Here is a 144,179-nt window from a genome sequence, read left to right as displayed (position 1 = left end):
TGCTGCAAACGTCGTCGAACTGTTCTTGTAGATGGTTGTTGTCTTGCAAACGTCCCCATCTGTTGCCTCAGGGATCGAGACGTGGCTGCACGGTCCGTTACAGCCATGCAAATAAGATGCCTGTCATATCGACTACTGGTGATACGAGGCCGTTGGGATCCCATTACGGCGTTCCTTATGTTCCGTATTACCCTCCTGAAACCACCGATTCCATATTCTGCTAACAGTCATTGTATCTCGACCAACGCGAGCAGCAATGTCACGATACGATAAACTACAATCGCGATAGGCTACAATCCGACCTTTATCAAAGTCGGAAACGTGATGGTACGCATTTCTCCTTCTTACACGAGGCATCACACCAACGTTTCACCAGGCAACGCCGGTCAAATGCTGATTGTGTATGAGAAATCGGTTGGAAACGTTCCTCATGTCAGCACGCTGTAAGTGTCGCCACCGGCGCCAACCTTGTGTGAATGCTCTGAAAAGCTAATCATTAGCATATCACAGCATCTCCTTCCTGTCGGTTTAATTTCGCATCTGTAGCACGTCATCTTCGTGGTGTAGCAATTTTAATGGCCAGTAGTGTATAAGAGTTGAATCTCTTACTGTAAATATATTCTCACGTATCCCGCGCCGAAGAGGCATCTGAAAGTTGAACTGGTAGGCACTGAGTGACTAGTTTATTAAGATTCGCATCAACTCAAGTCTTCTTCCTGGAGTTTGATTTAAGCCACAAGATTAAAAATTTTCTTATAAAAGAGTTTCACAACAGCATTTTTATTGGCAGAAGGGCAAACTGAATAACAAAAGTGCAAGTTGTAAATTTACTGGGAACTGAAAGTTCAATAACGCTTCACTTTGACGACCCAAGTAGATCAAATACCAATCTTCACGGCGCGGAGGTCATGCTTCAGCATAGCTCAGAGACAGGTGCCGGCTGCTCCACGTAGCGAAGAGTCCCGGTACGGAAAGCCGACGTCGGATCCTAGAGGAGTCTCTAAACTGAAGAGCTGCAGCAGCTGTCGGTTCATTGTTCTGGAGAACTTGTTAAAGAGAACTGTTACATTACAGCGTCTACACACTGATGGATATATCTGTCCACACATGAACCTGCGGTAGCACATAGGTTCGGAGGACGGTGACCTCTTGTGACGAGCCTGCTGCCACCCGCTGGACTGGCGTGCACTCGAATGTTCTCTGCTGGTCCTAGCTGACGTGACTCCTGCAGCTAGGAGCGTAGGCCACCCGTAATGCCGCACTGTTATGCGGGAGGAGAAGAAGGTAGTCTTGTAGGCTTCCAAGCAGCCTCATGTTACTTATTAATTTCGTCTGTACGATCGATGTTGGGCCCATCTACTTGGATCCTCTTCAGGGTATTCGGTATTCACGGCTATCTGAACATCATATCGTACGTTTGTTCATAAGACTGTGTCAATAGCATATATGTCAAAATTGGTTTATTTAACATGGTGCTGGCGCTCTGAACAACGTTCTGAAACCGTATGTTTACACTATAGCAGCTGCTACCATATATACTACGAATTTTTAAGTAAATGCGGCCATAACCTTAATGGTGCACCTACACGAGTGCTCTATGTTGAAACGCTAGGTAAAAGTGAGCTGAGCTATTGACCATCAAAACGAATCAGCATCGCTACCAACATCCTTCCATAACAGACATCAAATGACTGTATGGTAGTTAAGGAAGTTTCGCGACGTCCTAACATCTCCAAGAAATAATTCGGCCAACTATGAGTACATACGGAAGAAATCCACAGCTTCTTCAGTAGGAGAGTTAACTACTGACGGCGACAACACAAAAAGTTCTGTAAAGCTTGAGTTTACAAACTAATAAAACAAAGAAATCTTTGTCCATTTTTGTACAAAAACCATTTTTCCAGTGTTTATTTCCAGTTCATTTTTAACACACTGTGGTGGTCTTCTCCTTTCTTCCCGCACTGTTAATACTTCTATAGTAATTAAATACGTTGGGACCTGAACTACCGTCGTGTTGAGAGATACACACTAGCAGTCAGGGTAAATATTGGTGTACCTCCGATTCGGTGTTTCTCTTGAAGCAGTTGTAAGATCCCGACTATTGGAGTGGTTAGCGCCACGACTACGTACAAAGTCCACGCGAAATTTTCAGCAGCTGAACACAACATAGTAAGAAAAAGAAACCTTCAAGTTACTTACGGAAGGAGCGAAGAAAAAAAGAGGGTTTAAAAACCCGTCGAAGACGAAGGTGTTGAGACGGACGACGCATAGAGAGGGAAATCGGCCGTTTCTTCTACACGTCAACGGACATTTTCGCTAAGCGACATAGGGAAACCATGGAAAACCTAATAATGAATCGCTGGACGTGACATGAATCGCCTTCCTCACGAGCGCGCGTCCAGTTACCGCTGCTCCACATAGTTTAATCCAGTATAAAACCCGGGTAATAACGGCTTCTGTCTCTCATACTACTATTAGTGATAGAAAGTGATTAATGAGCTTAATATGGTTCGAGACAACACAGAGCCAACGAAAATAGTGTAACATGAAACACTTTAAGAGCAGTAGTGGCACAACTCTTAGTCTTAAGCAAGGTGAAGAGAAGGGAGAGCGTTCATTAACGCAAAGAGCACGAAATATTGAGTACCGACTAACGGAAAGATGTAATAACGTCAGAAGAGTCTGTTTTACTCATTACCTGCGGCGTCCGCCCCAGTAGCTGAGTGGTCAGCGTGACGGATTGCCGTCCTCTGGGCCCGGGTTCGATTCCCGGCTGGGTCGGAGATTTTCTCCGTTCAGGGACTGGGTGTTGTGTTGTGTTCATCATCATTTCATCCCCATCCGGCGTGCAGGTCGCCCAATGTGGCGCCGAATGTAATAAGACCTGCGATCTGGCGGCCGGACCTGCCCCGCGAGGGGCCTCCCGGCCAATGACGCCAAACGCTCATTTCCGTTTCCATTACCTGCGGTAGTGGCTTCAGTTGTGAAGAACACAGGCCATCAATCAACACTGTCGTTTTCCAGCTGTGCAGCGTTGTGGATACCCTCAAATGTTGGTTTTCTCTTGGACTTGCTAGAGCTTTTTACTCTCAGCAGAACCTTCGCAATCTGCTGACGACAGAGGTCGTCTTGCGTGCTTTGAATAAGCCCGCTCATGCAAACGTGACGGCTCACTTGCTCTCTATGTATTCGTCTCACCGAGACCACACGCAGAATTTCGTAATCTGTTGTATTGTAGCGTTTTCGAGCTCTGTCTTACACACATTTGACTTATTAAATACTTCTAATACTGTACATTAAAATTATTTACATCCGGTACATTGCGTACGAAAAGCGATACTGCGTACTTATCTCAGTCGGGGATTGATTTTCAAGCCTGGAATTTTGATGGTTGACGAATGAACGGAAAAAAACCATTTCTACTTGAAATAACATCAGACGTTTATTATAAAACATTATAATAACACCGACAACTGAACGACACATAAATATCAAATACATAAACATACTGAGTCTAAGACAATGATGAGCACGTCAAATACCGTCAATCAAGTACTGTTCAGCAATAATATCTGCCTGAGCTATTTATAAATTTTTTTCATAATGTAAAGATGTATTTCATTGTTAGTATATTCAAAAACAATTGAGGCTGTTAATTTAAAAAGCGTTAGTAATTAGAGTTTTTTAGTGAATAAGTCTCAGCCTTGATATTTGAAACAGCAACCGATTGTAAATATTGAACAATCTAAATAAATCCATAAATGTTTGTCAACTGTAAAATAATTTTCCTTGTTAATAAATTACCATGTAAATTTATTCGACAGTTAGTATTAACATTTTTACAGGGATTTTATGTCATTCTTTATAATTTTGCACAAACAATTTCTCAAATAACTTCCTCATTACTATTGAATGTTTATTCGGGAGCTATTCAAACAAGAAGTGCTTGTTATTTAGGTTCAGCTATTAACGAAAGTCGCACAAAACATTTCATTGCCACTGAACGTGGTAAAATGATACAATTTTTTAGTATATTATTGTAACTATGACAAATGCACATGACATAGGTTTTTCACTATTGGGGAATCGCGTTCTTCAATAGCAACTAACATTTTAAGTTATATTTCAATATGTATCAGAGTTAATTTGTACACGTGACTCGCCAACCTCGCAACTGCAACTGATGGAAATTAATGTATAACTATTTACAGTGGGCTACATCGGCTAACATTCCAGAAGATTCGGCTTAATCTATTCATTGAATGTACAGACTTGAGAGAATGGAAGATTACCGTCAACAATATTAGTGACACTATATTACGAACCCAGAAAGCCAGAGCTGCTCTACAAATACAGATACAGTTATTAAATATCGCACATTCTTTAGTGTTGTTTCGAAATTAAGATCTTGTTTTCGTTTCACGATTCTTATAAACTTGCTTAAAAAATTTAATTTACCCACAAAATGCGGCTTTCCCTGTCAATTACGACACCTTGTTTACCGATGACGCCGTACCCACGTAGCTCACCGGTAATTAAACGGCACTCGGATTACTCGTATCACCCGAGGTTGTACGCACTGACATGGTTAATAAAATTAAAAATGGGTTAAAAACGGACTTGAGAGCAATCAAATATTTATTTTTAATGATTATCACTTTCGGACAGAATACGACTATCTTCAGACAGTTTATACGTGGGACATATCATAGATAATTCACACAGTTTTATTTTACTTATGGTTTTATTAACTTATTTTTTTCTTTTTCAATATCTCTTTACAGTCATTCAGTGTCTCGAAAACTATATTGTTAGATCCAGGACACCACTTCTGTTCGTCTGTCGAATGGGTCGATTAACGGTGCAGTGATAAAGATCTTTCAGAGAAAGATGACGACGTCAAAGCTTATGATTTTTAAATTTCTGAAACAAGTCGAATTATGGTGGACTCTGTTTCCTTCTGCTCGTGTTTTGCATGGAGTTAAGATAACATGCTGGTGTGACACTTGTTCCACGTGGGACTCTTTCTTTCATGATGATTCCTTGATGATCATAAGCCAAAATCATCTGCTTGCGCTCTGAGCACGTCGAAATGTTTATGGACGTGGTGAATCTGAAGCTCCACTCATTGGACTGTGATTTCAACTCCGGTTAGAAGTATCGAATCCACGTTTCATCAGTAGCTACAAATCGAAACAAGAATCTTTCAACTTCATGGTCGAATCGCTGTTTGAGCAAGGTTGCAATGTTTAGGCACTTCTGTTTCCACTGAGCAGTCAAACACTATGGGACCCAACACGCATGCATCTTTCTCTTCATCAAATAATTTGTCAGAATACGGAATACTGAAGCCCGGGGAGTTCCCGTAGTTTCAGAGAGTTCTTCAAAAGTCGCACTGTGGTCTTCTTCAACAGCATCTGCCCAACGTTTCACACTTCGTTCATGAGTTGACGTTTTTGACCTTCCGGGTCGTGTATTATCTCGTCTATCCTCTATGCTCATACGACCACGACAAAAATGATTAACCCATCGTGAACTTGTACTATGGTCCACTGTAAACTCACCAAAAACTTCACTTAACGTATATTGGATTTGTGTAGGGATTTTGCCACGTAAAGTGTAGATCTTGATGTCACAGTACCCGAGACCCCTGCTGGAAACATTTCTACCTCTCGTCAATTTTATGTTAGAGTACACAGCGAATAAACAGAAAGACGTGCCTCTTCCTCAAGCTCCCAACCCAACTATATCTGACGTAATTGTCATTGTATTGCATCAAACAATCCACAGTAATACCAACCTGTGTGTTATTTATGAAATAGCCCTCGTACCACGATGGCAGGCGGTGGCAGTGTCCGGAGCAGGCGCTGTGACTCCACGAACGTTACAGTAGTTGACGTTCGTGGAGTAGCAACACCTGCGACGTTCACCGCTACCGCTTACCATCATGATATAAATGGTGTGAAGATAATCACTTTCTCACAAACCAGTAACCATTGCAAATAAATATTTTATTGAAGTTTTTAATCCAATTTATAGTATTTTAGCCAGAGCGCTTTTTCCAATTGAAGTATTCTAAAACATTGATCTACAGCACGCCTTCTGCATATGATATCACTTGGCTACACCTCTTCAATCAACGCTTGCTGCACACCGCAGCTGCGTTCACCGTGCACTGACTTTAACCCAACTCAGCCTCTAGATGATTCATAAACTTCAGAGTTACCATAACCTGGAATTATTATGTGCTAGAATTTTGCGTCTTATAACCTTTACAATCAACCATTTTGTCTTTTGCTATTAAATGCAACCTAGTCAACCAAACCGCACACTTAGTATCAACTTCACGCATCCGTTTTTCTTAGCGTCGGTCCAGGTAGGAAATATCTGTGCATTCACCTTTTCTCTGAAATTCACCGTCTCCACCCTGCCTCCGGTACCAGTTCTTGGAGCTGACATTAAAATTCGATTCCCACATGACACAAAATACTAATTGCTGTATTCATAGAAACACTCATCCTAGCCGTACGCTGCTATTTGGAGCCATTGGTTGTACTTTAACAACGAAGATTTCTCATTATTTGCAGCCATTCTGCGAGCCCTTCATGGGCCCCTCCTAATGAGGCATTACTTCATCGTCAGACTGAAACCGAAGATTGTTGGATATCGTGTATGAAACGATATTGGGCAATATATTTACCTCAGTGTTCAAACGATCACCCTCAGCTAGTAATTTACCTCTGTCCAGGTGATAAAGCTCCTGCTCCGACTCTTCAGTATACTCCACCAGCCCCTCTCAAGCTGTGGTAGTAGTTTCTTTGTGAGAAATTTGGTACTTAGGTACTCTGTGCAGTGAATAATAAAGAAAGATACCACACTCATGCAGAGCAAAGCACCGCTGAAGTCAGGCAGCGCATCAACTAGTGGATTTGAAATCTGAGCTACACAATACTGTGAGAGGCCAAATACCATTCGTTGAATTCCTCAAAGTGACAGAGAGTCATGACACTACTTTTCAGCATAATCATCTGTAAACAATGTTTGGAACGTTCTATCGCTCTTTCAGTTCCTCATGGTAGAAACCCACTAGTTGGTCAAGTAAACATTCGAGAACCGCTTCGTGGTCATCTCTTTCCCCCACTTGCTCTTGTAACTTACCGAGAAGATGGAAATGGCGTGGTGCAAGATTTATACTGAATGGTGGATCAGCATCATTCACGTCTTTACGGCTTTGGTCAAGTTTTTGGCACACCTTTACTACGGTTTAACTTGACACTGCATTTGTCCATATTCCGTCAGAATTTCCCGGTGATTTTGAGTGCATTTTAGACTTCTCGTCCAGAATAATAGTGCTGTTTCACGTATATCGACTTCGGAGATCCTTACCCGTTGTTGCACCATTTCACATGCACTCTGTGATGCATCTGTCATGCAGCAGCATAGCTGCGGTTGGAGGAATACTTGAACAAGTACCCCTCATGTGACAGTGTGTCCTTCTTGTTTCGCATTGGACATTTTTAGTGATATTCTGGTGTCCATAATTAGATTAAACTTCAACTAGAGGCTAGTATATACAGTGACTGTTATGTGAAAGAAAGAAGAAGTTTATACAGAGTGGTCCATTGATCGTGACCTGGCCAAATATCTCACGAAATTAGCGTCAAACGAAAAAACTACAAACAACGAAACTTGCCTAGCTTGAAGGGGGAAACCAGATGGCGCTATGGTTGGCCCGCTAGATGGCGCTGCCATAGGTCAAACAGATATCAACTGCGTTTTTTTTTAAAATAGGAACCCCCATTTTTAGTACATATTCGTGTAGTACGTAAAGAAATATGAATGTTTCAGTTGGACCACTTTTTTCGCTTTGTGATAGACGGCGCTGTAATAGTCACAAACATATGGCTCACAATTTCAGACGAACAGTTGGTAACAGGTAGGTTTTTTTAAATTAAAATACAGAACGTTTGTACGTTTGAAGATTTTTTCGGTTGCTCCAATGTGATGCATCTACCTTTGTGAACTTATCATTTCTGAGAACGCATGCTGTTACAGCGTGATTACCTGAGAGTACCACATTAATGCAATAAATGCTCAAAATAATGTCCGTCAACCTCAATGCATTTGGCAGTACGTGTAACGAAATTCCTCTCAACAGCGAGTAGTTCGACTTCCGTTATGTTCGCATATGCATTAACAGTGCGCTGACGCAGGTTGTCAGGCTTTGTCGGTGGATCACGATAGCAAATATCCTTCAACTCTCCCCATAGAAAGAAATCCGGGGATGTCAGATCCGGTGAACGTCCACCTGTCATGAAATATGCTATTCAATACCGCTTCAACCGCACTCGAGCTATATGCGGGACATCCATCATGTTGGAAGTACATCGCCATTCTGTCATGCAGTGAAACATCTTGTAGTAACATCGGTAGAACATTACGTAGGAAATCAGCATACACTGCACCATTTAGATTGCCATCGACAAAATGGGGGCCAATTATCCTTCCTTCCATAATGCCGCACCATACATTAACCCGCCAAGGAAACTGATGTTCCACTTGTCGCAGCCATCGTGGATTTTCCGTTGCCCAGTAGTGCATATTATGCCGGTTTACGTTACCGCTGTTGGTGAATGACGCTTCGTCGCTAAATAGACCGCGTGCAAAAAGTCTGTCATCGTACCGTAATTTCTCTTGTGCCCAGTGGCAGAACTGTACACGACGTTCAAAGTCGTCGCCATGCAATTCCTGGTGCATAGAAATATGGTACGGGTGCAATCGATGTTGATGTAGCATTCTCAGCACCGACATTATTAAGATTCCCGATTGTCACGCAGTTTTTCTGCTATTGATGTGCGGATTAGCCGCGACAGCAACTAAAACATCTACTTGGGCATCATCATTTTTTGCAGGTCGTAGTTGACGTTTCACATGTGGCTGAACACTTCCTGTTTCCTTAAATAACGTAACCATCCGGCGAACCATCCGAACACTTGGATGATGTCGTCCAGGATACCGAGCAGCATACATAGCACACGCCCGTTTGGCATTTTGATCGCAATAGCCATACATTAACACGACATCGACCTTTTCCGCAATTGGTTAACGGTCCATTTTAACACGGGTAATGTATCACGAAGCAAATACCGTCTGCGCTGGCGTAATGTTACGTGATACCACGTGCTTATACGTCTGTGACTATTACAGCGCCATCTATCACAAAGCGAAAAAATGGTCCGGTTAAAACATTCATATTTCTTTACGTACTACACGAATATGTAATAAGAAATGGGGGTTCCTATTTAAAAAAGAAAACGCAGTTGATATCCGTTTGACCTATGGCAGTGCCATCTAGTGGGCCAACCATATCACAATCTGGTTTCCCCCTTCAAGGTAGACAAGTTTCGTTGCTTGTAGGTTTTTCGTTTGACGCTTATTTCGTGAGATATTTGGCCCGGTCACGATCTATGGACCACCCTGTATATTTGCGATGAATACACAGCCTGAAGAAGTCACAGGAAACGACAACTGTATACTACATTCCGGAGCCGTTTAGAAACTTGTGTAACAGTTATAGATTCTCTGCAACATGTTTATTTTTGTGGCTTTCAGGTAGCCAAATCATGCGCGTAGCGTTATTGTAATATGCGCACGTCTGCACGGAAGTTGCACACGGCATCTCGTTACCAGCCGGACGTAGCAGGTATTCGGTGCGCTCGTCCTCCCACCACCCTCCTCCACCCCCTCCCCATCGTACTGCAGACTCTCGTAGCTGCGGAAGGGAAATGTCCGTTGGGAATAAAATACCTGTTACGTTCTGGCAATTCGAGCTGCATTCTTCTTTTTGTGAAGTGATTTTCTTCATTCTGCGCATACAAGAGAAAAGTCAACTATTCTCGCCTACTAAATCAGCAGCGATTCTGAAAAACATGCAAACTATTTTTTCTCATAAACTATCAAATTGCATTTCAAAAATTATTTACATGAGGAAAAGTACTTTACCGAAAAATCATGTTACATGAAAATTATCTTGCATGATATACTAGCTAACAGTATTACCTCTGTTTCTACCTTTTCCACTGGTTATTTCCATTTCAAAAATTTATTTTATTCTGTAAATTCCTGGTCACAGTGAAGATACAGCTCCGAGTGGATTACTTTGACAATGTAGACGTCTACAGCTGTAGTTGCGTGGCACCATCTTTATTTCTTAATTATTTTAATACTTATTTCTGAGTACATTCTGCTTTCGAGAAGTAAATATTACAGTAGTGCATATGATTATGGTGATATGCACAATGGCATGGCGCACTATGTTAAGGTGACTGTGTACTCTATGATGGGAAGCCCTACTGAAACTTTACTGTGTTTTTGTTGTTACTATTAACAGCTTTATGTGAAAAAAACATGAAAGTATGAGTCACACTCTCAGCCTTGGGGTGATAGTGTGAATCTTGAACAAAACATTCGGTATAAATAATCAAACCCTGGGATAACTGAACAAATGCACAGAACCTCTAGGGTGTACAGTTTTGCCTTATATGAATAGAGTTTGCAGTTCCTATATTTGTGCCTCCTGTACGAAAGCTAACGTATTTTAAAATACAAGAAAACGTAATGCTGATATAAGAATGCCGTTTTAACCATACTCCGCACTTTATGTGTATGAGAAAACGCGAAAGAACTTGCCCCCCTTCTAACAGCCGTGTACCGCAAGTCTCTAGAGGAACGGAGGGTTCCAAATGATTGGAAAAGAGCACAGATAGTCCCAGTCTTCGAGAAGGGTCGTCGAGCAGATGCGCAAAACTATAGACCTATATCTCTTACGTCGATCTCTTGTAGAATTTTAGAACATGTTTTTTGCTCGCGTATCATGTCGTTTCTGGAAACCCAGAATCTACTATGTAGGAATCAACATGGATTCCGGAAACAGCGATCGTGTGAGACCCAACTCGCCTTATTTGTTCATGAGACCCAGAAAATATTAGATACAGGCTCCCAGGTAGATGCTATTTTTCTTGACTTCCGGAAGGCGTTCGATACAGTTCCGCACTGTCGCCTGATAAACAAAGTAAGAGCCTACGGAATATCAGACCAGCTGTGTGGCTGGATTGAAGAGTTTTTAGCAAACAGAACACAGCATGTTGTTATCAATGGAGAGACGTCTGCAGACGTTAAAGTAACCTCTGGCGTGCCACAGGGGAGTGTTATGGGACCATTGCTTTTCACAATATATATAAATGACCTAGTAGATAGTGTCGGAAGTTCCATGCAGCTTTTCGCGGATGATGCTGTAGTATACAGAGAAGTTGCAGCATTAGAAGATTGTAGCGAGGTGCAGGAGGATCTGCGGCGGATAGGCACTTGGTGCAGGGAGTGGCAACTGACCCTTAACATAGACAAATGTAATGTATTGCGAATACATAGAAAGAAGGATCCTTTATTGTATGATTATATGATAGCGGAACAAACACTGGTAGCAGTTACTTCTGTAAAATATCTGGGAGTATGCGTACGGAACGATTTGAAGTGGAATGATCATATAAAACTAATTGTTGGTAAGGCGGGTACCAGGTTGAGATTCATTGGGAGAGTGCTTAGAAAATGTAGTCCATCAACAAAGGAGGTGGCTTACAAAACACTCGTTCGACCTATACTTGAGTATTGCTCATCAGTGTGGGATCCGTACCAGGTCGGGTTGACGGAGGAGATAGAGAAGATCCAAAGAAGAGCGGCGCGTTTCGTCACTGGGTTATTTGGTAACCGTGATAGCGTTACGGAGATGTTTAATAAACTCAAATGGCAGACTCTGCAAGAGAGGCGCTCTGCATCGCGGTGTAGCTTGCTCGCCAGGTTTCGAGAGGGTGCGTTTCTGGATGAGGTATCGAATATATTGCTTCCCCCTGCTTATACTTCCCGAGGAGATCACGAATGTAAAATTAGAGAGATTCAAGCGCGCACGGAGGCTTTCAGACAGTCGTTCTTCCCGCGAACCATACGCGACTGGAACAGGAAAGGGAGGTAATGACAGTGGCACGTAAAGTGCCCTCCGCCACACACCGTTGGGTGGCTTGCGGAGTATCAATGTAGATGTAAATGTAGATGTAGATGTATTAACGAAAATTGACTGCATATTCACTCACGTGAGACTGAGTTTCCCACACAACCTAACTATAATCCTGTAATCCTGTACGATAGTGTGTATACTGATACTGTGTGTACTGTAACTGTCTACGTCACCTACGAACCATAAGGTTGTAACACTTCACATGCATGTAGAGGGCTACTCGTCACAGACACATTCAACTATTGTAGCTAAAAGATTACACATGCGTATGTATGTCAAGAATGACGCTATTCAGAAGACGAACTGACACATGTGATCAAAGCAATGTTAAGTATCGCGACCAGTAAGTAGTTTTACCTTTACATGGTCATCTCACGAGTAGGAGAGGAATTGGACTATTGATACTTGTGAATACTCTTAAAGGTTGGTTAGCAATAAAAGCAAATATAGCACCGATGATAGACACAGCTGTCAAACTCAATGACAATAGCACTCTAACCAAAAAATGGTTGAAATGGTTCTGTGCACTATGGGACTTAACAAAAATGGTTCAAATGGCTCTGAGCACTATGCGACTTATCATCTGAGGTCATCAGTCACCTAGAACTTAGAACTAACTAAACCTAACTAACCTAAGGACATCACACACATCAATGCCCGAGGCAGGATTCGAACCTGCGACTGTAGCGGTCGCTCGGTTCCAGACTGTAGCGCCTTGAACCGCACGGCCACTCCGGCCGGCCTGGGACTTAACACCTGAGGTCATCAGTCCCCTAGAACTTAGAACTACTTAAACCTAACTAACCTAAGGACATCACACACATCCATGCCCGAGGCAGGATTCGAACCTGCGACCGTAGCGGTAGCGCGGTTCCAGACTGAAGCGCCTAGAACCGCTCGGCCACAGAGGCCGGCACACTGTAACCACGTGGGTACATACTATAATGGTTACGACAAAATTCCATACTTGGAAGCATTTTACAGTACGTAAGCAGTTCAAAGATGGTTCAAATGGCTCTGAGCACTATGGGACTTAACTTCTGAGGTCATCAGTCCCCTAGAACTTAGAACTGCTTAAACCTAACCAACCCAAGGACATCACACACACCTATGCCCGAGGCAGGATTCGAACCTGCGAGCGTAGCGGTCGCGCGGTTCCAAACTGTAGCGCCTAGAAGCACTCGGCCACCCCGGCCGGCTAAGCAGTTCATAGTGTTTACAAAGCAAACCAACATAAAGAAAGTATAATGACTGAAACGTGAGCACTATGTAAGTTGTCACAGCTTACACAAACACATTTCAGATTTGACGAAAGTTACCACGCGAAAAATTGAATTGTGCGCTGAAAAACAAGGCTCGCAAAGTTTCTTATTATCTCACACTAATCTGAGAAAGACTATTTAAGAAAGCTACAATCGCTTTTTGGAATGGACTGACCGTATGTAAACAGCCATGTGCACAACCTACTCAAGGCAGACCATCAAGCTGGTACACCACAATAGCATGTAAAATCACAGTAAATAAGAACTACAACTCTGTGTAATTGCAAACTCGAAAATAATAGACTTCTTTTTCCAATATGAAAACGCAAAAATTTTCTGTTGTAATACCTTTCTACATATGGAGGTATCTCATAAAGAACTTCGACCTGCTTCGTCGGGAACTTCGTATCGTGTGTCAGCTTTCGCCACGCTGCCAGTTTATTCCAATGTATCAGGAGACTCCACGTGATCGCAAAGATACTGCCTGCGAAGACGAACCTGTCGTTCGCGTCCGATATGGCTTGAAGATGGCCAGTTGTACCGTAGCCGGCGAGTGGGAGACTCTTCGTTGGTGTTGTCTGCCTAATTCTTCTTGATCGAGTAATATCCAGGGTGTTATGATATAAGGAAAGCCGGTACAGCTGTCACATCTAGTCCATTTCTTTCTTCTCAGCGATCACAGGCGATTTGGACTACGCACTGCAACAGCGATCTACTTTCATATTCTTCTGTCTCTCGCTGTCTCCCTCCACCCTTCGAGGATTCCTAATGCTGCGACGTCGTTCTCTATGTCATCTTTCCAACATGTGTGATACCAACCAAATGGTCTTGTTACTTGCAGAGTGTCCTCAAATGCCTTCTTAGGAATTCCTCTGGTTTCCATTCTAGTCACAGGCCCAGCCCATTGCAGTCTTCTACTTTTTTAATCTCTGAACAATAGTGGGTTGCTTCATTAACCGATAAATTTCAGTGTTGTTTGGAACTTTCCAGATGTCATTCTCAAACAGAGGTCCAAAGATTTTTCTAATCACTTTTCTTTCGAAAACATTCAATTTTTCTTTTTCTTTCTGGGTGACCGTTCAACTTTCCATTCGCTCTTTAATTACATCCTGATTGTGGATGGGTGCGGTACTTCTTCCTTTGCTGTTTCCTTGCATCTGAATACTCATATTCCACAGCCCCATCCTTTAGTTAAAAACGCATAGCTTAAATACGCTAGAACACTATTATATAATTAGCAGCCATTGATTTAGGCCTTCAGTGAAACTGTAATGATGAACAAATTTCTCGAGTTTCAGGTCAGATAGAGTGGGAACATTATTTTGTACATACTTTCAGTTTTTTTCACATTTCAGGCACTAGGTCTCTTTATCGATTATTCTCTTTTTCTTCCTACCACTTCGCATCTTAAGAATTTGAATTCAGCTACGACTACTCGTTCTCTTCACATAACATTTGTTGTTGTTCCTTTGTGTCACTTCTAATAGTCACAGTAATAGTAAAATTGCCGTCATATTGATGCAATATACTAAACAAAATTAAATCCTTGAAAAGTACCCTTATGAATGCGCTGCCCACAGAAGCAACAAAAGCACGCTACTGGATTGTATCTCTCATGGTATACAGTTTCCAGCTACGCCCACTGCCCGCCATGTTAAGCGCACAACACGCTAGTCTTACTCCGTAGGCTTCATTCCCTCGGATAACCCACAACAATACGCGATGAAGCGCGATTTACTATTCCAGACCATGTGTGAGAATCAGTATGATATGGTAGGATAGTCACTTGTAACTATTTCATTAGAAAAGTTCTTTTATTTATTTACTTGCAGTATTTATATACCTTACTATCCATGACCAGCCGTGAAAATCGTAGATGGCACAGACTTAAGTCCTGGATGTAATTAATTCAGTTGGCGGTCGTCCGACTGATATACGGGATTTCCACTCAATCTTCCTTCATGAATCTTTAGTTTCCTGTCATCACTAGTAACCGTCCATTTTCCTCTTCTTCTGTAATAGCCTAAGCTCCATCATTCCTCAATTAAGTGATTTCACCTGCGAGAGCTAGATTAGTTCTACCACTAAAAGTTTACTACTTGGACTTCCACTGCTTATCTTGGGCTGCCATGTATTTATCTTCATAAACATACTGTACTGACAACATCTGGAAGTAATAGGCTATAGTTTTTTCACTCCCAATAGATGATTTTTCTCTCGTACTGTGACAGTTTTCTTGCTTTTCCACTTTGAATCTCCCATCATCAGGGGAAAATGGTAGTTTCAGCAATCAAACTTTGCATTTATGCAGTATTCTTTATTACCAACTAGAATGTTGTTGGCATCGTCTTCCCTATTGCCATCTCTTGGCGACACAAGTCGTGTACGACGAAAGCTCTTGATTATGTTAAGATTATGAGCATTTTCTATCAACGTTTCTTTTTGGGCCCACTTTCATCATTTCTTTCGTAACTAAACGCAATTAATATTTAGACTGCACAGAACAGGTGACGATTAATGTTGCTGCCGGTGTCTAAAATGAAACATGTGTACCAGTCCTTTATAGACAGTACACTCTATGAGCCTGTAATTTTATTAAAAGTGTGGACAGCCGGCCGGTGTGGCCGAGCGGTTCTAGGCGCTTCAGTCTGAAACCGCGCGACCGCTACGGTCGCAGGTTCGAATCCTGCCTCGGGCATGGATGTGTGTGATGTCCTTAGGTTAGTTAGGTTTAAATGGTTCTAAGTTCTAGGGGACTGATGACCTCAGATGTTAAGTCCCATAGTGCTCAGAGCCATTTGAACCAGCCAAAGTGAGGACAGCACTAGTTTGGGAATTTGGTTGCTGAGGGGAAGTCAGAAACAGCTCTGAATATGTATTGTTAATTTTTTATTCCTTTTTCGATGGAGTAAAAATAGCTCGAGTGCTTTTACAGGTGTTAACGATTACGATGTAGGCTGGACAAAATGTGTATTAAAATACTAGTTGGAGCTGCACTTAAGTCCTTTTATGGTGCCGTACACATAGTATTTAACATGCGTTCGAATGCTGCTAGGAAGTATACTCGTAATCTGATACTTTGCTGCTGTGACTGGAATAATGGCACGCAGTTCGTCAGATCATCTTTAGCACAAGCTGAACCCATTAAATATAAAAATAGTGAGTAACTGGTACTGAATGCCAATAAATAAATAAGAAATATTGGTATCCATCATTTCACGTTTCTTTAGGTACTATACTTCGAATTACAAAATAATTTTATATTCTGTGTACGTGTTTTGCGAGTCCTAGCGTCTTTGGTTTATCTCTCAGTCGATTCAGTTCTCGTGTGTCCATTTGGAGAGTTTTATAGCCGTTTGCCCTTTTTGTTTGAAATGGGCACCGGATTGGTTTGCTGATGACGATAGAGACCATACTGACAGCTGTAGATAGGTTGGGGACATCAGAGGAAACGACGTGGCCTCTGTACTGAGGAATTTTGTTCAAAGGCGGCAACATGAAATACTCCAAGAACACAGAACTTCCATGTGGTTTCCTCCCACCAACGAGCAATAAAGAGATAGGACGAAGTAGACGTGTTTTTATTACGTCTCCCTGCGCGGTCTGAACAAATGAAATTGCTTCTACTTGTTGCAGGTCGTTTGTCCCACCGCCAGTCAGCAGATCTGCACAAAGGAATAGCGCCAGCCCACTCTCTCGCCGCGACACACGTACAGGCTAGAGCTCGCGCCCCGTCTGGCGATTGGGTGTACAAGCAATCGCGTGCGTGGCATCTCACTCGTAAATTGGTTCAAATGGCTCTGAGCACTATGGGACTCAACATCTTAGGTCATAAGTCCCCTAGAACTTAGAACTACTTAAACCTAACCAACCTAAGGACATCACACACACCCATGCCCGAGGCAGGATTCGAACCTGCGACCGTAGCAGTCCCGTGGTTCCGGACTGCAGCGCCAGAACCGCACGGCCACCGGCCACTCGGAAATCTTCTAGTTGTATTGTAGCAGTGTGAGAGAATTCAGTCAGTCGGAGAATACAAAAAGGCAGATGAGATCGTCACAGCAACAGAGGCGCTATGAAAAACATGATTTCCTCGCAAAAAAGGTATACTAGGATTCGCGTGGGGAAGATTTGTGCTGTTTTGGACGCTTTCCAATACTGTTGACGGGGCAGATTTTCCCTGTTGATATTTCACTGTGCACTTGTTTCATTTCTTTTGAATAATTTAAATTTTTGGTCAATGCGCATAGTGGACGGATTTGGTACCTTGCCTCATTCTACCTTCCTCAGCACCTTTCAAAAATTTTCTCAGCTACCGAGGGCGGACACTTTTCCAGTAACAGCTCGATATGACTTTTGTGCCTTTCAAACTATCATTTGTTTTTTGTCTAATGCTTAATGACACTACTATCCGGCTAAAAATGTATACCATTGTTACTTTCCAACCCGTGTAAATTTAGATATGACGTTTCTCGGGTGAAATTTTCCTGTAGTAATTCACAAGGAACTTTATGTATCGAACATATTACATACGGTATGATTTTCACATAAAGTTCACCGTTTTCGAATTAAATAATGAATTTGTCTTCACACGTTTTTCAGTTGTAATTGTTCGTGTTAGACATGTCATCTACTATGCTAAATATCATCATCTAATTATGTGTCGTATTTTGTGCTCACAGCAGTAAACTGCTCCTCACTCCCGTGTAGCGTCGAAGATGGCTAATTGGCAACTACCCTTACAAAAAGATATAAAAAGAAATTCATTATTTAAAATGAAATCGGTAATATTTATATGAAACATAGTTTCGGTAGAGTTTTATAAAAGAAAGCACGTTGCTGCTACCGAGCGAGGTGGCGCAGTGGTTAGCACACTGGACTCGCATTCGGGAGGACGACGGTTCCACTCCGTCTCCGGCCATCCTCATTTAGGTTTTCCGTGATTTCCCTAAATCGTTTCAGGCAAATGCCGAGATGGTTCCTTTCAAAGGGCACGGCCGATTTCCTTCCAAATCCTTCCCTAACCCGAGCTTGCGCTCCGTCTCTAATGACCTCGTTGTCGACGGGACGTTAAACACTAACCACCACCACCACGTTGCTGATATTTCATAGTTTGAATTCAATATCTGTATTGTTAGAGTACTCTAATTTACTTTGGATATGCATTTTTATTTTTTTACAGTCATTCCTTCGGAAAGCTCGACAAGATGGACACTGGCCCAGACATATCGATAATAGAAAATGCAGTAAACAATAGTACTTTCACATAATCATGGTAGAGTCAGTCACTGAACGAATAATCCACAACAGGATTATGCGCGTAGAAATGTTAGCAGAGGCTGACCTGAAGCCGTCTGCTTCAAGAAATGAAGAGTAATACACTCTTCATGTACGTATAATAACTATAATATATACGAACACGGTAACTGTTCTCTAAAGAAGAGATACTGTTGATGACCGTGCAGCTTTTCCCTGGAATAAATGATGATTAACTGAAATCCTCAGCTGCCGACAGGTGTTGTTGATATACCTCGATGTGGACAGCTGAAAATATGTGCCCTGACCGGGACTCGAACCCAGGATCTCCTGCTTACATGACAGACGCTCTATTTACCTGAGCCACCGAAGACACAGATGAATAGCGCGATTGCAGGGATTTATCCATTGCACGCTTCCCGTGAGTCTCACATTCCCAACTGTCCACAATTCTACACACGTAATGTACCTTATACACGCTTGCCCACCCACTCATTACTCGCGCACACTTTGGCAATTCCGGTAAGAGTTTGGGCAACCTGTGCGCATTCGCGCAGAAGGTCAATGGCTGGGTAGCCTTTAACTATATATACGAAGACAGTAACTGTTCTCGAAAGAAGATATACTGTTGATGACCGTGCAGCTTTTCCCTGGAATAAATGATGATTAACTGAAACCCTCAGCTGCTGACAGGTGTTGTTGTGAGTCTCATGGGAAGCGTGCAAGTAGTAAGTCCCTGCAGTCGCGCTATTCATCTGTGTCCTAGGTGGCTCAGATGGATAGAGCGTCTGCTATGTCAGCAGGAGGTCCCGGGTTCGAGTCCCGGTCGGGGCACACCATTTCAGCTGTCCACACCGAGGTATATCAACAACACCTGTTGGCAGCTGAGGGTTTCAGTTAATCATCATTTAATAACTGTAAATTAACGCTATAAATTAGAGTGTATCAAAATATTACCTTCAATGTTGTTCCATAGTAGTTTCCATACCCTTAATGTTTCTCGCGAGCCACAAACGTAATGTTTAAAGAAAAGCGCTCAGCTCAGTTTCTAGTTCGAGGTGACGGTGACAATTGAATTTTTCTCTTGGTGAAACGTCCTGTCGATAGTGAGGTAATTGAAGTCATAACCTGTCCTTCCGTAAGACTTTCCTGACTGGTATGAAATGCTTCCTACTGTAATACCCTCTACTCTGTGACAACAACCAAAGCTGGAACTTGAAGTGGTAGAGGAAAGCGGATGCGCCATTCGTTTCATAAGTCTCAAAATTGTGCCGGCACAACCTCCCTGAAGATTTCACTTATTAGCACAGGTAACGCCCAACGGCGTTAGTTCAGTCAACATACGTCACTTTTGACCAACATATGACAATGCGCTAAGTTAAATGAAAATATGGTGACACCTGTTCGAGACACCAACAGTACAAGGGGTATTTGACATTAGCACACCGGATTTTGATCCAGAGATACATAGCACAATAATTCTGAAAAGTGTAAGGATAAGTTTACGGAATTATTGTCTTTCCTTGACTAGCGCACACATTATTAGGGCCCTAAGTAATTGGAGAGAGTGAAATGGCTAAGTAGTTATTACGAATTAGATTAAGGTATGCTTTGTGTGACTTGGTGTCGGCTAAACAATGATGAAGCTTGTTTTTTCCTAGGATTTCTATGGAACACGTATTGAAATCGAACTTAACGTAAATTGCTATTTCCTACTGGCTGGTAACCGCCCTTATGTGTGTTTTGTTTCTGCATCTTCAATAGTGCTTCAGTACTTCAACGCAAGGCATGTCGTGTGGTTACTAAACTATACTGAAATTAAACGTTATTCGATGTCTGGCCTTATTCTCAAAATGTCAAGTGTCGAGTGCTACAACTCGCACCGATTGGTACATCGCGTAATAGAAACGCGGTGAAGCCTTCCATGAATAAACTCTTATCTCATTGTTGACAGCTTCTGATTAATTATTTCTGTTTGACTGCAGTAGTCAATAGTAGTACAGACTCATAGAAATTCTCCATTTGGCTGTGCTTCATTGAATACAGTGTTAGACGTATAAGCACAAGTTAACTGGTGAAAAATTATTTAAAAGTTCTGCAGTATTTCCTTACGAACTGTTTTTAAATTCGTTCGCCTTTTGAGAGAGATTATGTTAACGAAGACAAAACGTGTAAACAGGTAAAGCAATTGCTGACATTAATAGGATCACATAGCTCCCCAAAAAAGTGTGTTTCATACACAAATTTGAGTGAGCAATTTTGAACGTTGTGCAAAGATTGCAGTTGAAGCACCACTGTCCACGATGTAAGGATCCTACGAATGGAACTCAACGCAAAACGCAATTGTGGTGGCACGTCTAGAAGCTGCATTACTCATTTGTGCGCTTTATGTCCTACTGACAAAATAAGTCCGAAGGCACATAAGAGGGTACTTGAAAGTAATGCCTCCAAATTTTTAATAAGAAAACGCTTTGCTTTATTTAAAAAGTTCTAACATCTTTATTCTTCGTGTCTACATTTCTATTTATTTACGCATTCACATTAGTCCCACCGAGAGACTAGTTCGTTTATAGGATCATTGTTGAATGTTTGTCTGTGTTGACGGAGCCCACACTGCTTCATCACTATCGAAGTGAATTCGTCGATGGGGGACCAAGTCGACAGTGTATGGAGTGTCTGTGACAGTGAACCCAAGACGTGTGTTCTGGCATTGTTGTTATGGAGGAAAGAATACTTCTTAGTGGATGAACTCTTAGAATTCGAAACTCGATTGCAGCACGCTTTTTCTCATGCACCGACGTACCTACGTTACACACCGCCATGTTGTAGGATACAATCCGGAGCCCTCTAGCGGCAGAGGGCTGCAAATGTGTAGGCATGAAGGATGTAGAATGTTAATAACTTTGTGTTCATTTAAAAAAAGACCTTAAGAGTTTTCACATAAAAAATTCTGAGGCATTACTTTTCAGCATCTCTTTTATGTCTTTGGAGGAGGTAACGAATTATCATCACACAAAACATTGAAAACCATTGAATAATAGTGTGTTTATCACGGAATACTCCTTAGAGAAGATAACATAATTTCAAAATTTGTGCTTTTGCAAGACAATAGCTTAAAATGATTTCTTTGTGATTTCATCAAAATATCTTCTGCGCAAAAGAGGACAGAACGCTTGAAGGTTAGACAGCAATATCTCATCAGCAAGAACGTCATTATAAGTTTGATATTATTTCATATGGAGATGTATACAGCTTTCTTCTAGTCAAGCACTATTCCAGTCATTAGACGGACTTGGTTCAGGGATGCCTTTAAATTTGAAATTGAGAATACTGAACGGAAATTTGAATCCACTACTCTTAAGTGCCATTCCAAAGCGTTAACCACTGCATCATTTTCATTACTAGCAGAAGACATTTGTGCTTTAGTAGTAATTTGATGCATTTAGTTGTAGTAAAATATTTTTATTTCTAAACGAACTTCGACTCCTTATGGCATCATTGTGCACAGTTACCAGAAAATGCACTTATCAGTGTCTTATGTGGAGTGAAAAATGCGCGAACGCGAATTACATCAATAAAGAAAACAAATTATCAAGAAAATGACGGTTAAGCTACTAAGTGCTCCAGAGTTTGTTACGTAAGTTACTATTAATCAGTAGAGAGGCGAACTGATTCCAGTTAAGATGGAGCGTGGTTGAGATCCGAGTGTGATTAGCCAGATCAGGATTTAGGTTGTTCATCGTCTGTCTTCACAGGAATTTGTGAATGGTTCCCTTGAACACCTCAGATCCCTCCCCATTCATGTCAGATTCGACATGTACTGTTTCTTTAATGACCACTTTATCGTTAAAATCTAATCTTTCTGTTTTGAAGAGAGAACTCAAAATATATGTATGGCAAATGTTTTCGTATGTGCAAGATGTCCTATTATTATATCAGTTCTCAATATTAGATATCATATGAAAAAGAAATGAAACACAGGCATTTTATGATAGGATCTCTCTGAATTTCTCTCCGAGAAAATTAATAACAACAAAAATGAAATAATTGTGAGTTTCATTTCTGTGTTAATCTAATTTAGACCAGCATTCGGTGCGCAAATAAATCATAGTTTCCATGGTGAGATTTTGGTGTCGTACAGCTATGCGTTTTACTTCCTTGACAGTTTGTTTCCGTCGTCGCTCTGGAGTTGTCACTCCCTGGGGAAACGAAGCCGGAAGTTGCAGCACGACTGAATTCCGTCGCCCTGTCCCCCGTGTTGTTATTCTGCACAATATTCTCGTCGTGTGCCGAAAACTTCGCTTGATGTCAAACAGTGCCAGGAACATGTAGCTGTTACTTCCTGTTTTCCTGTGACTCAAAACATCTTCTTTAATTAATCTCCGTAAATTATTTAAATGTCTGCACGTCGCTTTAGGACAAAAAGTCCGCATCGTCAGGTGTAAGATCCAAACAACGATAAATAATAAGTACGGAGTAAATTCTTTCCTTTCCTTGTACATTTATCGTAGCAAGAGAATTTGAGTACACCTATTAGTAATTGCATGTTTCCATCAGTAAATCAATTTATGTCTTAATTTATATTGTTAGTTTCATCTTCCATGGAACATTTGAACGGTAAATAGTAATGATGTGGAACAAGTCATTATCTTGTAAATGTGGTCACACGTTGCATATTTCCTTTTGTAAAAAAAAAGAGCAAAAAAGAACCATAGAGCTCTGATTCTCAAATTCCTAATTTCTACCCACTACTTTTCGCACATTACCATAATAAAATTTCTTCTACGGAATAGAAGGAGTTGTCAAGGAGAATCCTCTTTAGTCAAATTTTACGTTGCTCTACGTCAGGTATGTTTTATCTTAAGCTAAGTGATGATGTTGGTTGCAGCATGGGTGCACGACATCTTGTGCTAAATAAAACTTTAATGTGGCGCATTTGACATAATTTCTTCTTCTGATAATATAATTATGTACCTCATTGTTGTTTTGTACTGCAGTGGGTTATGTATAACAAACTTCATGTGGGAATAAATATGCAGTGAAGCAGTAGCCAAAATTCCCAACTCCCTAACACGTGTCTACAAGATAATTGTAGACGAGCACCTCACATTATTCTTACAGCTCCTTTATGATCAATGAAGACTTTCTTTTTTGAGGATGAGTTACTCCAGAACGTTAATCCATATGACGTTATTGAATGAAAATATTCAAAATTTGTCAGCTTAGAGTTATGCCTTTCCCAAAGTTACACAATAGTTTCAAGTGCAAATGTGGCGAAATCAAGTTTTTTTACGAAATCCAAAATGTGCTTTTTCCATTTTAAATTCTCATCTGTATGAAAACCCAGAAATTTTGATGATTCCACTCTATTTAGCATCCCTTCTCTTATCATTGATGTAGTATCTCTAGAAGGGATGAATTGAATGTGATGCGTCTTTTTAAAGCTGGAAGGATTACCATTTACAGAAAACAACTCAATAATATTCATAAAAACGTTTCATTCCTTCTGTTGCTGTGTGTATACTTGTACTGGTTACAGTGATAGTGTCACAAAAGGAACGAAATCAGATTATTGTATATTAGATGGAAAAGCATTTACATTTATGAGGAATAATAACGGACCTAAAATTCAGCCTTGGCAAACCCCAGCTGTGATTTCTCCTGTCAGAATAATCGGCTCTGATGGCATTGGTTGAGATACTAAGTACATTTTCCTGCATTCTTTTGCTTAGATATGGTATTATCCATTAGCTGGTTACACAATGAATTCCATAAAACCTTAGTTTACCTAGGAGAATATTGTGATTTATACAGTCAAATTTAGTGAGTGAAAGTATAACTGATATTCTTAGTGAAGTCTCTATTCTGAAATCCAGTTATTTACTGATTATATTACTGTTGCTCAGGTGGGTTACTATTCTAAAACACTGACTCACACATTTTGGTGAATGATCACAGTAGTGAATGTCAGTAGTCATTGACTTGCCGCCTGTCACCTTTCTTACACAAGCATTTAACAATGGCATATTTCGATCTCTTGCGAAAAATGCTTTGAGATAGTGATGCACTGCATATTTCAGATAAGATAAAGTAGTATTTATTATTCGGGATCAGATATTTAGCACTGTCTTGGAATCTAAATCAAACTCAGATGAGCCTTTATTTCAGAGTATATAAAAGGTTTTTTTATTTAATTTCAGATGGAGAAGTTGGCAACACATTCATATGAACTTTATGAGAGTTTATTTTTAACCTGCTGGTGTCATTTTTCGGTTGAGCTATATTTCTGCTACATTGTGACTTAATATATTTTAACTGTTTTAGCATTTCACATCCGATTCATCGCGTAGACATTTCGCTACACTTGGTGTATAAAACGAGATAAATGTTCACATGGATAGGGCTATGTCGAACTGAAAATTATCAAAGTTTCTGACAGCTGCATTTCAGTGTAGTTCATTGGTCACATAGCAGGAAATATAATGAGGTTTATAGTTGTGCAGTTATTTTAAATGCCATTAGAGTACTTCTTCATTATACAGGGTAAGTACCACGTAACCTGAGAATAAGACATACGATGGATATATCATTTATGAATTAATTAGCTGTTACCCTCACATTCGCTCGCGTATCTGCAGTTTAGTTATGATGAGTAGTGGTGAGTAAGTAAGCTCTTATAAGTGCGTGATGAGCGGTGCACGTGAAGAGGGTGTGGACATAACAATAGATCATACAATGTGGGCATTATGCAATAAATTTAATATTTTCTTCACATAATTTATGTCCATCGATGTAAAAAAAAAAAAAAAAAAAAAAAAAAGTTCCATCTCCTACTTCACACTCTTGAAGTCTCTCTAAAGTAGCTGAAATTCTCCCTCAGGGTTCAAGTGATCTCTGTAATTTGGTAATACAAATGAAACTCTCAATGCTCTGTTTTCTATTCTCAATTCATATAAGTCCCTGGTCTTAGAACTCAAATGATTCAAGGAACTGTGACAGACACCTGAACAACAAGCACTTACATGCATTGAGAATAGAAAATAGTGCATTGAGAATGGATAGCTTCTACCCGAACTCTGGATTTGCGTAATAAAATCTAAAAAAAGACGACTGATTGCTGCACTCTATAATTTATAAGTCACATAACAGTCCTGCATATAATTTATAACACGTAACACATAACAGTGAATGCACCCACTTTCCGAATGGAAGCTAACCTGATTTACATGTTTGTAGCTCATCCTGTCTGCCTCTTCAGATCTGCTGCTACCTGAAACATATCTACATTCTTTTGCTGTATCATCTGAGATCCATTCATATTTTAGATTTCATGGCTAATTGCCGTATGACAACTGCAAGAATTATCATTCATTACAAGCCTTAAGGTGACTGACGTGATGTAGACCTATACTTTTCCAATTCTACCGCATTTGCATAAACCACTTTTCTAATTAACATGGGTCCCTTATTAACTGGATGAAATTTATGCCAAACCTGTTTTCCTTCATTAGATAATAAGTGAGTTCTGACAAGAACCAACTGTCCCACAGTGAATACCCATGTGCACGCACCTTTGTCTGATCTGAGCTTCCCTTTTAGAGCTGCTCGTTCAATGTTTTCGAGTGCTAATTTTATTATCTGCTGGTGTGATGGTCTTCTGGATGGGGGGAACTGTACACCTTCTTTTACCTTACCCACTGGTATTTTGTTTTTGGGCACTGTGACTGGTGGTAATCTTGTAGTACTGTGCGTCATGCTGTTAATAATAGTTTGATAATGATGTAAATTGGCATTCCATGTGATATTTGGTGAGCTGCAGTACAGACGAAACCATATTCCAATATCCTTTATCGTTCGTTCTGCACAATTGGCGCTTGGCTTCTACCCGTATATAAAGATAGGTATCCTTTTATGTCTGTTCAAAGGGGCCAACCGAGGTTGAGATCTATGTTGGGGCCTATTATCTGAAATTAACCCTTCTACATGCCCTAACTGTTTGAGGAAATCACGTTGTATTGCCTTACTGATCGTAACACCAGTTGCACGTTTCAAAGAAATCAAAAGTGACATAGTTTGATGTTAACTCTAAAACTAGAAAGATAAACATTCCTTGTCCTTGGTAAAGGGCCCATCAAATCTGTTGCTGCTAGATGTTTTAACTTTTTCGGTATTGTGGGTGACGATGACGGTCTAATCTGAAAATGAACGTGTTTGGCACTTTGGCAATCCTTACATTTTTGAGTACTTGCCAAATACGTCTTTTCATGTTGGGGAAATATGCGGTCTCTTTACGTTTCGTAAAACGTTTCTCCGCCCCAAAGTGCCCATTACTTAAGTGAGTGTACTATATATATTTGTTCATGAGTTCATCAGGAACACATACCGTCCATAAACTTGTACCTGGGACACGTCTGTAGAACAACACGTCATTGTCAGCAAATAATGCTGACGAATGTCAACCGATTTCTTGTCTTTCCAATTATGTTTGACCCTTAACACCTCTGGGTCTTTCTTCTGTTCGTTTGAAATGTTTGAGAAAGCTGTTGTTATGTAGTTTTCAAAAGGAACTCCTTTTGTGTAAAATATACCAATTTGGTCTTCATCTGGAGTTTAGGGAAAAGTACTTTCCTTCTTTAAATTGTGCAACTTTAGTCTCACTGCTCCTAGAACAACTTCTAAAGTAACCCATCTAGATTTTAAATCAACATTTTCGCACCTTGCTACTGCATTTAAGTTTGTCTCCTCGTCACACATCTGTGTAATAGTGTTTAGTTTAGATTTTAGAGCCTGGCAAGAATTCTTTGAGCGTGACTACTTCACAAGTAAATTCTGGGGAGTTGTCAGATTCTACGGTAAGTGTGTCTGTACTCCCAACCTGATTCAACTCGTTATCATATTTATTATCGGCCACCGAGAGTTGCACATACAAATTTTCAGCTGTGTCGTCGTTTATTATGACGCTGTTTTCTGTGTCTGGTGTGATGGTTACATAGTCTCGGTAATACTGCCGTATTATGTCCTCGTATGTGCCAAAATTGTATACATTTGTATCTGATTTATCATACTGTTCACACACTTTATAATCTGGTTCGTTGTCTCATCCTGAAGGGGTATTTCCCCTGTCATTCTCCTCTACATTATCAACTTGTTTTTCTCGATTTCGTTCGATTCCATCAATGCACAATGCCTCAGACTTTTTCTGCTTTTCTTCCAAAGTTTTGTGGAAGGATTTTGGTAGTTCCTGTAGCGTGTCGAACTTTTGATCAGGTGTACTTATCCGTACTTCCTTCTTTTTTATATGACCTATATTAGCCGTATTTTGTCGGTTAATACTATCGTCTTAATCAATGGTAACGTCAGAAGTTAACGTAGGTTATTTATTATCCTGCTGAAAATCATTTTTCATCTGTGCAGACTCGAACATTTGCACCGTATACACTAAGGCTTCGTCATAATCGAGTGGTTCATTACTAGGTAATGCTGGGAGTTCATCCTCATCGTCAGTGTCAATCCCACCTATCTCGTTCCAACATTTCAGTTGTGGATTCCTCCCTATTTGTAGTATCTGTGTGGATACCTTTGATGATATTTCTGTAGTCCCTGTTCCCAGTTCCAACTCTTGTACAACGTCAGTCAATCCTCACGCTTCCCAGGATTTGGTGGTCGTAATTAAACCTCTATCTGTGGTTCATTTCTCCTGTAATCATCTGAAGTATTGGCCTGTGGCTGCGTTCTCGCACCACCTCCCCATCTGCTTTCTCTCCATTGACCTGCAGATCGCTGATTAATATCAGTCTGTCGGTTATCCCGAGTTCTCCAGTTACCATTTCTGTTTTCGTCTATATTCCGCCTCTTCCAACCGCTATTAAAACCGTACCCATTACGCTGTGGTCTAGTGTTTCCACTGCTCCCATTTCCATAACTATTCCCATTTCGTCCAAAATTCAATCCCAATACTGGCCTACCACCGCTACTATTACTGTTATTCTCCTTACTATTACGTTCCTTTCAGAATTACTCTGTCCTGCATCGCGACGTCTTTGAGTGTCGTTTTCATACGTGAATTGTACCTCTCTCAAAACACCTTTGAAAGTTTCTACATTATCAACCCCCACGTCCTATCAAGGCTTGTTGATACTTCATTGGCAATTTCGTTTTGCATATTTGAATCAATTCTCTGTCGCTATATGGGTTATCTAAGCAATGGTTCCTTTTAGCCATTATATCAAAGAATCTGACTGCTGTTTTCGCACGCGAATTTTCGAATGAGACATAATGCATACTTTATTCTCATCTGAGCCTCACGAGACCAGTATCTTGCTATAAAGGCAGCTCTAAGCCATCCATACGAATCGCAAGTTTCTGCTATTTTCAGCATTGTCTCAGCTACTCTTCCCTCCATACGTGCACAAATAAAATCTAACTTCTGTTTCAATGGCGAATGCGTCGGTATTCCTACTTTAAATTGGTCAATAAATGTGCGGAGGTGGAGAATATTTGCATCTGCCTTATAGTGCTGGTGTTTCCGCACTGTAAGGAAGTGGTTATCATCAAAACCCCTCACTTCTCTCTGTGATACATCTGCTGGGTTTTGAAGACTGGAATTTTGTTTTTGGTCTGTGTCAAATCTACGCAAACGTATGTAACTTGGTTCATTCTGTGACATTTGTGCCGTAGAATCACTTGCAGGTCTCACCGCATATTACGCGTGTATAACGCCCGCTACCGGCTATGTATCTTGGCGTGTAAGCAATTCTGTCTCGTTAAACGACGTACTGTAACCCGTCAGTATTCGTCCTACAGGTTGTGGCGCTGCGTAACGCGTCACTATGTTTTGATCAACGTATGTCACGCTTTTTGCTTGACGTACTAGTATTTCAGACTGACCTGTTATTCTTTCTTGAACAAGTGGTCGAATTCCAAACTGTTCTCTACGGTTAACGTGATGTTCTCGAGTACGCTCGTTTGGACTAATTTCCCGTTCGCGATTTGCGGTTTCGGACTGGCATCCAAATGTGCCCTTCCGTCTTACGTCACATGTAATTTCGTGTACCCTTTCTGTCATATTATTGGCAACTGTTGATTTTGCGGTATTCACAGTAGTATCTACCGACACTACAGTGGATTCTGTCGTCGTCTGAGACTCCTCACTAACTCTTTCAACGTCACCACGACTTTAGATTGAACGTAAAACTTCCGATCTCAGCCTTTGAAATTGGTGTTCGTTTTTCTCTAGTATTTTTAAAATACGATCATCGAATTTTATTAATGCTGCTTTTGTCGTTCTTTTGTGAGACGTCTTCTCAGGGATAACGTTTCTACTTCGTCATCGGTTTGATGGCAAAATCTTCGACCTGTTGTTTAACCTTTTTGACACTTCGCTGCGTATCTTCATGCAACTTAACCATGTCTCTTTGGAAAGTGTCATTATCTGTTCTCAATTGATTGTGCTCTGTAACGAGCGTTTGAAGCGTGATTTGCGCTTCGTTAGCTTCAGTTCGCATTTGAGCTAATTAGCCTTGAATATTATCTCTCTCTTTTTGTATTTCCTTGTTAGTTTCTTCCAGCCCCAGTGTTACGCACCCTTCTAATTCTTTTTGCCCTTATGTTATGCGCCCTTTCTTATTCTTGAATATGTGTTGTTTGATGCGTTATGCGCCCCTCTATACGCTTTTCTGATACCAGAAATTATTGTAATAAACTTTGCAACATTCCAAATATGTTGGCGTTTTCATCTACACCATTTTCGTCAGTTGCCGTCTGATGCAACCATTCCCTACCTCGTTTTTTTTGTTAACCGTTTCCTTCACTTCCGAACATAGTGTAGGAGCACTAATACTCGTTCCTTTATACAATTGCAAGCCTGACTGATAAAATATGATTACGTTTGGTTGAATATACTGTAAACCACTATCTACAGACTCAGCGTCTGATTCATTAGCTACGCTGTTCTCATGTCCATTCTTTGGACCATGTTGAACATCATGTGTTGTATTTTCGGTCTCATTCGGTATTGCTATGTGTTCTGTCTCGTGTTGTTCACGCTGATCTACCTGTTGTATGTCAATTTCGATCCTATTAAGATCTTCCATGACTTTTCTTTGTCGTCTTAATCGATTATTTTATGCCATTTTTGAGCGTTCGACCAAGCGTTGCGTTCGCGAATTTTCCGAACCTGACTACGCGTTAACATCTGATCATAAGTCTCGTTTCTACACCAAAATATCATCCACGATCCTGTATTCAATATTTTAACCCATTTCCTCGTCTTTTATATAGCATTTTTGGTACTGGAGTTGAGTCAGAACTCAACAGACCTCAATTCAGCGATGTTGTGCGCCAGAAAATAAGAAATACATGAATACAATTCTATCTACACCTACTACCCTGTTGAGTCACATTTGCATTTACATTTTTTGCTCCAATTTGCTTCAGTTTATTGTTTGGGAGTTTTATGTGTTTTGTACTTATCAAAAGCAAACCCTCAACCTATCAGAATGCTGCAATTTCGTATCCTCTCAGGGTCGCCATTTTGTCGTATGTTCGACCTTTGTATCGCCACAGTGAGTGTGCTAATGTGTGCAAACTTAGCTTAACACTTAGTGTGCAGATGGACAAAACGAACCGTCTTCTCAAACCCAGGGTGTCAAACAGACATTCTAAATAAACATGACTCTGGGCCCGTAAGGCAGCTAATATCAGGTGCAGATCACAACAAAACTCCTTAGAAATGCTGGTGACATGTAACTTGAATTCATGAATCAATAAAAGTGAAAGTTTGGGGTCTATTCCAGAAAGACAAAATAGGTATTCCCTTTTTTATTCTACATATAATTTATGAACTGTGCTTTCAGGGGTCAAGTGATAAACAACAATTATGTTCTATTACTTTTGACTGTCAATAACAAAATATTTAATTCTTCGACATATTGAAATGACGATTATTAAAATCGTTATCTCTACATATGAACATTATTTTATCACAGGAATGAATGATCATTAAAAATCCCTATCAGCTCATTTAAATCTACGTTTTTGTAGCTGGTTAATGCACTGAGTTGATGGAGAATAAATTTACTTTTTGGGCCAATGGAAAACTCTCATGTACTCAATGTGAGGTTAGGTGAGTATCCTAGCTTTCGATATTCAATGGTCAAAATGTACACAAGTTTGAGTGAGAAATATGTAGACTCATCATTTACTGTGGCCTAATGCGTGATGGTACTATACCAAGCAGCATCTGCAATGGTGCTACGTCTGTGCTGGATCTGGAACACTGATTACCTGTTCTGGCCTTGACTGAATTCACTAAGTCGCAACTTTCCTGCATTCTGTAGAACGTTAATTCACCCTAGTCGGAATAATGGCTATTGCACAGTTGCTATTGATTGGAGCGATGTGCATAATCTCTTTGCCCCATTAACTACCACTTTTCTATCTGTCGACACGATACATGAAGCGTATAGTCCTCACTTCGCAGAACCTTAAGGTATCAAAATGTTTTTATATAATACGGATCTATTCACCGTGTCGTGTCTGCGTCGCCAAGTGTAGCTTCAGCAAATCACTGTCTTGCTAGAGGTGGATAAAGATTTTTATTGTTCTTGCTGGGTCGCAGCCTAGCCCTGTTAATGACGTGCAGCCAGTTACCCTCGGTCCTGGCCTGACTTACGTTAATAGGAATAATGTATTGTTCTGCCCTTGTGCCTTTCTACGCTGAATCTCGCCATTCTCTTGCTAAATGGGAGTTTCACTATTTCATTAACCACCTGCTCAGTCAACTCCAAAATACGTTTCGCTTTTAACTTGTTTGTTTCCTGTCATTGTCCGTATTGGTAGAGACTGTTTTGTTATTTTTTGGTACTCGATATTAACTGCAATTGCCTTTTGCTGATGTAATGTAATTATTTTCTGAAGATCTCATACTGTGTCGTGCTGTCATTATGGATCAATCTTATGTGAGGTCCGTAAGATCTGGACACCTTCACAATCCATAAAACCAATGACCTAATCCACTGCAATTACTTAGGGAGGTTTAATAAGAAATAACTACCAGATTTGATGTTACTAAAAGTGAGCATCAGGCACTAGTAAAATAGCAAATGAAAACACTTTTTAGAAAAAAAAAGAAACAGTTCAAAAGGCAATTTTAAAAGTGTGACTTGTAACCAAGAAAATAGTGCACCTAGGTCTCACCATTGTTTAGATAAATCTGACAGATAACTCTAGGTCATTTTGTGGCAACAAGATTTTTAAACAAATGTTCAGAGAAGGGCTACAGACCACTAAAAATTAACACATTACAGTAAGAAAACCTTTTTCCTTTTAAACAGTGATCTAAACAAGTTAATGGCGGACTCAGTACTAAAAAACTAATTACAAGCAAATAAACATACTCTTCGCATTCCGAGGATTCTTATTACAACATGGACACACAGCTTACAGTTTACTCCACCTGCAGCCACGCCAAGAAGTGGAATTAATTGACTGTCGTTAGATGAACATTCTGCCATTGGCAGAGCAACGCGCGGCTAGAGGTAGTATTTGACAAGAATATGTTACACCAGCTTGTACACCACCACACCAATGCCCAAAACTGGTCTTACCAGCACCTTGACCCACAAGTTTCTATCACAAAACTAGGCAAGTTCATTTGTTCATAGAAGTACAAGTTTCCAACTCTCGGAAAGCACGCTCCGAACAAGGTGAGTGACAGACAAACAAGTCTACCGGCGAGCACCAGTTCGCACACAATGAGGGTATTAACCAAAGCATGGAACGGTTAGTAACAAGGAGAGCTTCCTATCGCACACCCCTCAAACTTAGTGGTATGAGGGCCTAGTGGTCAGCCCGTCAAATACTGAACACAGGTCAAGCATGAATACAGGAAGAAGATGTACTGAACTGTGACAAAAAAGCAAATAGAAACAGTAAATCGTTGAAGAACAACAAGTACAAGATTGAGCAGCATGTAATACCAACGGCGTCGTGGTTCAGTGGTCATGGTGTTGGTCTGTCACACAGCTGAGATTTGTTCAATCCCTCATCGGGCTAAATTTTATTTTTTTTCCGTATTTGCTGTATTCAAATTTGCGTCTGTGTCATGGTGCTATATCCGTTTGCAACAGCGAGGTGTAAGGAAGGGACCTATAATGACAGTTGATTCTGATCAACTGCGTTCCGTTTTGGAAGTTTTGACTCTTGAATTCCTTTTTTCTTAACATAGTTCACACCCATTTCTCGTTGTTTTCATTTCTGTGAGACGTCTATGTGTTACCTCGCCTCCTCTCACTGTTCATCGTGTTTGCGTGCAACGGTAATGTATTTTTTACCAGATGACTATAATTCTATAACCAGTATAACTGCCAACACTGAAGAAAGAGAATAAACATTTCAGTGACTGGATGGACAATTTATTATGTTGTGAAAAATAAAAAAAATGCATAAACCAGTTCTGAACGCGGCTCGTCCGTCTGGCAGCCCAACACCATAACCACTTCGGCGTAACGCCGTTCTATTACGTCCTTCGACCCTTCACTCTCTATTTTGCTTTTTTTTACATTTCAGTGCACCTTCTTCGTGTTTTCATGCCTGATTTGTATTCAATCCTTGGCGGGCTGTCCACTGGGCGCACTTATCACTAAATCTGAGAGCGGTACTACGGGGAGTTTCCCTTGTAAACAACCCTCCTCACGGTCATTTCCCACAGTTGGCTCCGGCCACCTGTACACAAATACCCGACTTCACGCTGTCGCTTGCCCTGGCACAGCGCAGACAGGACGAAATACACACAGTTCCCGAAAAAAAAACCAGTTCTGGACGAACGTGTACACAACACGTGACTCTACGTAGAGCAGTGTCAATGGGATCCACCTCTCTCGTCCTCCCTTTAGGACCTGTCCGCCAGAGCATTCTCTGCTAATTGGGCGACGGAACCGATATCACGTACGACGGACGTCTTGGACAATTCGAGCGAATCATTTGGCCTGTCAGACTGTCCGACATGAATCCAATCGAACATTTATGGGACCTAATCGACAGGTCAGTTCGTGCACAAAATCCTGGAGCTGGCAGTGCATTCGCAATTATGAACGGCTACAGAGGCAGCATGGATAAATATTTCTGTAGGGGACTTTCAACGACGTATTGAGTCCACGCCGCATCACGTTGCATCAATACACCTGGCGAAAGGAGGTCCGACACGGTGTTTCGAGGTATGATATCACTTTTGTCTGTCCAGTGTACTGTTTATGTAGTAGGTTGACAGGTTCATTTGTTACCTCTCTGATTATAGAATACCTTTCTTGGCAAATATCACCAATTCAGCGGAAGAAATTATGTCCAGTTACTAAATCTGCTTTAATTTTCATTGTGTTCAGTTATTGACTTTTAACTCCCACCAGATAATGGTGTACCGACAATATATTATTGCATGATGAAAACCCTTTTAACAGATACTTGGAAGCGGCGGAGGGCCCTGAAATTGTGCAGTAGTAAGAAAATAAAATCAAAATAGACCGTACAGTAAATCAGAAATTAATTTTTTTTTGTTCCGCCTGCCTATCGAAACAGCAGAAAATCGGAAATAATTTATCAGTTCACGCAGTAAAGTGCAAACCAAATATATTTCGTCTGTATCAAAGCTGTCGGAGAGGAATTTGGAAGGCCTTATTGATTGGTACTTAATTGTTGGACTTGCTGATTCCACTGTATACATTCTCAGTAGCGGCACGTGGTATCCCTCCGTCTGGCGTACCAGGAATACCCCTGGCTACAAAGGCATTCAGATATTTCCGGAACTCCGGCGCCGTGCTTTCACTAGTCAAGCGGCAGCGGCTACTGAGCGAGAGCCGTCCGCCGATGACGCACGAGGCCGCCCAGAGCGAGCGCTGCCTGCCGTGTTGCACCGTTACGCTGACGCTCCTCCTTGTTTCATCAGTCAGTCGTTACGGCCTTTCTGTTCCGCGCCTGTACAGTGGGAGCGAACACACACACACACACACACACACACACACACACACACACATATACATACACATACACAGGCGCGTACGCCCCCCCCCCCCCCCCCACACACACACACACATACACGTAGAGCAGCTCACAATCCGCTGCTCTTGCCGATTTAGCCCGACAGCTACGCAGTCACAGCACGTACGAGTACAAGTGGCATCCGTCAGATCATACAAAATATATTCAGGACAAATGGAGAGCAAGCTTAAAACGGAGTTCCAACATATTCACAATAAAAATTCATGAAGCAAGGACGCGAGTCGTGGTATAAAGTGCACTACAGGCCCGCTTACACTTGTATTTGTTAGTTTCTAACAATCACTGAGAGGAGCTTTAGATAATACGCGCGCTCGCTCACCCGTGTGTGTGTGTGTGTGTGTGTGTGTGTGTGTGTGTGAGGGGCAGGGGGGGGGGGGGGCGCTGAGCGAGAGGAAAAGAGGCCAGGAAAACGCGTTCTTTCGTAGGGAAATAGCATAATAAGAAGTTTACGAGTGGTAGTACTTCGTTCTTTAGACTAATAGAAATGTATTAATTATAGTTGTAGTAGTAGTCGTAGTATGATTTATCCATCCATCGCTTTTACAAGGATACTGGATTCGTCAAAGTTTTGGAATGTAATAACAACAGAAATGGTAGAATTGATAGTTACAGGCATTTCCATTCTTACTCATGTAGTTTCGCAAGGATAGGAAATGTAATTAAACGCGGACTTAGAGCATGAACCATTTCGGGACTTGCCTGAAGAAATATTGTGAAACTACGGTAAACCTAAATTCCAAGAACAAGGGCAATATGTTTAAAACTACACAACCTCATTCGATTTATTCCTCGTGTACAATGCTGGCTTGCACAGGAGTTACTTTTAATGAAGTTGCCTGAGGAAAAGCATATACAAGACACACTATAAGCATATTATTTCCTAAAATAAATCTACACGCGTTATAATTTGACTCTAGGGCCGAGCGACTACGTTTGGTATCCAGATTGTATACTGCAGCCTCCCGCTTGATATTCAGAAAAACTGAGTCAGCAAACCCCCATAATGACAAAGTTAGTATCAGAAAGAAGATAAGATGTTAGTATTATATATTCGAAAGCCTTGAAAGGAAAATTTTCCTGAGCAGAAAAACAGGAAAGAAACAGCGTGAAATTGCTACCTCAAATGATAAATGTTTTGTCAATATTATTTACTTATATTAGATTTTTTACTGGACAACTACTCTGTAATAGTTAAGTACTCCTTCGCCGTATATAACATATTGCTTACCAGATACTTCTTATCTGCATTTTAAATAAGTTTGTTTTACTAATCAAATGTCGTTGGGCAGTTCATTGTACAGTTGTACGCTTTGGTAAAAAACGCCGTCTTCAGTTTTCCTTTTACTTTCACTGAGTTCTTCTACAGGTTTGATGTAATGTCTTCTTATTTGTTCTTTTCTGCGTACTTCATACACAGAACGTCCTCTACAATTCATTTCATATTTATTGGCTATTATACATTTCATTGCCAAGATATTTCTGGATGTCATAATATACGTCCAACTAAGCTACCACTTATGTTGACAAATCCCATCATCCCTGAAAACTCTTTAACATCTTTTTCTAGTAATCCCACAATTGAATTGCTTCTAACATTATTTTCGGGTTTCTCCGAGGTCCATATTTCACATACCTATACTTATGGATTCAGCCACATACTTTCAGTACACGTTTAGTTGTCTAACATCAGTACACCTTCTCAGAAGCTCTCACGTGGTCATAAATTTTCGATGTAACACTTTCTTGGCCATCTTAATTGATCTTGCTTTCTAAACAGTTTTGCAGTGCAAAGATTATAAGTAAGACCTACACATTTTTGATCTATTAGGATTCTTTGGCGTTGCTTCGTATGCATAGAAAAACATTTAATGAATTTGCTTGTATATAATGTTTTGGTGCGGAATTTTATAAATTTTAGGAAGGTCTGCACATGTTCTTACGTTAGTGAGATTAAGATAGGACAAGTTACTCCCTCAACTATTTCTCATGTATGGAAAATTATTAAAGATTTTATTACAACCTGAAGCACCTTCAGCTAGTCTCTAGAAAGTTAACAGCCCGAGTAGATATTGATGGAGCCTTGTAGGAAACTAAAAGCTTGAGGAATTTTTATGGTTCTTAGCTCATAGAAATCGCATGTATGGAATTGAAAGCAATTGGCAGCGAGACCATCCCTCAGTAAATCCTGCCGAACAGGCCCACAGCCATACAGGGCAGACAGAAAAACCCCTCGTCGAGACAGGTCTCCAGCAGGACAATGCTGCTATACCTGCAATGGTGCCAGCCGATGGCTGGGCTGGGGGCGATGGACTGAAGGGACGTGTCTACACAGTGGAGTCATAAACTGGACATTGTGTGCAGAGCCCTGTGTACTAAAAATTGACAAGTTTTTGTTTGCAACAATGCTGCAAATAGGCCTGTGACATACTTCCATCGGTTGCCTCAATTGTATAAGTAACTCCAGCGTCTGTTTAGCGTTTAGAGAGTGAGTCTTCATTACACCTCATAGCTAGGACTGACAGGCTTCAAGGCACAGGCGACTAAGATAAAGATCTTTAAGATTGTACCTGTTCACTTGTTGCCATGGGAGGTGATGCGACTTTGGAGAAAAACATCTTCCCCTTCCGCGAAAACTTAAAAACGCCAGTAATTGGCGGTTTCCTTTTTTTTCCAGAGATGCAGGTTTCTTAGCTCTTGCCCTGGTTCAACAGGAGTTTGTGCTGTCATGTGGGAGGGGAGCGCCTCTGGAGCACTATAATTGACTCAAGTCTTCGTGAAGGTGGTGCCATTTGTGCACTTTGTGGGAAAACGGATTTTTTTCTTTGGGAGAGGTGTGAGGCACTCGGGTGCTGGACTTCAATGTGGAAGCATATTCTGGTTGAAGCTCTGGAATGTGTGGTTGGTCCCTGGGACCTGTCCTGAGACTCACTTCACTTGCGAGTAGTTTGGACTGGGGAGCCTGTGGTGAAGTTCTTATTGTACCGACAGTGTGACTTCAAACGTCTTGGACTGCTCGTTTGCCGAAGGCACACTTATTCGTATTTGGTTTACCAGTCTTGATGTGCGCTCTGTCGTATAAGTGATACAAATAATTCCTTGGTACGACCAGCGACCGTGTGGGTCACACAGTGAAATCTACTGTGATTTCAGGGCTATGGTAGAGAGTAAAATGCGATTCATCCGCCTGATCGCTAGACCGTGAGATTTTTGCATTTATTTCGTTTCCACGATCAATTCACAGGTGCCGCCTTACGTATCGCCTCCGCCACACACATCTCGCCAGCTGCAAGTTACATCGCCGCACGAATCAAACTGGGTAACGTACAGCCGCTCCAGACTTTTCGGGGCGTAGAGATCTCAATCGCCACTTGCTGTCAGCTGCACCTACATAAAATGTTTCTGTAGATTTGATCAATCAAAGTCTGCTGAATGTCAGATCAATTCAGATTGCGTTATCCACATTTTTAGGACCAGAGTACTTGACTCATTTCTGCCACTCAGGATCTTTGGCCATTGTAGTCTTAAACTATCTGTTAGTTGTTTACGGTGTAGAGTCGAAACTTGTTTAGCATAATTTATGATGAGGTTACCTCAGACTCTAGTACTCCAAATTACTGCATTTCATTATGTGAATGGGGCTCTCAGGCTTCCCTTACCTTCGAATGATAACACTGTGTGTACAAGTACTGTATTCGCCGTCATAAATGTACAGTTTCACGGTTGAATCGTCTCATTCATGCATGTGATTCTGTCTCCTAACGCACGTCAACTACATCAATGGTTCACACTTAATCAATAAAATCGTAACACACTTTGTCCATAAGAAGCGTCGCCATCGATAGTATATTGCAGGAATTAATAGTACGTGTAGAATGCAGAAATTTGCAAATTACGCTGAGAGGATATTAAAGTACACAGATGTACTTGTTACTTTGTTTTTAACTAGCGATTTCGGTTCAGTTGAGATCAACTCCGGGTATCAAGAAACAATTTCAACCGTGTATTTCACAACTGCAACACATTATTGTACTTGAAATGTTCTATTTAAGTATAGCATTTGTAATAATAAACATGTATTCCGTATTGCAATGTATATATTAACGTCAAAAATGTAATAAAGGCATTTGTGTATTATATGACGTTTATGACAGCTGCCAAACACCGTCTGCACAAAGCAGAACTTAAGATTCTTTAATAGGACTTGAGGTCCTCATGGCAGAAAGTAGGAGAAGAATAACACCACGTTACAGACTTATACTTCGATTCTGAGCATTGCAAATCTCGTGCAAATGAGTTAGTTACCTCCAGTAGTTGAACAAGTGTCGACCTCCCCGCAGAAGACTCGGTTTGAAAGGGAACTGCGAGTACTTCTTACAGCGCATAAGGAAATATTATTTACGTCTCGGAACACTTTCTTCATTTCACTTATATTTGTACTTTGTTATGAGACAAATCTCGTGATGATCATGGTATCATAGCATCAATCATGCTATGAGATGTACTGTACAAAGAAGTGCGCCGTATGGGCAAGTTATCACCAAATTTCAACTGCTTCTCTATGATTTGCTATCTGAGAAAAGACGCGATTTATCAGAAAGCTCTCCTAGTGCGATTTCATTGCCTCAAGTTACCCTAACGAAATGAGAAACCATCTGAAGATGCGACACAACTCGACTGTCTGTGCGATATCTCGCATTGGAGCGTTCGCCAGGATGAGAGAGTTTTCTTACTACGTTAAATTCTTTTGTGAATACCGTTGTATGACACATGCCAGGCGTGTCAGCCTTATCATGTTACACATTCCATAAAACGTTGTGCCACTTGCAACTAACAAAGAGAATTTTCAAACCAGTTTCTCGACATACCTTGCCCTGAAACCATTTAGAAAACAGATAGTACACCACTTTCCACACAGGATGTCCAGGGACGAATGGTCAGTATTCAGGAATACGACAGGAACGATCATTCAAAGCCAAGATGTGTTTTAAACCTAGGTCATAACTTGCATATCTTAAGAGCTATGAGGACTTCATGTTCGAAATGGATCTTTTATACTGCAGTTTTACTTTGAATGTATTGGGAGCAGGTAGTATGGTCCAGAACAGGAAAAAATTTTCTTCAGTGTGGGCTCTAAAGTGCATAGCTTAACAACCGTGAGCACTTGTTTAGTAGAAGAGATACAGTTCGCAGTAGGGAAGATGAATAGGTGCTCGTAACTCTTAAGGTATGCTCTTTAGACCCACGGTTACTGCACATTTTCTCTTGTTTTGGTCCATGTTACCACCTCTCAAAATAGGGAAAGCAAGGAGCTTTCAGTAGATTTCTTTCACAGTATCGAAGATGGAGAAGTGCTCATAGCTCTTAAAGTACGCATTTTGGAGTCTATGTTCACCAAACATTTTTGCTTTTGAATGATCGTTCCTGTCATGTACCTGAATTTTGATCATTCCTCTTGGGGCACTGTGTTTATGGACGAATCTCGAACCTGGTTTGGTGTAATAAACTGAAGCAAATACTGGTGAACTTTTTGGTTACCTTTTTCTATTTAACTGAACAGCCAAGTAAAATCTGTACATCATGCAAACCATTTTCAGTTTTATTTTATGTGGTTTCTGAAGACTGTGTTTATTAGTGCTGACACACCAGTTATCTTCAAAAATGGTTCAAATGGCTCTGAGCACTATGGGACTTAACATCTGAGGTCATTAGTCCCCTAGAACTTAGAATTACTTAAACCTAACTATCATAAGGACATCACCCACATCCATGCCCGAGGCAGGGTTCGAACTTGCGACCGTAGCAGTCGCGCGGTTCCGGACTGAAGGGCCTAGAACCGCTCGGCCACCGCGGCCGGCACCAGTTATCTTCGCTCTCTTTCTTTTTCTATTCTTCCTGCTGTCCTAATCACCCTTGCAGTTTGTCTTCTGTTTTATCCCCTCACAATCAGAGTTCTTTTGGTATGTTATACCGAATTTACTACTTATTTCTATAGCTCTCTCTTCACAATAACCAGCGTGTCACGCACAAATCATTCTTAGCTGTTGCTGCATCTTTACTGTAATTTAGAGAATGAAAAGATGCGAGGTTTATTGCGGGTAACAGTAATTACGAAATGTGACAACTGACTTCATTTTAACAATTATTTTAGTAGAACATATGACTAACCTTTTGATTATTTGTACAGTATTTCAGGTTATTTTACAGGTGGTCCGTTCATCTACCATACTGCGACCTGTGAGAAAAATCCTTATTTAATTTGTGTCGAGAATTCCTCATAGTCCTTTTCAGCCGATGGTAGCTGAGAGTTGATTTACTGTACATGTAATGTAATTTACCACATAGTACAGCGACATATCACGTATATTATGTACCCCACGGCACTAATAGTTTTAATAATTGTTAGGTACTGCATCTAGGATAGAAACGGAATTTTTCAGCTGAGAGGACGAAATTCAGTGTGTGAGGGATTATACTGAACGGGCAGGGTGGGCTTAGAAGCTTAGTGGCCATGTCACAAGAGTAACGATATGACGTACTGACGCCATCAACAGGCTCTAGTGGAGATAAACGCACAATAACAGTGTTGTGGGCAAACAGATAATGCCACCTGTTACGCATCTCATCAGCCGTGCTCCTGGGTATCACTGGCTGTTCACTAACAGTGAATGGGTACGAGTATGCCCCCGAGCGCAGTATGCATTGTCTCGTCGCTGGTAACAGTATGCTCCGAGGAGAACACTACCAGAGAATCTACGTAGACATCCTAGTGTATTGACGTTAACATCTAGAACGTAGTTTATATTCGACTCAATAACATACTATAAGGCCTGCCCGTTGGACTGACATTAAATAAAGCTACTTGCAATTAAAACAAGAACATTAGGGAGGATAGAAAATAACTTAACTCTGCAATGACACACAAACGAGTACAATTAAAAAAAAAATTGGGTGATACATCCAAGAGAAAGAAAATTGAGCAATTCAGTAACGCGCTGCGTCACCTCTGATCCTTACACAAGCAGTTATTCAGCTTCAGCTGACCAATTGTCACGCACCAGATCGTCAAAATTCGGAGCTGGTTCAGCAAGGGAATACTCCAAACGTTTTCAATTTGGGAGAGATTCAGCGAACTTGCTGGCAAAGGTATATATTGACAAGTGCGAAGATAAGCAGTGACAATTCAAGCCGTGTGCGGATGGATTTTATGCTGGCGAACTGTGAGCCCAGAACGGCTTGGTATGAAGGGCAACAAAACGAGAGTAGAATATCGTTGAAGTACCGCTGCGCCGTAAGGTTGTGACACAAAACACCCCAAGGGGTTGTCCTATGAAAAGAAATGGTACCCCAGATCATCACCTATGGTTATCTGGTCTTGACGCTCGACAGTCAGGTTAGTATCATACCGATGTCTGGGGAATCTCCAGTCACGTGATCGCTTATCGTGGCGGCTCAGTTGGGGGCGGTACTCGTCGCTCAAAACAAATACACTACAGAAAATGATATTCTTGGTCAAAGATGTTTCTGCAGAAGTCCCAGAAAGCGGCGGGATAGCAACGTGACTGTCACCCGTCATACAGCCCGACAACCAGGAGTGATGCTCTGGGCTGCCATTCCATTTTATCTTCGGCGTCCTTACACCACAGAGATACGTTGACGGTATTATACGCCCAGTTCTCTTGTCTTTACGACAGGCCATCCTGAGCTTACATTTCAGCAAGAGAATACCCGACCACACAAGGTGCGAGTTTCTACTACTTCTCTTCATGCTTGCCAAACCCCACCTTGTCTGCCCACATGAGAACGATTGGAGCATTATGGGAAGGTCCCTCCAACCAGCGATCTAACGAATCGATTGGGCAGAATCTGGCTCGAAATTTCTCAGGACGGCACCAAACACCTCTGCCAATCAATGCCAACTGCATGCATGACGGCGAGAGATGGCCCAACGCGTTAATAAGTTGCTCAGTTGTGAATCTCTCTCACTTGAATAAATCATCCAATATTTCTGCTGAAACAATAATCATTTCTTGACTGTATAGGTGCATAAAATTTACTAATTTCTGTTCCATTCGAATAATTCCTTCGATGTGCGTCCTTTCCCTCCGTAGAGAGTGCATAGTGGGTTGTTTTGTGGTTAACAGCGTCAGGAGCTTAGTACAGACAGTTGCCATCTCCGGCAGCAAGAGCGGCTCTGCTCCGTCTGGGTGTCATGTCGAACTAACCCTGGTTAACAAATACCGTTAGGTCAACTTGTGGGCGACTGGCAGTGTTCCAGTCTCTCAGCAAACGATGATCAGATATTTCCTGTGGGTAGGAGTTCAGGAGATGGTGATGGCCAGGGCTACAGTAGAACACCTTGTGTATCGAATGGCTCTGAGCACTATGGGACTTAACATCTATGGTCATCAGTCCCATAGAACTTAGAACTACTTAAACCTAACTAACCTAAGCACATCACACAACACCCAGTCATCACGAGGCAGAGAAAATCCCTTACCCCGCCGGGAATCGAACCTTGTGTATCGATTTAGGTCAAGACAGAGAGGGCAGCATGGAATCTTCGTTATACTGTTGACAGACAACACCACGAAGTCCTCCAAGATAGAGTTTAGCAACCGATCTTAACTCGTCATAAATGTCCAAATTACTGGAAGACACTGCGCTGAAGGAACCACGCACTGACACTGATGTGTCTGGTGTTGTTATTGGACTCAACACTGTCAGCGCGCATTCCGCATCCCTTCATGATTAATGTCTTCCCAGACGGCGACGGCGACGTAACCTTACAATATTTTAATTGTCCGCATCTCGGAGCCAGAATCATGCTACATTGGTTTGAACAGTATCAAAGTGAACTCACATTGAAGTCTCGGCCATCAGATTCGGCTGATGTAATTTCTATGGATCCCATCTGTTTCGCTTTCGGACGCCATCACTGCGTACGCAAATCAGGGGCCAGTTGTTTCATCTAGTGCCACATACCTTCTTAAACCTATTGAAGAACTTCGGATGGCTGATACGCAAAATCAGTTATGTATTTCATCCCAAAGACGTAAAGAGAGATTATTAAGCACGTGATCATAATGTCGTAGGTCATGAGTGCGGATGGGATTACTTGAAACTACTTTATGCAATTGCGTCGAATCCCTCTGGAGGCAGAGGTTACGCTTTTACTGTATAGGCCTTTTACAAGTATGTCTGTTTGGAACAAGGGACTGACGACCTTGATGTTTAGCCCCCATCAAACCCCAAAACCAACCAGCCAATTGGGTCGAAATTCTAATTATTTCTCGGGCACTTTGAGGTTTGTTGCATCTCGCCTTTGTGGTGTTTCAGTTTTAACGGCCTGCAATGTGATTTGACGTAGGTCACTATTACGTATAAAAGTAACCACTCCGTCTACAGTCCACAAGTGGCCCATCGGGACCATCTGACCGCCGTGTCATCCTCAGCGGAGGATGCGGATTGGAGGGGCGTGGAGTCAGCACACCGCTCTCCCGGTCGTATTGATGGTATTCTTGACCGAAGCCGCTACTATTCGGTCGAGTAGCTCCTCAATTGGCATCAAGAGGCTGAATGCACCCCGAAAAATGGCAACAGCGTATGGCGGCCTGGATGGTTACCCATCCAAGTGCCGACCACGCCCAACAGCGCTTAACTTTGGTGATCTCACGGGAACCGGTGTAGCCACTGCGACAAGGCCGTTGCCTATATCAAATAACAACTGTTAGGAATTTAAAAAATGGCACTGTGGGAGTCAACTTCTGAGGTCATTAGTCCCCTAGAACTTAGAACTAGTTAAACCTAACTAACCTAAGGACATGACACACATCCATGCCTGAGGCAGGATTCGAACCTGCGACCGTAGGGGTCGCGCGGTTCCAGACTGTAGCGCCTAGAACCGCTCGGCCACTCCGGCCGGCGGAAAGAGATGATTAATGATGCTAGTGAGAGAACTAAAGAGGAGAAGTCATATACGTGGAGGGGATCAACGTGCAAAAGGAAAATTGCACGCTAGTGTAATCCAGTCAGTGAAGGAGATAATAGCAGAGAAATGAGTAATTTTTTTTCCACACGAAAAAGCACAAAATACACTGACCGAAAAAAATCGCAATGGCGAGAAGAAGCAAAGGGACGTAAACGAAAATTGTTGGGCATGTTTCTACATTTGAAAGGTTATATACGTTAAAATTTTGAGCCAAATGCATGAGAATGGCGCTGTTAGTACCAGTATCAGGATGCAAATCAGGGCCGGCCGGAGTGGCCGTGTGGTTCTAGGGGCTACAGTCTGGAGCCGAGCGACCACTACGGTCGCTGGTTCGAATCCTGCCTCGGGCATGCATGTGTGTGCTGTCCTTAGGTTAGTTAGGTTTAATTAGTTCTAAGTTCTAGGTGACTGATGACCTCTGAAGTTAAGTCGCATAGTGCTCAGAGCCATTTGAAACATTTTTTGCAAATCAGGTTTGGTTTAAATACACGTTGTAACACCCATGAGCATTAGTTACCTTTTAGATTGAACGTGGTGGGTTGTTAATCAACAATGCCTTCAAGGCGACAAAAACGCCATTATCAACACCTCACTGATTGTGGATGAGGTCGTGTGACTGGACTACGAGAAACTCGATGTTCCTGCTGTAATACTGCAGAGAGACTTGGCAAGAAAGTAGTTGGTTGGTTGTTTTGTGGAAGGAGACCAGACAGCGTGGTCATCGGTCTCGTCGGATTAGGGAAGGATGGGAAAGGAAGTCGTCCGTGCCCTTTCAGAGGAACCATCCCGGGATTTGCCTGGAGTGATTTAGGGAAATCACGGAAAACCTAAATCAGGATGGCCGGACCCGGGATTGAGCCGTCGTCCTGCCGAATGCGAGTCCAGTGTCTAACCACTGCGCCACCTCGCTCGGTACAGGAAAGTAGTAACTGTACATGATCGTTGGCAGCCGTGATCACGGGAATGTGACCGCGCTCCAGGAGGTTTCGTGACACTACTGATAGAGAAGACAATCGAGTTGGACGTATGGGCTGGCGCATCGTACTGCATCTGCAGCAGCAATGTGAACAGCAGTTGGCACCACGGTGACACAATAAACTGTTACAAATCTGTTGCTTCAAGGGCAGCTTCGAGCCATACGCCATGTAACGTGCGCCTCAATGGCTCGAGACCACCTACATTTGCGACTTCAGTGATGTCGAACAGGAGTTCACTGGAAAGCAGGGTGGAGGTCTGTTGTTTTCTGATAAAAGGTGGTTCTGTCTAGGTGCTATTTCTGGCCGTATGTTGGTTAGGATGAGGCCATTTGATGGCCTACAAACAACCTGTCTGCGTGTTAGGCACACTAGTAGTTGTGGTCTGAGGTGTGATTTCGTATGACAGCAGGAGCACTCTGTGGTTATCCCACGCAACCTGGCTGCAAATTTGTGCGTCAGTCTGTTGATTAAACCTGTTGGGCTGCCATTCGAGAACAGCATTCCAGGGGCTATTTTAAAACAGTATAACGCTCGCCCACATACCACTGTTGTAACCGAGCATGCTATACAGAGTGCCGACATGCTTCCTTTACCTGCGCAGGCACGAAATCTGTCTCCACATGTGGGACACCATCGGACGATAACTACAGCGTCATCCAAACCTGCACTAACCGTCCCTGTATTAACTGACCAAGTGAAACAGGCATGGAACTACATCCCACTAACTGACACCCGACACCTGTACAGTGCAGCTGATGCACATTTTTATGTTTGCATTCAACATTCTGGCCGATACACCTCTTAGTAATGTAACAACGTTTCACATTTGTAACTGCTTATCTGGCAATTACGTTACTCTGTGATCTTGCAATGTTAATCACTTAAATATGTTCCCTAGACAAACATATTCCAAAAATTTCATTCCTCTACATTAATGACTTGTTGGTGTTAGGATTTTTATTTCTGAGGCTGTATCTCTTACATATCCTGCCCATCGTGTAGATAGTTGTAGGCTACTGTCATTATGAAAGCAAAGTCTCTTAAATGTAATTACGTTTTGAAAACTACATAGCATTATGAGTTATTTAGATTTTTTAGCTGTTTGTAATTTGCCAAAATTTTATTTTTAAGTTTGCCTGACTACCAGAGTTGAAAAGTACAACTAAACCTCCGTAAAATTTTCAATCATTACATAAATGTATGTAAGATATATTTTAGTGCCCGATGAAACTACATTTAAAAATGGTGCAGTTTTAAAAGCAACGTCCCGACCTAAACACGATGTACACTAAAGGTTTCAGTGTTCATATTCGTGAAGATTATCTTCTCTTTATTTCATTGTTAATGCTATATAACTAAATTACGATCACATGTTATTCAAATTATGTCATATGAGAACGTGTGCTTCTTCCAGTAACATACAATCAATCACATGTAAATATCGTAAAGTCATGTCGTAGCCGGACGGTGTGGCCGAGTGGTTCTAGGCGCTTCAGTCTGGAACCGCGCGACCGCTACGTCGCAGGTTCGAATCCTGCCTCGGGCATGGATGTGTGTGATGTCCTTAGGTTAGTTAGGTTTAAATAGTTCTAAGTTTCCGACGAACTTCGGCAATTGCAGCAGGAGCATGCGACACTCACACGTCCAAAATTACTACAGAGTGGCTCCAGGAACACTCTTCTGAGTTTAAAAACTTCCGCTGTCCACCAAACTCTCCAGATATGAACGTTATTGAGCATATCTAGGACGCCTTGCAACTTTCTGTTCAGAAGATAACACCACCTTTCGTACTCTTACTGTTTTTTGGACAGCCCTGCAGGAGTCATGGTGTCCGCTGCCTCCAGCACCACTTCAAACATTCGTCCACTTTGAACAGTTCTCGGGTATCCGACCAGGTAGCGTCGTAATTTCTCCACACTATTTCGGCACACGCACACGCTGCCATCTTGACGTGGCAGCATGTACGTCTGCCGAAATATTGTGGAGAAATTCCGACACTATCCGGTCGGATACCAAAGAACTGTTCAAATTGGAAATACGCCAGCAGAACTTCAGATCGCACATTAGTCGACCTGATGACACGTCGTGTTGCGGCACTTTTGCGTGCTCGCGGGGGCCCTACGCGATATTAGTCTGGTTTTTCCCGTTTCCTTGGCTCTTTGGTGTATGTTGGACACAGTGATTTATAATTGAATCATAGTGTACTTCATATTGCAGCGAATGTGAACGACAGTTCTAAGCGGAGCTTACCTGCTGTCTCTTCTCCCACGACAATAACCCCCTTTCTGTTTCAACAAACATCTGTTCGTCAGTTGCTCAGGTAAGTCACAGTGATTGTCGTGCCTTAACTAATGCCACTGTTCAAAATAGAGCGTATGATAATCCTGGAACATCAGTGTATCGAGCCGTTTCGCCTGCGCTTGGGTACACATTATTCAAATATAACAGTCCCTCCGCTTGCAGACTGGTGCCGCCTGGGCGTGGTTAGCATAGGGCAGCAGGTGCGCGCCACGGCAATGATCACCTGTTGTGTGGGCGCAACAACGCCAACGGGCGCCGGCAGCGCCGTGGCCGCAGATGGCGGACCTCCATAACTCAGCTCCGCAGCGGCGAGGGGACAGCCTCCTGAGCAGTACGTTTATGGCTCCATCTCACTCCATTAATTATGTAGTCTGCCACGCTCGTAAGGTAGTGGTCCAGAATGTGGAGGGCTGAAGGGGATGGGAGAACGCCTATTTTCAACGGGGCAGCGACAGGCAGATCGTTCAGAAAGACAAATCATATATTTATTTGTTGTTTCCACCTTGTCCCCTTGCATTAATTCGAAACACTTTGCTAGGTAAAGTAAGTAGTAAGCTGGTTCAGCAGAGCTTTACGGTTTAGTGGCTGATAAACCCGGCATTACCCGGGTATTTATTTTGTCCATTTTCTATTAGAACCGAAAACAAAAACAAAAAGGCTAGATGCGAGTACGACTCGCACATTGGGGATTCCCTACAAACTTATTTATGTATGTGGACTGTTAATAAACGCCGGGAATCGAGAATATCGATGACTTTTTACCTTTTGATCGATAGTGATACTGGCAAGATACCGGTCCCGGGAATATATACTTTCGAGACCGTTTTAACTTTAAGGTTGAATTCGGATGCCAAATGAGGAAAAAAAATACTTTTTTCCTATGATAAAATTGCAAGCGTTGAAACTTTAATAGTGGTATCTATTTATTTACAGCTCGTACAAAACAGATATGTGTTCCAAAGTTTTACTGACCTTTAAAGTAGTCACCAGCATTGTGTATAGCCCTTGCGAGAGGTGGAAGTCGTAGGATACTCTTTGCAGTGCCAGTTGCGTTGACAGCTCGAGCGGCGCGGTCGATTGCCCGACGAATTCGTAGCAGTTCTGAAGCGAATGCCGTGAAGTGTTTCCTTCAGATCAAAAATCGAGTTGAAACTTCCTGGCAGATTAAAACCGTGTGCCGGACCGAGACTCGAACTCGGGACCTTTGCCTTCCGCGGGCAAGTGCTCTACCAACTGAGCTACCCAAGCACGATTCAAGCCCCGTCCTCACAGCTTCACATCTGCCAGTACCTCGTCTCCTCCCTTCAGAACTTTACAGAATCTCTCCTGCGAACCTTGCAGAACTAGCACTCCTAAAAGAGAGGATGTTGCGGAGAGATGGCTTAACCACAGGAGTGCAATGTTCGCAGGACAGCTTCTGTAAAGTTTGGATGGTAGGAGACGAGTTATTGGCAAATGTGAAGCTGCGAGGACGGGGCTTGAGTCGTGCTTGGGTAGCTCAGTTGGCAGAGCACTTTCCCGCGAAAGGAATAGGTCCCGAGTTCGAGTCTCGGTCCGACACACAGTTCTAATCTGCCAGGAAGTTTCATATCAGCGCACACTCCGCTGCAGAGTGAAAATCTCATTCTGGAAATCGACTTGAACTTACGAGGGCTTAAGTCAGAGGAGTATAGTCGGTGGTGTAGCACTTAGCTGGTTGTAGGTTGTGTTCCAAATATGAACAGCATACAGACAGAAGTGATGACACTTTCTGCAGGACCTGACCATCACTTTGCAGAACAATGCTCAAGCACGTACAGTGCAAGCTGTTACTGATCTGTCTGACTGATGCGACTGCTAAGTGCTGTACCACCTACTGCACTCCTCTGACTTAAGCCCTCGTAAGTACGACTCGATTTCTAAACTGGAGGACACACTTCAGGGCATTCGCTTCAGAACTGCTACAGATTTGTCGGGCAATAGACCGCGCCGCTCGAGCTGTCATCACAACTGCCACTGCTAAGAGTATCCTACGACTTCCACATCACTGGCAACGGGTTATACACAATGATGGTGACTGCTCTGAAGGTCAGTAAAACTGAAACACGTATCTATTTTGTACGTGCTGTAAATAAATAGTTGCCAGTATTAAAGTTCCAATCCTCGTACAAATTAACGTTTTTCTGCCTTTTTGTCATTCTTGTATTGTGGAATCATGGTTCTTCCAAATTTCTTGATTACAGGTCAATAGAAAGTAGCATATAAGTTTCATTGTTCGAGTTTGTGAGGAGTAAAATATGTGTCTGTACTGATTCAGAAGCTAAACGTCTATACACCGTCAAGGGACCGTAGAACTAACTATATGACGGAAATTTCTGCTTGATTCCTCTACACGTTCCTGAGAAACAGGCGTCTTAGCAGACGGATAAACAGAGAAAGATAGACAGATAAAAAATGACTTTTTCCTTGATGTATTTACAAATAAACAATTTTCGGATTTTTTCCTTTAGTTGTCCCTTGAAACCTAGCTTTTTGCCAAACTGCTTGATTCTACTTCAACAGGAAGTGGCTTTCGATGAGTGAGCTTGCGAGTGACAAACTATGTGACGCGAATGGCCGTAGCTCTTTATTGTATGTACTTGTAAGTTACAAGTTTGTACACCTCCAAGGGACCGTAGCTATTGGTACGTGAGATAAATTTCAACTTGGTAAGTCTTTCCGTTCATGATGAAAAGGATTTTTAACTATCGGAGAGGCACACACAGAGAACAGCGGACGGACAACGTAGTGATTCTACAACGCTTCCGATTTTAGCGACTAAAGAACAGAACCCTAAATATGAACTGTATTTATAGTGTAAAATCGAAAAACATCTAACCATGTATTCGCAAAAGCAACATTGAAACTGTGATCAAAGTAATGCACTATGTTCAAACGTATAAGTACAGTAACCAAATCTTTTTAAACGTCTATAGTTTCTGGCTACAGCCGTTTGCACTTCGCAGTTGAAAGCTGTCAGAAGCACTGCCAGGTATTAGGTATTTCCTTAAGTTGACTTCTCTGTGGGAATGTCTTAGGAGTAAACATTAATTGTGCTAAAACTTTACGCGTGAAGCCGAATTTTTTCACGCATCTCTGCGCCTATGACGTCAAAGCTCTTGAACCATGTGTCGTACAAAGATGTAAAAGGGTCATTCCGTAAGTCATGGGAACTGTGCTATATCTTGCTATAATGCGACAAAACGGGCATTCCACGGTGTACATTGAACGAGGAAGGAAGTATGTATCGTAATGACAACTTAAAATAAGGTTCACTACAGAAGTTCATGACAAAAGATGAAATGAACCACACTCATCGGAACTCCGTGTAAATGTATTGTACACTAGTACTAATACACTCCTGGAAATTGAAATAAGAACACCGTGAATTCATTGTCCCAGGAAGGGGAAACTTTATTGACACATTCCTGGGGTCAGATACATCACATGATCACACTGACAGAACCACACGCACATAGACACAGGCAACAGAGCATGCACAATGTCGGCACTAGTACAGTGTATATCCACCTTTCGCAGCAATGCAGGCTGCTATTCTCCCATGGAGACGATCGTAGAGATGCTGGATGTAGTCCTGTGGAACGGCTTGCCATGCCATTTCCACCTGGCGCCTCAGTTGGACCAGCGTTCGTGCTGGACGTGCAGACCGCGTGAGACGACGCTTCATCCAGTCCCAAACATGCTCAATGGGGGACAGATCCGGAGATCTTGCTGGCCAGGGTAGTTGACTTACACCTTCTAGAGCACGTTGGGTGGCACGGGATACGTGCGGACGTGCATTGTCCTGTTGGAACAGCAAGTTCCCTTGCCGGTCTAGGAATGGTAGAACGATGGGTTCGATGACGGTTTGGATGTACCGTGCACTATTCAGTGTCCCCTCGACGATCACCAGTGGTGTACGGCCATTGTAGGAGATCGCTCCCCACACCATGATGCCGGGTGTTGGCCCTGTGTGCCTCGGTCGTATGCAGTCCTGATTGTGGCGCTCACTTGCACGGCGCCAAACACGCATACGACCATCATTGGCACCAAGGCAGAAGCGACTCTCATCGCTGAAGACGACACGTCTCCATTCGTCCCTCCATTCACGCCTGTCGCGACACCACTGGAGGCGGGCTGCACGATGTTGGGGCGTGAGCGGAAGACGGCCTAACGGTGTTCGGGACCGTAGCCCAGATTCATGGAGACGGTTGCGAATGGTCCTCGCCGATACCCCAGGAGCAACAGTGTCCCTAATTTGCTGAGAAGTGGCGGTGCGGTCCCCTACGGCACTGCGTAGGATCCTACGGTCTTGGCGTGCATCCGTGCGTCGCTGCGGTCCGGTCCCAGGTCGACGGGCACGTGCACCTTCCGCCGACCACTGGCGACAACATCGATGTACTGTGGAGACCTCACGCCCCACGTGTTGAGCAATTCGGCGGTACGTCCACCCGGCCTCCCGCATGCCCACTATACGCCCTCGCTCAAAGTCCGTCAACTGCACATACGGTTCACGTCCACGCTGTAGCGGCATGCTACCAGTGTTAAAGACTGCGATGGAGCTCCGTATGCCACGGCAAACTGGCTGACACTGACGGCGGCGGTGCACAAATGCTGCGTAGCTAGCGCCATTCGACGGCCAACACCGCGGTTCCTGGTGTGTCCGCTGTGCTGTGCGTGTGATCATTGCTTGTACAGCCCTCTCGCAGTGTCCGGAGCAAGTATGGTGGGTCTGACACACCGGTGTCAATGTGTTCTTTTTTCCATTTCCAGGAGTGTAGAACAAAAATGAATCTAAATCAACTACTGTTCTTCAAAGTAGTCTCCAGCTGCAACCACACAGTGTTGCCAATGACGGGGAAAGCTCTGCTTGCCATTGGCAGTGCCATCAGTGTGTGTCACCTGTCGCCGAAATTCTGCGACGGTACCTACCCAGTTTGTAGTGCGCCTCCCACACAATGGTTCCTTCAGTTGAGGAATGAGGTCAAAGACACATGGACTAAGGTCTGTGAGTATGTTGGGTGATGGAAGATTTCGCGCCCCCATCACTGTGCACAGTTCTTGATGACGCCTTTAGTGTCGGCTGTAGCGTTATAATGGCCCCTAACAGGGTGGCTGCAAAATACCGTGGCTGTCATACGTCACAATGAGCTTGACCTTCGTTGATGGATTCTGTCGCACTTTGCTTCATCGTGGTGAGCCTGAACAACATCATTCTGCTGACTGGATCTTCAGTACTTGTTTATAAGCTCGTATTCGGGTTTCATCAGTCACAATAATGCGATTGCGCGTTTCATTACCTTCCCACTCAAATGTTTACAGGTTGACACGGCAGGTTTCGTAGCGCATTCACTTATACACCGCTGTTAACTGATGTAGTCCTCATTTTCAGCACATCTTGTGCACCGTCAACTCCTTGCATAAAATGCGGAACATTGTTGACCCCCAACATACCGGTTCCTGTCATTAATTATTCCTGCACAGTCCGATGCCCATCCTCTGTTAAACGCTGGTCAATAATAGCCAGAGACAGGTCAGTACGGGCAGACGTAGGCCGCCCACTTCGCGGCGTGTCTGTTGTTGCTGTGCGTCCATGCTGGAAAGCCTACACGCAACGTGAATCTATTCGATAAAGCAAGTCCCTGCCACCTACAGCTGCACGTTGCTCCGCATGACACCGTCACTTCTGCCAGCAAGAAAGGCAATTTTCACGCATTCTCGCTGTTCCACTCTTCTTCCATCCATCTTGTAGCACAGCCGAGATCACACTGAATGTTTCAAGCGTTGGTGCTGAGCCATCCTCAAATACGGTAGCAATCTATTGGTTGATTTCGGTACTGTTTTCCGTCGGCTTTAGAACGCATGCACTGCGATTACGGTGATGCCACGCGATCACACGATATCCCATAGTCGTCATAACTTACGGAAAGAACCTCGTATTTGTGTAGGTACATTAAGCGCATATGTGGATACTTTCTGTGTAATATGTTGGGAATAGAGATAGTGGCAAAGAAATAATATAGATACAATGCACAATGCGGCAGTTTTTCATGTATCTCACTGTCTCTGACGTCATATACCCTGAGCTGTGTGTGGTACCGGGATATAATTTGTAGGTTTATTTAGCGGCATATGTGGATACTATCTGCGGAATTTATTGTGAATGAAGTTAGTAGCAGAGAGGCAATAAATTTACACTTTACGCATGGTGCGGCAACTTTTCACGCGTCTCATTGTTAATGACGTCATATCTCCTAATATGTGTGCTTCTTATCGCCGCAGCGATTGTTACCTGACAATATAGGATATGTGTACCATGTATGGTTGAAATCAGTTCAGTGGTTTAGGAAGAGATGTAAACATACATACATGCACACATACATACATCTGCATTCCGACTGCGACCGTATATGAGGATGAATCCGTACCAACGCCTAAAACATTTAGTGTAAGCTCGGCCGCGCTACAAGACGGATGTAACAAGAGCGGAACAGCGAGAATACGTGAACATTGGATGTTGTAACTGACATTTCCATTCATGTCAACAAAAGACATCATAATGTGAAGTAAAATTTTAATTGCAATTTGGATCTCTTTCCGTTCGAAACTCCGATGGATCACTGAAAGAATAATGTTTAAACCAATTTCTATGTTGCTTTTAATTCCGCAGTACAATGGAAAATGTAGCAGAAGCCAATCTGTGGGGAGGTCAGTTTGCATTCCACAGAAAAGTGGGTGCAGGTTACATTAGAAGACAGGTTGAAGAAAAGTGTATCAACAGTCGTAACGTTTGTAAACTAATTGAAAGATTTTGAGAGTATTAATGAAATACCCACTTTGAATTTCTTAAACTAGCAAGAATAAAATACAGGAAGTGAAAATTTGTCTTCAACCTCTAAATAAATCAGGCTACAGTTAGAAGAATCGAAGGTTGTGAAAGGAAAGCACTAGAGAGTGTGACATGGGGCTGGCGTATCCACGATTTTATTTAATCTGTACACTGAGTGAGCTCTACAGGAAACAAAAACAAATTTGGAGACGAGCTTAAAGTTCGGGGACAAGAAATTAAAACTTTCAGGTAAGTTAGTGACTCTTTAATTTTGTTAGAGATAGCAAACGAATAGGATGAGTAAATGAATGGAACTGATAGTGTCTTGAAAAGTTAGAAGTGAACATCAACAAACTAAAGCGAGAGTAATGAACTTATAGTGTACTGTAATCAGTGCAGTGCTGAGAGTATTACATTAGGAGCTTTGACACTAAAAGTTGCATGTGTGTTTTGTCACTTCGGCAACGAAATAGTTGAAGATAGCCAAGATAGAGATGGTGTAAAATGCAGGCTGCCCATAGCAGGAAACGTCATTAAGGAGAAAGATGATGGGACAAGTATCAAATTAATCTAAATGTTAAGAAGATATATGTGAATAATTATCTGTAGATTTTTAGCATTGTACTGAAATGGAACACAGATGATAGATGTTTAGACAAGAAGAGAGAATGAGATTTTAAAGCGTGGTGCTATTGGAGGGTCCAGAAGGTTAAATGGATGGATACACTAACCAGTGAGGAGACGCAGAATCGAGTTGGCGAGAAAAGAAGTTTATGGCATAACTTGACTAAAGGAAGAGATTAGTTGATAGGGCACATTCTGTGGAATCCAGGAGAAAACTTCATAATGAACTGAAGTAAAATGAACCTCCAGACAGCTGTAATTGGTGATTTCTTTACTGTAACAATCGGTTAAACTGCGCTAAAACAGCATTCTCAGATGAGCTACACGAGAAGGAAGGGATCTCAGGAAATGCATATGATTAAAAACTATAAGAATCTTTTAATTTTAAAAAAAATTTGTTTGGTTCCAAGGAATCTTAGAAAATTTTTAAAAATATTTGTATAAATCTTATGTAAAGTATTCAGAAAAGCAGAAAAAAATCAAATTAGAACGTACTTACAAGAGTGTCACATTAGCGCACCAAGTCACCCCGAGTGTTCGTGACCAGAAATCAAAGCCCTGACAATGGATGTTGGGGGCGTCTTGATGTGCTGCTGTGACACTGTTGTAAGTACGCTTTAATTATGATTTTTTCTGCCTAGTTAAATACTCCTACTTTAGGTAAGATCTATAAAAATATTTTAAATAATTTTCTTAAAATTCCCCTAGAAAATAATAGAATTTTCTTAAAAGTTTAGAAATGTTTAAAATATTGTTATTGCGTTTGATCGTGTGTATTACATGGACACCCTTCCTTCTTACATAGTTCACGTGGGGATGCTCTTTTAATGCAGCGAAACCGCTTGTTCCAATAAAGAAATCAACAGTCACAGCTTTCTTGTAGTTCATTTTACTTCCATTCATTATGAAGTTTATCAGCTCTGGCAACCCGCACTGAAAAGTTCTACATGTACTGACAACTATCTGCTGATAAGTTCAGATTAAGTTAGCTTATCATAAAATGGATGGTTCTCATATCATTCGACTTCCCTCTGGTGTTGGATGTATATAGCACAAAATAAACATGTAAAGGCCCTAAAATGTAAGAAATGTTATATGAAAATCTATTAACAATTTCATAATGATATTTTACTCAAGATGTTATTTAGAAAATTCTTGTGGTGTGATAAAAAAGTGATTTCTGCGATACAGTGCTATCACCTGAGACACAGTTTTGCTCAGATTGTGACTGATGCACATGTAGACTGTTTCACTTAGGCAAGTTAGTGAAACATCCATTTTGCCTGCTATTGGAGACTGATCCACCTCCCTGTAGCAATACGACACTGCCCTGCAACATTTTAGGATGAGATAGATAAAGTAACATAATATATTAACTACACCGTGGAAATGAATGAATGAAACTGCAAGAGGATGTTACCTGTGTTCTCGTAGTCGTTCACAGAAAGTCGGACGTCACACAGCAAGAGGTCAGCGTGACTATAGCGCCAAATGGGCTGGCTCTGCAACTTATGGCTGACGGAGGGACGGGAAAGACAGTGTGTGTCAGTGACCAGTTACAGTGCATTATGGTGGTGTTCTTCATTACAACATTGCCCAAAGCCAACATTTGGATGACTTCACTTGCGGGAGAAGCATCAGGAAACGGGAAGAAAGATGAAATATGATGATTTTAGCCCATGAGTTTGGTATTGCTCAGAGCATTGTTTCACGAGAATGAGGAGTGTTCACAACTAGAGGCACTGTTGCCTGAAGGAGAAGAAGGGGTTGACCACCAGCAGCTGCCGATGACCACTATACTGCGCAACAGGGAAGGAGGGACACACCATACAGGAGATGCAACTGGAACCACAATATTTAATGGTAGCAATGAATCTGGTGTGCAACTGAAAGGATAACGATGCCCAACATGCACAACGGTCATTCACATACGAAACTAGAATCTGATATTTACTGGAGAAGTAATATCAATAACCAACATAGAAACTGCTACTCAGTGATAAATTTCTTTATTTCATCCTTTGGGGTATATGGCCCTGTTAGTGTCATCCACTGACCAATACAATAGTCTGTTAATTTTATACTGAGTTGTCCTAGTCTTTTCTGTTTCTCACGGGCCTTTGTATTAGCTTCCAGCACAATGTTCTATACTTCTCTCAACATCCTTTCAAAATTCTATACACGCTCACTGTTTTTCCTACCTTTGGTTTGACTACTTCAAACGGCAAAGGCATTTTCCTAATACACTAAACCTTGTATGGTAATAGGACTGTGCTTTAATGGGTTTTTGAGTCACACGCCACTGCTATGTACAACAAGAAAGTAACCCAACCGTTATGATTGGTATTCACGTATTAGCAGAATATCTTAACTATCACTGAAAGCACATGTTCTGTTATTCCATTAACCTGCGGATGTAATGCAATAAATTCATCAGTTCCAGCACAAAGTTGGTGCCCTGCTCTGTGATTATTGTTTCCAGGACACCTAACTGCAGTGATCAGTTATTTAGCTTCACCATTGCTACAATATCCACTTCTTGTAAAAGATACTCAAGTATCCATTCCAGTCATTTCTAAAGGTTCACTAGCTTCTGTCAGCCTCTGCAGTGGCACACACTGATGGCGTCGTAATGCTCATTGTGCATATGACACAGGGTCTTGCAAACTGTTCTACATGTTATTTATGTTTTTTTCGTCAGCAGTGCTCAGCTTCTCTTTAGTTTGTGGTTCTATGCCCTCTATGACAAGATAAGATGTGCTCATTTACTTTCTTCAGTGTTTCTTCTCATAGCATGACAGGAACTACTACGTGAGGCCCAAGCCTTGTCATGTTACACAGCACAGCACTGTGCATAGCGGATTGCTTGTGTTTCAGACTGTTTGCACAACTCATCAGCAGCTTTTGCTCTCTGCCAGTTTGCAAGGAAATAAGCAGCTGTCAGTACTACGCCAATTTTCCTACTGAACCCCTTCTTCATAACTGTTTCTCAACAGGTTTGTGAACTATTCCAAAATTAAAGTCATTTAATTTTAATGCCGATTTTGTTAGTCCATTGGTGGATCCTTCGTTCTCAAGAACCATTTTAATGCTGTCAACACCTTAATCTTTCCCATAAAAATTGCGGCAGAAGGGTTTCACTCTGCAAATTAAGCTTAATGATTTTTTATTTGTGTTAGAATAATTAGTTGCCTCTTTATTCAACTAGTGTTCATAAGCAACTGGACACTCCTCACCCAGCAATTCCTGACTTAAAGTACAATCCACCATATGATCTCTTGCATCCTATGAAATGAATTCCTTTACAGAACCTGGAGTGATCAACATACAACAAGTTATTAACAATATTTTTAATTTTTCAAATGTAGTTTTATGGGCTTGTGTCCACTAGAACTTTACACCTTCCTTTAATATATACATGACTGGGTTGTGATATCTTTACAAATTCAGTTATGAATTTCCTGTATTAATTCACCACTCCCAAAAATGGTGGTAGTTCTTTACTCATATGAAGTAGTGAGAAATTTACCACAGAGTAAACTAATGTGAGATCTGTTCTTCCTCCATATTGACTAATTATGTGGTCTAAGGAACTCACTGCCTTTACTGCAAAATTGCACTTCTCAATATTAAGGGTTAGCTGTGCTGAACCAATCTTTTAAAACTTCCCTTAACGATGGTTTAAGTTTCTTCATATCCTCTGCAAACACAATAACGTCATTAAGATACAACATACATTGTATCTGGTTCAACAGCTTGTATCATTCAACAGCTGTTGAAAAGTAGTTGGTGCATTTTTCAAATCATACCACATCCACTGACACTCGTTGATGCTCGTAATGACCCTAAGGAATCGTAAACACTGTTTTTGGACGATTCTCTGGTAGTACTTCCAGTTGATGATCCACTTCTTACATCTATTATGGAGAAATAGTTACATCATTCCAAACTACCTAGGGATTCTACTCTTGAGGCATTGGTAGTAACCACAGAATTGGTACTTCTATGCACTGTCTGAAGATGTTTTTCGGTATTGTGATGACAGGTGCATTTTGGGTGCTAATTATTTCCTCAGTTATGTCACCATCAAATTCTTGGTTAGTGAATCCCTCCATTAATGACTGTACATAACAGGGTACTTACATTTTTAGTGGTATACAGGTAATACAGTTGTAATCCTATGTTGAATCAGCAAGGTGGCTGACAAAGGGCCATGAGGATTAAATAAGTCCTTAACTATAAAATGTAAAATTGCCATTCCTAATCACTTCAATTCTTCCAAATGTTCCAATATTCTTTGTAATGCAGCTATACTGATGGATTGTCTAGATAATTTTCGTATAGAACACCTAAATTGACAACCAGTTATCTGTTAAACAAATTCACCTCCTCAGTACCAAAATTACTCGCACTGACAGGCATTTACCATGTATCTCTTGTACATGTACAATACTTGCGTCCACAAAAATCACATTTTATCTAAGTCATCGTTGTGGTTCAACCACAAAAAACACGGTAAAAGGTGGTTTAACTCATGCATTCGTCACAAGCGGTTTCCAGGTACATTTGAATAATATTGTGTGAACTGATCTTTAAAGACTGTATGGATTTTAATCAGTATGTCTTTCATGACAGATGTATCTCGTGACAGTGCATCAGTGACCACAGTTATCGCGAGACGGAACAATGTTCCAATCAAGTTCTACCACGAGTTAGTACAGTTGTCATGCAGGAAATTTCATTGTAGAACTGCACAGTACCTTTCACCTACATGAGGATTAGCTTCCACATTTTCCCAGAACTGATTTGCTACAAACGGAAAACTTAACATCGCTGAACTTAGTGATAGAACAACATTATCCCCCACTCCACATATCCTTTACCATGGAGGGTCTGATCGTCTCTTTCTGATGAGGTACAGACTTGCTGCAGACGCATCAGCCGCTGTGTCTAATCTGTGTTCTCTACCACCCAATATGCCAACAAAGCAACGCCCCACCTCTACATATGCTTTTTGGCATTAAAACGTATGTGAAATGCTGTTGGGTAGGTTCGGATTCCTATTGCTTTGTCATGATGGATTGTTAGTACTCTGTCTTTTACCATGAAGTCCTCCATTCTTGCTCCCATTGTTGCACCTTTCCACAGTTTTCATACTGCAGTTCGCGACACTCTCTTTGAATGTGGCCATAACTTCCACAATGTTACTTGACATCAGTGGGGAAGAAGTGTCTGCTACCATTAACTTTTGTTCCTGCACAAATTTCATCCAGTGCCATGGCTACACCACTATCATCTGGCACAACCTTTGCGAATATTTCATGCACCTTTCATGGCGCATCAGGTGGCAGTCGCCTTAGGAATGAATCTAATGCGCTAAATTCGCCTTGCTGTAGAACAATTCTATTCGTTTCATCACTTCCATCAACTGATAGGTATTAACATTGGTCTTCCTTGACCTATCTACAAATGTCTGAACAGAATAATTTTGCTTTTGGAGGATCCAGTTTAACGGTTTGCGATACCATCTGCAATTGTTCTCCTTTCTATGACGTTGTACTGGGCCATTCCTGAGTTTGTTGATTGTCTGAGCATTCCTTAGGCCCTCATGTGTTTCACTTCTCCTGTCAAATGCTACAGCTTTGTAGCTGTCAATAGGTTATGTATAAACACTAGCGTGTTTTCTCCTGTCTTTCTCAGAAAAGGATTAACTAATGCAGTGGGAGCTGAATCTAAGATGGGAGCACTCAGAATGCGCAAGACCCTATCCTCTCACATCTTATTGCTTACGCATTTTAACTGTTCTGAACTGAGCTATGTGCTTCAGTAAGTATTATGCAGCTTCCTGGTGTTCTTGACTCACTAATTATGAAGGATTTATAGATTAACCAAGGAAGAAATACGAAGAGAAAAGCTAATGGGAACAATAGGAATATAGCTAACTGTAACACTGGTACATTACTCTTAGTCATCGTGCCTAACTACGAAGCATTTGGATTCAAGACATTGCCTAGAATAATACTATAACTACTTCATGTAGAGTACATCACTGGGGCTATTCTACACATTCTGTCATCACACTCACAAAAAGCACAAAAATATAGTTCTAGCACTCAGCCCATCATGCTGATGATACTGTCGATGGCGTCCCAAATCCACTTGGCCACTTCTGATTCCAGTGTAGTGGAAATCAGAATGGGTGTTGTATAGAGATACCCTGCCACAAATTATGATAGTGTTGAGAGCTGATTAAGCAGGCAGCATGTATGTGAAGCCAGTTGGATGTCTGATAAAAAATCATGGACCTCTTAAAGACATCTCTTAATTTATTCTCTACATTAAGAACAGAAATTGTTGTCTTGCTGCAGTCACTGTCTAGGGATACAAGCTGATTCTGGAGTATGAAGAGAGTGCTGAGCTCATTTTGTGGCCATTGAAGGAGGGACATTTCACATTGTTTATCCATCAAGCAGGTGCCAGTGGTATGGAGTCGTGTAGTCAGCACTCTGGTGAGCGAAGCACAGTATCAGCTGCAAGCAGGAGGCCACCACGTGGCAACGATGGGTTCCTTACAAAGTGATCACACTGACTGGTGGAGATGTATGGCTCGTCACTGATAACCCACCAATGTAGGTACACATTGGTCATCCTAGTTCAAGAGACTACAACATTAGCCTACAGATGCAACCCTGCAGTAGTAGAATATGACTTCACAAGGCAGATAGTTGCTCAGTATCTGGTTAGTCTCAGGTGAGAGCCATGACCCCCATGTAGGTAGCAATAATGCAGTAGGCGTCCCTCGAGCTAGAATTCACCTTTCCAGCCCCCAGGAGCATCCAAACTTAGGCTGCTTTCATACTGTGCGCCAGAATTTGGTGGGTTGCTATGTACTGCACTGTCTCATGACTGGATGGTGAACGCCATTGTCCATGGTATTCACATTATGAGTTGCGCCATGGCATGGGACAAGGGAAAATCCAATTCTCCTAATTTCATGCTGCAAAGGTATTTGATGGTACATATGACTCTGGCACAGTTTTATGAGCTTGTTTTCCTTTCCTTGTGAAATAAGGAGGCACTTATTTTTAATTTTGCATGTGTTTTAGAATCGTAAGCTTTATTAACAGATTTTGAAGACAGTATACACTTCAAAATTAGAGTTTTGTATGCGTGATATCCTTAATATTCTTTACCTTTTCATCATTCATAATTCATTGTGAAATAATGCTATTTCTCAGGCCCATAATTCACAAATCATATACTGAAAAAATGTGGTAGCCTATAGCTTTCCCTTAGATACATTTTGGACCATAAATTATTGTAAATGGCTTAATGACCAGTTTAATTCCCAAGTAGCACAAGCCACCACTTTGGGTGGTGAGCTAAGATGGGAGCTGGAGGTGCCACAGCTGTAACATTTCTATACAGGACTTTTCACAATTAGTAGTGGTCGCTTGGGGGCACCAATCTGAAAGGATACTCAAGTGCAAGATTTGTATACATGTTACAACTAGCAACAAAAATGGACACAAGCGAAAGTGTGTGAGGAGAAACAGGGGGAGGATTGGAGAGGAGGCAGAAAATATTAAGTTGCTGATGTGGAGAAACGTTATCGAGTGAAATATAAATAAAATTACAAAATAGCTTTTGAAATGGTAGTGATATCGGTCTTCTTTCACAAGGAAATTCTGTTTATTGAATAGATCAGCGCTGTTATGACAGACTGACAGATTTGGTGTGGATGTAGCTTTGTGTTAAACACTGCTGGATAAGAAAAAGAATTACCCACGATCAGTGCAATCCTGTTACCCGACCCTCATGTGGTTTTAATAATCCATGTTCAGGACACTCCAAAGTTATAGGAATTTTTACCTAGGCAAAGACCTGTTACACTGAATATTCATCTTCTGCAGTGTTACACTAACGTACTTCTTACACAATAAAAGCCAAGAATTAAGTCTTGCCCATGCCTTAAAATTATGTGGCATATACATTTTATATTGGAAACCAGAACAGAAGACTAAGTTAATGTAAGACGAGACTTTGCTGTTGATGGAGTAAGAAAAAATCTTGCCTCATTCCATTTTACTGCTTTCTAGTTGGAGACGAAAAACCACAGATGTTAAATCCAGAAATACATTCATTACTGATGCGAGTGTAGTACCACAATTTGTAAATTTTTCTAAAAAGTTTGCAAAAAATTTTCCTAAGAAGTTTCAGTTTTCGTCTCTATATTTTTGCACACAGAACAGCAGACGGATTTAGCATAGCGTCAAGCACTGCAAAGGAGATAAAAGAATTACTGTCGATTAATGTATGGCCATACAGTTCTAACCAGTTTAAACAATGGGAAGTGTGTGAGTTTGTTTATTTGTTTGTGTTTCTGAGTTCTTTTTTCCTCATGAGTCGGCTGATGCCCACAGTGATTGAAACTGCCACTTTGACAAGTGACATACAAGGCCGTAAACAACATAGGCGAATCCAGGCATTGATGATCACCGAGCAATCCAAGCCATCTTATGGATCAATGAATTCATAAATTTATTGACATTGGTTGGACAGTACATTAGCTCATAGAATTCGTAAGCACAGATGAAACACAATGATACATCCTGTGAATACTGGCCAACATACAAGAACTTGTTTTTTTTTTTTTTTTTGTTTTTTTTTACGTGCATCACCAAGAAACTTCTCTGAAAGATGTTATTCACATTTCCGAATATACAAGAGTACACACAAGTATTTGCCGCAATACAGTAAAGAAAATTTTTGGAAGAGAACGAATTTTCATAGAAGTATAAGAGCAGGAATTAGTGCAGAGTCATTGGTTTCAGTTGAACTTTGCACAGATCTCACAATGTCTCATTCATTATACACGAGGTCTTATATGTTCCGTCCTCACGAATCAACTAGCCACCTTGGGATGACGACTTGGTGTGCTTTCATCGAAGCTAATTTGTCCTTCTTGAGCTACTAAAATTGTTCGTCATAATTTTTACACAGGTATTTTTCTTTTCTTTTTCTTGATGATGCAGTACTTGACAGGCACTTGATTCATGAAAATTGTTGACATAATTTCATCTGCCTTTGAGGTCCCGTTTTCACTAAAAGAAACTGTGCTTAGCTCTAGGAATTAAAACACCTTTTAAGAAAATTCACGTGATGAAACCGACACCAAATGAAACAGTATTTTGTATGATTTTACCTGGTTCATCTGTTTTCACTTTTTAAGTTCCTCCGTGTCCCTGTTCGTACGGTGTTTCCATTTTGATATCACTGCTTTAACTGAAATACCAATAAAAGTGTGTAAGAAAATATGGGTCTTTAGCTCCCTGTTGTCACAGAGGTATGAAAAATAGCTGGAGTAAGGAAATGTCTATTTTACTGCAATCATAGAGGAAAAATGGTTTGCACGTATCACTACAACAGTACTGATTGTGAAATCTGAAGGAACTTCATTCTTTGACAACAAAAGAATTAACTTGTGCAGTGATACTTTTCGTAAAAACAAACGGAAGAAGTCGGATGCCTTCAATGCAGAATCTGAAGTTTGGCTGCAATGTCTTGCGCCAGAAATATTACACGCCCTGGACGACGGTTGCGTGCCAAGGCCCAGCTCTCGCTCTCCCGTCATGGCCCTGCCACCAGTGTGAACACGCAATGCTAAACAAAGGGTCTGGAATCCCGGCGCGTCACGGCCTAGCCTGGTGCGTCACGGCCCCGCCCTGACCGTCTTCACCTGGTGCACAGTGTGAACACTGCCTTGGGCGCTGCCCACAGCCGCAGCTAGCACACGTGGTGCATCGTAGAAGCAGGCTGGATGACAGACTTTGATCGGAGGCTGTCGTGAATTACTTCTTGCTGCTGCTTAGAGATGATGATAGAATACACATAGCTGAAATGTGAAGTATTTATGGTGGCTTGCTCCACCCCTGGTTTGAAAGGGCATCCTGCTTCATCATGTAGCCCACAGTGGCAGGGTGTTGCCAGATGTATCGTGTGGTAACCGACGTCGCCACTGCTACCATGCTTGTCTGTGTCGGCCATACAGCATCCCTGGCTTCAATGTCAGGACTGGAGAATAGGTAACTCGTCCTGCTGTAAGGCCCATGCGGTGATTATAGCTGTGTCAGTAAAGCGCGGCTATAGCTTCTTGCAAAAGAATTCCTTGCCGGCATCCCATCTGTGTGGCCTCTCTAATTGTTCTTGCATCAGCCTGTAGTGACAGCTGTCTGCTTTCGTGACTGTGGGTTACAAACGTTACGCTACACAGAAATGTTGCAGCTGCTGTATCCATTGCATAACAGGGCACAGAGGTAATGGTATAGATGAATTGTGTTTCAGCAGTACAAAGCAAATCTTAGTGTATTTCTTTCTACAGGTAACAGAATTCATACACGCAAGTACAAAACAACAGCATTTCAAACCCCCAATGCACATGCCTTATACCAACATTTGGATACTTCTAATATGACGGCCACTGTCAGAGCGTTCGAAAGGTGCGGTGGAAGAAATGAAACATCTTTGGTGCCAGAGTGCCCTTACCACTATTGGTGTCATAATTGCTTGTGGTGGACAGAACGTCTGCAGTGAGTGGACATTTCAAGCCATTCAGTTCCATTGTATCTTCGCAGCGTTAACATCTACTTGTAATTGTGTAGTGTGTGTTTTCTTTCGATTGCAGGTTGATTTGGATTCACCTTTTCAATTAGACAACTTGGGTAGCGACATACCAACACACAACCCTTGAATTCATTGGTGATTTACGTGTTGTAGCCTCCTGTTACAGATTTTGTGTTAAATCAATGCCTTATTATCTTAACTCGGTTCGAAGTGTTCTTTTTCTCCTTAAATTCTCTTATGCTTTGAGGTATCGGTGTTCCTCGTTCCATCGCACTTCCATACTTCTCACACACAATGTCTTCATTTTTTGAGATAGTTTTTCACACCTTTTTCCCAGTTTTTCGACCCCGTCCTCCCATGCGATGTAAGGTCTTCCTCGTCCAGCTCCTCAATACATACATTTCAAATTACTGTATAACTTTTCTTTCCTCTCCCATTCTCTTAACATGTGCATACCACCTCAACTTATGCTGCTCCAACAGCATCTCGCTGCGTTCTTTTGCCCACTCTCTTCTCGGATTCAGTTCGCAGCTCGTGGTCTCGCGGTCACATTCTCGTTTACCGAGCACGGGATCCCGGGTTCGATTCCCGGCTGTATTAGGAATTTTCACCTGCCTCGAGATGACTGGGTGTTTGTGTTGTCCTCATCATTGCATAATCATTCATGAAAGTGGTGAGATTGGACTGAGGAGATGAGCGCCCCACAAACCAGACATCAAAATCTTCTCGGATTCTTTCATTTTTAACGATCTTTCCTGGTCTTTCTGCTGCTTTCCTCATAAACTTCATCTCTGTGACGGTAATTTTACTTGCAGTGCCAAATTCTCTGTACCATTTGCTGTAATTGATTCCATAATCACATTGTAAATTTGCGCTTTAGCTTCCATACTTGTCTCTTCCTTCCATACTATTGTGTTATTAACCTGCAAGTTTGTTGTGACTGCTTTCTTAATTCTATTTGTTACCTCTTCTTCTGTTCTCCCACCACTACTCAGTATGGTGCCAAGGTAGTTGAAGTTGTGCACTTTTTCTAGAGGCTTTCTAGTACAGAGTACATTGAGTTCTTCTTCCCGTCTGTTCTGTATAGAAACCCAAGTTACTTAGCTTTTAAATGGATTCACTTTCGTTCCTTTCGTCTTCAGCTGTTCATACCATTCCACTACGGCCTGCTCACGTTTTCCTGGTGTGTCAACCATCAATACTACGTCATCTGCATAGAACAAGGTTACTGGCCACTGTCTCCATATTCCTAGCTTTATCAGTATTTAGGACACTTACATTTTGTTTGTTACATCATCTACAAATACGAGGTTACAGAGTAAGCGACTGAGGGTGTTACCTTGTTTGATTCCTTTTCCCAAGGGGAATTCTTCTGATGACACACCATTAATACAATTCCACACGCAATAGTAGTTCATACGCACACTTCACGCCATTCATCAATTCCACTCATTCTTCTTTGCTATCTGTGCTTCCCGCAAGTACAGTCTTGGCACACAGTCAGTATAGTATAGCACAGTATAGTATAGGAACATCGTAGAGAAAAGCACAGCCAGGAACTCTGACATTTATCTCGGGTTTCTTGATTTAAAGCTCTTCGTAGTTTACATGACTTAAAAAGTCTAGCGTGCAACCAATAAAAACGCTGTTCCCTTTAGAGATTGAATTTGTTCAATTTTTTCTACCTCTCATGACATTATCTTCGATGTTTTCCCACCTCGACAGAAATTGCTGGTCCAGTTTTGACATTTAAAACCTTAGAAAAGTTCTGCCAATGGCGATTTGCTATCTACATCCTGTCTATTCCAATTGACCGTTTTATTTAAATTTTATTTTACTGTTCTACATAGTCGTTACACAACTATCGATTAATTTGACCAGCAAAGCCAATAATTGGGATAATATACACATCATGCACTAAAAGTAATCACATATAGGCTATAATTTGTTTTGATTTTCTCAGACTGTATAAAGCATAGCTCTTCCATACTCTTCGACAGTGCTACTACCACGTGCCCTGAAAATCGTCGTAAGAGAGAAATAAACCATGAAACTCGTGTATAATACGAGGGTTATGAGGAAATTAAGGTTACAAGGCACGTAGCTCCATCAAGGAATGTCCGTGGGGGAAGTTGGTACCACTGCCGTGTAGCGAAAAGCCAGCGGAAGGAACGAGCATTCCCAAAAATATGTTCAAATGTCTGAATTCCTAAGGGACCAAACTGCAGAAGTCATCGGTCCCTAGACTTACACACTACCTAAACTATGTTTTGCTAAGAAGAATACATACGCCCATTCCCGAAGGAGGACTCAAACCACCGGCGGAACGGAAACAATCAGTAACTCGTCGATTAGTGTGTGGTGACTGTTGGAATTGAGTGTTCTCATTCAGACTCTCGCTAAGTACGAAAAAACGCACTTAATTCGCTACCTAAATTCTAAGGACATGAACGCCTCTGCGATTCATCACGAAATGGTTTCAGTTTATGGAGAGGACGTAATGTCAAGGCAGCCATATGAAGAAATGTATACGGAATTTCAATTTTGGAAGGACGGAAATTCACGATGAAGACAGATGGGGAAGGACGTCTATTATGACAATGTGGTCCAGAAAACTGAAGAACATCTCTCAGATCGCCGTTCGACAATTTATGACCTGCAGGCAGTTTGTCCTAATATTTCACGAACTATTGTTCATGAAAACGTAACTGATCCACTAAATTATAGCAAGTTGTGTGCGCCCAAGATGATTATCGAAGGACACTAAATGAACAAAGTCGGTCCCGCTCGCGAATTTCTTGACTGTTTGGAGACTGAAGGCGAGGCCTTTCTCAACTCTATACTGATATTAGAGATGAAACTTGGGCTTATCACCGTACTCCACAGAGCAAACGACAATCAAAGCAGTAGCGCCGTACTCACTCTCCTCAGCCAAGAAATTCAAAACTCAGAAAACAGCGAGTAAAATCATGGTGTGAGTGTTTTGAGACAGAAAAGGGATTCTGCTCGTAAATTTTTTGGAAAAAGTTGAAACAATGAATACTACAAGATATTATTACACCACAAAGGAACATCGCACAGCCATACAAAACAAACATCGCGGGATGCTGGTAACGCCAGTCTGTCTCCTTCATGTCAACGCGCATCTGCAGTCCGCTCATGTAACACAGGAGTTGCTGACATCTTTTGGTTGGGATGTTTGAAGCTACCTCTCTGACAGCCCTGATCTCGCAACTACTGACCATCAACTGTTCAATAAACTGAGGGAGGACCTTCCTTGGAAAACACTTTCCCTAGGACGATGAGGGAAAATCGAAGTAAAGAACTGGCTGAAAAAGGCGCCGGAGACGTCTATAACACAGGAGTCAAGAAACTCGCCCCTCGGATGACAGAATGATTGAGGTAAAGGGGAATTATGCGGAAAAGTAACTCAAGACCCATACTATAACGCATGTTAGTTTTACTAAAATACATTTGTTTTTGTACTTCTAACGATTCTTGTAACCTCACTTTCCGCATTAGCCTCGTACGTCATAAAATTATTGGACCATTTTTATGGGCGTTTGTTATACAGAGTGAACTTTAACATTATCTGCAATGTTTTGGAATATGCTCAGCGATATTTTCTGTGTGTTTTAGTACCAGGAAGCCATTGTGTCCTGTAGCAAGTAACAGTTATCCCAATTACCTATAACTGTGTGAAAATACCGCCACAACAGTAAAAAGCCTGTGATACGCAATCACCAAAACGCACACCACAAAAGAGAATACCAACTCAGAAATATACGTTTTTATCACACTGTGCGGAATCTGATCGGTTCGAGTACATGCACTGTCTAACAAATGGGAGATAGTATCCGTACATTAATACACCGCCGACTCCCTTATACTAGGAGTTTGACAAACTGCTTCCGCCGCGGTGACTGTCCTAGAAACGATGTCCACGTGAATATCGACCGGTGTCTGTTGAACTACGCTCTTCATACGCCCCCAGAAGGAGCCGTCCATTGATGTCACATCTGGCGACCGAAGTGCCCTTGGACTGGGGTAACCGTGTCCAAACCACTGTTTACAAAGGGAATGTAAGTGCTCTGTAATAAAACACCGCATACAATGGGATATTTATATAAATTTAACCAAAAACTGTTTTTAAATAAACTTCGAAATTTTGTCAGTGTAGTTCGGTTCACCCTCTATACTGTAGTAGTTTGTGGTTAACCTTAGATCATCCATATAATTTCATCGTCCGAAAGGTTAGTAAAATAACTCATTCTGTTATTTCTTCCACGACACTAATCTTCAATTCTTCGTTTTTACACTGAAGAACCAAAGAAAATGGTTCACCTCCCTAATATCGTGCAGGGCCACCGCTAGCACGCAGAAGTGCTGCTACACCATGTGGAATAGACTTGACTAGCGTCTGAAGTAGTGCTGGAGAGAATTGACACCATGAATGCTGCAAGGCTGTCCTTAAATCCGTAGGAGTACAAGGGGGTGAAGGTCTCTTCTGAACATGACGTTGCGAGGCATGTCAGATATGCTCAATAATGCTTATGTCTGGGGGGTTTGATGGGTAGCAGAAGTGTTTAAACTCAGAAGAGTGTTCCTGGAGCCATTCTGTAGCAATTATAGACGTGTGGGGTGTCACATTGTCCTGCTGGAATTACGTAAGTCCATCGGATTGAACAATGGAATGAATGGAATGGCTCTGAGCACTATGGGACTCAACCGCTGAGGTCATTAGTCCCCTAGAACTTAGAACTAGTTAAACCTAACTAACCTAAGGACATCACACACATCCATGCCCGAGGCAGGATTCGAACCTGCGACCGTAGCGATCTCGCGGTTCCAGACTGCAGCGCCAGAACCGCGCGGCTACTTCGGCCGGCTCGAATGAATGGAAATTGGAAATTTGTGGTAAGGGCTATGGGACCAAACTGCTGAGGTCATCGTCCCCTAGGCTTACGCACTACTTAATCTAACTTAAGCTAACATACTCTAAGGACAACACACACACACACACACACACACACACACACACACACACACACACACACACACACCCTTGCCCAAGGCCGGCCGGAGTGCCCGTGCGGTTCTAGGCGCTACAGTCTGGAACCGAGCAACCGCTAGTGTCGCGGGTTCGAATCCTGCCTCGGGCATGATTGTGCGGGATGTCCTTAGGTTAGTTAGATTTAATTAGTTCTAAGTTCTAGGCGACTGATGACTTCAGAAGTTAAGTCGCATAGTGCTCAGAGCTATTTGAGCCATGCCCAAGGGAGGAGTCTAACCTCCGATGGGGGCAGCCGCGGGAATGAATGGATGTAGGTGATCAGACAGGATGGTTACGTACGTGTCACGTGTCACCTATCAGAGTCGTACATGCTCAACACCATTACAGAGCCGCCAACAGTTTGAATGGTCCACTGCTGACATGCAGGATCAATGCATTCGTGAGATTGTTTCCATATTCGTACACGTCCATCTATTCGATACAACATGAAACGAGACTCATTCGACCAGGCAACATGTTTCCAGTCATGAACAGTCCATTGTAGGTGTTGACGGACCCAGATGAGACATAAAGCTTTGTGCCGTGCAGTCATCAAGGATACATGAGTAGGCCTTCGGCTCCAGAAGCTCGTAACGATGATGTTTTGTTAAATGTTTCGCACGCTGACACTTGTTGATGGCTCATCACTGAAATCCGCGGCGATTTGCGTAAGGGTTGGACTTTTTCTGTCACGTTAAGCGATTCTCTTCAGTCGTCGTTGGTTCCGTTCTTGCAGGATCTTTTTCCGGCTGCAGCGATGTCGCAGATATGATGTCTTAACCTATTCGCGGTACATTCGTGAAAGTGTTGTACGGGAAAATCCCCACTTCATCGCTACCTGGGAGATGCTGTGTCCCATCGCTCATGCGCCGATAATGACACCACGTTCAAACTCACTCACATCTTAATAACCTGCCATTGTATCAGCACTAACCGATCTAACAACTACGAGAGACAGGTGTTGTCTTATATAGGTGTTGCCGGCCGCAGCGCCGTATCTGCCGGTTTACATCTCTCTGAATTTGAATACGCATGCCTACACCAGTTTTTTGCGCTCCAGTGTAGGCCAACACCGGTTTCACAGATATAAGAGCCACGTCTTCAGGTGAACATCTGCGTAATAATATATCAAGAAGGAATGACAGCCCAGAATCATCAAATCACTGATACGTAAATTTCCTAAAATTATTTTAAGATTTTTAAAAATTTATAAAATCTTCTACACGAAAACATTTGAAAAATGTACTCACATAACTAAAATATTAGAACTGAAAGAGCCCACTGCATACCTTCCAATTCAACACGTTGGATGGGGTCTAAACAAGTTACAGCATAGTGATCCAATACTAAGGTAAAAGTTCGAGTAAACAGCTATTGACGGAAAAGTAGACATTGAAAATCACACTTACCGCATTTTGTTCAGTTTATTTTGAATGTACCCCAATTTTGTTCACCTTACAAGTGGATCACTATGGAACAAATTTCTTAGGCGACAACCACCACACTTGATTGAAATCGATGCATCTGGTTGTTTTGTTCAATGACATACTGCCTTTTAGCGGTGTTTAACTCTGACCGACAACGAATGTTAGGTTCAAAGTTCTGAGCATTTTAGCTTTAATGTGAGTTGCGTGAGTGCAAATAGTAGTGTTTTAACACTCATATCTAAAAGTTTTTAAAGGTGTTTTTCTTTATTTTTGAAGATCTTAAGAAAATTTAGAAAACTATCGTATCAGTCGATGTCTCAGGGTTTACTCCTGTGCAGAGTTTCACCTCAATATGTGGTTCTTAGTGCCATGAAATCGGTAGTGATCCTAAAATAAAGGAATAAATGCAGCTTAGAGCATTAGTTATATCCAAAATGATTAGTCATAGCTGTGGTTGCCGTATCTACAAGGTTGTCTGGTGATGTTTTGTTCTCAATAATGTTGAAATATAAAAATCAACAGGAAGCCAAAATCAATCTCTCTCTCTCTCTCTCTCTCTCTCTCTCTCTCTCTCTCTCTCTCTCACACACACACACACACACACACACACACACACACACACAAATATACAGTGCTTCTCCTCCGTGATAGCTATTAACATCGCTCTCACCCCAGGCAGCTAACATGAAATATAAAAATCAGCAGGAAGTCAGTATTCTACCAACGATTATCTATTCAGTCTCCGACGGATTAAAGCGTCGGAAATATTCCTGTTTGCATGGCGACATTTATTAGAATAAACTCAGCTCTGAGAAATATTCGGGGAAGGATGAGAGCTGAAAAGAAGGAAACAAAGCATCTTTTACAGCAACGTGGATATGTACAGAAACTGTAGGTCCACAATATTCAGCCGAGGGAACAAGAGTGGATGAAATTGAAGTACACAGAATCTACAAAACTGGAGGCAAATTTACTTGTTCCATACAAATAGCGGTGCTAGGTGGAAAAATTTTGGAGGGAATTCGCTTAAGCCTTTCTGGCTGTAGTAATGAACCACAACATGCCAATCCAAGTGATAAAGGGGGAGGTCACGGTGAAATCTTTCCGCATTGCTCACGCCGCTGGTATGTACTCGCAGCACAAGTTGGTCGCCAACTTCAGACACTAGTAAAGTCTATTCCACATGGTGTTGCTGCACTTCTGCGTGCTAGCGGTGGCCCTACACGATATTAGGGAGGTGAACCATTTTCTTTGGTTCTTCAGTGTAAAAACGAAGAATTGAAGATTAGTTTCGTGGAAGAAATAGCAGAATGAGTTATTTTACTAACGTTTCGGACGATGAAATTAAATGGATGATCTAAGATTAACCACAAACTACTACGGTATAGAGGGTGAACCGAACTACACTGACAAAATTTCGAAGTTTAGTTAAAAACAGTTTTGGTTAAATTTATATAAATATCCCATTGTATGCGGTGTCTTATTACAGAGCACTTACATTCCCTTTGTAAACAGTGGTTTGGACACGGTTACCCCAGTCCAAGGGCATTTCGGTCGCCAGATGTGACATCAATGGACGGCTCCTTCTGGGGGCGTATGAAGAGCCCAGTTCAACAGACACCGGTCGAAATTCACGTGGACATCGTTTCTAGGACAGTCACCGCGGCGGAAGCAGTTTGTCAAACTCCTAGTGTAAGGGAGTCGACGGTGTATTAATGTACGGATACTACCTCCCATTTGTTAGACAGTGCATGTACTCGAACCGATCAGATTTCGCACAGTGTGATAAAAACGTATATTTTTGAGTTGGTATTCTATTTTGTGTTATGCGTTTTGGTGTACGTAGGCAAGCACCGTTGTCGAGTTCCGTTCCAGATGTTCAACGGGTGCACTGTTGCTGAATCCGAGGGGCTAGCTGCATATAGCAAACTGTGTCTGCGATGGAGACTAATCTGCGTCCATTGGTTCGAGCTGGTGCTGCTAAGGAATAGGGATGAGCTTGCTGTGGTCTGAGCTTTTATGATTTTGGGAGGTGTCACTCAGTACAGATCTTTCGACACTCCCCCCCTCCCCCCCCCCTCCCAACCCCATTTAAAATAAAAGGACCATTTCCACATTAACTTGATGAACTCGAGTAAAAACTACCTGCTGTCACCTACGTCGGTGAAATCTTACGTCTTGCGCCAACGGAAGTTTAACATTCTAGGTTAGTCCCAGTTGTAGGAAGAGTGGTTGTCACTGTGTTCCTAAGACTCCTCGTTGAAGGAGGAGGAGCAGTTGGAAGTCTGAAGAGTTTTTTAACTGTTACCGTCATTTCAAGTGACGTAGGAAATTATGTCGAAATGATAACAGCCAAAATGAAATCCCAGGTTTCGGTCTCTCAATACGTTTGGAATAATTGTAGTAATGCCTCTTCACTGGAAATTTTTGTTTACGGTTTGGACCGAAATTGAAAAGTAAGGGAACACGAAATAGAAGTGATATAAAAATAAGTACACTGGTAACTTGTTGATTATCAAACTGTGCTGAATCTATAATTAATTTGTGTGTGTGTTTTGATTCTTAGGATTTTTTTGTTTATTTGAGTGCTAGGACAGGCACACACTCGCACATCTCGACATGTAGTCTTACAATACACACAAGACTGTGAACAAATTCAACGTCAGCAAGAACGTAATTCTTTCTAGTGGCCCAGACGCTCAATTTATCTTCTTTTCCTTGCCTACGTCACTCGACTCCACAGTAATTTTATTACATAATATCAGTAGGTGAAATGGAAGCACGGTGTTCCTGTGTTGTCTCCGGCAACGACACTCCGGAGAAGCTGACGCTTCGTCCACGTAAGACACACTTTCCCGGAAACCTTCATGTGGCGTCGCCACGGTAATCTGGCACCCAAGCTGCAAACTCGCCCTCACATGTTGCCGAAGAACCCTCATTCCGTATTCATGGAATACGGGCCAGGAGGGACATCGCAGTAATTAACAATTTCCATTTCTGTACCCTCGTCCACGAGTAATGGGAATTCCGAAATCCGTTCCCCGAGGCACCTGACGAAGAGGTCATCTAACGTAGGGTTTGAGAAGAGCATACGGGACTGTGAGGCGGGTAGGGAATCAGGTGGCGGCAGGAATGGAAGGGAGAGGGAGCTCTATTACTGGAACTCGCTAAGGGTTACTGCCCCAGCGACAGGGGTGTAGGTGGGATAGGTTGATTGAGAAATAAGTGAGTTACATGTAGCCACCTACAACAACGGTTCAAACGTGAGATATCAAGAGCTTTCATTGTTAAACTTCGTTCCATAACGTATACAGCAACTGACTATAACACTGCGACAATACTTATATAACTATTGCAATAAAGACACTATGATTGCTGCAATATTTCAGTTGTTTTGAAGATTAGATTTTAAAGACCCTTACACATGAAGCAAAAGACCTCCTGGGTGGGAGGGGGGGTGGGGGCAACCACTGCTGAGAGGCATTATGAATAACAGTAAGAAACACTTAGCGTTGTAAGGATCTGGAATTCGGAGCTAAAAAATCAAAAATTTGAACCAATAGCTCCGGGAAGGGAAACAAATGGAATCAAGGTAAACTGCTTGGCTTTTGCGGATGATTTAGCAATAATTTCAGAAAACCTGACAGAAGCAGTTATTCAGATAAACCTTCTGGAAGAAAAAACAGCAAACAGAACTGGTCTCAGAATTTCAGCTGAAGAAAAAAATTCATGACAAACATAAAAAATCCGCCAATCTTCATAGACACGCAAATAGGTAGAATAGAGCGTGTAAATAAATTTAAATATTTTGGACAGACTATACAATAGAATTGACTAGAAAAATCTGCAATAGATGTAAGAATTAACAAAATGGAAAGAGCATATGGTTTGACCAAAAATATTTACAACAAGAAATGTATATCTAGAAAAACAAAACTAAAACACTACACCACAGTGGTACGACCAGAATGTTTAAATGGATCTGACAGACTAGAGGTACTGGAAAGAAGGATTATTGGAAAAGTGATGGGTGCAATAAGAATTGCAGATGGTTGGAAAATAAGAAGTAATAAGGAGATCCAAAAAATATAGAGAAAATAACTGCAGTAATGGCCAAACCAAGATTAACCTTATTCGGACACCTCAACCGAGTGGATGGAAATAGACTAACAAAACAAATACTACTACTTTTCTGGAAGAAGAAATCGATAATAGCATGTATTACAGAAGCAAGGAAGATCTAGAAGGAAACAACATCAAAGAATCAGAAACAGCAGAGAGAAACCGTTTTAAAAATAAAATACTACATTTGGAAGGCTGTCAAAGCAGAAGAAATAAAAAAAATCTGGAACAACATGGACAGAAGAAAGGAAGAGACTTCATGGGGAGAAAATGAGGGAATTCCGGAAAAAGAGGAACTCAAGTTGTTAACGTGATCCTAGTTGGTCAATACGATTACAAACAAACAAAAATCTGCACGTCATAGAAAACAATAATTAAAAAGTCATCAATCATGAATTTTCTCTAAAAGCCGCATAGCTGGTTGAAGGTGCTTCACTTGCCTCTATACGTTACTCGTCAGTGCATGGTCAGGCTACCCCCGTCGGTGGTTCGAGTCCTCCCTCGTGCAAGGGTGTGTGTGTTGTCCATAGTGTAAGTAAGTTTGAGTTAGATTAAGTAGTGCCTATGCTTAGGGACCTATGACCTCAGCAGTTTGGTCCCATAAGAAATGGTTCAAATGACTCTGAGCACTATGGGACTTAACTTCTGAGGTCATCAGTCCCCTAGAACGTAGAACTACTTTTACCTAACTAACCTAAGGACATCACACACATCCATGCCGTAGGCAGGATTCGAACCTGCGACCGTAGCGGTCGCGCGGTTTCAGACTGTAGCGCCAGAACCGCTCGGCCACTCCGGCCGGCGGTCCCATAAGACCTTACCACAAATTTCCAACTTTTTCTCATGATCAAGATTATAGTGGCTATATTTTTAAAATGTGGATGGAAAATTACGGTGTGGAAGCATTCTAGGAGTTATCCAGATTAACTTTATTATGACGACTCACCAGTGTGATTTGACTCGTTATGTGGATGGCTTCTTGAATGCTTGGCGTCAGTAATTGTGCATCTACATTAAAAACCTGAAGACTCGTCTATACTGACTTGAAGCTGGTAGTTACGAATAAAGGGGTTTTTGGAAACACCTCTTCATTCAAGACTGTTTTTAATTATTATAATATTTATGACAATTTACGCGGTTATTCAGTGCTGAGTTTTTTATTGTTATTTACAAGAACTCACCCAGTAAGCTGTTTCTATATTTATTCATTGACCATGCACATAATTTTATCAGATATGTCATTTTAATTGACAAAAAAAAATTAAAGAAAATTAACTAAGTAAAGAAAGCAGTAATTTCAGTCTGTCTCCGTAGCTGGGTGGCAATCTGCCGCCGGCAGTGTTACAGAGCGGTCACGTTCCGCTCCCGAGACACGTGTCGAGTGTTGTGTTCACTTCAACCGCTGCTAAGTGCCATCTTCCTTATAGATCAACACGGCACACACCTATCGCTAAACTACTTTACATTTCACCTTTGGTCCAGACTTTGCCTTTCCCAAGGGGCTTGAGACTGAACCATTTCTTTGCGACGACGTTAAAATACCACCCTAAGTTCTGATTCGAATCCATCAGTCGATGGTTAGTAGCACCAGGTACATCAAGATGATTAACGACACAGCGTGCAGCTTGGTGCTACAGAACGTCAAAGGTGGACTACATTTCCGTCATTTCGACGGTAACGTAGTGTCAATTATCGTCTATCACGCAGTACTCGGCCTACGAACGCTGAGGATATTCGAACTGCCATACTAACTACCCATGAACGTCGTCACTGCGGCGCCCCGATCCTATGCCAGCGTCCTGGAATGTGTCACCGAACGATAGTTACAATTTTGAACCTATTCCGTCTTAAATGACGTCAGGCAGGTTCGCATTAATCTGAAATGCCACGTGCCCTTCTTCATATCGGAGGCTGCGGTGCCATCATAATGTATGACTGTGAGCTCCGCATATGCAGTGGTTGTCGGAAAGAGGGCAATTTTCGGTCTGAATGCGTCCAAAGACGTGTCGTGCAGTTCCCATTGTTAGAAGCATCTGTGGCAACCACGCTGTCTGGCCTACCAGTAACTTACGCGGTGGCCCTCGCCACACCTACAGCTTCGACCAGCTTGTCGCATGGTCTCTCCATTCGGCATGTCCAGCTACCCCACCACTCTTTGGAAGGCGCGCTCGCTCCACCCATCAGATCGACTCCCACGACGGACACCATGGAGACGGCCACATATCCACAACAATTGCTCGATTCCTTCATTATATCAACCGAGGTCTTTGAACCCGGTTGACGCTCCTCCTAACCATCATCTGACATTGAGGAACACTCATGCAAACAATGCTCGCCGCGTCGGCACAAACGTTGTTGCTGCTCGCCTGTGGATGCTTATGAAACTGTTGCACAAGACGATGGAGAAGCCGCCCAACCATCTGAAAGTCTCATACAGAGGTCGCCACATGGTAAAAGTGATGATCAACAAGTTTCGTCACATGGGCAACCAGTGGAAGCTGTCACAAACATAGTATCGACCGGTGTACAGGTTGAGACACCTGTCTCCCTGCCCACGCCTCATGATCTCTCTCACCAAAATATTCACATGGACACTGGACAAACCCTCTATATGGGGACGTGGAGTGACGACATGGGAACGAAATGCCTCCTCCAGTGAATCGTCTGCTGCCCCCCCCCCCCCTCAGTATCAAGATTGCCCATTAAATGACACACAGTAGCTGGTGGGATGTGCCCTCCTTTCTGGCCCCACCCCAAATCGTCCCCAGCGATAGTACAAGCACGTCCACTGCAGCTAGTACAGAAATATTGTTTCACACTACTGAACATCTACAGTGCTCATGAAAAGTTTGCAATATTATCGCAAAATGTGATCTATGATACCACAGGCCTCACTGACCTAGGCAATTCATCCCTTACCCAGTTAGAGCCCATATACTGGATGGCGTTGACACTGGCATGCTTTATGGCCGTTTCCCAGTCATGTAAACATACCTCTGCCGCAACGGAACAACCCGAGCGGTCTAGTATCAATAACAGGTTCATTCAGTTCGTGTTCAGCAGTGCAGTTCAAAGATTGCAGGACACTCACTTCTAATATGGTGTTATGCTGCGTAATGTTGTTAAAGACGTTGATCTTTATTACTTGGCTGCTATACCTGGATACGATCTGACTTCATTCATATGACGAAATGGTTGGCAGTAGTTAACGCTCTTGCTTGTGCGCTATAGGGAAGGAATAGTGGTAAGCTTGACCTGTGTTCAGAGGAAGATGCTTCTGATTTAAACGACTGCAGTAAGAGTGTACGGCAGCTCAGGGCCGAGGGGAGCGTTTCTTTTCTGTGGAACCTGAGTGAAAACATTTGGGGACTGCCGACTTCCACGGTCTCATTGTGCAGACACGTTGGATGGCGCCGATCGGTCGGCGGCCCCTTCCAGGTAGGCTGACTAGTGCCGAGGAGTCGCTGCTGTAATGGGCAGAGGATTCAAGACCAGCAATAAAGCAGAGGATGGGCCCTTGTTAGGCAGGAAGCCGATAAGACGACTGCGTGTTTCTGCGAATTTCCATGGGACAGGTCACTAGCGTCCATACGTCCAGACTATGCTACAAAACATATTTGTGAAGGCACAAGGCTTTTAGCGAGTTTATGACTATTCTTTGGAAAGTTCGAAATGGACGCAACAGGGGAGAAAACGATCCTTTTATGGAGGGCTGTGATTCAATCCAGGTCATGCTTCTGGAAAAGACATGGCGTAAGTGCGTGGGAAAGAGGGCGCGAAGCTGAATCTCTTTTTCCTATTCTCGCAATTAACTTTAAAGTCTCTGGTTGGTCAAATCTGTGTATGCCGACAAGGGTAAGTCTCCCAGTTTCGAATGTGGCGCTCCAGCTCGTGATTGGCTTGTGGTGAAGTGGGAGTAGCCTAAGGTGTAAATGTGCCATGCTACAGAGCTGGCGAGGAAAGCTGAGAGAAACGGAAGAGGACACACTTGTACTGGTGCTCCGCTAGTAAAGAACTGCAGGTCTGTACCTAAATGGTTAGACTTGTGTCCTTTGCTAGTGTGCCACTTAGAGCCTGTGCCAGTCACCATCTGAACCGTCAGAGGTGCTGCTTCTAGCATCACGCTCAAGAGTGATGCGTGGTTGTACTTATTTGTTTTGAATCGGCTGTCTGAACATTTGACATATTTGTCATGCATAGTCGTTGCACGGAGTCAAATTGTTTAGGCAGACCAGCAAACGGGTCTGCCTGCACACTGGAATCCACCGGGGCTTCAGAGGATCGTAGGTAAGTACCTGCGTTCCTAATTAGCCGAACGCGAGACCGCGTACTTGCATTTTCGGGCGCGCGCATTAATAACAGATTGCTGCCGTCCATGACTCCAGTCGCCGAGCGCATCGTGGTGTGCCGCCCTGACCAGCAGGAGGGTAAAGTATTCGCTGCTATTTCGTAGGGCTCCAATACATGCTTCTCAGCACCCTGTTCTTTCGAACCACATTTCTCTTTATGGAATAGGAGAGTACAGATGCTTGACTGTATCGCAGTTTTTGGGCCATACCACGGATTCACGTGTATGAAGTCAGATAAAGCGATTAGTGTTCTGGTCTGTGTCGTGTGTTGTTCCCCAGCTGATCACTTTGTCTATGATTGTGCGCATATTAGGGATAGTGTTTGAAAAAAAAAAAAAGTTTGTCTGATGTTTCTTTAGCCATGTTTTTGTCTTGTGATGTTAAGAAGGAATAAATCTATTTTTTATTTAGACCACAACTCCTCCCAGTGTTCTGATTAACATTACATTTCCCGTTTTGATTAATGTATTGATTAAAATTGAAAGTAGGAAGCTTGTACAGTAAGATTTCACGCAGAGGCATACAACCGTCTGACAGAGTGATCGTCCTCTTATGACAATGCCTGTATGGGATCGTTTCCTCCAACTGTTGGTCTGTGGGTGCCCAACATCAAATGCCAGATACGTTGGAAATGGCTTATCCCAGGCAACAGGGATGGACCGAACAGTGAGTAAAAGACTGAATCAGGGTGGTCTACATTCTAGAAGACCAATGAGAAGTTTTGCACTGAACAATTGAAACTACGCAATCGAAAGACCTGAGCTCTTGCACATCGACTTTGGACCATTGCAGAATGAAACAATGCGTTTGCTGACGAAACCAGGACTGATTTGCGACGGACATTAGACGTGTTAGGATTTGGAAAAGTACTAGACGACACCTGGTACGCCGATACGTTCAGAAAGTCTATCCGTTTGCAGATGGAAGTTTAATGTTTGGAGCAGCAATAGTGAGAAGACGGCAGACCCTTCTAATTGCCTTCTACACCAATTTGACTGGTCCCTGATATCTCCAAGAGGTCCTATATACGATTTTAATGTCGTACAGACGTAAAGTCGGTGGCAGCTTCATCCCAGTCCATGGCAGTGCAAGGTATCAGTATCTTCAAAGACGCAACATTAATCGAATGCATTGACCAGCACATGAGTACAATTGAGCATGCATGGGATCTGTTGAAGGTGGCCATTGCACAGCGTCTGAATCCATATGACAATCTTTAGGATGTCCGCCCCTGGTAGCTGCGTGGTCAGCGCGACGGGATGTCATACCTAACAGCCCGGATTCGATTTCCGGCTGGGTCGGAGATTTTCTCCGCTCAGCGACTGGGTGTTGTGTTGTCCTTATCATCATTTCATCCCCATCGACACGCAAATCGCCGAAGTGGCGTCAACTCGAAAGACTTGCACCAGGAGAACGGTCTACCCGACGTTAGGCCCTAGCCACACAGCTTTTCCATTTATATCTTCAGGATCTCACTGAAGCTGACATTGAGGAATGGGACCACGGGACCATGTACCCCAACATGAGGAAGATTGTAACTGCTTTTGTTTTCAACACGTACACTTAGGAGAGAGCATGCTTTGTTTTGTAATGATTTTTTGTAACTAAGCAAAATTGTTCTTCTTTTCAGAGGAAATTATGTTCATTTTGTTAGTAAGGTATTGTGTACTACAATAAGTCATTGTAGGAGACTGATGTTCCTAGCTTCTTTGACGTGTGCACCAAAGCTACAGCTCCTCTGTGCTACGATCGGACCTTTGACTTCTTCATGAACTTCGTGCTGAAGTACCCCAGTGAAAGGCTGTGACTCACACATATCTGTACGCGATTACTTGGGTGTGAAATGGCCTTTTACATACGCGAATGGATCGCAGTCACGGACATGACACTCGTGTGCGGCCGGGACATGGCTGTAACCGTCTTCGAGACTGGTGTCATCAGTATCTATGCCTCGTCTGGCTCCATGAATCGTCTGCAGCAGTCTACAGTCTTTGCAGATGACGTCGCCTCCTCTTTTCCGGACCCTAGGGTCGCTTCGTTGTAGGCAGCAATTTAATCTGTGCCCTCCACCTGAAGGACCAGACACCTGGCTATTTGCTATGCCCGATGCAGTGTACCTTGATCGACTTTCGTCCCGTTGACGTTTAGGAGAAGATTCATTGTGACACCCTTAGCTATACCAACTGTACTATCTGTACACTCGTTTTGCATCACTGTTCACCTTGTAAATATTGTCTCTCAAACAGATAAATTGCCCACCATCTGCACGATCATGGTACCATCTCAGTCGGTCTGGCGCAACAAAAGGTTTTGGAAGCTTACACTTCCCTACATCGAGACCCATGCTGCTGACAATGTATTGCCACTACGCGTGCGTGGGTCCTGCGAAAAGCGTCTCCCATGGTACACATCCACACTGCACTTGTAGCTCAAGTGTGCGAAATCTGCGGTTACAAAGGTCTTCATACAGATTGGCAAGGAGGCATCAGGACCATACCAACTTTCATTTGACACTCTTTCGTGAGCTCGACATGTTCCCCCATCATCTGGTGTTCATAGGGAATGATAGCGTACTAATGGCAATCTCCTCACTCTCTACCGTTATAAATCGTATGGTGTCGTGGAATGTTCATGATGACAGGAACTTCTAAACGAGGAATAGCCGTTCACGGTCCATGCTGCGTCTGACCACCGTTGTCGACGTTGCGTTTTCGTCTCTGCCCCGATGGTACTGGCCATACAATGCAAGCAGTGGGGGTGTCTACCTTCACCAACCAGTATCCCAACTTTGACGACGACGACGACGACGACGACGACGACGACGACGACCCGATAGCGGGGCGAATTCCTGCCCACCCCCTCCACGCTGCTGAACGGACCCTCAACATTGCAGAGGCGATAAAAATGATTTCTGTGATCTATCAAGGTGGAGAAGTTGGCGGACGTGATCGACAAGGAGACAAAGAACAAGTTTCTGAAATCAGATGGCGTTCCAGTGGAGCTATATTGGGCGTTCACGACCACAATGCTCCCTCGCTAGACGGAGGTGTTTTAGGAACTCATTACTCCATCCTTCCCGGCACCACCATAATTTGTCACTTTCGTTCGTTTATCAGCGCCTAAGACGTCAGGAGGAATAAATGTCTCTGCATACCATCCCCTTACATTAATGGACACAGATTATTGTATCTACAAGTGCTTATAAGCGGTACACATGTGCACGGTCTCGCCGCACGTTCTTTCACTGGAACAGACTGCACATGGTTGTGGAGCCACTCTTGAGACACCTTGTCAGAATATCCTGATACCATATAGACACAGTGTCAGTTCCCCGCAGCACTGGCCTCCATTTTACGGATGCCTTTTATGGTATTCAACATCCACTCCTCCACATTATTGTAAAGCGTATGGAGTTTCCTTCATTCTTTGTGGATGCTATTCGCCCGTTATTCCTTCTCACTGATGTGAGACCAACTCCTATACGCCACTATTTGCACCGAGGATGCTCCATGTCCACTCTACTGTTTGTCATCACACTGGAGCCCCTCATTACAGGGATTGCAACTCCTCCGTAGGGTCTCCCCTTTGTGTGATCATACCTATCACTGCAGGCTGCATGCAGATGACATCCCACGTCTCGCCCACTACACAGAGGACGTCAGTGATTCGACCCACTGGATCCAACAGTTGGGACATATTCTAGGTGGCATCTTTAACGTCTGCAGATCGATGATGGCGCGTATCAGGACTGGACTCCAGGTCCACTAGACCAGCTCTCCATCGGTACCGCCCTTTGGTGCTTAGGGATAAGTCACTGGCCTACCGTCGGCTTTTGCAGTCCATAATGCACCGTGTCCGCTGACATGTCCTCCATAGATTGAATCAGTTACATAATTGCGATGTGTGTCCTAAGTCAACATGTATGTGGTTCCTAAACTGTTACGTCATGCCCACATTTTCGGCATTTTGACCATTTTCAACATCCGCTACAGCATTATAACAGTGCCCTATCTTATAGGCACCCTCAGACTCATCCCTGTGTGATGCGATCCACTGTGTTCTTTGTCCATACTATGCTATGGCACTGGCGGAAGTCTTCCCTTTCTTTAAAATACAGTCTGTTGGATATCCTCCGACCAGCTTCTCTACAACCACTGATCGAGATAGCACATATCTCGCCGTCAATGAACAATATTGTAACTTATTTCACTGAACTTAGCTAAGTTCAGAATGATCTCCTCGTCACCCTCCCTGTTCTTTTGAAGCACTTCTATTTTTGCTTACATTATCCACCCTATGGAACCACAGTGTGTGCAGCACCCAGAAGTTAACTGTTAGAGGGTTTTAGGAGGGGGGGTCTAAGGCTCTTTTTACCATCAAATGTGTTTAGACTCTTATGTCGTTGACTTCATTATATAGGTTTGGTTACTTCGATGCTACGCTTTGACTGCAAACTGGACGACACCAGCGAGATCGTCTATACGCCTCCTGAAACGGGATGTGGTGGCTCCTCACCCAACACATCATGGCCAGTTACCTTCACGCCCCACCAATAGTGGTTTTCCTCTACTTCCGGCTGTTGCCCCAGACCTCACACTACTGTCTTGCAAAGTACCACAATCTTCTGCTTTCGAGAACGTACTTCAGAATACTTCTTTCACAGCAGTCGACATACAGCCCTCTACTTCTGGAACCAGGTTGCAATCGCTCACAGTATGCTTAGCCAGTCGCCCCATTAGTGACGAACCTTCACAGGATATCTCCAAAGCGTCTTTCTTGATCGCCCCCTCCAACTGCCCCGTGTATACATTTCATGACGCATCCATGATCACTTTCCACTGTACAGTGCACCCACACGCAAAGGCCAACGAACAATGACAATATGAACAAAGTAAACAAAAAATGAATAAAGATACAAATGAAAAAATCAAACTTGTTTCAGGTCTGGAAACCTAACAGCCGAGGAGTTATTGCTTATCGCACATTTCAGATATGTGACGTGTATAACAGAGATCGTGGTACATCTTATATGTCTACAATGCCTCTGGTACTTAGGGCAAGGAATCGTCGTAAAGTAGATGAATCTGAGTGTGTCCGTACAGGTTAAAGACGCACTGAATTGTGCTAAGGTTAAAGTTGTTGGTGACGTTATGCAATATTATACGAGGGTCACTCTAAAAGAAATGCACACTATTTTTGTAAAAATAAAGTTTTCATTCTGCATGTGTGAAAGTTTTACAGTGTGTAGATACATACTTCCCGCTTGTTTTCAAACTTAGTTCATCCTGTTCCCGTGAATGGCGCCGTCACAGCATGTCTTCAAGATGGCTGCTACACTTGACATTCGTCAGAAGCAACGTGCTGTCATAGAATTCCTGTGCTGTCAAAACGAGACAGTGGGAAACATCCACAAGAGGTTCAAGAAGGTGTATGGAGATTCTGCTGTCAATCGCAATACAGTTAGTCGGTGGGCAAGCAGGTTACGTCATGAAAGCGGGAACGGCAATATTGAGGATAGTCCTCACAGTGGCAGGCCTCATACCGCACACACTCCGGACAATGTGCAGAGAGTTAACGAATTGGTGACTGCTAACAGACGCATCACAGTGGACGAATTGTTATGCTACGTTGGAATAGAGGATGGAAGTGTTTGTAGAATACTGAAAGTGTTGGCGTTAAAAAAGGTTTGTTCCAGGTGGGTTCCCAGGATGCTGACAGTGGCTCACAAATAAACAAGAAAAACGGCGTGCAGTGAACTTTTGGAACAATATGAGAATGGTGGAGATGAGTTTCTTGGAAGAATTGTGACAGGTGATGAAACATGGCTCCATCATTTTTCACCAGAGACGAATAAGCAATCAATGGAGTGGCATCATGCAAATTCACCCAAGATAAAACCATATCATCTGCTGGAAAAAGTTATGGCTACGGTGTTTTTCGATTCCGAAGGACTCTTGCTAGTGGACATCGCGCCAATTGGAACGACGATAAATTCTGATGCATATGTGACAATACTGAAGAAACTTAAGCTCGACTTAGTCGTGTTCGACCACATCGGCAAAAGCAGGATGTTTTGCTGTTGCACGAAAATGCACGGCCACATGTCAGTCAAAAAACCATGGAAGCGATCACAAAATTCGGATGGACAACACTGAAACACCCGCCTTACAGTTCTGACCTGGCTCCATGTGACTATCATCTCTTCAGGAAACTGAGACACTCTTCGTGGAACAAGGTTTGAAGATGACTCCCTTGTGCACACTCACACTGCCAAACACTGGCTCCAACAGGTTGGTCCATCATTTTACCGTGCGGGTATACAGGCGCTGGTTCCAAGATGGCGTAAGGCAATTCAGAGGGATGGAAATTATGTGTAGAAATGAAAATATCGTTCATAAATGATGTATTTACACACTGTAAAACTTTCAGACATGTAAAATAAGAGATTTTTAAAAAAAAGAGAGTTCATATTTTATTGGCCCTCGTAGAAACTGAAATAAAGTGCCTGTTCATGAAGAGAACACGTCGGTCAGTTGCATGGCGTCATATGTGTGAAATACGCAATACGTAACATTCATAGAAAAAGCAGTTACTGTCTATTTGAAAAACAACTTCGAATCTTAAGTATTTATCTTGAATAAACTGTGAGAGAATCCCCAAAAACAGGGGCCTAACGTACTGGGAAATGCATTGAAACTATGAAATGGTGCTATGTAATCCAATGTATAAGCGATAAAGGTTATGCCACGGGTTATAGCTTTTTATATTATCGCCTGGCTGTGTACTTCTTGTATTTTTTAGCATTGACAATCGCTAGGCACTAGCTGATATCTAGTATCGCTCCAATAAAGCCTGAAAGGATGAGTGATTCCTTTGCTCCATCATTCTGAAAGTCATATCAGGGTAGTTGAGGGCATTCCACATTCCTAGTGGAAGGTACATTGATAATATGGTGTTCTCAGTAGAGAAACAGTAACCACAGGATACGTCTGTCAGGAGACTTCGGTGGCTTCGAACGTGTATTAGTCGTATGATGTCACCTGAGTCAGGGACATTTCCACCCTTCCAAGACTGGCCAAGTCGACTGGTCTGTTGGTGATGTTATTGTATTGTATTGTATTGAATTGTTCTGTATGGAACTGGGGTCCAAGAAACAATGTAGAGGCTTCGTCCCCGCCGTAGCCCTCAGTGGTTCACAACCCTACAATGGATACAGCAGTCAATTCGCCCCACCGCCGCCCCATACAGAACCCAGGGTTCTAGTGCGGTTCGGTCCCCCGTGGACGCCCGCGCGCGGGCTAGCTGCCGTTCACCACACCAACTACAAATTTTGTCTAAGTCACTCTATACCCTGCTACACTCACTAACGATGAGAGCTTCCCATACACCACAGTGTGATCAGCACCATTTGACAGTGTCGTCTGGGCAATGGATGGAAGTGAAAGGTGAATATTATATAGGTATTTCAAAGGAAGTACGCTACAGATCCACCGAACTAGTTTCAAAAAACTAAGAACATAAAAAGAAGTGCGGCGATTATATGAGCTCATTTCATCTTCAAGAATGATTCTAGGGTATTTACTAGCAAAGTTAGAAAATATACAAATGTGTGTTGATTTCTAAGGTACACAATTGCTGAGGTCAGTCTCTAGACTTACACACTACTTTAACTAACTTATGCTAAGAACATACACACACACCCATGCCTGAGGGAAGACTCGAACCTCAGGCGGGAGGAGCCTCATAATGTGACATAGCGCCTCAACCCACGCGGCAACTCAGCGCGGCGAGAAAGGTTCTTGTTTTTATTTACAACAGATTATATAATTAATAACCTAGCTAGGAGAGCGACACGATCATAAGGAGTGTAATAATATGGTGCAGCGTAGAAAATTTGACAGCGACCTGCAATGGAAACTGAACCTTTGCGAATGCTAGCCACTCGTCCAGCCTAAACGTAAAGAAAATAGTTACAAACATCGCTCGAAGAATCGTTGACGGAAGCCAACGGGCAATTAGTTAACGAGCGTCCACGAAAGCCCCAAATATGATGAAGCGCCAAAGAAACTTCTGTAGGCATGCGTATTCAAATATAGTGATATGTAAACCGACAGTATACGGCGCTGTGGTCGGCAACGACTATACAAGACAACAGGTGTCTGGCGCAGTTGTTACATCGGTTGCGGCTGCTACGAAGGTAGGTTATCAAGATTTAAGTGAGTTTGAAACTGGTATTGTAGTCGGCGAACGAGCGATGGGACACAGCATCTTTGTGGTAGCGATGAAGTGAGGATTTTCCCGTACGACTATTTCACGAAAAATTCTGCGAATATCAGGAATCCTGTAAAACATCGAATCTCCGACATCCCTGCGACCGGAAAAAGATCCTGCGACAACGGGACCAACGACGACTAAAGAGAATCGTTCAACGTGACAGAATTGCAACCCTCCCTGAAATTGCTGCAGATTTCAATGCTGGGCCATCAACAAGTGTCAGCGTGCGAACCATTTGACGAAACATAATCAATATGGTCTTCCGGAGCCGAAAGGCCACTCGTGTACCCTTGATGACTGCACGATACAAAGATTTACGCCTCTCCTGGGCCCGTCAACACCGACATTGTATTGTGTTGTTGCTGACACTAAACATGTCGCCTAGCCGGACGAGTCAAGTTTCAAATTTTATCGAGAGGATGGGTGTGTACGAGTAAGGAGACAACCTCATGAACCCATGGAACTTGCATGTCAGAAGGGAATGTTCACGCTAGTGGAGGCTGTGTAATCCGTGTGCAGTTGGAGGAATATGGACCCGTTATTGGTCTAAATCGACTGACAGGTGACACGTGACACGTACGTAACTATCCTGTCAGATCACCTTCATCCATTCATGTCCATTGTGCATTACGACGGACTTGAGCAATTCCAGCAGGACAATGCGACATTTCACACGCCCAGAAATGCTGAAGAGTGGTTAGAGGAACACTCTTGTGAGTTTAAAAACTTCCGCTGGCTGCCCAACTCCCCAGACGTGAACATTGAGAATATCTGGGATGTCTTGCCACGTAGCGTTCGCAAGTAGTCTCCAGCCCCTCGTATTCTTACGGGTTTGTGGACAACGCTGCAGGATTGGTTCAAATGGCTGTGAGCACTATGAGACTGAACATCTGAGGTCATCAGTCCCCTAGAACTTAGAACTACTTTTACCTAACTAACCAAAGGACATCACACACATCCATGCCCGAGGCAGGATTGGAACCTGTGACCGTAACAGTCGCGCGGTTCCGGACTGAGCGCCAAGAACCGCTCGGCCACAGCGGCCGGCGCTGCAGGATTCATGGTGTCAGTTACCTCCAGCACTACTTCAGACATTCTTCGAGTCCATGCCACATTGTGTTGAGGCACTTCTGGGTGCTCGTGGGGCCCCACAGAATGTTAGGCAGGTGTACCAACTCCTTTGGATATTTAGTGTTTCCAGAAAAATTTAGTGTTTCCAGAAAAATTTAGTGCTTCCAGAAAAATTTAGTGCTTCCAGAAAAATTTAGTGCTTCCAGAAAAATTTAGTGCTTCCAGAAAAATTTAGTGTTTCCAGAAAAATTTAGTGTTTCCTGAAAAATTTAGTGTTAATTTCAGAGTTGTCATGGAGCTGTAGGACTATGTCGTTTCGAAAAGAGCTCGTGTGTTCGCACTAATACTGTGAGTGTGCGGTTGTCGACAGTTTTGAGAGTCGCCTTCGTATACTACGTAAAACAGTTGTGGGTCACGCAATCTGCGCTTGTGTGAGGCCAGGCCGGGAAGTGGCTGGTGTTTGGAGAGCTGGGCAGGGCATAGCGGGGCGGAGCGGGCTGTTTGCGCGGCTCTTCAGCAGTCGCGCCGCGTGTGTGTGCTAGCGCCGACTGTGTCGGCCGCGTGCGCCGCCGGCTAATGAGCTGCGAGCCGGACCGCTGCCGCCGCGCTGTACAGGGCACTGCTGCGGCTGCGACCTCGTTAAAACACCCCGGCCCGCCGTCTGAATATCCTGAAACTCGCAGGTGCTGGCTCCAAGCTGGTCATCGGGAAGCGAAAACCAACAGGAGAAAAAGTTTATTAAGGCCCTTACTCAATTAACCCCTACAGTTTTCTGCGGAAATACTCTTACACCATCACTAGCCTTTCGTGGCAAAAGTAATAATTTAGGAACACCACGACACTTTTTCAGGTAACTTGCGATGCACCGGGTAGTTATAAGCGATGTCCAGCTTCTCACGGAGGTCCAGTGTGGGCTTCAGCCAGCGTATGGCAGAGACGCTTGGTAGATTTGTTAATGCATTAATGTGGAACAAACACTTTGTTACAGGAAATGTTCAAAGTGTCCTCCGTTAGCGAGGATACATGCATCCACTCTCCGTCGCACGGAATCCCTGATGCGCTGATGCAGCCCTGGAGAATGGCGTACTGTATCACAGCCGTCCACAATACGAACACGAAGAGTCTCTACATTTGGTACCGGGGTTGGGTAGACAAGAGCTTTCAAATGCCCCCGTAAATGAAAGTCAAGAGGGTTGAGGTCAGGAGAGCGTGGAGGTCATGGAATTGGTCTGCCTCTAACAATCCATCGGTCACCGAACCTGTTGTTGAGAAGCGTACGCACACTTCGACTGAAATGTGCAGGAGCTCCATCGTGCTTGAACCACATGTTGTGTCGTACTTGTAAAGGCACATGTTCTAGCAGCACAGGTAGAGTATCCCGTATAAAATCATGATAACGTGCTCCATTGAGCGTAGGTGGAAGAACATGATGCCCAATCGAGACATCACCAACAATGCCTGCCCAAACGTTCACAGAAAATCTGTGTTGATGACGTGATTGCACAGTTGCGTGCAGATTCTCGTCAGCCCACAGTTGTTGAATGTGAAAATTTACTATTTGATTTTGGCACTGAAATGAGGATTGACACAGTATTACCATTCGCAGAAGTGTACCCGTGGAGGCCAATCATCTGCTGATAGTGCCTGCACACGCTGCACATGGTACGGAAACAACTGGTTCTCCCGTAGCACTCTCCATACAATGACGTGGTCAACGTTACCTTGTACAGCAGCAACTTCTCTGACGCTGCCATTAGGGTTATCGTCAACTGCACGAAGAATTGCCTCGTCCATTGCAGGTGTCCTCGTCGTTCTACGTCTTCCCCAGTCGCGAGTCATAGGCTCGAATGTTCCGTGCTCCCTAAGACGCCGATCAATTGCTTCGAACGTCTTCCTGTCGGGACACCTTCGTTCTGGAAATCTGTCTCGATACAAACTTACCGCGCCACGGCTATTGCCCCGTGCTAATCCATACATCAAATGGGCATCTGCCAACTCCGAATTTGTAAACATTGCACTGACTGCAAAACCACGTTCGTGATGAACACTAACCTGTTGATGCTACGTACTGATGTGCTTGATGCTAGTACTGTAGAGCAATGAGTCGCATGTCAACACAAGCACCGAAGTCAACATTACCTTCCTTCAATTGGGCCAACTGGCGGTGAATCGAGGAAGAACAGTACATACTGACAAAACTAAAATGAGATCTAACATGGAAATTTAGCGTTTCCGGACACAGGTCCACATAACACCTTTATTTGTGTGTGATGAATGTTTCCTCAAAGTTTGGCCATACCTTTTTGTAACACCCCGTATAAAGTTCTCATCAAGAATCCCTAGAAGAGCCGCACCGTCGTACTCCACATTTTTACGCGTTATGCACATTTGGAAACAAAATGCACGAGAGTGAAAAGTTGTTAAACAGGGAAGTATTTATTGCATATCGGTTTCTGTTTAAAATGTTACAACAGAATCTGCATCTGCAAGACCAATGAACAATGCTGGAGATCAGTGAGAGAATTCTTGGGGGGTGGGGGGGGGGGCTGTAACGGGAGATGGAGAGAGTCGTGCAAGAAAAGGAGATGGTCACAGAGAGGTAGCCAGAGGAGATGGAAAGAGAGGGGTGAGAAGACAGAGAAAGGGAGGATTAAACGGTGTACAGAGAGAGGGGGACGAGAAAATGGACCGAGGTAGGTGGGACGAAGCGATGGACAGAGATGGGGAAGGAGATGGACAAAGAGAGTGTTGGGGGTTAGAGTGATAGGGGCAAGGTAGAGGAAGACATTGAAATACGTATCCTTTTCCCATCCGTAATAGAAACGTGTCCTTTCCCTTTTATTCTTTCCCTTTTATTCTTTCCCATTTTTGCCAGACTGAGCCACACCAACGTGTGGCTGGTGACAGCTAGTTATAAACGTCTCTTAGGCTAGCAACGATAGTCGCAGGAAGCGAAAGAAAGTTCGAAGTGCCAAATCTCGCATGTCAGGAGGAGGAAATCAAGCCATTTGTTTTTGTACAAAATTTATTTGTATCGTAAAATATTCAGAGTATTTTTATACCACAGAATTGTATTGCTAGTCTCATCACTGCAAAAACTTACGAGACATATTAGAAAGTAAATAATTTATCAGAATGTGTTAAGACACATTTCATTTCAAATATCACGTAAACTGAGGTAATACGTTTTATTTGTGGTAATTAAAGTACTGAAATACAGCGGTAGTGCTCTGAATAGTAGAATTGTGGTCTACAAAAGTCTTCTCATATTTCTTAAATTTCTTGCAAGAGAATAACAAAATTAATTTCAAGAAAAACCTCAGCATTAACCTGCGTTCCTTGCACAAGTCTTTCTTTGAATTAGATGTTGCGAAGTTGACAGTAGAATTCCATGTGTTGAAGAGGCAAAAATTTAATAGATCTGTTTCACAGTTGATAAACATGGGTGGTCTTTCAGATGAAATGCGGTATGACATACGTCAGACCTGGGGTTTCCTCTATTCAGTACGCTGACATTTTTCCTATTTTAGTTTTCACATTAGGAATTTTTATCACAAATCAAAGATATCAATTTCATACATTAGAACGCTGTCTTAACAGCCTTTTGCAAATGTTGCTAAAGAAGGGCCTTGCTTATCTTTTCTTGGTTCTATGTAGTAGCAAAACCTCTTTTTGCAGCTGAAAAAAGCTGTGCTCACTCACCAAAAGCTTGTGTGCTATCTAAATGGTGGAGGACGAATCATCTGCATCAGGCAGGACTGACGGAGGATATCTAAGAAGTTCAAGGAAGTGCAACTCGTTTCTTACCATCGCGAAATAGTGGAGAGAGTGCCACATATGTTATACACGAATTACGGTGGGATTCATGAAAACAAAGGCATTTTCGCTGCGGTAGAGCGCTCTCATGAAACCTCAGTCACCAACCTTCTCCTCAGAGTGTGAAGGTACATTGTTGACGCCGACCTTCATAGGCAGAAATGATCATCGAATAAAATAAGTGAAACCAGAGCTTAAACGGAAAGATTTAAGCGTTAGTTTTTCATGGGCTCTTTTCGAGAGTGGAACGGTAGAGCAGTAGTTTGAAGGTGGTTGATGAACCCACTGCCAGCCACCTGATTGTGAATTGCAGAGTAAACGTGTGGATGTAGACGTAGACGTGGATTGCTCTTTGAACTCCAGAGGGAATTACTGATCCACATGAACACCATACGCTATCTATTGGTGTTTGAAACGTTCTCTCCGTCATTTGGCACCTGAAACAAGGTCAGAGCATTAATCTTAGAACCAAGAACGCAATAGCACTAAACGCGCGTTTTGGAAAACGTGGCACTTTTAACGTTAGATGTTTCCACTCTTCAATTAACTTGTACTTTCAATAGTTTGAGATTTTATGTGAGTTGTGAGGGTAGTCGGGAAATGCGAAGTAGAGAGTAATGAAGCCCTGTAATAAGGTGTTGCCGATAATTTTAGAAGCTGTAACTGCAATAAATTTAGACGTTAGCAGTTTCTGCCGGGATGGTTTACGTTGTAAGGGAGCCTTTTGTGCTCAGTTTGAAGGTTTCTTAGTGGGTGAATTGGCCAGAGACGAGTCAGAAAGCGGTTCTGGCCGTTAGAAGAAGTTAGCCCTGTCGGTAGCCTAACGTAAATGGGCCGTCTCCACAAAACTCTGAAAGTGACCTCAGTTTGTTGGCCACGAAAAGCAGGTCCCTCTGCGCAGTTGGCGAGTTTTTTCTAAACTGGATGTTTTACACATCTTCCACAGCAACACCTCTGCGTCACAGACTCGCGTTCTTCTGTCGTCAAGATGCTGATTCAGTGGCTGACAGTATCTCCAGACCAGTGGTAAGTGTCAGGGGTACACTTGGGGATTCGTCCACTTTCACTTCTTGAATCCCAGGAGAGACAAAAAGCTACATTTTAATAATATAAGGAAGAAAATTTATACGAACATTCTTAACAAAAGCAGTAAATTACATCAGGTTTCGTTTGTATCTGTGGCATTTGTAAATGGTGTCAAATGGTTCAAATGGCTCTGAGCACTATGGGACTCAACTACTGAGGTCATTAGTCCCCTAGAACTTAGAACTAGTTAAACCTAACTAACCTAAGGACATCACAAACATCCATGCCCGAGGCAGGATTCTAACCTGCGACCGTAGTGGTCTTGCGGTTCCAGACTGCAGCGCCTTTAACCGCACGGCCACTTCGGCCGGCTAAATGGTGTCAGTTTTGCTTTTACGTGTCATGGCAGACATGACGAATATCAACCTGTACAACATTATTGAAACCTCTCCACATGTGTATGTTAAGCAATATCTAAGTAAATAATATGCTTTTATGGTCAGATTTTGAAATATTTCGAAAAGGTGTTGCTTTCATTGTTACTTCCGACATCCTGCACAACTGTTCAACACAATTCTCGTAGTGGTGACCTGGTTCCTGAACGGAAGATACCTACCTACGAACAGCGAAAGTAATGAACAGAACCAGGAAAAATTTGAGTGTTTAAAGGAGGACTCAAATCGGCATTCGAATATCAGTCAGCTTTATCTGAACGGTACCTCTTTTAACCTTTGTTCCGGATATTATACTCTTATACAGATTTGAATTATTTGCTTACTTCAAGACTTCCACGAAATCAGCAGTGTTCCAGACCATATGATCCGACCGTTTAGAAGCCGTGTTGAAGACTGTGTGCTAAAGGCATCAGGAAGTTAGGTAAAAGATCACTGTCTACTTAGAGAAAGCATTGACGAGTGGAAATGGAAAAGTTTCCAAGTGTCATTTTCCTACAAACGCTTTTCAGTTCTGCTGTATTCTCGGTATCCTGATCCATGATCTTAGTTTGAGCCAAAGGGCGAAACATTGAGGAATTGTTTCAAACGCGCACTAACAGACGGCGCAAAGCCTGTGTGAAGATGTGTCTCTCCAGGAGTTCCGTAAGTTAAAAAGCATAGAATATTGTTTCCGTTGACTAGCGTTCTACTAGTTAAAAGCCTATGTGTATTTCTGTATTAGTATCATCGCAAATAAAACGCAGTGCCTAGATATTGATGACCGTGGGAACAAAAATTACTGCTGTTATTTTATCGAAAACAATCAGACCTTGGCTGTATAAAAATGCACGTTCATTGGTAAAAAGAAGAAAACCGCAGTTAGCCATTGTTAATAGTGCTATTTACACAAATAGCACAGTTGCCGGCTTCGAACGGACAGACGGCTGTTCATGGTTATACTAAATTTGTCGTAATTTACATTAGTTGTTGGCGTTTTTCCAACCAATGTAAAAACAACAAATGTAATATAAATATGGAGTGCCGTCTGAATATAAATGTGTCAGTTCGAAACCGGTAACGGCGCTGTTTGCGTAAACAGTTTCATTAACAATGGCTAATTGTTTTTGATTAGTTGCAAGTATCAACTTATAAAAACTATTTTGTTAGGACATAGAACAGTTTCCTTACAGCATTCTTTATAAAGAATTTATGTTTTATTTTGTCTCTTGTTTAACTGTGATGCGGTGAGCAACTTCATTCTGTGGAATCAGAACGATTGTCAGTGTTGTGCGTACGAATCAGTGAGGTTTAGACAGACATTTTTGTTATCCTGACGAACGTCAGATTTGGTACACAGAACGTTTTCCATTTGCACTCGTCAGTTAATGAACTTTCTGCTTGCTAGTCGTGATAATCAGATTACCTGTAATCACGAGAGCAACTCGTAATTACGACTGCATCCCGATCAGTGACGCCTCCATACCGCCGCTAAGGTAATCGTGTTCTACAGCTTTGCGCCATCATTACACTGTATCGCTGGCAGTTTTCTCCCAATTACGTGTTATATTTATTGATATTTTGTGAGTCTTGTGATTACTTGCAGCCGCGTGGGATTAGCCGAGCGGCCTAAGGCGCTGCAGTCGGACTGTGCGGCTGGTTCCGGCGGAGGTTAGAGTCCTTCCTCGGGCGCGCGCGCGTGTGCGCGTTGTCTTTGGGATAATTTAGGTTAAGTAGTGTGCTCGGTTATGGAGTAATGACCTTTGCAGTTAAGTCCCATAAGATTTCACACACATTTGAACATTTGATTACTTGCAGCTGTGCTTTTTCATGATCATTCTGTCCCTTCGAGTAATAAATCTCAAATATGCAGACACTTCTGCTATTTTGGGTACTTTTTACCCATTTTTAATCGTTTGAGCTTATTTATTAATCAAGTAATACTCGGCCACGCGTTACTGTGGCCCAGTCTGGTTAAGTGGAAAAGGAAGACAAGAAAGCACACGTTTTCTAATGTGTATGGGAATTCGATACGCCACATAACCTCCTCTTCCTGTCTCTGCCCATATTCTCGTACCCTTCCTTGTCCATCACCTCCTCCGTCCTCTGTCTATCATCTGCTCCCCCTCTCTTGAAGCATCTTCTCCCCGCACTCTACATCTCCTCCTATCCTCTATGTCCATTGTCTTCTATCTTGCTGTCCATGTCCTGTTTAATAGTATTGTTGTGAGTCATAAATATTACTCTTATTAACAACGTTTCGCTACATACTCTGTATGTGCCTGAACGTTTATTACAATAACCTGTAGAAATTTAAGTATGTAAGAAACGCAGATTTCGCGATTTTTCGTTTATTTATATATAACGTACATTACAAACAGGTACACACAAACGCTCACGTATTGGAATGCAACATTGTGTCAAAATTTCGAAGCAATCTATGAAGAACTTACGGAGATGAAATATTTTGAACAAACAAACATGGCTCTTTAGCTAACAGCGTATTCGCTTGTGGCGCTCCAGTATGTATATAAAACACGCTCATATTCATATGCCACATCGTCTAAAAATTTTAAAAGCAACCAGTGAAGAATATTCGGAGACATACGATTTTGAACAAAAACTAACATTTTGACTTATTGAAATAGTTTAGCTACCTCATTGTTCTTAATCTCTGATAACGTTGGATCTAGTCCACTATAAATGTGAAGGCCAAGTAATATCACGACCTTATTAGGAAATGAATCCAAAACATTAGGTACGGCAAGGGCTGGCAGTAAGATATTAGTTGTTTGTTTCCAAGCCGTACAGTTCGAAATGTCGTTTCACTCTTTACAGCCTCACGTTGAGCTGGTGGACTAAGATAACCAATTATAGGCTTTTCGGGGCGTCACACCGGTTAGAAAAAACAATGTTAACAACCAATCAGTTGATCATTTTAGGAACCCTTTATACCCTTTAGGCGTTTGACATCGCTGAACGTCGGGCCGCTGAAGCTAAGGTATCAACGATCAAAGATCAGTGAAGCGGTGGAATTTTGCTCAGCCCTAAGATTGGTTTCAACACCCCAGCGAGTAATCTGTTTGGATAGATTGATACTTTGTTTAAATTACGACACTGGAGCATCTCCTGCTGATGCTTTCTCAGTGGACTTAATTATGATTTCCTCTCGGTCTATATCACGGCAGCCAATCCCCATACTGGCAAAGGGTTCGGAATTTATGTAAGAAACATGACGATGAGGTCAGGTATTGCAATACTCAATACATAATGGAAAAGGTTCACCTTGAAACTCAAATTGTCAGAATTGAGATTGCCTAGAACAACCCCCAAAGAGATGCTTGCAGCCTAGAATATTTTGCAGACAACCCTAAGGAAACGGACAACATACCGTTACTGTATAAGCTAAATTTAACCTTTAAATGTTAAGAGAAGCCTCTTGATATAAGCCCGTGCCATTAGGGAGTTCAAATCAGAGGTGAGAGTTCGGTCTACGCGAGAAAGGGAGATGGGTATGGGGGAGTTGTGATGACTTATTACCACACAGGTATCTAAGGGGGCGTATCACTATTTTCAGCATTCCGTTAACGATAAAGACATTTTGTGTAAAATCAACGTTCCCAGCCGCGTCAGCGCTACGTTGCCATTTATTTGAAAGTGCTCCTGGGAAGGGTTGGAGTAACATTGGAAAACGACCAATAGGTGCTTCTTGTGACGTAGCTGGGCAGACTAAACAACGCTCCTGCTCGAAACAGTTGCTCGCCCCCCTGTTAAGATAGTGGCGCTTTATCACTACAGCATTAATGGACAGCAACACTTTGGCGATACTATGCAGAAAGATTGGTAATCAGCAAGCTTTCGACCTCAAGAATTAAGTCTTTTGACAGCTGCTGAGAATAGTCGTTGGCCAAGTTCTGCTAGTTAGAACACCGAAACTTCATCATGCTTACGTTCCTCACAAGGGAACCTCCCCATCGCGCACCCCCCCCCCCCCCCTCAGATTTAGTTGCAAGTTGGCACAGTGGATAGGCCTTGAAAAACTGAACACAGATCAATCGAGAAAACAGAAAGAAGTTGTGTGGAACTATGAAAAAAATAAGCAAAATATACAAACTGAGTAGTCCATGCGAAGATAGGCAACATCAAGGGTAATCTAATCTCAGGAGCGCCGTGGTCCCGTGGTAGCGTGAGCAGCTGCGGAACGAGAGGTCGTTGGTTCAAGTCTTCCCTCAGGTGAAATGTTTTTCTTTATTTTCGCAAAGTTATGATCTGTCCATTCGTTCATTGACGTCTGTTCATTGTAATAAGTTTAGTGTGTTTTGCGACCGCACCGCAAGACCGTGCAATTAGTAGACGAAAGGATGTGCCTCTCCAATGGGAACCGAAAACATTCGATCGCAAGGTCATCGGTCAACCGATTCCTCCACAGGGAAACACGTCATATTCAATACGACACTGGTGAGGGCATGTGCGTCACATGACAGGAATATGTTGTCGACCCACCTAACTTTTACACTTGGCGAATGGGTTAAGAGATTCTTCTACATTGCCCGATTTAGGTTTCCTTGTTGATGTGAGAATTACGCCCAAAAAAAGTGATGAAAACAAGAGTGTCACAAACTGCAACAAATGAATCCAACAGTTTCATAGTCGCACACTTTTCCCTGTGCTCTGTCAAAACATATGTTTTTAACGTTTTCAAGTTTTTCCGTGTGTAGACCGTCAAATCCTGCATATGTCCAAGCAAATCTGAACATGTCCTGGAATTTTGGAGAGCGAAGTTGATTATATATGAGTACCTGAATTTTGATAATTTTCTGAAAATAAAATCTTACGGTCGGAGGAAGATTTGAACCCAGAGCCGCTCGTACCGCAGCTGCTCACGCTAACCACGGGACCACGGCGCTTCTGACTTCAGACAATCCTTGCTGTTGCCTATCTTCGCATGGACTACTCAGTTTGTATATTTTGCTTATTTTTTTTTTCATAGTTCCATACAACTTCTTCCCGTTTTCTCGATTGATCTGTGTTCAGTTTTTCAAAGCCTATCCACTGTGCCAACTTATAAATAAATCTGAGAGGGTGCGGTGTCAGATTTCCCACCCTACTTAGGCATCAACCGTTGCTAATACAGACGTTTTCAGTATCATTTCTCCCCTTTTAAGAAGAGAGACCGTTCAGATTTCCAGATCTCTTGTGATGATCGTTTCGTAGGTCAACTACCGGGACTTACGTAAGGAATCTGGCTGTGAATGTGTCTGTCCACTCCGATTTCTCTTTGACGAGGAATACTGCAATTAGTGATACAAACATCGAAATAAAATTAACACTAATAATTAAAGTACACCGATGTGTTGATTGTACCGAAGATACCAGTATTCCGTAGGAATGTTAATCTAAATTTAATTAACAGAGCCCACTTTATTCGTTATGTGAGGTCAGGCAAGCCCTCAAGTACGGGTGTCGGCACATGGCGAGACTGCCTTGCGTTGCAGGCCCAGTCCTGCTAGTGGTAGTGAGCGCTTTGTCCTGCCGATCATTAGACACACTTGCTCAGTCAGTTACAGCTGGACATACAGATTAAGGTGCTACCCGAACTACGGTTCAACGTGACATTTTTCGCATTAAATATAGTTGTCAGAGGTGAAACAGTGATAAGTGACGAATTGTAGAACTGACCAGGGATCGTACCCCTGAACTTTGAATCATCAAACTGCCACTTAACCACTGACCGACGAGATGCAGAGTACAGACCATACGAAAACATTTTCCCAATAATGGAACACACACCTCAAAACTAACAAGTGTCTTGTGACTTCGGGTATTCCGAAGTCGTCTAAGTAGCTACTAATATAAGGAATTATTTTACCACACTCGTTTCCTTTTACTGATCGGAAATCGTCAGTGGTCTGTCGTCAGATGTACTACATCAGGAAGTTATAGCTTAAGTGCAGCTACTCACGTAAGTCAAGTGTCGGTTGTAATTATTGTATGGCAGCGAAACTTAGTAGATGTGCTAATGCGAAACCGATTAATGTTGGAAAAGAATTAAATTCAATTTTGCATATCACATGTAAATCCCACGCTATACACTGTATGGCAGTATGACATCCAAGCTGTCATAACAAGCCATAACTTCAGTATACTGCGTGGCAATCGAGAAGCGAGACTGCCGCCCCCCCCCCCCCCCGCCAGCGAGACCTGGGGGGAGAGGGGGGGGGGCGGCGGCTCCCGCCAGCGAGACCGGGGGGAGGGGAGGCGGGGTGGGCGCGGCGGCCCCCGCCGGCGAGACCGGGGGGAGGGGAGCGGGGGGGGGCGCGGCGGCCCCCGCCCGCGAGACCGGGGGGTGGGGGGGGACGCGGCGGCCCCCGCCGGCGAGACCGGGTGGGGGGGGAGGGGAGGGGAGGGGAGGAGGGGTGGGGGGGCGCCATCGACACCGGGGGGGGGGGCCGCGGCGGCCCCCGCCAGCGAGACCGGGAGGGGGGCGCGGCGTCCCCCGCCAGCGAGACCGGTGAGGGGGGGGGGCGCGGCGGCCCCCGCCAGCGAGAACGGGGGAGGGGGGGGGGCGGCGGCGGCCCCCCGCCAGCGAGACCGGGGAGGGGGGGGGGGGGCGGCGGCGGCCACCGCGAGCGAGACCGGGGAGGCGGGGGGGGGGGCGGCGGCGGCCCCCGCCGGCGAGACCCGGGGGGGGAGGCGGGGGGGGGGGCGCGGCGGCCCCTTCCGGCGAGACCCGGGGGAGGGGAGGCGGGGGGGGGGGCGCGCGGCGGCCGCCGCCGGCGAGACCCGGGGGAGGGGAGGCGGGGGGGGGGGGGCGCGCGGCGGCCCCTTCCGGCGAGACCCGGGGGAGGGGAGGCGGGGGGGGGGGCGCGCGGCGGCCGCCGCGGCGAGACCCGGGGGAGGGGAGGCGGGGGGGGGGGGCGCGCGGCGGCCCCCGCCGGCGAGGCACGGGGGAGGGGAGGCGGGGGGGGGGGGGGGCGCGGCGGCCCCCGCCGGCGAGGCACGGGGGAGGGGAGGCGGGGGGGGGGGGGGCGCGGCGGCCCCCGCCGGCGAGGCACGGGGGAGGGGAGGCGGGGGGGGGGGGGGGCGCGCGGCGGCCCCCGCCGGCGAGGCACGGGGGGAGGGGGAGGCGGGGGGGGGGGGGGGCGCGCGGCGGCCCCCGCCGGCGAGGCACGGGGGAGGGGAGGCGGGGGGGGGGGCGCGCGCGGCGGCCCCCGCCGGCGAGGCACGGGGGAGGGGAGGCGGGGGGGGGGGGGGCGCGCGCGGCGGCCCCCCGCCGGCGAGGCACGGGGGAGGGGAGGGGGCGGCGGCCCCCCGCCAGCGTGACCCGGGGGGGGGGAGGGGGCGGCGGCCCCCCCGCCAGCGTGACCCGGGGGGGGGGGAGAGGGGGGCGGCGGCCCCCCCGCCAGCGTGACCCGGGGGGGGGGGGGAGGGGGCGGCGGCCCCCCCGCCAGCGTGACCCGGGGGGGGGAGGGGGCGGCGGCCCCCCCGCCAGCGTGACCCGGGGGGGGGGGAGGGGGCGGCGGCCCCCCGCCAGCGTGACCCGGGGGGGGGGGGGGGAGGGGGCGGCGGCCCCCCGCCAGCGTGACCCGGGGGGGGGGGGAGGGGGGCGGCGGCCCCCCCGCCAGCGTGACCCCGGGGGGGGGGGAGGGGGGCGGCGGCCCCCCGCCAGCGTGACCCGGGGCGGGGAGGGGGGCGGCGGCCCCCCCGCCAGCGTGACCCGGGGCGGGGGAGGGGGGCGGCGGCCCCCCGCCAGCGTGACCCGGGGCGGGGAGGGGGCGGCGGCCCCCCGCCAGCGTGACCCGGGGCGGGGAGGGGGCGGCGGCCCCCCGCCAGCGTGACCCGGGGCGGGGAGGGGGCGGCGGCCCCCCCGCCAGCGTGACCCGGGGCGGGGAGGGGGGCGGCGGCCCCCCCGCCAGCGTGACCCGGGGCGGGGAGGGGGCGGCGGCCCCCCCGCCAGCGTGACCCGGGGCGGGGAGGGGGCGGCGGCCCCCCGCCAGCGTGACCCGGGGCGGGGGGGGGGCGGCGGCCCCCCGCCAGCGTGACCCGGGGCGGGGAGGGGGCGGCGGCCCCCCGCCAGCGTGACCCGGGGCGGGGAGGGGGGCGGCGGCCCCCCGCCAGCGTGACCCGGGGCGGGGAGGGGGCGGCGGCCCCCCCGCCAGCGTGACCCGGGGCGGGGAGGGGGCGGCGGCCCCCCCGCCAGCGTGACCCGGGGCGGGGAGGGGGGGGGGGGCGGGCGGCGGCCCCCCGCCAGCGTGACCCGGGGCGGGGAGGGGGCGGCGGCCCCCCGCCAGCGTGACCCGGGGCGGGGGGGCGGCGGCCCCCCCGCCAGCGTGACCCGGGGCGGGGGGCGGCGGCCCCCCGCCAGCGTGACCCGGGGCGGGGGGCGGCGGCCCCCCGCCAGCGTGACCCGGGGCGGGGGGGCGGCGGCCCCCCGCCAGCGTGACCCGGGGCGGGGGGCGGCGGCCCCCCGCCAGCGTGACCCGGGGCGGGGGGGCGGCGGCCCCCCGCCAGCGTGACCCGGGGCGGGGGGGCGGCGGCCCCCCGCCAGCGTGACCCGGGGCGGGGGGCGGGCGGCCCCCCGCCAGCGTGACCCGGGGGCGGGGGGCGGCGGCCCCCCCGCCAGCGTGACCCCGGGGCGGGGGGCGGCGGCCCCCCCGCCCGCGTGACCCGGGGCGGGGGGGCGGCGGCCCCCCGCCAGCGTGACCCGGGGCGGGGGGGCGGCGGCCCCCCGCCCAGCGTGACCCGTGGCGGGGTGCGGCGGCCCCCCGCCAGCGTGACCCAGGGGGGGGGGCGGCGGCCCCCCGCCAGCGTGACCCCAGGGGGGGGGGGGCGGCGGCCCCCCGCCAGCGTGACCCAGCGTGACTCTCGCAGCACACGCCCCCAGCTAGTGATACTACTCGTCCAGTGTCATCAGAATTATCCATCTGATGGACAACAGCACGAAAAGGTTTGACGTCTGTTTTACATTGGTAACCCGATCCTGCAACATCATAATCCGCAACAACGTTCTGTATATACTCTTCCGTTTCTGGTAGAGATAGGAGTTGGGTATATGTGGGTGAGCAATATTCTATGGAGTGTCGATACCGCGTGTTACAACACAGGAATACACACAAACTGCCGACTTTGGGATACTGTTGAACCTCGTGTTGGGCACGAAGAGCCACTCCACTCTTATGTGATTGATGTGGCTTCTGAAGTACCGTTGATCTGTCTGTTCTTTGGAAAAAAAAAAAAAAAAAAAAAAAAAGCAGGTGTACCGTGAAGCCTGGACAGTACGAAGACCTGTAGTACAGCCTGTGATGCCTTCTTCAGAAGAGCTCAGTTGTTTTCATGCACTTTGGCGCAACACCTCATGCCAGTCGAGCAGTGGAAGATCTGCTTAATGCAACCTTCTACGATTGTGTTGTCTCCGGAAGTCTTCCAGATGCATGGTCGGCATGATTATCTGGATACATTTGACATTTGGTTCTGAGGGTATCTAAATTAACGCGTTGCCTCTGGCACTTTCGGTCTCTGCCTGATCTGAAAGTAAATATACAGGAACACGTTCCTCAGATTCGACTGGAACTGCTTCGAGCAACTGTTTCTCACGTCGTTTTACGGATGCAGCATCTCGTCCACGGCTCTTGTGTGTTCTGAACAAATTGTGTAAGCGGCAGTTTATGATAAAATCAACGCTATGCCTTCCTCACTTGACATTTTTTGCCCGTTCCTAAGTCACTACATACGGAAACATGTACACGTCTTTGTTGCATTTTTGTATTCACGTGGCCACTTTGAACCTGGTAGCCAAAACTGAACTAGTTTTTTCCAGTGTAAATCAAGTTTCGGTGTCATGCGATAAGTACTACTCAACACTGAACCTCTGAGAATATCTCCACTTTAATTATAATCACTCGGTACAATATTGGTTTTATCATACATGGGGAGATCGATATTGATTTACACTTCATTTTTCCCATCAACGATGGTCCGCCATGTGACCCATCATTATAGTTGGAAGTATGTAGTCGTTAGGTCTAACCGTAGGAGCGAGAATAATCACTGGAAGTGTAAACCCCGCACAATACAGCCGATTTCTGCCAACTGCTGTCATTACGTGACTGGACAGCGTGATTTTCAAGTAAGCGCTGCGCCACGTGGTTTCTGTGAAATAAAGGTGTAAGTACTACAGATATTTACAGGAGACTGGTGGCAGTGTGTGAAGAGTGTACTCCATCACGCAAAGTTCTCTTGCAACACGACAATGCCCGTCCCAATTCTAATCGGAAAACCGCGGTCACCTCCACTGAAACGGGGTCCAGATACTGCCAAAACCATTTTATTCTCTCCTTACTTGACAGGACAGTTGCTCGCGGTTCTTCGAAGTCTGCCCAATAATGTCTGCGCAAAGGTTTCTTCGAAGCCCCCAAACAGGCGGTAATCAGAAGGAACCGATTTAGTTGATTGGGTATGGCAGTACGTCAGACCCTCGCCCCCCCCCCCCTTTTCAGTGATGGGAGCCGTAGTTTTCCGACTTGTAGGGGGATAATCGTCATGTTGGTAGAGCAATTTTCGTGACCGTGCAACTGATACCAATCGCCTGTGAGTATCCGCAGTGCTAACTCCCTACTTTCATAGTAACCGAGTCGTGCAGCGCTGTTCTTGGTAATCACACTCCATGTTGTCCGTTCGCATAATGAGAGTAGTTGGGAAATGATCTGCACTGAGCAGGGATTTCCACTTCTAATGATTGTCCTACCACCTAAGGTTAGATCAAAGTACTGCATACTTTCAACTCCAATATGAGTCAAATAGCCCTCGACGAACGATAGGAAATAGTGGTACTAAAGAAGATGAAGCCCCTCTCGTAAATAGAAACAGTTCGTTTCATAATCTGTTGAAGCACGCATTTTACTGGCTGCTTTTATGTGTACTCAACAAACCCTTAATTGAAGCGTGCTGCCCTTCTTTGGATGACCACTGTTTCCTGGACTAGCCCTAGCTGGTCGGAGTCCCGGATTGTGGAGCAATGCCGAAGTACCTTGTAAGACAAGTTCTTCGTGAGTGGACTACACATCTTGAAGATTCTGTCTTTTATAGAATTACTTTTTCCGGCCTTTTCACTTTATATCGTTCCTCAATCATACTCTCAGATATACAATGCATTGATGTCCAATGAATAAGTGTTCGGCAATTGTGCCATTTAACAATAACGGCTCTTTCCGCCAATTTGTGCGCAATATGCTACATTTGTTCTCGTCCGCGGTAAATTATTTCCACCCAAAGTGTCGATCTCCTGAGGGTCTGATAGCTTCCACTTACGAAAGATGGCTAGATATTCCACTACTCGTGCCCACTAATGTTTATTTAGGTTTCTGTGACTAACTATAAGTAAACAGCAGCGTGCAACGGTGGCGCCATATTTAGTCGTCATTTATGCCAGGAAATTGGTAGAGTTGCCACTGTAAATGTAGATACTAGGCGGAAACGACCAATGCCAAATCCAGGAATACCTTGATAATACTTCTTAATGTAAACAGAAGAAAACGAGAAAGCAATAAGGAAATACTCTTAATAAGCTTACAATTCCTATTGAGTTAGGATTTAGAACCATACCGAAGTTTTAAGTAACTTTCATTGTTAACTGCTTACGATGTCTGGACGTAACAACACAAAACACATATGGTAAAACAAATGTAGGTAGGCGTTTTTAAGAGTAGCATAGACGTGTTCCAAATACATTAAGAAAGTATGCAGTGAGTACGGCCGTGGCCACCCTTCAATGTAGAACTGAAAGCATTATAACTATTCAGTGATTTAAGTAAATTAAACAATTACATGGTACTTCGCACATTGCTTGGCTTAACTATGAAACATAGGTCCCAGAATACTGTGTTCTGTTCGATAATTAAGAATAAGATAAAGCGTTGTCTAACGGAAAGTGGTGTCAGGCAGACGATGGTAGTTCCTCGGTGCCTTGATGTGCCAATCCATTGATCATACGGGTAGCAGGAAGTCTGGCGGCGAATAATGTAACTTAAGATTTAGCAGATACGGAACAGACGACATCATATGGGTAAAAGCTTTAAACCTTGCGTGTGGGCAGCCCATTCTCAATGGTCAGTCTTTCGTCTTCTGTAACATCTGTCACCAATGTTCTCGTTATTCTGCCTTCCGCCAAGAGTAATGCCGTACCCTTCCAGTTATTATACGGGGCGCTCAAAAAGAAACGAGCCGGGGGCCTAATTACAGAAACCAGTAACTTTATGTTAGTAGTATTGAACCTGGCCGACTGTGACAAAGCGGTGAATGGCTGTCTCATAAAATTCCCGGGGCTGCGATGTTTACCAGTTCGCACGTACAGCTGGACGTCGTCGTCCGAGGTGAATCGTTTGCCCCTCAGAGCCTTTTCTAGGGGACCAAAAATGGCGTAATCACAGGTAGAGACGTCCTAACTGTATGGAGGATGGCCGAGAACCTTTGAATTTCTGCAGGAGGGTTTGCATTGTCGTGGAGCAGAATGAACCCATGGGGAGACTGCCTGGTCGTTTTGATTTGATCGCTTGATGAAGGGTCATCAACGTTTGCGAGTAACGCAGTCCGGAACACTCTCCCTGTGCTTACGCCATTTTTGTTCCCCTTGAAAAGGCTGAGCGGCAAACTATTCACCTTGGACGACGACACCCAGCTGTACGTGCTGAACTGGTTAACATCGCAGTCCCGGGGATCTTATGAAACAGCCATTCACACCTTGTGTCACAGTCAGCCAAGTGTATCAACAGCCAGGGTCAATACTTCTAACATACACAGACTGGTTTCTGTAATTAACGCCACCGGCTCCTTTCTTCTATGAATGCCCCTTGTGTTTCACCTTGGCATCTAAAAAATAATCACCTTAGATAGTCGCCATGGGTTTCCAGGTGCCATGTATCTTATCCGATAGGTTACATGGGCTGCGTGCACCTCGGTCAGAGCCAACATAACACTGCAGGGGCACACAACACACGGTAAAATGTTGTGGACATCAGTTGCAGTCCACGTTTTCTGGTCTCTGCATACCTCGGCGTTCGAGAAGACCCATTCATGCAATAAATTTCGAAACTGATCATTCCACCACAAAATCTGACATGATATTCAAGGTGATTTCCATTTACTTTATTGCGTTTTTGTCGGGACAGCTGGTGTGTTGCTAGGTGGGAGAGTGGCTAGGAAACTCCAAGCAAGCGGCCACAGTGAAGTCTGCTTCCAACATGAGTGTGGCAACATGGCAGTGGCAGTGGCTGCGGGAAGTATTGTCCGTAGTGACATATCTGACCACAGAGTAGGCATTACCACCTAAAAGCGAAAGACGCTAACCCATTGTATCTCACTGTTCCATTTTTGGAACAAAAGTTCGTAATTTCTTGCGGACAGGGATTTTAGGTTTTGCTAAGTTTTCCGCACTGCTGGCCTTCTGCATGGTCCTTGCTTTTACACAAAACTGCCAGTTGTGCTGCGACCATCTGCATAGCAACATTGTTGTTGCTGTAGTAATTACTGTTTTTGGAAAGATGATTACAAAGAAAGGGTATGTAAGTTTTACTGTATTTGACAGTGGACTAGTCGGTCATCAGTCCCTCCGTTCTTGGGTTAACTAAAACCGATAAAACCTCACTCACAGGGAACTAAATTGGCCATAAAATTACAAAATGACAGAGAAGGAAGGAAGAAGGCGGAAGAACAGAGGATGGATAGAAAGTGACTAATAACACGGGCATGAAGGAAGAAGCACAGGTAGACAAGATAAACACTAAAGATAAAACAGACCCATGAAGAAAGGAGTGGGTAGGCAGAGGGCAGGGGTGAACCACCAAGCCCGGTCAAAACCAGTCCGATCGGGACGAAGGTGGATGCAAGATGGCCTGGCATCACCTCCACCCAAAGATAAGGTTGAAGGTCCCACCCTTAAATAAAACGATAAAGAACCCTCACGATGAAATTGTGAAACTAGATGAGCTGCTGAGGCATTATTAGCTAACGCCAGTGGTAGCGAGTCAGGAAAGCTGAAAGTCCATTGCAGGTTGGCTATGTTGGAACAGGCCAGTAAGAGGTGAACTACAGTCAACATTGATCCACCACATCAGGGGGGGGGGGGGTATAATCACGACGGAGGAGATAACCTTGAGTCAGCCAGGTATGGCTGATGTGGAGACAGCAAAGGACGACAGAGGCTTTAAGAGAGGACCATAAGGAAGACTGCCACGTAGTTTTAGAATCCTTTATCACCCTGAGCTTGATCGGTGAAGAAAGTGTGCCATTCTGCATTCCAAAGTCCCAAAACCTGACAACATAATACCGAGTGAAGGCCTACTCATGGACTGTCAATAGCAAGGGATGGCCTGTTAGTAGTCAATTTAGCCAGTCGATTGGTAAGTTCATTGCCAGGGATCCCAACATGGCCTGGGGTACAAATGAAAACCACTGAGCATCCACATTGATCAAGGAGAGAAAGAGTGCTATATACTCGTAGTTATGACCAATGGGTGGCGAGGGAAGCACTGGCCGATAGCTTGCTAACTGCTCGAGGATTCACTACCAGATAGTGAAAGACAGTCCTGAGCAGAAGGATACATGGTCCAGACAGCTACCAATTCTGCAGTAAAAACACTACAGCCATCTGGCAGGGAACAAAGTTATGTGTGGTTCGCATAGGTGTAAGCATAACCAGTGTGACCAGGAACCATGCGGCCGTCAGTATAAATCACTTCTGAACTGAGGAGACAGTAGAATTGGTGGCGAAGGGACTCCAGAGGGGCAGAATCCTTAGAACTGATGGAGAAATCAAGACAGAGCTGTGGCAGAGAGATGCACTATGGAGGGTTCCGCGCATGAGCGGGGAAAAGAGGTGGTAAAGGTAGGTGCTGGAGCTCATAAGATCGACTGAAAGCGGGCAGCCGTGATACACACATCGTGGCTGCAGCCACGGGAGGTTGATCTCAGTGTTTGGATACAGGAGACTATAATTATGGTGCTTTGGGGGGGGGGGGGGACCTGAATGCAGAGCGCAAACGATATCAGCTTTTAGCGCAATACTAGCAGCATTGGAATCCCTACTTGTGCGAGAGGCTAATCATCGGGATAATCCAGAAGGCACCAGTTGCAAGTCTTACCCCAAAATGGTGGATGGGGTCAAGTATCTGTAATGTCGAAGGTGACGCAGAACCAATGACAGGACTCTTAGTCTAAATGAGACTGGACCAGCAATTTGTACAAACGCAGGAGGATAGAGCAGTCTGCACCACTAGGTGATATTGCACAGACATCTAAGAACATTGAAATGTAACCAGCAAGTCCTCTTCAGCTGACGAAGATGAGGGAGCAATGTTAACTGGGCATTGAAGAGCAGACTCAAGAAGTGATGGGTATCAACAACCTCGAGGGATTGACCATCGAGGAACAGATCTGGATGGGGAAGGACTGTACGGCGACGGCAGAAATGCATGACACGACTTTTCCACTGCAAACTGAAAGCTATGGGAGAGAGCTCAAGACTGTTCCTGGTAGATTGTCCCCTGCAGACGGCGCTCTGCAGCCCCTATGGCAGAGGAAGTGACGTAGATACAAAAATCGTCGGCATACAAAGAAGGGGACACTGTTGGCTCAGCAGCCGCCACCAGTCCATGAATGGCGACGAGGAAGAGGGAAGCTCAGCATGGAACCCGGTGGAACCCCATTTTCTTGCTGATGGGAAGTGCTGTAGGAGAAACCAACTTGGACCCAGAAAGATCGACAAGAAAGAAAGTTACAGATAAAAACGGGCAGAGCGCTATGAAGGCCCAATTTGTGAAGGAGGATGAGGATGTGGAGTCGCCAAGTGGTGTCTTAGGCTTTATGCAGGTCAAAGAAGACTGCTGTGACATGTTGCCAATGGGCAGAAGCTGGCCGGATAGCAGACTCCAGGTGCACCAAATTATCCACCATGGCTCTGAGCACCATGGGACTCGACTGCTGAGGTCATTAGTCCCCTAGAACTTAGAACTAGTGAAACCTAACTAACCTAAGGACATCACAAACATCCATTGCCGAGGCAGGATTCGATCCTGCGACCGTAGCGGTCTTGCGGTTCCAGACTGCAGCGCCTTTAACCGCACGGCCACTTCGGCCGGCTTATCCACCATAGAGTGGCTACAGTGAAAACCGCCTTGAGTCGACGACAGAAGGTCACGGGACTCAAGGATCCAAAACAGCCGACGATGGAGTGTTGAAGGAGCGTGCAGAGGGTGTTGGAAAGGTTAATTGGATGGTAGCTATCCAACTGAAGAGATGGCTTCCCAGGCTTTAAAACCAGAATAATAATGCTTTCCTGCTATTGGGTAGGCAATAAACTCCTTCCCTCCCCTCCCCCCCCCCCCCCCCCCCGAACTCCACAGATGGTTGTGCTACTTATATGCCACCCACCCACTTTTAATAATTTAGTACAATCATTTACGCCCCCACATACAACACAGCTCAATAGACCATAATTACATTTTCCACAGATATTCATATTCGCTGAACAATTAAATTTACTGAATTAGGCATACATCTAGTCTAATAAGTAAAATTATTTCACCGACACACACACACACACACACACACACACACACACACACACACACACACACACCCCTCCCTGAGGATAGTGCATTTAATATTATATACTTAAACACGTACCAATGATAATATTGCCACGTGCACCTTGTCCTAATAAAGATACAATTCATTTTCCTTCACGGTACAAAACGACCATTTTACATCTGTGCACGCTCAGTCGACCCAAGTCGCTCTCATAACAGTTCATCTGATTCGAGAGCCTTTTAGCACTGGCAGAAACGCGTCAGTCTTTCTGATCAGAGACTACCCCCTTTTCTACGGGTATATCCATACTCACGTATTAAAAGACCAAAAATATTTGTAATATAATATTATAAAATTCATCTGGTACTCTTCGATATTAAGAGCAATCCTAGTACGTTAAGGTGCCATAGACTTATGGCTAACTAGAAGTAAAAATAAAAAATATATTCAGTACTCAACCATCTCTCCTTCGTAAGACCTAAATTTAATTTATAATTTTTCTTTTAATGAAGGAACTAACTCCCTCCTCGTCTATAGAGAACGTACAAAGACAGAAAAATGTTTTCCCTTTCAATTAAATGGAAATATCGTCCTTCAAAAAGTGATCAAATTTAGATCATACCTAATAACGTCCTTCCCCAAACACACCACCCTATTCAGTCCTCTTAAACCACAACCCTATCACCAAAGCTGATCACATATCAAATACATTTAACGATTTAAATTATATCGCTCTTAATTGAGCTACACTCACATCGACATTTAATTAAATGTAACCTTTTATCACTCCCACACCAGTCACCTGCACTGCCGTCAAACATACACACAATCGCCGGCCGCGGTGGCCGAGCGGTTCTAGGTGCTTCAGTCCGGAACCGCGCGACTGCTACGGTCGCAGGTTCGAATCCTGCCTCGGGCATGGATGTGCGTGATGTCTTTAGGTTAGTTAGGTTTAAGTAGTTCTAAGTTCTAGGGGACTGATGACCTTAGATGTTAAGTCCCATAGTGCTCAGAGCCATTTGAACCATACACACAATCATTGTACCAAAGTCAGCCTCATAACACCAGGCATACAAGTGAATTTTACCAAGCCAATCTCAGGTTAAAGGCAATGAACTAATTAACTCATTCAAAAACGCACACAAACTTCCATAAACATTATTCTTATTGAAATCGTATGAACTGGACAAGCTTTTCACACGGCCTCTATTACTTTATCTTCTAATTATATATTTCATTTGTAATAAAGACAAATTCAGTCGCATAGAAGCTCATGATCACAAGGGCAAGTTATATTTTCTCACACATAACTATTCCCCAAACTACCCACATTATATTAAAATGCAAAAAAATCATCCTACACACATACGCTGTATAGCAAATATAAATTTTATCATATATAAAAATTAAACAGATCCATTTTTAAGTCAAAATTAGAAATCTACACTCTAAGATCATTTAAGCTCTATCCCTTTCATCAGACGAGACAAGCTCGTCGTACACCAACACCAACACCAACACCAACACACGAGAGAGGCACATCTATTTATGTCAACACTTTGTACTGCTCACTGTCCTCATAGATGAATTGTTTTCCATTTGATACCCACCTCACCATGTGGTGGGCCACACAACATCAAAGTAGACCAAGTGTAGTAGGAGTAAGATAATGAACAGTCGGCACATTTAAATGAAGTAAGATTTGACTTAATCAGAGCGCCTGGTGGATCATGTAGTTTAACATTGGGGCCCAGTATAGCTGGCACAGCGTCTACTTCATACGTCCGCTTCATTAGTAGCGGATAGGGTGGAATAAAATTACTCATTTCGTACTTTTAGCTAACTAGGCAGCTAATCTGCCACATACAGCATAGACTACATATAATGACCACGACTGGGAGACAAAAAAAAATGATCAACTTTACACAGAGCTATTCTACAATTATTAAATTAATTTTGTCTGTTAAAGTGATAATTGTATACTAAATCTTTAATTACAGTAGTGATTAACTCTATGAAAGCATATGCGAGCTAAATGCTTCGATGAATGGCGTCTGCTATTCGCCACGTATAACGCGTTTGACTGAATGTGAATTTACGCTCAATTAATGTATACTACAATTAGATCACGCTCTGAACTCCATTTATGGATGAATATGCACTTACTACTAAAAATAATTTAATTATTAACATATATAATCATATTATGAAAGATAAATGAACAATGATCGTATGGTGCAGACTATCTTATCACTAATGACCCCGCATACATAAACTTATCTACTTTAATTACGATTAAAATAATCTTCAATTAAAATGAAATATAAATTTATATTTAAACGGAATATATAGTCACTATCATTTTCATTGATCTCCATTTTCGCATCATGTTCAGCAATCTCATCGTCAGATATGTAGATCTCTCCTGCAGATAAATAAGAGTTTTTACACAAGTAAAATTTATTTATATATTGTTAATTACAGATAAATATATTAACTGCACATGAGGTATAGTACTTACGGGCATTAAACTCAACTGTGTCTGCAATCGAGATTGTGTCTGCAGCTCCCGCCTCGCCATCTTCATCCGCGCATCCTCCTCCACAGTTATATTAATATTGCATGGCGGTACGACCGCCCCCGTGACTGGAATAGAATACCACCATTAAAAAATTTATTTATTTAATATAATTTATATAATAGTCAAATAATTAATAAGTTAATCTCATGAGAATTACTGGGAAATGGATACTCACAGGTCATCTCGATCTCCATAGCCCGAGCACTAGATCACCGACTGAGTCGTGACGGACGTTGACAAGCCCTGAGGCGAGCGGTGGGTAGGGGTCTCCTATTGGAGGAGCCGTCTTTGAGTAACCCCACTACAGTTGATAAGTGTGGAAATCGTAAATTTTCACCATCCGTTGTCTATAAGTAGAACAAGTTCGGTGAAAGCGTTTGTTGAATGAATGAGCGAGTGGATGACACGACTCATCGACTGTATCATTAGTACAGGTAAATAAATGTTGGATAACGTAAATTGAGGTCTTTCCTTTTAATGATATGTATGACTTATGGTTGGAATTATGTTTGTTCTAAATGCATATTCATATATGCGTAGAAAGGGAGTATGCTTTTTATTATTAAGTGAGTTTTGGCAGGAGTTAATTGGCTTTTATATATGCCAGTCTTTAAGATTTGTGAGTGGAAATATGACAGCAAAGCGTGAATGACGTGTTCGCTGCCTGGGGGAAACACTTTACATGTCCAGTTGGAGATGCAGGGGAAGATAGAGATCTGCGCTATTCAGGAATCCATTTGTGCACTGTATGTCGTTAGACAATGGCTGGAGAGCAGGTATAGAGAGAGCCCACTTCGGCATGCTGGTCCTGAGGCTAAGTGGACGGCTGCTTAGGGATAGATATGTGGCTTTGACATACCGCCAGCGGCGCTCGGACGCACGCTTTGTAGGGTGCTATGGGATTAGTTAGAGCATATAGTACTTGTTTTGGTGGTTATTGGATTAAGAACTGTAATATTAAAGCTTATGTCCTCAGTGGGAACGCTGTGTAATTGAGTAAGGGTGTTTTGGTATTTGAAGATTTTTCGCGATTGGTGATAAGCTGTTGGCGCAATTTAGCTACCACTGTAAAAAAAAAAGCTGTCTACTGCTGAAAGAAAGGAGTGACCTTGCCCGCCCCCCCCCCCCCTCCAGATGTAACTGATGAGTTATTAGGCAAGAGCAATTGATAGCTGTCGAATGATGGTATGTGTTCGGATATAGGAGTCGAAACGGCGGCTTGAATGAATGTGTATGTTGAATGGATGAAGTGTGATGCAGGATGAAAGGAGTGAGACATCATTTTAAACATCGAGCACGAGCGAATTCGCGTCTTTGCTTATGATCAACGAAATGTGATGATTACAGCATCCCAACACACGTCGGTGATGTCTTCACAGACCTTACACAAGCTGGTCAGGTGTTAATTATCGGGGATACCGACTGAGGCGTGTCGCTGATAAAAGTTGTATAATGACTAGAGAAGATGAATTTGTGTGCTATCGCAAAAGGGTGCAGATTGATGACATAGATAATTGGGCTAGATTTTTTTATGTGGAAACTTACGCTATCTATAGATAGTGATAATCGACTGCTAGTGACAACAGTGAAGAGCGGAAAAATAGCTCCAAATCGAGCGCTGGCAGAATGTTGGTGCCATGGTAATAATATTTAATTCAAGTTGGAGGTGGTAAATATGGACCAGGCTTTGAATATTGGTGGGAGTGTCGTACGTGCTTGATGCTATGTATAGAAGGTTGACTCTTTAATGGCATTTGATATTTCTGGGCGTGCATAAAATTAATTTTAGTGTTGAAAGAGAGAGAAAGATGAGTTGATGGGTGTTTAGGTAGAGGCTACGTTTGTAATTGGAAAAGAGTCGGTGAGAATGGTAAACTCATTGATGGACAAAGTTTGTGGGGTGATGTATGAGCGTCAAGATAAGGATGAGGACGTTTGCGTATGTTGATGGTGGGAGGAGTAAATTAGATATTGTTTTTTTAAAAAAAATGTTATAAAGTAAGAATATTGCGACGGTTTTAGATGGCTGGTCACACGACGAGGCAAGGCTAGGGATGTGTAGTTACGTTTAGTTAAAGGGCCGTGTAATGCCACGTCAAGAGCAATGCGCAGTGTGTCATAGGAGGTAAAGACGTGTGCTGCTACTATGATGTGTAGCGTATGGAGGCTGCACTTTGGAAATGACCTACATTGATATAAAGCTGACTTTCACCCGCATTCGGTGGTGGCGGCTAGGGGTTGTGACGGATCGCGGTCCTGCACGGACGTCTGTGTGTGATTTTAACGAGTTGAAGAGCTCGTCGACCACGCCAACTCACGCTTGCGGAGGCCGAGCAGGGGCTGTGGGCGGTCTGTAATCAGACGGATGCGCGCCTTCACAATCCTGTGGACAGGGTGCCGAGGGGGTACCTGCGCACGTCTGCCGAGTTATTTTGCGAGCGGATCTGCTGGCTCTGCTATGTATTATTACGATAGTTCACGAGTACTGAGCGTATCTACACATCAGTGTGAAGAATTATTTAGTAGTAGTTTGCTATTGTGTGTACTGAAATTATGATTGAGTGCGTGTCCGTGGGCTGTGCGACATGGCTTAGGGTGGGTGTTTTGTGATTGTGTGATAGATATACTGTATGGTTAAGTAAGTTGTTTGAAAATATAAATGGAGTGTTGTCAATTATTACACACCGCTGCAGCGCAGATCATAATTATTGGTTTTCCGTCACCGCAGTGTTTTCGCGGCGGCGTTAATCGTGTGCGTGTGCGTCGACGAGCTATGGGCTATTCTGACAATACACGTGAAAGCAGGTCCACACCTGAGACGCCAGCGGTAAACATGAGAAGAACATTGCAGCTTTCACGTGTGTCAGAGGAGTGCCCTTTCTGGTCGGCTGTCATGAGCGAGCGCGGAAGCTGAACTTGGGTGGAGGCTCTGGAATCCCCCCTCCCACCGATCACACGCGCGCGCGTCTTTGAGCGTAAGCTAATGCGCATAGGTGATAAATTTTCTCAGGTGTTAGGCGCGAATGCGACTGCGAGGTGGTCATGTTTGGTCGACGCCGAGCAGATACTTTTGGTCTGTTTGGCAGCCGGGGGCAGGGTATGGGGGGGGGGGGGGGGTGTTTCAGGGGCGTCTGTTGAACTATTTTATTGCGATCATGTCTGTGCACTATACTGTGCTTTATTTAGTGAGTTTAAGAGTACAGAGATCGTCTGCAGATATTGTGTACTGCATTACTTAAGAGCAGTTTGCTATTGCGTGGTGAAATTAGTTGTTTACGTGTTTGTGGGCTGTGTCAGATGACCACAGTCGGATTAGTGCGGGTGTTGTGACAAATATACTCCACAACTAAATAAAAGGGCTCGAAATAAGTAGACTTACTTCCCCGAGCTGCACAGCGCAGTCTGAGCGGTTTTTGCGCAAATACGGCAATCTTGTCAGCCTGTGAGTGAGTGAACAAATAGCTGGACAAATTTATCTGTCGAGGAGTTACAGGTCTGAATTGGAATGAATATCTTGATGGATGTGGTTGTGTTGCTAAGTGTAGTGCACTACTGGAGCTCAGGACCTGCCTTATTTCAGCCTTACACATCAAAACCTATGAGAGGCAAAAGTTTCAGAAAGATATGTCCCAAATAAGGTACATTCCTTCCTCCTTCCATCAGCATATGCACTGAAATTATTTACCAAAATTAGGAGTTGTTTGGCTATTTGGACGTAAATGTTTTGCGTTTACGAGCGGTTCGCATGTCTGTAGGCTGTGCTGTGTGTTATTTTTTACTGTTTACAATTAGTAGCCAGCCGGAGTGGCTAAGCGGCTCTAGGCGCTACAGTCCGGAACCGCGCGACGCTGCGGTCGCAGGTTCCAGTACTGCCTCGAGCATGGATGTGTGTGATGTCCTTAGGTTAGTTAGGTTTAAGCAGTTCTAAGTTCTAGGTGACTAATGACCTCAGAAGTTAAGTCCTATAGTGGTCAGAGCCATTTACAACTAGCGAGTATGTGTCTAGAGCATTATAAATGAGTTACGTAGGAGTGTCTGTATGGTGTGGGACATGTCGGTGTGATACAATATACTCCGACCCTAAATAAAGTAAATTCGTTGCTCCATATAAGGGGCTAGTGCAGGGGTGAATCCTTTTACCCAAAACGCGTAGGAAGAGGTTTAGTCCTGGTGTCTTAGTTTAGTGGTGACGAGCTTCATTTGCAACGATTTTCCTACGTTGGTAGCGGAAGCGCAAGTGAGCTTTGTTTACTGGCCGAATTCAAACTTGGCGCTGGGTCCTAGGCGGAAGTGGTGGTCGAGTGGCTGAGGTTAGTACAAGTGCCCTTCCTTTACAACTATTTTCTTAGGTTGGTAGAGAAAGCGGAAGTGGCCTTTCTTTACTGCCAGAATTCAAACTCTGGTGCTGGTTCCTAGGAAAAGGAGGCAGTCTGGTCCTCGAAAAGTAGTTGAAACTAGGTAGTTGAACACCTTTGCATACGTATAGGAAATTGTATATTGAATTATTTAATATGATTGAAATGGAATTAAGCAATTAGGTAATTGATATAAGAGCGATGTGGGGGTTAGCATATTTACGGAAGAGTATGTCCGTCGCGTGTTTGGACGCTGTGTGACGTAAGCAGGGCGGCAGCGCGACGAGTTTCCAGTTGTAACGCACGCACGAGAGAGTCAATTAACGAGCGTTCTCGTGGCGGATTCCACTGTCTAGCAAACTTTGGCGCCGAAAGTGTAGCACAGCGTTCTTTGTGGAACGGCCGACCGTTGTGCGATTGAGCTCCGAGGCAAACAATTTTGTCGGGAAACGTGCGGAGGCGACAAATACACATGGTGAAGGGACAAGGGACCACTGTGGCGGCAAACTCGGCAAGTTCCAGCGTGTCCAGCGAAAAACGTTTTCGACGTGGAAGTGATCGCTGGTCCAGCGGCTAGCACGGGCCATAGCCATATCCATAGACAGCAGCACGCACACTGGCCGGCGCCGCACCTCGCGCCACCGGTAAGCGAGCGGTCGCCTCATGTGACGGCCGTCGGCAAAGGGTCCGCGCGCTAGCCGGCGGGGCCAAATGGTGCGACGATTTGAAGTAATTCATTTGGAGTGCGGACGTCGTGATGACTGCACTGTGGCATCAAAGATGTGTACTGATTGTGTTGGAGAACAAGTGATGACCATACTGCTTGAAATAAAGACTTCAGTCCCTTTCCCCCTGCAAAATCAAAGGACTTGAGTTAGGTTACTATAAGTGCAATTTATCATTTGACGCGATTTTGATTGGTTACCAGTGAAGAAAGGTAAGTGACCGAGAGAGTTCGTAAGTGTGACAGATTATGGTGTTGAAATTTGAACTTGTGACATATTTGCTATTTATGAAATGCAAATGGCTTTCCCCGCCGAGAGAATCGGGTATCTTGAATAAATAATAAATGATAAGAAATAGAAGTGCACTTTTGGATACATTATCGTGTTGGAATTTGAATTTGGTGCAAATTTTAGCGGAGGTAGGCCAATAATAAATTATGAATGATAATGAATAATAATAATAATTATAAAGACAAGAATGGTTTTGCAGCAATTATCGTGCTGGGATTTGAATTTCGAGGGAATTTTCTAGTGGAGGCATGTCAATGGTAATAAAGACAAGTACAGTTTTGCATGCTTGATCCTGTTGGAATTTAAATTTCGCGCTTATTTTTTTCTGGAGGCTTAGGTTAGTGGGCGTAGCCCAATTGGTCTATTTTGCCGCCAAAATTCAAAATTCCCGCCATTTTTTCTGGCGTTATGTTGATGGACGTAGCCCAATTGGCCAATCTTACAGCCAAAAGCCGCCATCTTGAATGACGCCATGCACTGTGGCCAAGTCTACATGCCGCCAACTTGGATGACGTCATCGCGGCCATCTTGAATAAATTGGCAACAATGGAAAGTGGGGTGGTACTTAGTCCGACTATTGAAGAGAAGGGCAGACTTCAGCGAGGTTGTGCACAGGATTACACCTGGCAGTCTTGGCACCCACTGGCCACAGATTGCATGGCTGATGTGGAGCTGCAGAGTCTTTTCTCGCAGTACTAGAGAGAGGGCTTCCAGGAGGGAGCTCCAGTACCAGCGGCTGCCAAAGAAGTGGAGAGCTTCTCTGGTGGAAGCGCAGTGGGAAAGGGGGGTGAGGCGGAAGGTGTGGGGTTAATGGGGCAGGGCAGGGAAGAGGATAGGGTAGGAGAGGGAGTGGACGCAACTGAAGAAAAAGTAGAACTTATAGGCATGGGATGGAGCCAGTCATACTTTCGACAAGCCTCAGTCTAGATAAGTCGATCCAATGTTCTGTACTCTTGAATCCACCGTTCTTTCACATACACTGGGCATGCTGGCGAGCATGGGGGACGCTGCGCATTACAATTTACGCACAACAGCACGGGAGCTCAGGCAGTCCCCTCATGGAGTCACCACTGAGGGGCATCATTGGTGCAGCGGGAAGACTTGTCCAAACCTTAAGCATTTAAACCATCTCATTGGTGTTGGAATGTAAGTTTTACATCACACCGATACACCATCACCTTTACCTTCTCTGGCAGGGTCTCTAAGTCCACAATAAAGGCACCTGTATCTGTATATGGCAGATATATCAGACTCCTCGCCACTCGAGATTTGCACAGAGCTCCTCGTCAGTTTGGAGAAGATCCTGTTGGAAGATGATGACCTGTACCGAGTTGAGAGATTTTGGGGTGTGACAGACTGGGATGTCACCAAGATGGTCACAAGCATGCAGGGCTTCAGACTGGGAAGCAGAAGATGTCTTTATGAGCAAAGAACTCGACCATATTTTACTCGTGGTTTCCGCATCGCCATACTTGTCCCCAATTGTCTCCATGAAAAACAAAGGCTTAGTTGTGGCAAAACTTTCGCCGTCCATCCTGGTACAAACCAGGTACCGAGGGAAAGGTTTCAACCCAAACTGGCGAACTTTACCCTCATCCCAGAGGGTGGCCTTTGAGGGGAAGGCTGAAGGATCAGAAGTAGTGCCATGTCTTCTATGACTTAGAGACAGCCACAGAATGGCGGGTGTTGGAGCTTTTGTCGCTTTATGTGCAAGGCGTCTACACTAGTACCGCCCACTCTCACCAGGGGCTCACCCAGTGGGAGCCACCCAGCCACAGCAATGGCAGTCTGGAACAGCAGCCATTGCTGGGAGTTCTGATGCGCCGAAGTGATGAGCATCGGCTCCTTGGCATACACAATGCATTAACGGCTCAGGTACTACCACTGTTAGCCCTGTGTTGTCAGGGGGGTTAGCCAAGTGGGTGCGTAACAGCCCCACCACACGGACTGGCTACCTTGCTGGTGACCTAGCAGGAAGAGGGCCAGGGTGCAAGGGGAAAAGGGAGAAGAGGGGGTGAGGAGTTGGCACCATTGGGACTATGTTGGGAATTCATCCCCAAATGGCTCACACTGAATGGAGAACGTTGGAAATGGAGGTCAGACCTCAAGGGGACCAAGAACGCCGAAAAGGAGATGGAAACAGCAAACTAAGAAATAGAACATACCCAAAAAAGGTGTGAATATAGCCAGGTCGATATACAGAAGAGGGAAAGGTGGGGGAAGGGAGAAAGGAACAAGGAGAGTAATGCAGTCTGGAAAAAGGATGGAGACAGCAATAGCTTGGGGCCCCGTACACACAAAAGGGACTGTGGGCCCCTGGGGGCATTTGACAGTGGATAACGATATTATTGTTTCCAGTATGATTTATGAATACAATATATATATATATATATATATATATATATATATATATATGTGTGTGTGTGTGTGTGTGTGTGTGTGTGTGTGTGTGTGTGTGTGTGTGTGTGTGTGTGTGTGTGTGTTTTACTTGTCTTTATCATGTCTGTTTAACCATGGGTTATAATGCATCTTAACTGTTCCATTTTTGGAACAGTGGGATTGAGTGGATGCATTGAAGTAACAGTAAAGCACTTGCATTTCAGGTTGACTGCCGATGAAATTATAGTATTATTTGAAGAGGATATTGATTTTTCTGTTAATGATTTGTTTATAAATCCCCTGATCTATCATAGTCAGTTTAAGATTCAGGTGGCGAGTGTGAAAGTTATAAATTGTGGCAACCAGCTAAGATCTGTTGCAGAAATAAAACTTACAAAATATTGTGATGGGGAAATTGTTACCGAAGAGGTAAATATTAGACAGTACTATGAATTTTCAAAGTTATCTGTAACTATATAAATAGTATTTATAGTTTCTGGAAAGTTCATGTCTTATATTAAAGGTAGGTCCTAGGGAGTCAATGAGCCATCATGTTCTACTTCTGGTGCTGCCAACATTGATAGTGTTCTGAATGTTCTACATCCAACACTATTCCTATTACCGGCAGAACAAAGGGGGCTGATAGGAGATGGACTCAGAATGATATAAATGATGCGCAGATTAAGACATGGACACGTCCAGTATTTTTGATGGAATAAATGTCACCAGTACAGCTGTTTGATCTGTTTTATGACATTGTGGAAATGCTAGCCAATTATACAACTATTTACGCTCATCAGCAGGGAGATACAACATTCAATGTCTCAAGTGAAGAAATAAGTATTAACGGCCACATTTATTCTGACTGGTTACAATCCTTTACCAAGACATGTTCTGGGAAATGAACAATTGCCACAATGTAGCTGTGTCAAAAGCATTGTTAAGGGGAAGACTTGGGAAAAAAATGTGAAATATGTACATCCATGTGATATCATGCTTATCCAAAGATAACAAATTTTGAAAACAGACCCGTTTCGAAACTCGGGAATGATAGGTGCCTAAGAGCTTTCAATAACGAAAGACTTATGTATTGAGGCTATGATTCCGTATTATGGTAGACATAGAACTAAGCAACATATGGCAGGTAAACTGACTAGGTGTTGTTATAAAGTCTGGTGTCTCTGCACAAGACTAGGGTACCAAGTTCAAGCTGAACCATACCAGGATGCTGTAACTGGAAACATAAGACCTGAGCTTCGTGAAGGTGTTTCAGTTGTGTTAGATGTAATATCGAAACATCCATTTGATAAAGAACAGACATATGATTTCTTTCTTTAGAACTTTAATTCATTGTTACTTTTGGATGTACTAAAAGAACAGAGCTGTACTGGAACAGGAACAATTCACTCTAATAGAACAGAGGGTGCCCCCTCTGCAAGATTTTCATAAAATTAAAAAGCTACTAGAGGAACATATGACCAAGTAACCGATAATAAATCTGGATTGATTCGCTACTATGACAACAGCATTGTTATCATCGCCTCAAACGGAAGTGGAGTTCAACCTGATGAATAATCCGAACGATACAATACGACAGTTTATTGATGTAATTACTCCTGCTGTGGTTGTTAGCTACAACATTCACATGGGAGGAGTGGACCGACTAGATAAAAATATTGGAAAATACAGGATTAATTTCCACTAAATGCATTAATAAACAATGCTTGGTTGCTGTATAGACAAACAGTACAGAGTAAGGGCAATCCACTAGCGTCTTGGCTTCACAAGGTATGTGGTCAACTGCTACTTTCAAAAGTACGTTTCACGAAAGTCACCTGCCCATCCAGTGCGAAATCTGAAAGCCTTAAATAAAAGGGCGTTCAACGATGTACGATACGATGGGAGAGATCATCTGATTGTACCATTAGGCGAACAACTAAAGTGTGGCCAGTGCAAGATCACAAAACGGTATGAGAAATTTAAAATTCCTTTGCATGCAAATTGTTTTGCACAGTTTCACACAAACTGATGTTGAAACTGAAGTCACAAAAACAGTGCAATATTGTTCAATTATATATATTTTCACATTTTGTATCATCTGCAAATGAGCTGTATAAAACATGTAGTTAGAAAAATAAACGTAAACATGAAAAATTTACATTCGTTTCTCACAGTATTACATGCATGGTTCCTGTAGCCTCCCGTTTCCACTGATCCATTTTTAAGGCATGGATTTTTTGTATTAAATGCATTGTTACAATCATGGAAGTGGTATTTATGGTTTATCTACACTCCGAACATAAGATTTGAACAGGAATTGGTAAAAGATTTGAATGGCAAATGTTCTTGGGATCAAACGGCCTAATAGTAGCCAGTGACTGTCACTGAGGTACGTCTAGGGACCAGCTGAGACGCACAGAGTATTTTTTAAAAAAATTAAAAAAGTGGATGAAATACAAGTTTCTTTATCGTCCTTACAACGTATCTCAGTATTCTTGTTTCCGTATTTCTACAGATTTTGTGAACTACTGTTCATGACTGTTCCCCGTCTCATTATGTAGGCAGAAACAATTTAAAAATGAGGGACCAAGAAGACAGACTTGCTATGGCTCTCTGAACAGCTTTTACTACTAACATTTTCAGCACCCAGATGCAGTTCACTATGATTATAGTGTATCAACTTTTATGTCGTAGATATTTCTGTATAACTAAATATGTCTTACAGTTGCTCTCGGTATTTGTTATACTATTGTGTATTTTAACCATTCTGCGAGAGTTACTGAAATAATGGGTGAACCAGTATTGCAATACTAAACACCACCTTTTAAACTGCCAGTACCTTTTCCATCCTCAAGACTGACACAAAGCAAACATCACAGTGGTTTACGTTTACGTGACTACATAAAGAGAAAGAATTTATGATAGGAAAAAATTATCCATGTAATTAAGGGAGACATTGACCTGGGGAGGGACTGAAGGGGGGAAGCCACCCGGTAAAACTATGCACCGAGCATAACAAACATTGCTATCAGTTTACGAATCATGAAAAGAAGGTTTAATTCTCGATACCTGGTTGACTAACACTTGCTGTGTGGCGACAAATTGTTCCAAATTCGCAACACAACGTTCACCAATGACTGCTGCACACTGCAGCCCAAATAGTACTAACTTTGGGAGAGTACTGTTTTACTTCACGCTAGGGGGATTTTCAGCAACAAAAAATCGACAGTTCCGTTTGTTCACGATTCCATTCAGGTAGAACTGTTCGGCATCCGTTAGCCAGATGCAGACAGCATCAAATTCTTCATTATCAATCACCGAAAAAAATGTGGTTCACAATGTCTGTTACACAGCTCATGCAGGAGGATGCTTCGGATTTTGAACAGAAGCATTTGTGGTATCTGTTTCAGGATTTTCTGAGTGCTGCAACGCTCCAGTCCTGTCCCTGCTGTAATTCTTCAGACAGATTTCCTTGGAGATTGCTGTATTTCCACTATGACTTTTTCAGGAGTTTACCTGGGGCCAACATTCATTTCTAGGTCAGTCACACTGCCTGACCATTGAAATTTTGTGAAGAGCTTGCAAGGAGCTTTCAGAGTGTCCTTTTGGAACATCAAACGTTTAATAGAGTTTGAAAATGGCACCTTGCTTCTGTACGACGGTGGTATTTCAGTACCACGAAACTGTTCAGTGGAATACATGATCCCAATCTCTTCCTTTGCAGTGCTGGTACACTACTTTAGCCACTATGTATTGCGATTACAGCACCACCTGCTAATGTTTCGAAATATTTTGGAACATCTATATAACTCCTGTACAAAGTTGTTACAGTTTTCACAGCAAACATAGCGATTGTTTTACTCATCTGTCGACCTTAGGCTCATTAACTATACAGGGTGATTCAAAAAGAATACCACAACTTTAGGAATTTAAAACTCTGTAACGACAAAAGGCAGAGCTAAGCACTATCTGTCGGCGAATTAAGGGAGCTATAAAGTTTCATTTAGTTGTACATTTGTTCGCCATTTCAGCCAATAAAGTTTTTGGTCCATTTTTCTTCGAAGGTGCTACTGTAACTGGACTACGGTATCTGGAGATGTTAGGAATTGGCTGTTCCCTCAGCTCTAACAAGAAGCACAATAATTCATATTTCAGCAGGATGGAGCGCCACCACATTGGCACTTATCTGATACACTACGATGAAGAGATGCATTAAACGACTGTACTGAAAACTAACATATAGTGATATATTTTCCTATAAAACGTTTTGACTGTTTTAAATGAGGAAAGGGTCTCAGTGCAAACTGAATAATTAAAAATTATAGCTACATACTGATTTCGTCTGGTGACGTAACAACAGGTTTCGATTGAAGTTCAGTTGCTCAAATGCAACATAAATATTAACATGTGTCTTAACACTATTCTTCTTGGATGTTACGTTAAAAACTCTTCAAGAGTACGTAGTTCCACCAAGAAAGCTACAGTTACTTTCATACTTCGGTGAACAAATACGTTACGAGTATCAGTCACATGATATATCTCTCTACCTGCGTATTATCATTTGCAAAAACCTCGTTTTGGTTTCTTTAACGGTTTGATGTATTAATATTGTTTACACAACATTTTCTCACTGAGCGCGCTATGGTCAACCAGTCCAGTGGCTATACCAACCAATATTTTGAGAATGAAAGGAAATTTCGTTCTGCTCTTAAATTCAAATACAAATTCGATATTAGTTTTAATTTTAATTATTTACAGCCTCAGTTGCACAGTTTGCCTAGAATTTACCTAGGTTTCAGTCGGGACAACTCAACCTTCTTCAGAGCAACAGTAACTACCGTTTCTCCATAGTGGACATCGTCAAGTTAAAACTGCAAGTCTATAAATTGTGAGACTATAAAACGTATCTCGAACTGCCTCGGCCCCACTTCACAACCGCGATGCGGCAGCCAGGAGTGCTGCACTGGAACTGACAGTAGCGTCGTGAGGCCCGCCTAGGCGGACAATACCTTGCGTCTGCGCATGAACTGTATACTAGTTACTTGTTGGGCCAAGACGTGACCGTAACTCCTGACCTTGAATTTACTAGTGAAGTGAAACAAAAGATGTAGCTGAGGAAAAGAGCGTACATGTTAACCTATGCAGAACTTAGATCTACTGTCTCAACATTTATGAAGCATTCATTGGTCATGACATGAGGAAGACATGTGCTTACAAGGAATGGCCTATCTAGGAAAATTTTTGTGCTTAAGCACGAAGTTTAATCATCTAAGAACAACTTAGGAGTGGGAATGATAATATAAAGCCAACATCGTCATTATTACGACTAGGTCTAGAGGTTTTGAAGACGTACTTGTTAAGCACTTGCTTAGCAATGGTTACAACGCATAAACATCTTATTGACTTAGCACATAAATGATCATGATTGAACTTCAGAACAAGTCTATATCTAATGTGCGACATGCGGCAACACAGGCCATGTAAAATAGATGGCCATTATTTAAGATTAGTGTATTTGACCTGAAATGGTCAAGAATCAAAACTAATGCACGTGCCTGATTGAGCTTGTTGGCGAAGTTATGGTTATGAGTTGCAGGAAACACTGAAGTAGGGGAAATGTGGTCTCCATGGAGGTGATCCTCCTACATACTGTGAAAACTGTGCGTGGACCACTGCCATCACAATTCGGGCCTGGTGGCCACTGTCATTGAACTTAGGGAATGGTTCAAATGGCTCTGAGCACTATGGGACTTCTGTAGTCATCAGTCCCCTTGAACTGAGAACTATTTAAACCTAACTAACCTAAGGACATCACACACATCCATGCCCGAGGCATGGTTTGAACCTTCGACCGTAGCGAACTCAGGGAATGACAGCGGCAATATGCTTAAAGCTAAAGTGTGACTTGGCTAACATCGCTCCAGTCAACTTACTTAAAATAATTGAGCGACATAGGTCAATATGCACTTAAAGAAATAGTCTAAATTATGGGTGGATCACGGGAAATGGTTAAATTATGTGATTTGGCGAGCAACGCCTCAAGAACACCTTCAAAAGTCATTGAGTAAGAGCAATTCAATTTGATCCGGCTAGTCTGAACCAAAACTTCACGATATGTTGCCTCCACTTCTTCCGAAAAAACGTATGAACTAAAATGAGCCAAATGCAAGGTCTGCGCAGGCTTTCTGATCTCTGCAAATTCTCTGAAATTTCGTGCAGCGGATTACTTACTTTTGCACAGCACAGTAACAGATGAATAATGAAAAATTCAGCCCTTTACTGAACGAAGAAATCAGGCCGTAAGATTAGAGGAGTCATTTTTTCACCGAACTTCTTCCTTAAAATCGAATGTTTAGAAGTCCATAGCGACCAGTTTGTCTGAACCAGCAGTTTGCCGACAGTTTATGGTATTGAAATATCTATACCTGACGTCTTGCTCAGTACATTCTCTGACTGGCAGCTCGGAACTTTGGCGCATCGTGCAGCTGCGGAAGCTGTTCGACATGTACGAACTGTGGCGTTGAGCCAGTCATGGAACGTCGCTGAGGGCGTTTCCTTGGTAAACTTGGCACATGTCAATCCATAATGGCAACAAGGGTTCAGGCGGCTAACGCTGGCCACTAAATAGTAACGAGTCAGGAGCTGGGAAGATCGCGAGAGCGCGGGGAACTCAGTGAGCCAAAGTATGGAGTAAAATTTGCAGTATCGACCGAAAGTACACAAGATGCATCACATACGCGCCATAAGACAACTAAATACTCATACACCTTACGCATTGCAGCAGTGAAATCGAGCTCATTGCAACTGTAACATCATTTACAAACAGTATACAAAATATTAATAGCTATTGTTATGCAGAGCTACTGTAAATAGTCGATTCGTTTTCGAATCTATACATTTTCCAGAGTAATACTAGTGCAAATGTGACACTAGTCAACAGAACTAAACTCATCAAGTTTGCATTTTACACTTCAAAAATGTTCTACGAGAGCCCTCTGGTCATACAACACACGGCCAACCACTAGTCAAGTTCGTTCCACACTTTATGTAGCAATATCTTGTCAACAGTCACAATAGAAGCATTGACGCTTTGAGCTGTTCCAGAGTTCGCGGCAGCGGAAGTACGTTTACACAGTACATAATGTACCCCAAAAGCTAGAAGTGATAAGGGTTCATGTCAATTGACCTGGTTGGCCAAGGGAACAGTGTCACGTAATCTTCACCACTATGCCGAATCCGGCGATGCGAAGTTCATCGTGTAGGGAGCGATGATTATGCTCCGATTCTGGAAGAATTCTTGGAATCAGTAGCAACTGCCACATATCAAGGTAGGAGGTACCCATCACAGTCCTCTCATAGCAGAGGAAAGGTCCATGAAGCTTCGTCTCTGATAGTGCGCAGAAAATATTAACTTTCGGCGAGTGTCGTTCATGCGCTGCACTTTCATGTGTTTTTCCAGTGTCACACTTTCACATTAAGGCCATTAACCTTTTCAGGTAAATAGAAGGTTGCTTCGCCACTGAATACTGACATGGTGCCGAAACGTTTATCCATAAGTGCTTCCTGTATTGTGATGCAAAACTGAAGAGCTTGCCAGAACCTTCCGGGTTGAATTGTTGCATAAGCTGCAGATGGCACAGTCTGAAATGTAACCGCCATCGCAATATCTTACAAACAGAGCGTTACAGCGATTCAGGTTCGTAGCCTGCACAGATCGCAAACGTTTTTTGTGGACCTTACACAAAGTTTTCCCCACCCTCTTTACAGCTGCATCTAGCACATTTAATCAGCCTGTACTTTTCTGTTAACAGAGGCCACCAGTGTCTATATCAACGCACAATGCTCTGTTTATATGGTGGTTCGTTTCCATAATTCCTTCTGACTGCACCCTACTGTTTTATAACAGATAAAACATCTTGCACATTTGAACACGAAAAACCTTATCTCCCTTTATCGCCATTTTGCCAAGGCACTGCACTCGTAACCTTAACTGGTGGGCTCGGTATGTTCTGTTCATGCATCACTCATTTACACACTTACGATTTTGGAAAACATAGAACTTTGAGAAGGAATGAATCATTTAGAGTCTCCCTGTGGCTTATCAAAGCCTAACTCGAAGTTTAAGCTCATGACATCTATGACAGCTGATGTTAGCAAGTGTAGAAACAGGTTTACATTTATAATTAAACATATTACGACAGAGTTATGAACATCTTATCTGAATGTACGCATATACTGCGAAATCCTCCAAAAGTGCACAATGCGTAAATCCAGTACACATATCGTAGTTTCTTATCCTACTGCTTCCTATGTTTAACTTAACTGAATGTTTAAAACGTATTTGAATTTGTAGTTTTGACCATAACCACACAACGCCTGATGTTAGGAAGCAGTCATGAATGAGATCACACATGCTAGAACTAACATAACGCTTTTCGTGAGGTCAGAAAGTGACTGAGCATTTATTTCGTGTCCTGGTATTTATAAATGTTAAATTTAACGTAAAAGGAGACAGTGGTGGGCTTTAAATAGGGTATTTGCCATCTGACCGAGTGTTGAAATAAGCATGCACAGCAGAGCGCTGTGACTTGTCGAGTTTTCGGCGTGTATGCCCTCCATTAGGTGCTCGGCAGTGTAGTAAGACCAAAGAATTTTGGTTGGCCAGAGGGTCGCTGAGCCTCAGGCTGTGTTAGTGGGACTTGAAATATATTGGTGGTCATGAGGTTTTCAAACACAGGTATTTCTAGATCTTCAGTTGAGTTGGGGCTGTAGCGTACTGACATGGGTTAACTGAATAAACGGGGTGGAACGGATTGATGAAGTTCAGGTTAACATTTAAACCTACACTGATTTATTAATTACTTGAGTCAAGATGAACACAAAAGTGCATCGATACTTTAACTAATAACTGCAATCAAATTAACGACAGGAAAATGTTTTAAACACTCTGAACCAATAAAACTCTGCAGCATTTAGCGTCATAAGAAACAGAACCTAAATATAAATCATTTGACAAGCATTTCCAATTTTTATTCAGTTTGAAAAGGCAAACCATTGTTTAGTATACCTCAGAATGAAAAGAAACAAGTTAAATTGTGCTTTAGAAAAACAATTTCGCAAATATTCAAAGAGGTTGCTATCAAATCTGAATTTACCTAGAACCATAAATAGGAACGTCAGTTCATTCCACTTAATGCGAAAATAAAGAAGTATTGCTGACTACTCTGAAGCAATTCTGTATTAGCAACAGGAAATAGTGACTTCTTTGCACCAGCAAAGAATATTTCAGTACTATCTACAAGTTTAACAGGCCTACTGGGCATAAACAACGTGCACTCACACGAAGGCCATCGTTATAAAATGAACTTAAAATACAGTGAGCAGTCCGATTTGAAAAAACAGTGTAAGGTGGTCAGATAAAAATCATTAACAATGTACACTCTTGCTAAGTCTGTCGCTATGTAGAACCTCACGAACACTATGTTTGGCCACCTTCGTGAACAGAGTTTAAATACGATCTAACAGAGCACTACCTGTAAGTAGTAACAAGAAAGTGCGAAAAAAATTGCAATTTGGGGACACCGAAGGACAGTACCTGTTTCAGTCAGAAGCATACGTGAACGGTGACTAAAATTCACTCGATGCATCAAACTAGAATCGTCACTCTATAGTCACTGCCGTAAGTTCCGACTGCACCGCTTCCAAAATTCACAATACTACAAGCCTTCTAGCGCTTAACGCGCACCGACTTACTAACAACTTCTGCGACCCGACTGCTGCCAGATAAACACTTCCGCTACCAGAGAGCGAAGAGCACAGGGCACGAGGAAGTACAGCCAACCTGCGACTGGGACCTGATACTGCCAACGTAGGCAACAGGTACTATAATTTCGAACTCGCTTTCAGTGTTTAATTCTTTTGCGGCCACGTGAACTTACACGTACTGGTAGCAAGCAACTGTAAACTTCAGTGAGTTCAGTTGAATTTTATGATTTCATATGTATGACGAACTTATTCGGTACTAATGGCTTAAACCTTGGTGATAATGAACTCTGGATTTCGCTGCGAATGTTAGTGAGATGTTATGCTGTCAAAATTTAATAAAGTTTTCTACTCGTCCTTCGTGAATTAATGAGCGACTTTACGCACTTATTCTGCATTTGTTGCTACCAGCAAATTCTCTGCTTGAACTAAATAACTGCATTTCGCTTTTCTACTTTCAAAATTGTACAGTTGACAATTTGATTTTATGAAAAACTATCATTCAAATCTACTTGTGTGCTAATTTACAGTAAACAACCGCTTTAAATTCTAAACAACCAGGTTCAGATAACATAATTATGACCCACGATATTTCTCATGTATGTACTCTTCCTTTTAATTACTCGTTTCTTGATCATTTCTTGTTTTAGTCTGTTATTGTCTATAGCTGTAACAGGGATTGAGGATTAACTTGAGTATTAATTTGTGTTACAACTCACCCTCGAAAGTAACGCTGAAGGGTTAAACTGACCAACTGCTACCGGCTTCAGCGACGCACATTGTGATACTAGGTCGAGCTATGCCCACAACATTCTGTACAGTCCTAACTGAGTTGTAAGTCGTAAAGGCCAAGGTATGTCCTGTTGAACCCTGTCATTCATGTTCATCTTTTACAAAAGAGTCTGTCGAAACCGTGGATGTGCTTTACTGTAGATCCCATTCCACTGTCTTCGCTTGGACTGTATTGATACCCAAATGTTAATCTCAGTGATCTTTTCCATGACGTTTCGTGTTAGTCTCCTTGCTACACGTGACATTCAAGCCGTTCTGCCTGTATCATCAAGTTAAGTTATTCTTCCTCTATCATGTTCACCCAGTCAAAAGATACTATAAATTCTGAAAGTTGTCGTAAACACTGATTCAGTAGCTGTGGAGACCTGTAGCAAATTTACTAGTATTGTCACGAGAACTTTGGATTGATAGAATCCTCTGAAATTGGACGTAATGGTAGATCAAGGCATACTAGCGGGGAGTACAATTCCGTACGTTTTATGTTTGGGAGGGAAATACGCGTCTTAAGTGCAACAAGCACTCTAATGAACTCGTCGTCAACAGTTGGCTAAACCTGAGAAAACAATTATCAATCTATATGCATTACTTCCGACACTAACGGGCAGCCTCTGGAAGGTAATCTCATATTTGACACTTTTATTATTCAAGAAGAGCTAGGCAAGTCCTCCAAGCGCATGCCGAACACAGAAGTTTTTTCAGTGCACACTCACAAACAGGTTTCCCAGAATGATGGAAGTGTGGTGCAGTAGGCAACATACGGTGTAAGAGTATACGGAAATATTTTCGACTATGTCCTAAGAAAGCGAAGAAGGAAAAAAAAATGATACACCTAACAGGCGTCGGTCTCCATCGCTGAATATTCAGTGCGGCTGAGTCCCAAGCGGAAAACGCCAGTTCGATTTGGAACAGTGGGACTGAGTGGATGCATTGAAGTAACAGTAAAGCACTTGCATTTCAGGTTGACTGCCGATGAAATTATAGTATTATTGGAAGAGGATATTGATTTTTCTGATAATGATTTGTTTATAAATCCCCTGATCTATGATAGTCAGTTTAAGATTCAGGTGGCGAGTGTGAAAGTGATAAATCATTTAAGTGGCAATCATGTAAGATCTGTTGCAGAAATAAAACTTACAAAATATTGTGATGGGGAAATTGTTACCGAAGAGGTAATGAACTCGTCGTCAACAGTTGGCTAAACCTGAGAAAACAATTATCAATCTATATGCATTACTTCCGACACTAACGGGCAGCCTCTGGAAGGTAATCTCATATTTGACACTTTTATTATTCAAGAAGAGCTAGGCAAGTCCTCCAAGCGCATGCCGAACACAGAAGTTTTTTCAGTGCACACTCACAAACAGGTTTCCCAGAATGATGGAAGTGTGGTGCAGTAGGCAACATACGGTGTAAGAGTATACGGAAATATTTTCGACTATGTCCTAAGAAAGCGAAGAAGGAAAAAAAAATGATACACCTAACAGGCGTCGGTCTCCATCGCTGAATATTCAGTGCGGCTGAGTCCCAAGCGGAAAACGCCAGTTCGATTTCCAGTATTGCCAGGGAGTTTTCCTTGGTGGGAAGTCTAGAACACCGTGCTCTCATCCTCGTGATATCAAACGGCGAGCTGCTTGACCATGTCGTGGCGCCTCCAGATCAAGTAAACTGACAACAGCCGGGAGAGCGGTTCGCTGAACTTTCCCTCTCCATACTGCATTCAGTGACGCCATTGGCAGAATATGACACGGTGATCGGTCGGCACCAATGATCCCACTAGGTAGTATGTACGGAGTTTACAATTTTAAATTTTTATGCAGACGATCTCGTACGCGCAGGAATACGATACATCGAATTTGAGGTAAATGTTTCGATTGACAGTCTGCCATACACATACACTACTTCTTGTTCTACGGTCGCATCCGTACGTCATGGAACAGAAAGTGCTAGCAGCCCATAATTAAACTTTCCTGTAAAGATGGATATCAACAGGGGATATGTTTGTCCTTCTGCACTGGATGAGCAAATTTATAGCCTTATAATCAACCGTGTTTATACTTTTCTGTACGAAAAAAAACAGTTTGTGTATTGGTAAATTAGTTTTTCGTGACTGTGTCATACAGGGTGGTCCATTGACAGTGACCGGGCCGAATATCTCACGAAATAAGCGTCAAATGAAAAAACTACAAGGAACGAAACTCGTCTGGCTTGAAGGGGGAAACCAGATGGCGCTATGGTTGGGCCGCTAGATGTCGCTGCCATACGTCAAACGGATATCAACTGTGTTTTTTAAATAGGAACACCCGTTTTTATTATATTTTCGTGTAGCACGTTAAGAAATATGAATGTTTTAGTTAGACCACTTTTTTCGCTTTATGATAGATGGCGCTGTAATAGTCACAAACGTATAAGTACGTAGTATCACGTAACATTCTGCTAGTGCGGGTGGTATTTGCTTCATGATACATTACCCGTTTTAAAATAGACCGTCTACCAATTGGGGAAAAGGTCGATATCGTGTTGGTGTATGGCTGTTGTGATCAAAATGCGCAACAGGCGTGTGCTATAAATGCTGCTCGGTATCCTGGGCGACATCATCCAAGTGTCCGGACCGATCGCCGGATAGTTACGTTATTTAACGAAACAGGAAGTGTTCAGCCACATGTGAAACATCAACCACGACCTGAAACAAATTTTGATGCCCAAGTAGGTGTTTTAGCCGCTACAGCGGCTAAAGTGAATATCAGTAGCAAAACAATTGCGCGAGAATCGGGAATCTCAAAAACATACATTGCACCCGTACCATATTTCTATGCACCAGGAATTCCATGGCGACGACTTTGAACGTCGTGTACAGTTCCGTCACTGGGCACAAGAGAAATTACGTGACAATGACAGACTGTTTGCACGCGTCCTATTTGGCGAAGAAGCGTCATTCACCAACAGCGGTAATGTAAACCGGCATAATATGCACTATTGGGCAACAGAAAATCCACGACGGCTGCGACAAGTGGAACATCAGCGACCTTGGCGGGTTAATGTATGGTGCGGCATTATCAGAGGAACGATAATTGGCCCCCATTTTATCGATGGCAATCTAAATGGAGCAATCTATGCTGATTTCCTACGTAATGTTCTACCGATGTTACTACAAGATGTTTCAGTGTATGAAGAATGGCGATGTACCTCCGACATGATGGATGTCCAGCACATAGCTCGCGTGCGGTTGAAGCGATATTGAATAGCATATTTCATTGCCCGCACGTTCACTGGTACTGACGTCCCTGGATTTTTTTCTGTGGAGAAAGTTGAAGGGTATTTGCCATCGCGATCCACCGACAACGCCTGACAATATGCGTCAGCGCATTGACAATGCATTTGCGAACGTTACGGAAGGTGAACTACTCGCTGTTGGGAGGAATGTCGTTACACGTATTGCCAAATGCATTGAGGTTGACGGACATCATTTTGAGCATTTATTACATTAATGTGGTACTTACAGGTAATCACGCTGTAACAGCATGAGTTCTCAGAGATGACAATTTCGGAAAGGTACATGTATCGCATTGGAACAACCGAAATAAAATGTTTAGATGTACCTACGTTCTGTATTTTAATTTGAAAAACCTACCTGTTACCAACTATTGGTCAAAAATTGTGAGCCATATGTTTGTGACTATTAGAGCTCCAACTATCACAAAGCGAAACAAGTGGTCCAACTAAAACATTCATATTTCTTTACGTGCTACACGAATATGTGATAAATATTGGGGGTACCTATTTAAAAAAACGCAGTTGATATCCGTTTGACCTATGGCGCCGGCTCTGGTGGCCGAGCGGTTCTAGGCGCTACAGTCTGGACCCGCCCGACCGCTACGGTCGCAGGTTCGAATCCTGCCTCGGGCATGGATATATGTGATGTCCTTAGGTTGGTTTGGTTTAATTAGTTCTAAGTTCTAGGGACTGATGACCTCAGAAGACAAGTCCCATAGTGCTCAGAGCCATTTGAACCATTTTTGAAGTTAGCCAATAAGTTCCTCGAGCGCGCAAATTCAAGCAGCCAGCCAGAGGCGGTGTTGCCAAATGTGATAGGAGTTTAGCTTCCTGAAACTGAACAAATGTTGTTTTTGCCCACCTAGTTTAAATTTATGACTTCCGAGAAAGGTACAGTTTAACCGTTAATGAAGATTTCAACAACTATAACTCGAGGACCAACAGATACCTGTGCAGTACCGCTCTTCAGCAGTGCAACTGATCGAATTCGCGCGCGCAATGACCAGTTCAGCTAGCTGCGGTACTGAATAAGTCGGAAACGGCGTAAAGTGTCGAATTTCTAATTGACATTTGTTCCTCAGCGCAACGTCTCCTGCAGCTTTTCAGACTGTTTCTGAAGACTCTGTAGATATAACGCAAGCAGTTACAATATTTCATATTTGTAATCGTACGACACTAATTTATTAGCGACGCGTTGCTGACAATCAGGCATCAAGGCCCACAATTCACCTAAGCATTATTTATGCAACTAACAATAATAACTAAATTACTGGTAATTCCTTGAGCTCGCAGGGTTTTCGGAGGTGCAGGGCGTATACCGCACTGTATAGGAAAGTAAAGCACGTATGATACATTTCCCCTCATTTAACCTTTTATGATGGTACTGTGATGACATGCGGCAGTTGATGATATCTTTCTGAAGTGATGTCTTTCTGAAGTGACAGACGGTGGGTGGAGGGGGTGGTGGGGGGGAAATCGTGGAGCATTGAGGAAGGTTGTAAAAAAATCATGTGGAATCAGGGGAGGAATTGCTCGTGAGTTTAAATGTGCTAAGAGAAGTCCAGATAGCCTGTGTGCAGGGAGTGAAAAAGAATGAACTACAGTGCTAGAGCACCTCATAAATAATGAATTTCTAGAGTCAGTGATATGTAATCCTTGAGGCGGTGGAAAGAATGACACCACCAGGCAAGGGATTACTGTAAAAATGTGATTTGGAGCGAAAAGTACGCTATATCCTGTTGCAATCCGATGGAAGGGTTTGGTGTGAAGAATGCCTGTAGAACTTACCTGCTACCATGAGTAGTACTAACATTGGAATACGAAGGATATGGTGTTAATATATGGACGCGTTTCTCTTGGTTGGGGTGCGGTTTCCTTACTGCGCCACAGAAAACGCTACATCTTTGTGCATACAGCGGAAGAACATATCAGAGACGCGGCGTCCTGTCATGAAGCAGCATCTGTGACGCTATGGTTTGTGAACAATAACATTTCCTAAATGGATTGTCATGCCTAGAGTCTCGATCTGAATCCAATGGAACATCTTTGGAACGCGTTAGGATGTCGACGTCGCTCCTGAGCTGTCAGTCCTACACCATACCATTTGTGGTTTGGGGTCTTGAGGAAGAAAGGTTGCCACTTCTCCATGTAGAAACCGCGTTGAAAGCGCCCCTAGCAGATTTCAAGCCGTCGTGAGCATGAAGGATGGACATGTCCCATGTTAATATCCATCAACAGATATCCGGACGCCGGGTGGTGTGGCCGAGCGGTTCTAAGCGCTACAGTCTGGAACCGCGCAACCGCTACGGTAGCAGGTTAGAATCCTGCCTCGGACATGGATGTGAGTGATGTCCTTAGGTTAGTTAGGTTTAAGCAGTTCTAAGTTCTAGGGGACTGATGCCCTCAGAAGTTAAGTCCCATAGTGCTCAGAGCCATATCCGGACACATTTGATCAGATACTGTATATTCGTGACATGAATAAGTGCTGCCGTCACAAAATTTAACCAGAAAAACGCCAAAGAACATTAGTGGTGTAAGGCGCTAAATAAGAACAGAGCACCAGTTTCCACAGATTATCGAATATTCGTTAGAAATTTCTCGTCACTGTAACTGAATGATGCCACATATTTTTGGGAAAATGCCTCGGTTTTATTGCAATTGTTACTGCATGCTGCAGTATCCTAGACAGCAGAAGTTGTCTGAGTAGCTAGGGCACTGTTGTCAGGGATTAGGCCTAGGGCAGAGTCAGTCAGCCCACGCGTCACTCTGCCTCCTCCACCCTGCCCCCCCACCTCCATCCACTCCCTTTCACTCCCTCATCTGTTTCCCTACCAGACCAACACGCACCGCCTCCTCAGAATGCAGATGGCTGGGCGTGACCGACACGCGCGGAATATCAAGCAGAGCACAAAGCAGCGGCTAGTCAGCAGTCGCCGCTCGCGGCGAGAATATATTGCCGGCTCGTGCGTCATCCGCTGCCAAGCCGTGGACGGGAACGCAGCTACTTGAAAAAGGAATGCTATGTTAGCGGAAGACTCGCAAGTGTAGCTAAACATCACACAAACGTCCTGCTTTATATGTCGGAAGCAGCCATCGGGAGACTTCTGACCGCATTTTTAATGCGATCGTATTGTTTTCATATGTCATAACGAGTAATCTATTGACCAAATGACAATATGACTGTATCATAATTACCACAAACAGTCTTTGTCTCTAGAAGTAACACTTCAATTGTATTGTAAACATAAACATTTGAACTGAATGCAGGAATAAGGAGACGCTAGTGGAATATATGAGTTTAACGTTGAAAAATGTTTATAATAATAATTGTTAGTGCCTGCAGTGTGAACACAGCATGAAACTGAATGTTATGAATAGTTACAATAAAGTATAGTAAAGTTACATACGAAATGCCGCAGAAGATTCCTTACAAAGATCAGTAATCTGTGTCAATGGTGCATTGAGGCTAACAGCACTTACCACGACTGGTACACATTACCATTAATATTTAGCAAATTTAATAGCATCATGTTAGTGAATTTAATAGTGGAAGGAGACTATTACTCCAGTTAAATGATCTAAATCGGAGCGCAGTGGCAAATTTATTTCTCAGTTCATAAAAAAAAGTACGTAAAATCTCAACCTTTATTTTGGTTTAACACGCATTACAAAAATAAATCAATGTGCAAAGTAGGATTCTAAATTTTTGCTTTAGTAGCATTAACTGTAAGAACCACGCGTTCACATGTCTGTGCTTTAATGCATGGCACAAAGTTAGATCTACGTCAGCAATTCAACGTTCTCAGAGGAAGCTACCGTCTGTCTACGTAGACTTTTAAGATCACAGTTTTGTGGGGAAAAATATCCAGAGAAGATGGAAAATCAAATTAAACTGACAAACATGTCAAAATAGAATTTTTCTTCGTCGCAAATGTGTTGCACCCGCTGTAAATTTCAGTATCTGTGAACTCAGTAATTTTCTGCTTATTTTGTTTACAACATTCAGCAAGACCAACGCGTAACATTATGTAACTTGGTGTCTATATGAATATCACGTTATTAATCATGCAATTTTACAACCAGTTATGAATTTTCTCAGATGGATAAAGGTAGTGTTTCCATGTTATTAGAGATCACGACGTCTTGTGCGTTAACTGCATGTTTCTATTCAGGTTGCAGTAAGGTAAACTAAATAAAAACATGCAGTTAACACACAAGACGTCCTGATCCCTAAGTACATGGAAACACTAGCTTTATTCATCTGAAACGATTCATTATTGATCGTAAAACTCGCTTGATTAACAACGTGATATTGATATAGACGCCAAAGTTACCTTACTGTACGTTTTAATTCGCATTAATTGCTTAAATTAACATTTAAACTGATAATGGTTAAAATTTTTTCCCTTTGCGAATCGTGTCTCATTTTCCGACTTACATATGTGCATTTGAGCATGATGACGTAAGAAAATTACAGTTCACTGAGCCAAAGTAATCATCGTAAGTGCCTCTGAATCATTCCTTCTGCAGCAGAGTGCGAACTGTAATTTAATTTATTGTTATGATGAAAGTTGTGTGCCCGACTGCTACCCTAAACGAAGCAATGTCTTTTGAAGTCTTTTTTTAAATGTCAGTGACCTGAACTGAACTCCTTTTCTCAAAAGCTGCATCAGTAGTATTTCGCCGAACGCTTAGTTGATAATATTTCTTCATAAAAGCAATCAGATTACAGTAGGTATTATGCGGATTCCTGGTCTGTTTCAGAACCCCAAACTTCAGTAGAAATGTTGCTTTTACCAAATTTCAAGCTACTGTAATTTTTATGACTGAATACTGGGCAAATTTATATAAAGAAAGTGCTATTTTCAATTCTAAAACAACATTCACGGCAGTTATTCTTACCTGTCGGCAACGTATGGGTAAGACTCTCTTTTTTTCCTTTCGTGCGTATGATGCGTATGACTTATTTTCTTAGTGATACAAATAACAATAGTAGAAAACGCGTGCATCATACAAACTATCTCGATTATTTTATAATACTTTGTCATTTACATGTGCCTCTACTCTTGCTAGTATGCTCCGTGAGACACATTTACTTTTGTATGTAAACTAGTCTCCCTGTCCCCCCTCCTCAAATCCTCTACTCCCCCCACCCCCTCGCCAGCATCCCATTCTAGTAGTGAATAATGTACTGGAGGAATCGCTGTTTGTGATACTCCGTACTGCTCGCATCTGATCGCCACCAGAGACTATAGAAAGATATAAGTTGGATGAAGCAACATGTTGTCGTTGACTGATCGATCCCATTTGAAAGGCACAGCTATTCTTTGAATTTTTCTTATTTTCTGTATCAGTCTTACCTCTAAGTATCACTTATTGAAGAGTAGTCTCGAAGTGTCGGTAGGACAAAGGTTTACAGACTCTCTCTTTTATCGTCTTCGTACTAAACTTCCGCTGGGTTCTTGCAATAAATCTGGCTTCTATCTGCCGTTCCTACGACCATTTTTATGCAGTCATTTCATTCTACATCGCTCCCCGTGCTTATCCTCATGTATTTAATGAGTGTGACTGTTTTCTGTGATTGGTAATTGTGTAATAAATCTCCACCAATATTTAGGCGCAATACCATACTTGTTTGTAGTCATGGTCATCTGCGTATCCCTGATCGCAGCATCTTTTATTGAGGTCTTCTTGCAGTTTTTTACAATTTTGTAGCGTGGAGACTTCTGTATATAGAACAGCACCAACTGCGAGCAGCCTCATGGAGTTCCCTACGTTGTAGACTATGTTATGAATGCTTATTCTGAGTAGTAAATTGTGTATAAAATTCTCATTACTTACATCCCAAGTTACTTTTACGTTTGAAGATTCCTGTCGGTTTCACAGAGCAGTTCAGATGTTTGGTGTGCTGCTATATTGTTCATTAGGTGACAATACTTAACCGTAAACAACCCATTCCAATATCAAGGTTCAAAAATGGTTCAAATGGCTCTGAGCACTATGGGACTTAACATCGGAGGTCATCAGTCCCCTAGAACTTAGAACTACTTAAACCTAACTCTTCAGGCTTTCCCGGCGATCTAATGACATCTTGGGTTGTCGGGTGTTCTGCCGGATATCAGCGTCGTACTTGCACGATATTTCGGTCACGTAGCTCGTGACCTTCATCAGGTGCGACCTGAGACTGCTCCTCGAGTGGACCTGGTCCAGTATTTATGCCTATGGCCTTCCCCCTCGACCAACGGCTGCAGGCGCTTCCTCTGTGGTCCGCGCCCATTCCCTGCGACCTGCTGGAGCGTTGCTGCTCCGTTTTCCGTCCGCTGCGGTTCTAGGTGTCCCTCTGCGGTCCGCGCGCACCAAACCCGCTCCTGGGGTTTCATCTACGGTCTGGGGTACTAAGCGTTCCCCCTGCGGTCCGCGCCCGCTCACCACGACCTGTTGGAGCATTGCCGCTCCGTTTTTCGTCCGCTGCGGCTCTGGATGTTCCCTCTGCGGTCCGCGCCCACCAGTCCCACTTCTGGGTGTTCCATCTTCGGTCTGGTGCGCCTGGCAGTCCGTCAGGGGCTCGTTTTCCATCTCCATGTCTCTGGTTCTTCTGTTTGTGTAGTGTTTCAACTGGCCCCGTTGCTCCTTTAACAATGGGCGCGGACCACAGAGGAAGCGCCTGCAGCCGTTGGTGGAGGAGAAGGTCATAGGCATAAATACTGGACCAGGTCCACTCGAGGAGCAGAATTTATGTTAAATCACTCTACGTTGTTCATTTCACACCAATATGCTTCACTTATTCGATCCGGTAATGCAGTTACTTATTGACGATAGGCTTTGGAAGTGTGAGGAGGGTTACTGGGGACACAAATGCTAGATAAACAGATGAAGC

At 43.5% G+C, this 144,179-nt stretch overlaps 1 protein-coding gene and 1 non-coding gene across 2 annotated transcripts; both read right to left on the bottom strand.

Moving 5' to 3' along the window:
- Positions 1-50,077: 50,077 nt before the first annotated feature.
- Positions 50,078-50,152, bottom strand: Trnap-cgg (transfer RNA proline (anticodon CGG)). Its single transcript has one exon. It is a non-coding gene; the product is annotated as a tRNA-Pro (tRNA).
- A 34,462-nt stretch (positions 50,153-84,614) lies between these two features.
- Positions 84,615-115,922, bottom strand: LOC126484949 (uncharacterized). The gene is made up of 4 exons (XM_050108550.1): positions 115,904-115,922; positions 115,669-115,793; positions 104,226-105,450; positions 84,615-84,814 (listed from the first exon to the last, which is right to left on the bottom strand). Exons 1-4 carry the CDS (start codon positions 115,920-115,922, stop codon positions 84,615-84,617), a joined length of 1,569 nt encoding a protein of 522 aa, XP_049964507.1.
- Positions 115,923-144,179: the final 28,257 nt, after the last annotated feature.

This window comes from Schistocerca serialis, chromosome 6 (assembly GCF_023864345.2).
Source record: "Schistocerca serialis cubense isolate TAMUIC-IGC-003099 chromosome 6, iqSchSeri2.2, whole genome shotgun sequence".
Classification (NCBI taxonomy): Eukaryota; Metazoa; Arthropoda; class Insecta; order Orthoptera; family Acrididae; genus Schistocerca; species Schistocerca serialis.
Note: the sequence above shows the minus strand (reverse complement) of the source record. Positions and strands in the feature narration are given on the sequence as shown.

What these genes read in the sequence shown, in the direction of transcription:
- LOC126484949 (XM_050108550.1), bottom strand. An exon ending in CACAGTTGAGTTTAATGCCC is followed by an intron (nt 105,451 to 115,668) that starts GTAAGTACTATA and finishes TAGTATCACTAG; the next exon opens with CTGGGGGCGTGTGCTGCGAG. An exon ending in CCGGGTCACGCTGGCGGGGG is followed by an intron (nt 84,815 to 104,225) that starts GCCGCCGCCCCC and finishes TCCGTTCAGCAG; the next exon opens with CGTGGAGGGGGTGGGCAGGA.